A 129,875-nucleotide genomic window follows, 5' to 3' on the forward strand; every position below is an offset into this window, starting at 1 on the left:
TACAAAAATGAATACTGAAGAGAGCTTAACACCATTCCTGCTTGAATTTGAAGGCCGATTTAAGTCTATCCTTTCAGAGTTCCAGACTTAAACACAGGCTTCCTGTGGCTCGTTGGTCTAGGCGTATGATTCTCGCTTAGGGTGCGAGAGGTCCCGGGTTCAAATCCCGGACGAGCCCCCTTAAGATCACAAGCTCTTAGCTTCATGGAATTCTTTGGTAAGACACATTCCTTCTGGGGCATTGTAAATGTGTTGTGTGCCAAACCTTTCTATGTCATCTGTGACATCAACTTGTATTTCTAAAATAACGTTGTTGATTTTGTGAAGGAGTCACTCTCATGAGTCATTGAGTGATGCCATTGACTGCACAGTCCCTGCCACGCAATCTGTATATGTCACATTTTGAGATTGCCTTGGAAACCTTACTGGGCAGGTACTAAAAAAATACCTGTAACCAGGTACTATCACCTAATGGAAACTTTAAAGATCGAGCTGAGTCAAGTTAAGCCAAGCTAGGTAGGTGCAAGTGGAAAAGCGTTAGAGATCACAAACTCTGATCGAAATTGAGGCCATTCAATTTCGGTGTAAAGACGTTAAACTACATATGTGAAGGTCTCATAATGGTTTCACCTCTGCTGATAATTACCCACGCCTTTTTTCCACCCCTTGGCTCATGTGATGTGTTTCATAGTTGGTCAACGACCCTGGTAAAGACAACCCGCTCTGGGTTTTAAATACCTGGGACTCTCCAACGTTTAGTTTTAGATCTAACGAAGGTTCTCAGAGGAGAGGTGAAAGGTCTTCAAGGCACTTAGAGAATTCCAGCTGCTTTCTTTCAAAGCTCATCAGACTACCATGACGTGGATGACTGGGAACCCTTTTTTCTCATTCACTGTGTGCAGTCCCTCTGGAGTCATCCCTGTTGGAGCTTGTCAGTAGCAAAGGCCTGAAGGTACAAAAATGAATACTGAAGAGAGCTTAACACCATTCCTGCTTGAATTTGAAGGCCGATTTAAGTCTATCCTTTCAGAGTTCCAGACTTAAACACATGCTTCCTGTGGCTCGTTGGTCTAGGCGTATGACTTTTGCTTAGGGTGCGAGGGGTCCCGGGTTCAAATCCCGGACGAGCCCCCTTAACATCACAAGCTCTAAGCTTCATGGAATTCTTTGGAAAGACACATTCCTTCTGGGGCATTGTAAATGTGTTGTGTGCCAAACCGTTCAATGTGATGTGTGACACCAATTTGTCTTTCTAAAACAATGTTTGTGAAGGAGTCACTCTCATGAGTCATTGAGTGATGCCATTGACTGCACAGTCCCTGCCACGCAATCTGTATATGTCACATTTTGAGATTGCCTTGGAAACCTTACTGGGCAGGTACTAAAAAATACCTGTAACCAGGTACTATCACCTAATGGAAACTTTAAAGATCGAGCTGAGTCAAGTTAAGCCAAGCTAGGTAGGTGCTAGTGGAAAAGGGCTATTAGAGATCACAAACTCTGATCGAAATTGAGGCCATTCAATTTCGGTGTAAAGACGTTAAACTACATATGTGAAGGTCTCATAATGGTTTCACCTGAAACCTCTGCTGATATTTACCCACGCCTTTTTTCCACCCCTTGGCTCATGTGATGTGTTTCCTAGTTGGTCAACGACCCTGGTAAAGACAACCCGCTCTGGGTTTTAAATACCTGGGACTCTCCAACGTTTAGTTTTAGATCTAACGAAGGTTCTCAGAGGAGAGGTGAAAGGTCTTCAAGGCACTTAGAGAATTCCAGCTGCTTTCTTTCAAAGCTCATCAGACTACCATGACGTGGATGACTGGGAACCCTTTTTTCTCATTCACTGTGTGCAGTCCCTCTGGAGTCATCCCTGTTGGAGCTTGTCAGTAGCAAAGGCCTGAAGGTACAAAAATGAATACTGAAGAGAGCTTAACACCATTCCTGCTTGAATTTGAAGGCCGATTTAAGTCTATCCTTTCAGAGTTCCAGACTTAAACACATGCTTCCTGTGGCTCGTTGGTCTAGGCGTATGATTCTCGCTTAGGGTGCGAGAGGTCCCGGGTTCAAATCCCGGACGAGCCCCCTTAAGATCACAAGCTCTTAGCTTCATGGAATTCTTTGGTAAGACACATTCCTTCTGGGGCATTGTAAATGTGTTGTGTGCCAAACGGTTCAATGTGATGTGTGACACCAATTTGTCTTTCTAAAACGACGTTGTTTATTTTGTGAAAGAGTCACTCTCATGAGTCATTGAGTGATGCCATTGACTGCACAGTCCCTGCCACGCAATCTGTATATGTCACATTTTGAGATTGCCTTGGAAACCTTACTGGGCAGGTACTAAAAAAATACCTGTAACCAGGTACTATCACCTAATGGAAACTTTAAAGATCGAGCTGAGTCAAGTTAAGCCAAGCTAGGTAGGTGCTAGTGGAAAAGGGCTATTAGAGATCACAAACTCTGATCGAAATTGAGGCCATTCAATTTCGGTGTAAAGACGTTAAACTACATATGTGAAGGTCTCATAATGGTTTCACCTCTGCTGATAATTACCCACGCCTTTTTTCACACCTTGGCTCATGTGATGTGTTTCATAGTTGGTCAACGACCCTGGTAAAGACAACCCCATCTAGGGTTTAAATACCTGGGACTCTCCAACATTTAGTTTTAGATCTAACGAAGGTTCTCAGAGGAGAGGTGAAAGGTCTTCAAGGCACTTAGAGAATTCCAGCTGCTTTCTTTCAAAGCTCATCAGACTACCATGACGTGGATGACTGGGAACCCTTTTTTCTCATTCACTGTGTGCAGTCCCTCTGGAGTCATCCCTGTTGGAGCTTGTCAGTAGCAAAGGCCTGAAGGTACAAAAATGAATACTGAAGAGAGCTTAACACCATTCCTGCTTGAATTTGAAGGCCGATTTAAGTCTATCCTTTCAGAGTTCCAGACTTAAACGCATGCTTCCTGTGGCTCGTTGGTCTAGGCGTATGACTTTTGCTTAGGGTGCGAGGGGTCCCGGGTTCAAATCCCGGACGAGCCCCCTTAACATCACAAGCTCTAAGCTTCATGGAATTCTTTGGAAAGACACATTCCTTCTGGGGCATTGTAAATGTGTTGTGTGCCAAACCGTTCAATGTGATGTGTGACACCAATTTGTCTTTCTAAAACAATGTTTGTGAAGGAGTCACTCTCATGAGTCATTGAGTGATGCCATTGACTGCACAGTCCCTGCCACGCAATCTGTATATGTCACATTTTGAGATTGCCTTGGAAACCTTACTGGGCAGGTACTAAAAAATACCTGTAACCAGGTACTATCACCTAATGGAAACTTTAAAGATCGAGCTGAGTCAAGTTAAGCCAAGCTAGGTAGGTGCTAGTGGAAAAGGGCTATTAGAGATCACAAACTCTGATCGAAATTGAGGCCATTCAATTTCGGTGTAAAGACGTTAAACTACATATGTGAAGGTCTCATAATGGTTTCACCTCTGCTGATATTTACCCACGCCTTTTTTCCACCCCTTGGCTCATGTGATGTGTTTCCTAGTTGGTCAACGACCCTGGTAAAGACAACCCGCTCTGGGTTTTAAATACCTGGGACTCTCCAACGTTTAGTTTTAGATCTAACGAAGGTTCTCAGAGGAGAGGTGAAAGGTCTTCAAGGCACTTAGAGAATTCCAGCTGCTTTCTTTCAAAGCTCATCAGACTACCATGACGTGGATGACTGGGAACCCTTTTTTCTCATTCACTGTGTGCAGTCCCTCTGGAGTCATCCCTGTTGGAGCTTGTCAGTAGCAAAGGCCTGAAGGTACAAAAATGAATACTGAAGAGAGCTTAACACCATTCCTGCTTGAATTTGAAGGCCGATTTAAGTCTATCCTTTCAGAGTTCCAGACTTAAACACAGGCTTCCTGTGGCTCGTTGGTCTAGGCGTATGATTCTCGCTTAGGGTGCGAGAGGTCCCGGGTTCAAATCCCGGACGAGCCCCCTTAAGATCACAAGCTCTTAGCTTCATGGAATTCTTTGGTAAGACACATTCCTTCTGGGGCATTGTAAATGTGTTGTGTGCCAAACCTTTCTATGTCATCTGTGACATCAACTTGTATTTCTAAAATAACGTTGTTGATTTTGTGAAGGAGTCACTCTCATGACTCATTGAGTGATGCCATTGACTGCACAGTCCCTGCCACGCAATCTGTATATGTCACATTTTGAGATTGCCTTGGAAACCTTACTGGGCAGGTACTAAAAAAATACCTGTAACCAGGTACTATCACCTAATGGAAACTTTAAAGATCGAGCTGAGTCAAGTTAAGCCAAGCTAGGTAGGTGCTAGTGGAAAAGGGCTATTAGAGATCACAAACTCTGATCGAAATTGAGGCCATTCAATTTCGGTGTAAAGACGTTAAACTACATATGTGAAGGTCTCATAATGGTTTCACCTGAAACCTCTGCTGATATTTACCCACGCCTTTTTTCCACCCCTTGGCTCATGTGATGTGTTTCCTAGTTGGTCAACGACCCTGGTAAAGACAACCCGCTCTGGGTTTTAAATACCTGGGACTCTCCAACGTTTAGTTTTAGATCTAACGAAGGTTCTCAGAGGAGAGGTGAAAGGTCTTCAAGGCACTTAGAGAATTCCAGCTGCTTTCTTTCAAAGCTCATCAGACTACCATGACGTGGATGACTGGGAACCCTTTTTTCTCATTCACTGTGTGCAGTCCCTCTGGAGTCATCCCTGTTGGAGCTTGTCAGTAGCAAAGGCCTGAAGGTACAAAAATGAATACTGAAGAGAGCTTAACACCATTCCTGCTTGAATTTGAAGGCCGATTTAAGTCTATCCTTTCAGAGTTCCAGACTTAAACACATGCTTCCTGTGGCTCGTTGGTCTAGGCGTATGATTCTCGCTTAGGGTGCGAGAGGTCCCGGGTTCAAATCCCGGACGAGCCCCCTTAAGATCACAAGCTCTTAGCTTCATGGAATTCTTTGGTAAGACACATTCCTTCTGGGGCATTGTAAATGTGTTGTGTGCCAAACGGTTCAATGTGATGTGTGACACCAATTTGTCTTTCTAAAACGACGTTGTTTATTTTGTGAAAGAGTCACTCTCATGAGTCATTGAGTGATGCCATTGACTGCACAGTCCCTGCCACGCAATCTGTATATGTCACATTTTGAGATTGCCTTGGAAACCTTACTGGGCAGGTACTAAAAAAATACCTGTAACCAGGTACTATCACCTAATGGAAACTTTAAAGATCGAGCTGAGTCAAGTTAAGCCAAGCTAGGTAGGTGCTAGTGGAAAAGGGCTATTAGAGATCACAAACTCTGATCGAAATTGAGGCCATTCAATTTCGGTGTAAAGACGTTAAACTACATATGTGAAGGTCTCATAATGGTTTCACCTCTGCTGATAATTACCCACGCCTTTTTTCACACCTTGGCTCATGTGATGTGTTTCATAGTTGGTCAACGACCCTGGTAAAGACAACCCCATCTAGGGTTTAAATACCTGGGACTCTCCAACATTTAGTTTTAGATCTAACGAAGGTTCTCAGAGGAGAGGTGAAAGGTCTTCAAGGCACTTAGAGAATTCCAGCTGCTTTCTTTCAAAGCTCATCAGACTACCATGACGTGGATGACTGGGAACCCTTTTTTCTCATTCACTGTGTGCAGTCCCTCTGGAGTCATCCCTGTTGGAGCTTGTCAGTAGCAAAGGCCTGAAGGTACAAAAATGAATACTGAAGAGAGCTTAACACCATTCCTGCTTGAATTTGAAGGCCGATTTAAGTCTATCCTTTCAGAGTTCCAGACTTAAACACATGCTTCCTGTGGCTCGTTGGTCTAGGCGTATGACTTTTGCTTAGGGTGCGAGGGGTCCCGGGTTCAAATCCCGGACGAGCCCCCTTAAGATCACAAGCTCTTAGCTTCATGGAATTCTTTGGTAAGACACATTCCTTCTGGGGCATTGTAAATGTGTTGTGTGCCAAACCTTTCTATGTCATCTGTGACATCAACTTGTATTTCTAAAATAACGTTGTTGATTTTGTGAAGGAGTCACTCTCATGACTCATTGAGTGATGCCATTGACTGCACAGTCCCTGCCACGCAATCTGTATATGTCACATTTTGAGATTGCCTTGGAAACCTTACTGGGCAGGTACTAAAAAAATACCTGTAACCAGGTACTATCACCTAATGGAAACTTTAAAGATCGAGCTGAGTCAAGTTAAGCCAAGCTAGGTAGGTGCAAGTGGAAAAGCGTTAGAGATCACAAACTCTGATCGAAATTGAGGCCATTCAATTTCGGTGTAAAGACGTTAAACTACATATGTGAAGGTCTCATAATGGTTTCACCTCTGCTGATAATTACCCACGCCTTTTTTCCACCCCTTGGCTCATGCGATGTGTTTCATAGTTGGTCAACGACCCTGGTAAAGACAACCCGCTCTGGGTTTTAAATACCTGGGACTCTCCAACGTTTAGTTTTAGATCTAACGAAGGTTCTCAGAGGAGAGGTGAAAGGTCTTCAAGGCACTTAGAGAATTCCAGCTGCTTTCTTTCAAAGCTCATCAGACTACCATGACGTGGATGACTGGGAACCCTTTTTTCTCATTCACTGTGTGCAGTCCCTCTGGAGTCATCCCTGTTGGAGCTTGTCAGTAGCAAAGGCCTGAAGGTACAAAAATGAATACTGAAGAGAGCTTAACACCATTCCTGCTTGAATTTGAAGGCCGATTTAAGTCTATCCTTTCAGAGTTCCAGACTTAAACACAGGCTTCCTGTGGCTCGTTGGTCTAGGCGTATGATTCTCGCTTTGGGTGCGAGAGGTCCCGGGTTCAAATCCCGGACGAGCCCCCTTAAAATCACAAGCTCTTAGCTTCATGGAATTCTTTGGTAAGACACATTCCTTCTGGGGCATGGTAAATGTGTTGTGTGCCAAACCGTTCAATGTGATCTGGGACACCAATTTGTCTTTCTAAAACAACGTTTGTGAAGGAGTCACTCTCATGACTCATTGAGTGATGCCATTGACTGCACAGTCCCTGCCACGGAATCTGTATATGTCACATTTTGAGATTGCCTTGGAAACCTTACTGGGCAGGTACTAAAAAATACCTGTAACCAGGTACTATCACCTAATGGAAACTTTAAAGATCGAGCTGAGTCAAGTTAAGCCAAGCTAGGTAGGTGCTAGTGGAAAAGGGCTATTAGAGATCACAAACTCTGATCGAAATTGAGGCCATTCAATTTCGGTGTAAAGACGTTAAACTACATATGTGAAGGTCTCATAATGGTTTCACCTGAAACCTCTGCTGATATTTACCCACGCCTTTTTTCCACCCCTTGGCTCATGTGATGTGTTTCATAGTTGGTCAACGACCCTGGTAAAGACAACCCGCTCTGGGTTTTAAATACCTGGGACTCTCCAACGTTTAGTTTTAGATCTAACGAAGGTTCTCAGAGGAGAGGTGAAAGGTCTTCAAGGCACTTAGAGAATTCCAGCTGCTTTCTTTCAAAGCTCATCAGACTACCATGACGTGGATGACTGGGAACCCTTTTTTCTCATTCACTGTGTGCAGTCCCTCTGGAGTCATCCCTGTTGGAGCTTGTCAGTAGCAAAGGCCTGAAGGTACAAAAATGAATACTGAAGAGAGCTTAACACCATTCCTGCTTGAATTTGAAGGCCGATTTAAGTCTATCCTTTCAGAGTTCCAGACTTAAACACATGCTTCCTGTGGCTCGTTGGTCTAGGCGTATGACTTTTGCTTAGGGTGCGAGGGGTCCCGGGTTCAAATCCCGGACGAGCCCCCTTAACATCACAAGCTCTAAGCTTCATGGAATTCTTTGGAAAGACACATTCCTTCTGGGGCATTGTAAATGTGTTGTGTGCCAAACCGTTCAATGTGATGTGTGACACCAATTTGTCTTTCTAAAACAATGTTTGTGAAGGAGTCACTCTCATGAGTCATTGAGTGATGCCATTGACTGCACAGTCCCTGCCACGCAATCTGTATATGTCACATTTTGAGATTGCCTTGGAAACCTTACTGGGCAGGTACTAAAAAATACCTGTAACCAGGTACTATCACCTAATGGAAACTTTAAAGATCGAGCTGAGTCAAGTTAAGCCAAGCTAGGTAGGTGCTAGTGGAAAAGGGCTATTAGAGATCACAAACTCTGATCGAAATTGAGGCCATTCAATTTCGGTGTAAAGACGTTAAACTACATATGTGAAGGTCTCATAATGGTTTCACCTCTGCTGATATTTACCCACGCCTTTTTTCCACCCCTTGGCTCATGTGATGTGTTTCCTAGTTGGTCAACGACCCTGGTAAAGACAACCCGCTCTGGGTTTTAAATACCTGGGACTCTCCAACGTTTAGTTTTAGATCTAACGAAGGTTCTCAGAGGAGAGGTGAAAGGTCTTCAAGGCACTTAGAGAATTCCAGCTGCTTTCTTTCAAAGCTCATCAGACTACCATGACGTGGATGACTGGGAACCCTTTTTTCTCATTCACTGTGTGCAGTCCCTCTGGAGTCATCCCTGTTGGAGCTTGTCAGTAGCAAAGGCCTGAAGGTACAAAAATGAATACTGAAGAGAGCTTAACACCATTCCTGCTTGAATTTGAAGGCCGATTTAAGTCTATCCTTTCAGAGTTCCAGACTTAAACACAGGCTTCCTGTGGCTCGTTGGTCTAGGCGTATGATTCTCGCTTAGGGTGCGAGAGGTCCCGGGTTCAAATCCCGGACGAGCCCCCTTAAGATCACAAGCTCTTAGCTTCATGGAATTCTTTGGTAAGACACATTCCTTCTGGGGCATTGTAAATGTGTTGTGTGCCAAACCTTTCTATGTCATCTGTGACATCAACTTGTATTTCTAAAATAACGTTGTTGATTTTGTGAAGGAGTCACTCTCATGACTCATTGAGTGATGCCATTGACTGCACAGTCCCTGCCACGCAATCTGTATATGTCACATTTTGAGATTGCCTTGGAAACCTTACTGGGCAGGTACTAAAAAAATACCTGTAACCAGGTACTATCACCTAATGGAAACTTTAAAGATCGAGCTGAGTCAAGTTAAGCCAAGCTAGGTAGGTGCAAGTGGAAAAGCGTTAGAGATCACAAACTCTGATCGAAATTGAGGCCATTCAATTTCGGTGTAAAGACGTTAAACTACATATGTGAAGGTCTCATAATGGTTTCACCTCTGCTGATAATTACCCACGCCTTTTTTCCACCCCTTGGCTCATGCGATGTGTTTCATAGTTGGTCAACGACCCTGGTAAAGACAACCCGCTCTGGGTTTTAAATACCTGGGACTCTCCAACGTTTAGTTTTAGATCTAACGAAGGTTCTCAGAGGAGAGGTGAAAGGTCTTCAAGGCACTTAGAGAATTCCAGCTGCTTTCTTTCAAAGCTCATCAGACTACCATGACGTGGATGACTGGGAACCCTTTTTTCTCATTCACTGTGTGCAGTCCCTCTGGAGTCATCCCTGTTGGAGCTTGTCAGTAGCAAAGGCCTGAAGGTACAAAAATGAATACTGAAGAGAGCTTAACACCATTCCTGCTTGAATTTGAAGGCCGATTTAAGTCTATCCTTTCAGAGTTCCAGACTTAAACACAGGCTTCCTGTGGCTCGTTGGTCTAGGCGTATGATTCTCGCTTTGGGTGCGAGAGGTCCCGGGTTCAAATCCCGGACGAGCCCCCTTAAAATCACAAGCTCTTAGCTTCATGGAATTCTTTGGTAAGACACATTCCTTCTGGGGCATGGTAAATGTGTTGTGTGCCAAACCGTTCAATGTGATCTGGGACACCAATTTGTCTTTCTAAAACAACGTTTGTGAAGGAGTCACTCTCATGACTCATTGAGTGATGCCATTGACTGCACAGTCCCTGCCACGCAATCTGTATATGTCACATTTTGAGATTGCCTTGGAAACCTTACTGGGCAGGTACTAAAAAATACCTGTAACCAGGTACTATCACCTAATGGAAACTTTAAAGATCGAGCTGAGTCAAGTTAAGCCAAGCTAGGTAGGTGCTAGTGGAAAAGGGCTATTAGAGATCACAAACTCTGATCGAAATTGAGGCCATTCAATTTCGGTGTAAAGACGTTAAACTACATATGTGAAGGTCTCATAATGGTTTCACCTCTGCTGATATTTACCCACGCCTTTTTTCCACCCCTTGGCTCATGTGATGTGTTTCCTAGTTGGTCAACGACCCTGGTAAAGACAACCCGCTCTGGGTTTTAAATACCTGGGACTCTCCAACGTTTAGTTTTAGATCTAACGAAGGTTCTCAGAGGAGAGGTGAAAGGTCTTCAAGGCACTTAGAGAATTCCAGCTGCTTTCTTTCAAAGCTCATCAGACTACCATGACGTGGATGACTGGGAACCCTTTTTTCTCATTCACTGTGTGCAGTCCCTCTGGAGTCATCCCTGTTGGAGCTTGTCAGTAGCAAAGGCCTGAAGGTACAAAAATGAATACTGAAGAGAGCTTAACACCATTCCTGCTTGAATTTGAAGGCCGATTTAAGTCTATCCTTTCAGAGTTCCAGACTTAAACACAGGCTTCCTGTGGCTCGTTGGTCTAGGCGTATGATTCTCGCTTAGGGTGCGAGAGGTCCCGGGTTCAAATCCCGGACGAGCCCCCTTAAGATCACAAGCTCTTAGCTTCATGGAATTCTTTGGTAAGACACATTCCTTCTGGGGCATTGTAAATGTGTTGTGTGCCAAACCTTTCTATGTCATCTGTGACATCAACTTGTATTTCTAAAATAACGTTGTTGATTTTGTGAAGGAGTCACTCTCATGACTCATTGAGTGATGCCATTGACTGCACAGTCCCTGCCACGCAATCTGTATATGTCACATTTTGAGATTGCCTTGGAAACCTTACTGGGCAGGTACTAAAAAAATACCTGTAACCAGGTACTATCACCTAATGGAAACTTTAAAGATCGAGCTGAGTCAAGTTAAGCCAAGCTAGGTAGGTGCAAGTGGAAAAGCGTTAGAGATCACAAACTCTGATCGAAATTGAGGCCATTCAATTTCGGTGTAAAGACGTTAAACTACATATGTGAAGGTCTCATAATGGTTTCACCTCTGCTGATAATTACCCACGCCTTTTTTCCACCCCTTGGCTCATGCGATGTGTTTCATAGTTGGTCAACGACCCTGGTAAAGACAACCCGCTCTGGGTTTTAAATACCTGGGACTCTCCAACGTTTAGTTTTAGATCTAACGAAGGTTCTCAGAGGAGAGGTGAAAGGTCTTCAAGGCACTTAGAGAATTCCAGCTGCTTTCTTTCAAAGCTCATCAGACTACCATGACGTGGATGACTGGGAACCCTTTTTTCTCATTCACTGTGTGCAGTCCCTCTGGAGTCATCCCTGTTGGAGCTTGTCAGTAGCAAAGGCCTGAAGGTACAAAAATGAATACTGAAGAGAGCTTAACACCATTCCTGCTTGAATTTGAAGGCCGATTTAAGTCTATCCTTTCAGAGTTCCAGACTTAAACACAGGCTTCCTGTGGCTCGTTGGTCTAGGCGTATGATTCTCGCTTTGGGTGCGAGAGGTCCCGGGTTCAAATCCCGGACGAGCCCCCTTAAAATCACAAGCTCTTAGCTTCATGGAATTCTTTGGTAAGACACATTCCTTCTGGGGCATGGTAAATGTGTTGTGTGCCAAACGGTTCAATGTGATGTGTGACACCAATTTGTCTTTCTAAAACAACGTTTGTGAAGGAGTCACTCTCATGACTCATTGAGTGATGCCATTGACTGCACAGTCCCTGCCACGCAATCTGTATATGTCACATTTTGAGATTGCCTTGGAAACCTTACTGGGCAGGTACTAAAAAATACCTGTAACCAGGTACTATCACCTAATGGAAACTTTAAAGATCGAGCTGAGTCAAGTTAAGCCAAGCTAGGTAGGTGCTAGTGGAAAAGGGCTATTAGAGATCACAAACTCTGATCGAAATTGAGGCCATTCAATTTCGGTGTAAAGACGTTAAACTACATATGTGAAGGTCTCATAATGGTTTCACCTGAAACCTCTGCTGATATTTACCCACGCCTTTTTTCCACCCCTTGGCTCATGTGATGTGTTTCATAGTTGGTCAACGACCCTGGTAAAGACAACCCGCTCTGGGTTTTAAATACCTGGGACTCTCCAACGTTTAGTTTTAGATCTAACGAAGGTTCTCAGAGGAGAGGTGAAAGGTCTTCAAGGCACTTAGAGAATTCCAGCTGCTTTCTTTCAAAGCTCATCAGACTACCATGACGTGGATGACTGGGAACCCTTTTTTCTCATTCACTGTGTGCAGTCCCTCTGGAGTCATCCCTGTTGGAGCTTGTCAGTAGCAAAGGCCTGAAGGTACAAAAATGAATACTGAAGAGAGCTTAACACCATTCCTGCTTGAATTTGAAGGCCGATTTAAGTCTATCCTTTCAGAGTTCCAGACTTAAACACATGCTTCCTGTGCCTCGTTGCTCTAGGCGTATGATTCTCGCTTAGGGTGCGAGAGGTCCCGGGTTCAAATCCCGGACGAGCCCCCTTAAGATCACAAGCTCTTAGCTTCATGGAATTCTTTGGTAAGACACATTCCTTCTGGGGCATTGTAAATGTGTTGTGTGCCAAACGGTTCAATGTGATGTGTGACACCAATTTGTCTTTCTAAAACAACGTTGTTTATTTTGTGAAAGAGTCACTCTCATGAGTCATTGAGTGATGCCATTGACTGCACAGTCCCTGCCACGCAATCTGTATATGTCACATTTTGAGATTGCCTTGGAAACCTTACTGGGCAGGTACTAAAAAAATACCTGTAACCAGGTACTATCACCTAATGGAAACTTTAAAGATCGAGCTGAGTCAAGTTAAGCCAAGCTAGGTAGGTGCTAGTGGAAAAGGGCTATTAGAGATCACAAACTCTGATCGAAATTGAGGCCATTCAATTTCGGTGTAAAGACGTTAAACTACATATGTGAAGGTCTCATAATGGTTTCACCTCTGCTGATAATTACCCACGCCTTTTTTCACACCTTGGCTCATGTGATGTGTTTCATAGTTGGTCAACAACCCTGGTAAAGACAACCCCATCTAGGGTTTAAATACCTGGGACTCTCCAACATTTAGTTTTAGATCTAACGAAGGTTCTCAGAGGAGAGGTGAAAGGTCTTCAAGGCACTTAGAGAATTCCAGCTGCTTTCTTTCAAAGCTCATCAGACTACCATGACGTGGATGACTGGGAACCCTTTTTTCTCATTCACTGTGTGCAGTCCCTCTGGAGTCATCCCTGTTGGAGCTTGTCAGTAGCAAAGGCCTGAAGGTACAAAAATGAATACTGAAGAGAGCTTAACACCATTCCTGCTTGAATTTGAAGGCCGATTTAAGTCTATCCTTTCAGAGTTCCAGACTTAAACACATGCTTCCTGTGGCTCGTTGGTCTAGGCGTATGACTTTTGCTTAGGGTGCGAGGGGTCCCGGGTTCAAATCCCGGACGAGCCCCCTTAACATCACAAGCTCTAAGCTTCATGGAATTCTTTGGAAAGACACATTCCTTCTGGGGCATTGTAAATGTGTTGTGTGCCAAACCGTTCAATGTGATGTGTGACACCAATTTGTCTTTCTAAAACAATGTTTGTGAAGGAGTCACTCTCATGAGTCATTGAGTGATGCCATTGACTGCACAGTCCCTGCCACGCAATCTGTATATGTCACATTTTGAGATTGCCTTGGAAACCTTACTGGGCAGGTACTAAAAAATACCTGTAACCAGGTACTATCACCTAATGGAAACTTTAAAGATCGAGCTGAGTCAAGTTAAGCCAAGCTAGGTAGGTGCTAGTGGAAAAGGGCTATTAGAGATCACAAACTCTGATCGAAATTGAGGCCATTCAATTTCGGTGTAAAGACGTTAAACTACATATGTGAAGGTCTCATAATGGTTTCACCTCTGCTGATATTTACCCACGCCTTTTTTCCACCCCTTGGCTCATGTGATGTGTTTCATAGTTGGTCAACGACCCTGGTAAAGACAACCCGCTCTGGGTTTTAAATACCTGGGACTCTCCAACGTTTAGTTTTAGATCTAACGAAGGTTCTCAGAGGAGAGGTGAAAGGTCTTCAAGGCACTTAGAGAATTCCAGCTGCTTTCTTTCAAAGCTCATCAGACTACCATGACGTGGATGACTGGGAACCCTTTTTTCTCATTCACTGTGTGCAGTCCCTCTGGAGTCATCCCTGTTGGAGCTTGTCAGTAGCAAAGGCCTGAAGGTACAAAAATGAATACTGAAGAGAGCTTAACACCATTCCTGCTTGAATTTGAAGGCCGATTTAAGTCTATCCTTTCAGAGTTCCAGACTTAAACACATGCTTCCTGTGGCTCGTTGGTCTAGGCGTATGATTCTCGCTTAGGGTGCGAGAGGTCCCGGGTTCAAATCCCGGACGAGCCCCCTTAAGATCACAAGCTCTTAGCTTCATGGAATTCTTTGGTAAGACACATTCCTTCTGGGGCATTGTAAATGTGTTGTGTGCCAAACCTTTCTATATCATCTGTGACATCAACTTGTATTTCTAAAATAACGTTGTTGATTTTGTGAAGGAGTCACTCTCATGAGTCATTGAGTGATGCCATTGACTGCACAGTCCCTGCCACGCAATCTGTATATGTCACATTTTGAGATTGCCTTGGAAACCTTACTGGGCAGGTACTAAAAAATACCTGTAACCAGGTACTATCACCTAATGGAAACTTTAAAGATCGAGCTGAGTCAAGTTAAGCCAAGCTAGGTAGGTGCTAGTGGAAAAGGGCTATTAGAGATCACAAACTCTGATCGAAATTGAGGCCATTCAATTTCGGTGTAAAGACGTTAAACTACATATGTGAAGGTCTCATAATGGTTTCACCTCTGCTGATAATTACCCACGCCTTTTTTCCACCCCTTGGCTCATGTGATGTGTTTCATAGTTGGTCAACGACCCTGGTAAAGACAACCCGCTCTGGGTTTTAAATACCTGGGACTCTCCAACGTTTAGTTTTAGATCTAACGAAGGTTCTCAGAGGAGAGGTGAAAGGTCTTCAAGGCACTTAGAGAATTCCAGCTGCTTTCTTTCAAAGCTCATCAGACTACCATGACGTGGATGACTGGGAACCCTTTTTTCTCATTCACTGTGTGCAGTCCCTCTGGAGTCATCCCTGTTGGAGCTTGTCAGTAGCAAAGGCCTGAAGGTACAAAAATGAATACTGAAGAGAGCTTAACACCATTCCTGCTTGAATTTGAAGGCCGATTTAAGTCTATCCTTTCAGAGTTCCAGACTTAAACACATGCCTCCTGTGGCTCGTTGGTCTAGGCGTATGATTCTCGCTTTGGTTGCGAGAGGTCCCGGGTTCAAATCCCGGACGAGCCCCCTTAAGATCACAAGCTCTTACCTTCATGGAATTCTTTGGAAAGACACATTCCTTCTGGGGCATTGTAAATGTGTTGTGTGCCAAACCGTTCAATGTGATGTGTGACACCAATTTGTCTTTCTAAAACAACGTTTGTGAAGGAGTCACTCTCATGAGTCATTGAGTGATGCCATTGACTGCACAGTCCCTGCCACGCAATCTGTATATGTCACATTTTGAGATTGCCTTGGAAACCTTACTGGGCAGGTACTAAAAAATACCTGTAACCAGGTACTATCACCTAATGGAAACTTTAAAGATCGAGCTGAGTCAAGTTAAGCCAAGCTAGGTAGGTGCTAGTGGAAAAGGGCTATTAGAGATCACAAACTCTGATCGAAATTGAGGCCATTCAATTTCGGTGTAAAGACGTTAAACTACATATGTGAAGGTCTCATAATGGTTTCACCTGAAACCTCTGCTGATATTTACCCACGCCTTTTTTCCACCCCTTGGCTCATGTGATGTGTTTCATAGTTGGTCAACGACCCTGGTAAAGACAACCCGCTCTGGGTTTTAAATACCTGGGACTCTCCAACGTTTAGTTTTAGATCTAACGAAGGTTCTCAGAGGAGAGGTGAAAGGTCTTCAAGGCACTTAGAGAATTCCAGCTGCTTTCTTTCAAAGCTCATCAGACTACCATGACGTGGATGACTGGGAACCCTTTTTTCTCATTCACTGTGTGCAGTCCCTCTGGAGTCATCCCTGTTGGAGCTTGTCAGTAGCAAAGGCCTGAAGGTACAAAAATGAATACTGAAGAGAGCTTAACACCATTCCTGCTTGAATTTGAAGGCCGATTTAAGTCTATCCTTTCAGAGTTCCAGACTTAAACACATGCTTCCTGTGGCTCGTTGGTCTAGGCGTATGATTCTCGCTTAGGGTGCGAGAGGTCCCGGGTTCAAATCCCGGACGAGCCCCCTTAAGATCACAACCTCTTACCTTCATGGAATTCTTTGGTAAGTGTGGAGCAGGGAAATTATTTTACTGCTATTGTTAAATAATAAATATAATCTGCAGCATGGATATTGCATTCAGAGGTTGAACAGTGTGTGTCTTTCAGAAAGACTAAGTGGCAGGCTGACAGGAAGTTGCAGAGAGTTTGCAGAAGTGAAAGCAGGAAGTTATTTTGAGCAGCAGGCTAAGACGATCATTGCTTTAACAATGTAACAGATAGCTTTAAGATGGCCTTAAGATGTTTATGATGATGTTAACTTTGTATTTCAGGTGCAGTTATGGCTATTTTGTACACATTGCATATCTGTGCTTATTTGAGTTGATGTTCAGGTTCTTTAAAGGTCTTAAGCTTCACTGACGTGACTGTTCAGGTGATACATGCTGAGGGAAAACTAGAACATAGAAGGAATTGCAATACATGCTTACAAAACACTTATATCAGGTCATTTTATATTAAGGTTTTAGTAGAGGTTCTTGGTTAAAACATTTATTTAGTAGAGGACATATACATAGTCTCAGTTAGGTTTTAACACATAAGGATGAGCCTCTGGTCTGGTAAAAGGTCAGAAGTGCGAGAGGTGACATAGAGGCTGAGTGAGGTCGTGACACACACACATGAGTTAGAATTATTTATAGGAAAGAGGTTCGTCATGTCTGGTTGGAACTGCGAAAGTGTCTCGGTAAAAGAGGAACCGTCCTTGTCGTCTCGGCAAGAAAGAGAAACTGAAAGGTAGAAAGGAAGTGCCGGCTATGAAAATAGAAGATGATGTTCTTTCAAATTGGGTTAAAAGTCATTGTGGTGTTGATCTGATCTATGTATAAAATGTATCTGTGACGTTAAAGGGGCGTCATTAAATTTAAGCCCTGACAGTATAAAAATCTGTGTATGCTTTGAGTAAGTTGAAGATCAATTGCTGTCTGCGTACAGAGTTGTCTTCCCACACGTGTGTAGTCATTAAAATCATTGTTTGACCAAGATCTTCTGGACCATGGTGGTTTGTACTCTCCTTCCTCAATTTTGAACCTTAACATTTGGGGGCTCGTCCAGTGGTTGAGGAGGGAGAATTGGAGGTGTAGATGGAGAAATTTGGTCTTAGGTGGTCTGACGGGCAGACATGAATTCCAGTGGTCGAAGTGAGTGGGCATAAGCCGGCTTATCCAAAGGTAAGGCACTACCTGTTGAATTATTTCCAAAGTGTGCCAAATTGGATATGATAAAATTTAAGTCTACTCACTGAAGTTACTGGTGGATGTCTGTTTTGATTTTGATGAAAAATCTCATGAGTTGAAGCAGTTAGAGTTCTGCTAAGAAGAAATGAAAGCAGTTAGAGTCTGCTAAAGCAGTTTGAGTCTGCGAGGAAAAGTTTAAATACTGGGTTGAAGTCCCAAAGAAATTGAATTAGAGTCTCAAGTAGTTTGGTAGGGAATTTGGTCATTTTGCGGGTTAAAGTCCCGGTTGGTCATTAGGTCAGACCTTTGTTGGTCAATTTGTGGGTTAGAGTCCCCATTGTCCATCAGGGTAGATCTGCCTCAGTCATACACTTGTTTTGGGTGTTGATTGTTGTTTCAAAGTATTATAAATTATTCTAGAACGGCAGTTAGAGTCTGCTAGGAAGCGCAGTGCTCAGAGGTAACGCTTGCCAATGCCAAGGACGCTTAGGCATTGTCCTCGAAGAGGGATAGTCAGTTGGTCACTGTGGAGCTTGGGGCACTCCAGAATAACTAGGAGTTAGAGTCTCCTTACCGTTTGGAACGGTACCTGCGTTTTTTTGGTCAGAAGAAGTTGGACTTCGGGCGTGTAACTTTAACTTAACACTTCGGGGTAAGCCTTGGCTGTGAAACGCCAAAAAATAGAGCTTCAGGCAAAGTTTGGGTTGGTTGACGCTTTTAAATTGAGTTAGGGACTTTAGAGATGAGGCCAGAAACTGTTGGACAGATACTGGTTAATTGATTACAAAAAAGTTGGACTTTTTCGGTGGGACCGTTAACTTAAATTTGTCGAAATTGTGTAGGCGCTAAAGCTGACAGATCTGGCAGTAGTTGTAAATATAAGACGTCTTTGTAATATAAAGTGAGAGGAGGCTGTGTGTCGAGTCAGTAATGCACTGACTGTCTGCTGCTATTTTTAGACGGTGTGTGTGAGTGTGAAAATGCAAATGAGTAAGTAGTGAACTGTTTAAACCACAGTTGGTTTTACAAATACTGCTGCAAACATTGTTGAGTGTGTGTTTAAGATGCCATTTATGTTTATTAGAGGACTATAAATAAAGTTTTGAGTTGCCGTAGTGGATGTATAGTAATTGACTGAATTTGGATGTAGATATATAAATATAGTGAGGGCACTGTTTAGACTTAAGACTAACATATTACTTCTTTCCAGCAATAGTTGCTGGTGTGTTTTATTTTTCAATTTCTTGTGTGTGCGGTGAGAATTAATGGAGGTTTCCATTTTTTGTTTGTTTTTTACTTGCTCTTTTTGATTATGACAAGTATGTCTAAAATACTCTTAGGAAAGTGTGTTTTGAGTTATATTCCTCAACTCTGGTCACAGTTTAAGTGTGAATGCGGTGACTAGAAGGTTTTGAATGAGGAATAAAGGTGTGAGAGGTATTTCTTTGGTGATGTAAAGTAGGATGTTTTAAAGTTTGAAAGTGTTTTTAATTTGAGAGAGGCATGAGTGATGTTATAAGAGTTTGAGTTTCTTTTTCTTTCAGTTCAAGAACGCATAAGTACATACACTTGGTACACCCGTTTACTCTTTGACTTTATTAAAACAGACGGTGTATTTGAGTCTGAATTTCAGTAATTGTATGTTGATATGGTAATTTAGTTTATGTTAGGTGAAGGAGATGTCCATCTCTGCGTCTTGCAGGATTGAAAGTGAGCACGTTGAAGGTTGTGATGTGAATGCTGTGAGTACTCGATTTGAATGATTCTGTGTGATTTGAACAAAATAATAAATAACTAATAATAATAACTCATAGGCGAGTGTGTGAACAGAGGAAGTCTGCAGAGTGTGTCTGCGTGAAATAAGGGTGTATTGTTTTTACATGAAGATTTAGTAGAACCAAAGTAGAACGTTACAAACAAACAGATAAAAAAGTAAAATGAAGAGAGAAAATAACTGACAATTACATTAATGAATAGAAAACACACATACACAAAGTGCCATATGTGAAATTATTCTAGGAAGGAATCAGAAGTGAGATAGTTTAATATAAGATGCAATGAAGGAAGCAGCTTACACTCCTTTAATTTCCAGAGCCAGTGTGTTCCCTCCCCTGCCCACTTGGGCCCCGTATCAGGCGAGTATGGAAGGCTGGATAGCCCATGACGGGTAAGATCCCACCTCGAAACCCTGGGACAACCTAAGGCAGGCACAGTCACGATTACTCGGCCTCACTTAGTCCCTGTGAGCTCAGACTCACTGGTGAGATGAAGTGAAGAAGACGGGACCTCAAGGGTAAAGCCGCTGGGCTAAGGCGGAGGGGGTAAGTGGCAAGTGGAGCCCTAACTTCTGGCTGAGGACAAGGAATGCTGTTATTTAAGGGGAAATCAAAATGAGGGTTAGTAATGAGGGCAGTTGTCTTTTGCTCTCAGCGAAGGCGGTCGCACTTCTCCTCTCCTCCTCACCCTTATCTTCCCTGCTTGCCTCTATGTCCTCGTCTTGTCTTGCGTGCATTACTTTCCCTGGAACAGTCTCTCACTGTCGTTCTCTAAACCTAAAAGACAATTATGGATTTGATCAACTGGTCTCTGAGTGCTATTGACACCCTTTTCTCAACGAGAAGTCGGGGCTCGGGAGAGCCTGAGTGCCCTGGAGGGACTTTCCCTGCCGGTTACACGATGGACGGGTGGCAGAACTGGAGGACCGTGTGCCTGGCGGGACTGTCGATCGAGGACGCTGAAGATATCTACCTATTCGGAACCATGATAACAGGGTTCATGCTGATCGGCGTTGGCCTAGCCCTGCTTTATCGGAGAAATAAGAGAGCGGAACCAGCTGTTCAAACCCCCACATGGCTGCCCGCTGGATTCGAAGCGCCGGGACGAGGTGCGACCTCTCACAACGAACGTAATATGGTCAACACCTTGGAGACGCTTACTGCTGCTGTGAAGGCTCAAAGCAACACCATTGAGCGTATGAGGGGAAACATCAGAGAGAGGCCTGCTCAAAATGACACCCTTGAGCGACAGTTGGAAAACATCGCGGAACGGATCACTGCAGTTGTGAAGTCTCAGAATCAAAAGACTGACAACACCTTGGAACTGAAGTTTGATACCATCATGGGGAGGCTCGCGGCTCTCCAACGCGAAGTTGAGGGACCAGTCTTAGAGTGCTAAAATTCGAGCTGCTCACAAAACAGAAATCAACAATATTCAACATTCGGACACCACGGCGCCAGCTGCAGGCCCAAGGCTGGAGCCCACCAAAACAACTCCCTGATAACGACTGTGTGATGACTATTCTTCCCGTCCCATGAAGGCCACCTGGGTTGGCTGGCAGACTGTTTACTTAGCCTGATAGTGCGAAGGACACTGTCTCCGCTGAACTCTGGACACACACACACACACACTTACACTGACAAGCACTCACTCATCCCCCTCCCTTTCCAACGCCTTCGATGCTTGTGCCCTACCGGGGAAGATAGCAGTCAACTGGACCAGCGCAGATGCTGCAGGACCGGATGCGCTGTCTACGCCGGCTCTCTCTTACCCTTTACCCGCCCCTGTTGCTTGTCTCGTGTTTCTATGGTGTATTGATAGTCATGTGCTTTTGTGCTGAGGTGTTTTTTCTTTTATCAAACTGTTCTCCCACTAGGAGCTCAGTCTGAGTGGAGTTTTTTTTTCTCCTCCTCTTACCTCATGTAGTGTATTTTCGTTGTTTTTTCCTATCAGCCTACCTTTCTGACATGTCTCCCCAATGTGATGTTTGTAAAGTTGGTCAGAAGGTTCCTTTGTGAGTGCGCATGCGCCATTAGCGTGCTGCCTGCTGTAACCCCTAATTTCCCTCGGGATGAATAAAGTATTCTGATTCTGATTCTGATTCTGATAAATTTGGGAAAGAAACTGACGGCTTAAGTGGAGAATTATGAAGGAGTCTGACACACTGCAAAAGCAACATACACAAACAGAAAATGCATTAACCTTATAAAGACAAGACAAGCTCATGATGATTATTTGTATAGATACTGATTAAACCTGGCTTAGAACACAAAGATATGTAATGAAGATCAGCTTGCTACTTATATGAGTGGTAGAATGGTGTGACTGGTTAATAGAATACATTTGAGTTTGTAGTTGAGGAATAACTCAAAGAAGCTATATGACAAAGGGAGTTATGAAAATAAAAGTGATTAAAGTAGTTTTAAAAAGAGTGACTTAGGAGTGCTCTCTCGTACTGAGTGATCAAAACCAGTGATCACTGTAGAAAGAAATAAAATGATTTAATAAGGTGGTAATGTTTAAACATATGTTTCTGTTGTTACAGCAACTCATTGAGAGATGACTCAGTATGCAAATTAGCTGGAGTGAGTGGTGACGGAGGAACTTCCTGTGTGTGTGTGTGTGTGTGTGTGTGTGTGACTGAGGAAGTGACTTTCAGAAGAGGAAGCATGGCAGACAAGAGAAGTACAGATTTGGGTAGGAAATAGTTTATAGTTTAGTGATTATATGTTGTCGTAAGGGGGTTTTATGCTGAATTTAAGTATGTTAAAGGGGGTGATTTTTGTGTGCAAATTGTGTGGTTTTAACGAGACTTTCGGTGTATTGAGGAGGTGAAATTATGTGATGGCAAAACTTTTGTGTGCTTAAGGTTGTTGAGGTTGTTGTGGTGATGGGTTGATTCTGTCAGTTAGGTTTGGGTTGTTGTTTTTGTTTTTAATAGAGGGAGTTTTAGGAAACATCGACATGTCTAAAATTGGGCCCATTATTTTGTAACAGTGCACTTAAAGAAAACCTGTCAGGTGATTTTGTTTTGTGTTTTGTGAGCTAATAATCAGCTCTATTTTTTTCATTTCTGTTTTAAGCAGGCCTGCAACAGTGAGTAACGGCGCTGAAAATTCTCGGGAAGAGCAAATATAAGGGGGCTTTCCAGATTACAATTGGCTGAGGAGAAAGCTACCTGTGGGGACTATTCAGGTCGTAAGTCCCTGTAAAAAGGATTTTATGCGAGTCAATCCAGTCCAAAAGCATAAAGAAATATTTTCCTATGGAAAATAAAAAATGACTGAGCTCATTTTGCTGAGGGTGGAGAATCTGATCACTTGCTCCATTATTAGCAATATATGGTGTGACTGCATGTGAATGTGTGGCTGGATGACGGGGGATGAATAAATGTGGACAAACAATTGGCTTTTACCAGAGAAAATTTCTGTTTTGTTGACTGGGGTTAGATTATGGGATTATAGTATATGGTTGGGAGAATGCCAAATGTTAAAGGGGAAACATTTTCTTAATTGGAGGAACACATGACTGATAATTGTTCTGTTTTAAGTTTATTTGTAAGACACAGATTGGATCATGAGTGGGGAAAACTGAGCATTTTAAGTTTTGTATAGTATTGTGACACATTTCATGTGTCAAAATAAAGGGGGAATTTAGGGTTTAATAATTGTTTAATAATTTAGGATCATTTTAGGACTTTTTGGGGTTTTTGGTCATTTGGGTATGGTAAAACTGAAACAGTTATTTTTATGTTAAGGTTAAAGGATTAAAGAACTGAATCCTGTTTAGAAGATACAATACCAGGGTTTTAAAGCTGTGTACAAATCTTAGAGGGAAATTGTGGGACACGTTGACAAAAAGATATCCTTTGGGGAAAATTAGTGAGGGTTGAAGGAGGAGAACAGGTTTGATTTCTTTTGATTTCTAGAAGTAGTGGTTATAATGTAGGCTTACACAGACAGATATTACACAGAAACACACATGACAGTATTGATTCCAGGCAAAAGGCCTCAAATTCATTTAGCTTTTAACTGAACTTAAAGAAGGACCAAAGAGGAAGGAAAGCATATATTTTGGTTAAGTCTGATAAACTAGAATTAGAAGGTATTGTTACATTAAAAGGAGCAAATGAAATAAAAAGGCTATACCAAAACGGGTTATAACATAGGAAATGTGAGGTTAAGATGAAGTTAACACACAGGAGTTGTTTCAAGGCAGCATTTAACTATGATGAAATGTATACAGGAGTAATTGCTTATATGCTTAAACTTAATTGATTAAAGTGGTTGTTTTCTTTTGGAGCTTTTAGTAGAATAGGCGCTTATAATGATTTTCTTGTTAAAAAGGTGACTTAAGATCAGAGTGAAGGCACTTGCAGCAGCGACAGTTTGTGTGTACAGGATGTTGATGATCAGATAAGGGAAAATAGAGCAAGCAACCGGACGTGAAAGCAGCGCTTAAAGAGTTTTAAAGTGATGAGTAACGTTGAAGAATATACATAAATACAAGTCAATAAGTTAAAGAAGATAATTAGGATCATGCTTTTGATTAAAGAGTCCCAAATAGGATAAGTTAGGGAGGTGCAGGAAAAGGTATTTTGCTTCCTTTGCAGAAGATCTCGGCGACCACAGGGAGGTCCGAGGCCTGATGAACCACAAGAGAGGGACCGAGAAAACCTAAAGCTTACACATGGAGTGTTCTCGAAGGGGAGCTGGTGTTTATTACCGGACCAATTAGATGACATGAGGTTGTCTGATTTGCAGAGCGAGGACGCAATGTATTGCGACCTCTGGTGTTCCAGAGGTCGAGAGAGGGAGTGTGGAGCAGGGAAATTATTTTACTGCTATTGTTAAATAATAAATATAATCTGCAGCATGGATATTGCATTCAGAGGTTGAACAGTGTGTGTCTTTCAGAAAGACTAAGTGGCAGGCTGACAGGAAGTTGCAGAGAGTTTGCAGAAGTGAAAGCAGGAAGTTATTTTGAGCAGCAGGCTAAGACGATCATTGCTTTAACAATGTAACAGATAGCTTTAAGATGGCCTTAAGATGTTTATGATGATGTTAACTTTGTATTTCAGGTGCAGTTATGGCTATTTTGTACACATTGCATATCTGTGCTTATTTGAGTTGATGTTCAGGTTCTTTAAAGGTCTTAAGCTTCACTGACGTGACTGTTCAGGTGATACATGCTGAGGGAAAACTAGAACATAGAAGGAATTGCAATACATGCTTACAAAACACTTATATCAGGTCATTTTATATTAAGGTTTTAGTAGAGGTTCTTGGTTAAAACATTTATTTAGTAGAGGACATATACATAGTCTCAGTTAGGTTGTAACACATAAGGATGAGCCTCTGGTCTGGTAAAAGGTCAGAAGTGCGAGAGGTGACATAGAGGCTGAGTGAGGTCGTGACACACACACATGAGTTAGAATTATTTATAGGAAAGAGGTTCGTCATGTCTGGTTGGAACTGCGAAAGTGTCTCGGTAAAAGAGGAACCGTCCTTGTCGTCTCGGCAAGAAAGAGAAACTGAAAGGTAGAAAGGAAGTGCCGGCTATGAAAATAGAAGATGATGTTCTTTCAAATTGGGTTAAAAGTCATTGTGGTGTTGATCTGATCTATGTATAAAATGTATCTGTGACGTTAAAGGGGCGTCATTAAATTTAAGCCCTGACAGTATAAAAATCTGTGTATGCTTTGAGTAAGTTGAAGACCACTTGCTGTCTGCGCACAGAGTGTTCTTCCCACACGTGTGTATTCATTAAAAATCATTGTTTGACCAAGAGCTTCTGGAACAAGGGTGGTTTGTACTCTCCTTCCTCAATTTTGAACCTTAACATAAGACACATTCCTTCTGGGGCATTGTAAATGTGTTGTGTGCCAAACCATTCAATGTGATCTGTGACACCAATTTGTCTTTCTAAAACAACGTTTGTGAAGGAGTCACTCTCATGAGTCATTGAGTGATGCCATTGACTGCACAGTCCCTGCCACGCAATCTGTATATGTCACATTTTGAGATTGCCTTGGAAACCTTACTGGGCAGGTACTAAAAAATACCTGTAACCAGGTACTATCACCTAATGGAAACTTTAAAGATCGAGCTGAGTCAAGTTAAGCCAAGCTAGGTAGGTGCTAGTGGAAAAGGGCTATTAGAGATCACAAACTCTGATCGAAATTGAGGCCATTCAATTTCGGTGTAAAGACGTTAAACTACATATGTGAAGGTCTCATAATGGTTTCACCTGAAACCTCTGCTGATATTTACCCACGCCTTTTTTCCACCCCTTGGCTCATGTGATGTGTTTCATAGTTGGTCAACGACCCTGGTAAAGACAACCCGCTCTGGGTTTTAAATACCTGGGACTCTCCAACGTTTAGTTTTAGATCTAACGAAGGTTCTCAGAATAGAGGTGAAAGGTCTTCAAGGCACTTAGAGAATTCCAGCTGCTTTCTTTCAAAGCTCATCAGACTACCATGACGTGGATGACTGGGAACCCTTTTTTCTCATTCACTGTGTGCAGTCCCTCTGGAGTCATCCCTGTTGGAGCTTGTCAGTAGCAAAGTCCTGAAAGTACAAAAATGAATACTGAAGAGAGCTTAACACCATTCCTGCTTGAATTTGAACGCCGGTTTAAGTCTATCCTTTCAGAGTTGCAGACTTAAACACAGGCTTCCTGTGACTCGTTGGTCTAGGCATATGATTCTCGCTTAGGGTGCGAGAGGTCCCGGATTCAAATCCCGGACGAACCCCCTTAAAATCACAACCTCTTAGCTTCATAGAATTCTTTGGTAAGACACATTCCTTCTGGGGTATTGTAAATGTGTTGTGTGCCAAACCATTCAATGTGATCTGTGACACCAATTTGTCTTTGTAAAATAACGTTTTTGATTTTGTGAAAGAGTCACTCTCATGAGTCATTGAGTGATGCCATTGACTGCACAGTCCCTGCCACGCAATCTGTATATGTCACATTTTGAGATTGCCTTGGAAACCTTACTGGGCAGGTACTAAAAAATACCTGTAAACAGGTACTATCACCCTGGATGAGAATAATATAAATGATAAATTTCAATCGGCCTTCAAACAACATCACAGCACTGAATCAGCGCTGCTTCGTGTTTTCAATGATCTTTTACTAATGGCTGACAATGGACGCCCCTCTGTCCTAGTGCTATTGGATCTTTCATCGGCATTTGACATGGTTGACCACAACATCCTATTGGCGAGACTAGAGCACACTGTAGGCATTAAGGGCGCTGCCTTGGATTGGTTTAAATCTTACCTCTCCAATCGGCTCTCTTCGGTACATTTGGCCACATCCTCTTCTTCGGCTGTACCTGTTTGCTGTGGTGTCCCCCAGGGATCTGTGTTAGGCCCTACCCTTTTCTCATTGTAAATGCTTCCCTTAAGTGCTATCTTTGAGAAATACCACATTGCTTTTCACTATTATGCGGATGATATCCAGATCTATTTTGAGTTAAACGATGATCTTGCTCTGTCTTTGAATAGCTTTCGAGAATGCATGTGTGAGGTCAAGAAATGGCTTTTGGCAAATACTCTTATCCTTAATGATAAGAAAACCGAAATTATGATTTTTGGAAGTAATGCCCTTCGTGCCAAACTTCGGGATGCCTTTGGTTTTCTCACTAGTTCTTTCTCTGACACTGTTAGGAATCTGGGTGTCTTATTTGACAGCTCATTTAAACTTGATAAACAAGTGTCTGCTGTTGTCAGATCCAGTTTTTACCAGCTTCGCCTTATTTCTAAGACCAGGCACTATATCCCGTATAAAGACCTAGAAAAGCTCATCCACGCCTTTGTAACGTCAAGGCTTGATTACTGCAATTCACTTTATTGTGGTCTCCACTCTTCCCTTTTACATAGATTACAGACAGTTCAGAATGCTGCAGCACGCATTCTAACTAAAACCAAGAAGTTTGCCCACATTACTCCTGTCCTTGCTGATCTGCACTGGTTGCCTGTCAAATATCGTATTCAATTTAAAATTTTGTTGTTTACTTTTAAAATTACCAATAACACTGCACCAAGCTATCTTAAGGAACTTTTAAACCCATATGCTCCTGCTAGGGCTTTAAGGTCATCCTCACAGTTACTGTTGGTTCAGCCCAGATCTCAACTGAAATCTAGAGGTGATCGATCGTTTGCTCAAGTTGCACCGGAGCTGTGGAACAATCTCCCGATTGGCATCCGGGCATCTGATTCTATTCATTCTTTTAAATCACGGCTAAAAACATATCTTTTTAAACTTGCCTTTTCTACCAGTTAAATGCTGGCTTGCTTGCAGTGACCTATTGACCTATTGTATTGTATTGTATTGTATTAAATTCTCTGCTATCTTTCCATTATTGGTGTCTTTTATCATGGTGGTACAGTCTTACCTTGCTATAACCTATGTGCTGCAGTTTACTCTTATTGGTGGCTTTTATCTGTGAACATAATCCGTTACTCTTATGTATTTGATGTTAATGTGTGAACTGTTTTATTTTTTATTGTTTTATGTAAAGCACTTTGGTATGCCCAAGGCTTTTAAATGTGCTCTATAGATAAAGATTGTTGTTGTTGTTGTTGTAATGGGAACTTTAAAAATCGAGCTGAGTCAAGTTAAGCCAAGCTAGGTAGGTGCTAGTGGAAAAGGGCTATTAGAGATCACAAAGTCTGATCGAAATTGAGGCCATTCAATTTCGGTGTAAAGACGTTAAACTACATATGTGAAGGTCTCATAATGGTTTCACCTGAAACCTCTGCTGATATTTCCCCACGCCTTTTTTCCACCCCTTGGCTCATGTGATGTGTTTCATAGTTGGTCAACGACCCTGGTAAAGACAACCCGCTCTGGGTTTTAAATACCTGGGACTCTCCAACATTTAGTTTTAGATCTAACGAAGGTTCTCAGAGGAGAGGTGAAAGGTCTTCAAGGCACTTAGAGAATTCCAGCTGCTTTCTTTCAAAGCTCATCAGACTACCATGACCTGGATGACTGGGAACCCTTTTTTCTCATTCACTGTGTGCAGTCCCTCTGGAGTCATCCCTGTTGGAGCTTGTCAGTAGCAAAGGCCTGAAGGTACAAAAATGAATACTGAAGAGAGCTTAACACCATTCCTGCTTGAATTTGAAGGCTGATTTAAGTCTATCCTTTCAGAGTTGAAGAGTTAAGCACATACTTCCTGTGGCTCGTTGGTCTAGGCGTATGATTCTCCCTTTGGGTGCGAGAGGTCCTGGGTTCAAATCCCGGACGAGCCCCCTTAAAATCACAAGCTCTTACCTTCATGGAATTCTTTGGTAAGACACATTCCTTCTGGGGCATTGTAAATGTGTTGTGTGCCAAACCTTTCAATGTGATCTGTGACACCAATTTGTCTTTCTAAAACAATGTTTGTGAAGGAGTCACTCTCATGAGTCATTGAGTGATGCCATTGACTGCACAGTCCCTGCCACGCAATCTGTATATGTCACATTTTGAGATTGCCTTGGAAACCTTACTGGGCAGGTACTAAAAAAATACCTGTAACCAGGTACTATCACCTAATGGAAACTTTAAAGATCGAGCTGAGTCAAGTTAAGCCAAGCTAGGTAGGTGCAAGTGGAAAAGCGTTAGAGATCACAAACTCTGATCGAAATTGAGGCCATTCAATTTCGGTGTAAAGACGTTAAACTACATATGTGAAGGTCTCATAATGGTTTCACCTCTGCTGATAATTACCCACGCCTTTTTTCCACCCCTTGGCTCATGTGATGTGTTTCATAGTTGGTCAACGACCCTGGTAAAGACAACCCGCTCTGGGTTTTAAATACCTGGGACTCTCCAACGTTTAGTTTTAGATCTAACGAAGGTTCTCAGAGGAGAGGTGAAAGGTCTTCAAGGCACTTAGAGAATTCCAGCTGCTTTCTTTCAAAGCTCATCAGACTACCATGACCTGGATGACTGGGAACCCTTTTCAAATTCAAATTCAAATTTTATTTGTCACGTACACAGTCTTACACAGTACGATATGTCGTGAAATGCTTGGACAACTGCTCGTGACCTAAAGAAAACAAAAAGGGAAAAGGCTATGAATAAGATAGGAAATAAATATGAAAAATTAAAAAGGGTAAATTTAACTAGGAAGGAATAAAATATAAATTAAGGTTAAAAATGAAATAACTGTACAACACAAATTAGAATGAAGGGTAAATTTAACTGGGAAAGAATAAGATAAAATATATAAATTAAAGTTGAAAATAAAATAACTGTACAACAAAATACACAATATAGAACTATATAAGAATGTATGAAGAAATATAAGTAAATATATACACAATAACAGCAGCTGTACAAGTATTAACTGGAAATGAAGAATATAGTGACCAGTGTTGTGCAATCCACATTATGTCTTGTGCAGTGCAAATATGCTTAAAGTGATTTAAGTGATGAAGTGAAAACAATGTCCAGAAAGTCCAGTGTGTGTGTAAGAACCATATGTGTGGGTCAGTACTGTGTGGTGGTGTGATTGAGAGACCGTATCACCTGTGGGAAGAAGCTCCTCCTCAGTCTCTCTGTGTTGGTCTTCAGGGAGCGGAATCGCTTTCCTGACCTCAGCAGAGAGAACAGTCTGTTGTTGGGATGGCTGAGGTCCTTCACGATCTTCCTGGCCTTGGTCCAGCACCGCCTGCTGTAGATTGAGTGCAGGTCAGGGAGCTCGGAGCGGATGGTGCGCTCAGCTGACCGCACAACCCTCTGTAGAGCTCGTCTGTCCTGCGTGGTGCTGTTCCCGAACCAGGTTAAGATGATTGGAAGTCTCTCAAGCGTCTGAGGTGGTAGAGACGCTGACGGGCCTTTTTCACCACGGTGTTTTTTTTTCCATATATTTTTATTGAAATTTTTTATAGTACAATACAAACAAATGTTGAACACCCTCACATTCACACATCCATCCATACATCAAACCTGCCTACCTCACATTCAAATGTAGAAATGAGCATAGTTCTCACAGTAATACAAAAATACAATGGGTTAGGATAGACAAGATTCTCCCCTCCTTCCCTTCTTCCTTTTCTTCTTTTTCATAAATGTCCTTCACCTCCACTCCCTAAAATATCCATATATGGCTTCCACATATTCACAAAGTCCCATTGTTTGCCCTTGGCAATATATGTTAGTCTTTCCAGGCCTAGAGAGACTGCAATTTCCTTCTTCCAGAGTCCCATGGAGGGAGCATCCATACTCTTCCAACATAGCGCAATGGCTCTTCTGGCTTGAGGTAGTCCATAGTCCAGTAATTCAGTTTTTTCCCCGATTGCTTAAATTCCCTTGGATATATTCCAAGTACAGAGAGTTTTCCTTTTAAAGGGATTTTTACCTTAAACACTTCAGACAGATATTTGATAACATCTTTCCAAAAGTCCTTTTCACCACGGTGTTGATGTGACAGGACCATGACAGGTCCTGCGTGATGTGAACTCCGAGGTATTTGAAGCTGTCCACTCTCTCCACTGGCACTCGTTGATGACGGGGGTCTGGTAGTTCCTCTCCTGCTTAGTGTTGAAGTCCACTATCAGCTCCTTTGTCTTACTGACGTTTAGAAGGAGGTTGTTCCTCTGGCACCAGTTCTCCAGATTCCTAATCTCCTTCAGGTAGGCCGTCTCGTTGTTATCAGAGATCAGGCCCACCACGACGGTGTCGTCAGCAAACTTGATGATGGTGGTGGAGCTGGTAGTGGCCACACAGTCATATGTGTACAAAGAGTACAGCAGGGGGCTCAGAACACACCCCTGGGGGGCTCCAGTGCTGAGAGTGGTGGAGGCTGAGACATGTCCGCCCATCCTTACTGCCTGTGGTCTGCCAGTTAGGAGGTTGGAGATCCACTGACACATAGATGAGCTGAGTCCCAGATGCTCCAGCTTGGTGGTGAGTGTGGAGGGAATTATGGTGTTAAATGCAGAGCTGTAGTCTATGAAGAGCATTTTAACATAATTCCCCCTTCTAGTGTCCAAGTGAGTGAGTGATGTGTGGAGGAGATGAGAGATGGCATCGTCTGTGGAACGATTTGGACGGTAAGCGAACTGTAGTGGGTCCAGTGTGTCTGGTAGTGAAGAAATGATGAAGTCTCTGACCAGGCGTTCAAAGCACTTCATCACTACTGAGGTGAGGGCTACAGGGCGATAGTCATTGAGAGAAGCAGGGTGGGGTTTCTTCGGGACAGGAACAATGATGGACTCTTTGAAGCATGTGGGGATCACCGACTGAGATAAAGAGATGTTGAATATCTCAGTGAACACAGGAGCTAGCTGGTATGCGCAGTCTCTTAGGATACGACCTGGGATGCCGTCTGGTCCTGCTGCTTTCCTGGTGTTCACTCTCTTGAAGGCTCTCCTTACTTCATGCTCGGAGATGACGAGCACGTTTCCGGTGCTGGCAGTATCTTCCTGTCTGCAGCCGTTAGCGCCGCTAGCACTAGCATTGTTGGAGTCCTTAGCTGCAGCCTCGAAGCGAGCATAGAAAGTGTTCAGCTCGTCTGCCACAGTCACGGCCGCATTCGTCATACCGGTTGTTGGTGCTTTATAGTCCGTTATTGTCCTTAGTCCCCGCCACAGGCTCCTAGAGTCACTCTGTTGGAGTTGTGACTCTAGTTTCCTCCCGTAGCGCTGCTTCGCCTCTTTCACCGCCCTCCGCACGTTATATGACGCGGCTTTGTACGGGTCCATGTCCCCCGTCGTGAGTCCCATGTTGTAGGCAGCAGTGCGGGATCTCAGAGCGTTGCGGATGGTTTTATCCACCCACGGCTTCTGGTTGGGAAACGTTGTGATAGTCTTTGTCTCCACGGTATCATCCGCTAGTTTCCCGATGAACCCCACAACCGCTTCCGTAAACACGTTGACATCATCATCGGAGCTGTTTCTGAACATGCCCCAGCCTGCGTCATCGAGTGCGTCCTGTAACGCGGCCACCGATTGATCCGTCCAGCGTCCATGGAATCCCTGCATATATCACATCAGACAGAGGACCCCAGTTCACCTCTCAGGTCTGGAGATCTTTTTGCTCTGCCATGGGTGCTCAAGTCAATCTCAGCTCCGGTTACCACCCGCAAACAAATGGTCAAACAGAGAGACTCAACCAAGAATTGGAGGCTGCCCTTTGCTGTGTCACCAACCATAACCCGGCTACCTGGGCTGCACACCTACCATGGGTCGAGTATGTACACAATTCTCATGTCTCAGCTTCAACGGGTCTTTCCCCTTTCGAAGCTTCCCTAGGTTACCAACCTCCACTGTTTCCTACCGAAGAGGCTGATTTGGCTGTGCCCTCGGTCCAACACCATCTCCAGCGTTGCCGGAATGTGTGGACCCAAACCCGTGAAGCCTTGAAGAAAGCTGCCGCCTGCCATCGTGAATAGGGCTGGGTATCGTCACTGATTTCTAGAATCGATTCGATTCCGATTCAAAAGGTCCTGAATCGATTCGATCCACGATTTGATTCGATTCGATTCAATTCAATTCAATTCTATTTGAATCTGGGAAATTTTGCCTCAGAAAGTCAGAAATAATATAATTCAGATCAGTACATTTACATATTTTTGTATCTATAAAAAGGAAGCTGACACTTTCCAGACTTTATCAAAGGTGTGAGCATCACAGCAGAGGCCTTTGTGTCAAAGCAGCTGAAGATAAAACACAGAAACACATGAAGGTTTTCCTGGCCTGGGATTTTATAAAAATATTCTGCAGTACATCAAAAACGAAAGAAAACCATTAATCAGCATATGAACATCACCTCTGAAGTTACAGCGGTTTTATTAGAGACACGGCGAGAGAGAGAGAGCTTTCAGCCCCGACCGTGTCCGTGCCGTGTGTTTACGTCTTTGTGCAGAAGCCGTGTTCCTGCTCTCATTCACTGTTTTAAATGTTTGGTGGTTGTCAAAATTTTGTGACATTTCACCTGAGATTCTGGAATTTTGGGCAAAATACATTTATATTAAAAAATCGATTCAGGATTTTAATGAATCGATATCATGTTATCCAAGCCAGAATCGATTTTAATCGATGAATCGATTATTAAAACCCACCCCTAAACGCGAATACACGGACCGCCGTCGAACTCCAGCACCTAGATACGCCCCGGGGCAGAAGGTATGGTTGGCGGCTAAGGACATTGCTCTCAAAGTGTCATCCCGTAAACTGGCACCTCGGTTCGTAGGACCGTACACCATTCACTCTATTGTTTCTCCCAGTGCAGTCAAACTCACCCTTCCGGCATCTCTACGGATCCATCCAGTTTTCCATGTTTCGCAGATTCGACCAGTCCTTTGTGCCCACCTTCCAACACCCCTCCACCTGCCCGACTCATCGATGGTCACCCAGCTCATACAGTCCGGAGGATCATTAATGTGCGCCAGCGTGGCAGAGGTCGCCAGTTCCTGGTTGACTGGAAGGGCTACGGTCCTGAGGAGCGCTCATGGGTTCCTCGCTCTTTTATTCTTGACCACGCTCTGATTTCTGATTTCTACAGGTCACGACAGAGTCTGCAGCCAGGTCGGCTGCCTGTAGGCGTCCCTTGAGGGAGGGGTACTGTCAGGATCTGGAGACTCGACTGGAAAGTTCTATCAGGCACCTGAGTTCCTTGGTCTCCACCCCTAGGCGGAGCCATCATCCCTGCTGCAGTCCTGCACACCTGAGACTGATTCGGGGCAATCAGGTTGAGGATTTAAGGCCCCCTCAGACTCTCCTTCACCGCCAGTTCTTCAACGACCTCACATTTTCTGGACCTTCTTTGTCATCACCCTCAACCCCAGCTCTCCTTGGATTATCTTCATATTCAGGAAGAATACAAGGACCCTCACTTGCCTGCCCTCCAGCCTCACCACCTTGGACACAGCGGAACTCAGGTCTGCCAGCCTTTCCACTACTCCCCTGGACTATCACCACCTCTCCCTCAAAGCGAGGTTCACGCCGGTCACCAGTAAGCGCTATCAGTCAGTTCCACCTCTGCTAGGATACCCTGAACCTGCCGCCTTCTTAACCCTGTTCTCTTCCCAGATGCAACCACTCCGTTCCCGTCGCAACCTGTTAAATCAACGTTCACCCCCACTGACCCACGGCTACATCGTTAGCAACACCTTGTCACGAATTCACTTGATGACTAAATAATAAACACTGCAAAACGTTTGAGCCGTCTCTGTTTGTGGTTATCTGCAATTGAGTCCAATTTAGCTATCGGCCCGTGGCCATTGTGACACCGTGTTTCAAAAAGCCTCAGAGCTTCGTAAAGCTTTGTTTTGACATCACCAGCTACAAGTCCAGAACATTTTCCTCTGTGCTCTGTCAGCTGGGTTCATTATGGGTGAGTCGTTCTGTCACGGACAGTTGGGTAGTGTGACAATCCGGTGAAAAAGCAGGCTCTCATGCCATCTTAAGTAGTCTGCCAGCATCAGTGTAAATGTGTGGTGTGTGTTCAGGACAGGTTCAGAGGCGGGGAATCAAGGTCCAGTTCCGCCCTGGTGGGAGAGGCGAAGACAAAAAACACACCTCAACCTCTCCAGATATTGAGAACCATGACATATCTGGAGCATGTACAAACTGATATTAATCTTTAATAGGGTTGTCAAAATTGAGAGCAAACAAAACAACTGCTGTATAATGCCCTCTGCTATCTTAGTTTAATTGGTCACATGACATGTGTCATTGTTTTCAAAAAGGCTCTGGGTTCACTGTCCACACTGTGATGTGAAAACAGCATTTTCAAATGTATCCGCTTTGGAGAGCGTTTTCAAAACGCTGCGTTTTCCTTGACTGAAAATGCTGTCTCAGTGTGGATGGGAGGCCAAAACGGAGAGAAAAAGATGCGTTTTCAAACGAAAACGTAACTGTGGACATGGCCAAAGCCATCTCCTTTCATCCGAAGCAGTGCTTTCATGAACCTTCTTGTCTGTCAGTTAATATATGCAACCAGCCTTTAGCCACAGTCGTCTACTGTCACTGAAAGCTATGCTTATTTCAATCCCATAGGTAACTGAAGCTCTCTCTGTCATACAGATGTGTCCTTCTCCCATCAACAAAGACTACACCTGAGTAAGCTGAGAGCCCATTAGCTTTGTTCTGGTGGCTTGCACATAAACTTGTGGATAAAGCACTGGTCTTTTATTCTAAACTGCTGGGAGGCAAGCTGCTGGTGCTCAGCTTTCATTGATCTAAGATCAGTAACAATCTGCACTTTGTATGGAAGCACAGCTAGCATTAGCAAGTAAACAAGCCTCAGTGATTTGGCCTGACACTGATGAGTTTCATCTTGCTAACCACCGTGGCCATGTTGGAAACTGAATGTCACCAAGTTGCAAAATCATTTGATACATTAGCAAGGACAGTTGTGACTTTGGACTGCAACTATGTGTAATCCAGTAAAACAGACAGATGCACATCTGCCCCGTCTTTGCCGGTTATAACAGGTGAATTAGGGGCTTCAAAAATGTATAACTGCATCTGATATGAGTGATTAACAGACAAAGAGAGAGAGAGAGACTGTGTTCTGTGAGCGATACCAAGAAGGTGCTGAAACCTGTAAGGGTCCACGTAAATCCTCCAATGGGATGTTTAATTTAGCAGCCAGGCTGCCATCCGGGAATTTTACTCGGGATCGAAGTCAGGTGAGCACGTGGACAGAGAAAGGACCTGGTAGTGAAGCTACCCACCTCAAAGCATGTCCACGCAACAACACCACCAGGAAGGCAGTCTTTGCACTATATGGAGCATAGGTTTGATTCTGTTGTCTAAACACCAAAAACACTGAGAATCCTCCACCTTCATCCAACTCACCACTGAGTACTTCTGGAGTGGGACGAGCTCTCCCTAGATGTTCAGGTGGTCGCAAACAAAAGCTGAGGCTGGGTACTGACTGCAGCTGACGATATTAACATACCTCCAATTACATCCTATTGTCTACAGCTGTGACGGCGCATATTTTAGGCAAGGCAAGGCAAGGCAAGGCAAATTTATTTGTATAGCACAATTCAACAACAAGGTGATTCAAAGTGCTTTACAGAGACATTAGAAACAAAAACAAATAAAAAGCATGATTTAAAATTGATTAAAACAAGCAAACAAACAAACTAACTAAACACACATTTCACACCTGTTCGCGCGATCTGAACCCTCATCGTAAGGGGAGCTACCAGTCCTTCTGTGGACGAGCTACTTTCTATTTTAAATTCCCTGAATTTTAGCTGGTGTTCTTACAGAGCGAGCCAAAGGACCTTGCAAAGAAAAGCGTCTGGACTTCTTTAAGTTACTTGAAGACGTTTCACCTTTGACTACGATGACCTGGATGACTGAGAACCTTCACAGACTTACACAGCGAGCACTCTGCAGAGGTCATTTTCTGACCTAATTGTTCTGTCATAACCAGTATGGGCTTAGTGTGGAAGAAAAGTTCATCACGTTTATGTGCAATAGTTAAAGGTGCATTTAGGAAGTTTGAGTTAGCAAGGCCCGGGCTCCCACAGACACATGCACAGTATGATCTCCTCTCGGGAATCTCTCTCCTACAGCTCAGTCAGATTCTGCTTCTGAGGTTTTCTGCACAGGTGAGAAAAGAAAGTAAGATAAGAGCAGAGCAAAATAAAGCAAGAGGCAGGTATGAAGACAGTAGGAATCAGGTCATTACCAACAGATGTGTTTGTAGTTATGCTGAATTCAAGGGTGGGAAACCAGAGGAGCACCTGTCCCTGAAACACAACACCAACACTCAAACAGATAGAGAGAGAGCAAAATGAAAAAACTACAGTAAAATAAGTAAAATACTTTAGCATTATGCTATAATATGCTGGTTAAAAATACATGCTGCTATTGTTATTATAATTGTATTATTGTATGTTGTGGTATTTCCATCTCAGTTAAACAAATCTTTCATATTTGTCACATCCCTCAAACAAAGTTTCATTTAGACCACATATAAGTCCTGAATGTATAGAATTTTTCCTTTTTTAATACACAGGTCACTACAACCCTCCTAGAAAAGAATGCACAAAATATCTGTGTTAATATTAATTTTCAAATGTTCATCAAAACTGCAAGAAACAACACTGAAACCACGAACAGCAATCTAGACACATGATGCTGATGAGGAAAAAAAACCAAGACTGTTTGTGAAGGAAGCTTTTAATGTTCCTAGCATAATGGCTAACCTTATAAATAAACATGTCATAAGTTATAACGGAAAATTCGATGCATCCAATTACAGATAGCGTCTGATCTGATACCACCTGTGTGCTTCCATCATATCAACGATCCTGCTGAGCGACTACGACTACTGGGTCTACTGGGTCTGTGACCCAGTATGATTCTAGTTGAAGTTATAGTCTTTGATTTGTTGTTATTCTTGGTCTTGGTTCTCCTTATTGTTCTGTGTGTGTGTTATATCCATAGTTGCTAGTTTCCAGATTTCTGTTACTGTTTCCTGTTTTTGGTTTTTTTCTTTAGTATATTTGCTACAGTGCAATAAAGGTTTTTAGTTTACCGCAGTGATGGCCAAATGAGGCTGAAACACTGACGTTTGTAGAGAAAAGTGGTTCATTACGCCAAGCTTTTCAACACAAGCCTCTTTGGTGACTTCTGGTGGCCAAAGGTATGAAGAGCAGCTTGAATCTACAACTTCTAATGAACTGCTTCATTATGATTGCCCACAGAGCTGAGTTGACAGCTTCTGTTTGATATCATGTGACAGCTTGTCTGGTATCTGGCTGGTGTTTTGAACATGTGTTTTTTGGGGTGAAAAAATGATGTTGTGTCTATTTTAATAATAAATAATTTTGATGAATAAGCCTTCCTTGTTTAATCATGTACCATGGTGTGTTCTACTGTTGTTTGTGACTTCTTGATGTTTTTATTAATAAAAAAAAAAACTATATATAACAATGTACAACACAATCTTATGATAGGTTGGGAGTAATGCTTCCTCTGCGAGGTCCCTGCCTCCACGTGAGTATGTAACTAACAAGTGGACAGGTACATTTATATACAGTATAATATACTATAACTTCTATAATTATAACTATATGTACTGTGTATTTCTTATGTTCATTTTGTTCATTTGGGAGCAGAATTTCTGATGAACTGGTTTCACTTTTTCACACAGGGTCATGTAAGTTTGGATTTTTTCCCCCCTTAATAATAAAAACCTTCATTTAGAAGCTGCATTTTGTGTTGACTTCTGTTATCTTTGTCTAATATTCAAATTTTTGATGATCTGAAACACTGAAGTGTGACAAACATACAAACGAAATATGAAATCAGGAAGGGGGCAAACACTTTTTCACACCACTGTAAATGTTTGTTAGAAATTGAAGCAGAAAAAAGACAGGACGGAGGTGATTCTCATGAACAGTTGCAATGCCCCCAGCACAACCTGTGGATCTGTAGTAAGTGGACAAAGCTGCTCCATTAAGTCTCCATTAAAGACTAATATATCTTTAATATAGTAGGTGACCGAAAAGGCCCAAGACAGTTGGATAAAGGGACTATAATGGACAACACTGGCACTGTGTAAATCTCATTAGATGCATAAACTGAGCATGAAATGGCTACACAGTGCTTACAAAAGCAGATAAACCTAAAGATCTGTTATTACATTATCATACACTGAACTCAATTCAATCACTTACATCTATTTATCCTTGACAAGACTAGTACCTGATCCGAAGGGTAGATATGACAAAATAAATGTTAACTACTGGCAAACCCAGTGAGAAGTGAAGGTGAGACAAGAGATGAAAGAAGACAGAGGGACATACATGCTCCTAAGTTAAAGAAGCATAAACTCTTTCACTCTTTTCATTGCAAATGTTCCAAATAACAATACCAACAGCTGGTAGAACATGTACCACATATTGTTTTTGCAGTGGCCATGGATCGAGTCCAGTATCGGCTCTTTCCTGCAGGTCATGTCCCACAGGTCTCTGCTGTGTCTTCTGTCTACTACTGCTTCTGCCCAATAAAGTAGACATGCCACAAAATAAAGCTTTTATTATCAGCATCTCTTAAAAGTGTCAGCAGCAGTCTCAGACACCAGTGTTAACAGGAGCAGATACATTGTGCCCAGGGGTTAACCTGGGAATTAGTGGGTGGGGAAAACCTAACAGCTGGTGTGCAGCAAATAAATAAAAATAAAACATATAAATATGTATAATGTGAACTCCTCTATATTTTTCTTCTTTGCATACAGACTAACCCGCTGTGTTTACTGCTCTTTGTGGATTAGGTAAATCCAACAGGATAAAAACAGACAGATCAGCATAAATACCAGTCTTGTATTATAATACCTAATACTGGCCATTAACACCGCAGCCTGCCTTGTACCAGCCCAACACTGTAAACTTCACCACAACACTTCAAACTAACAAGTTTAGGCGGTGTTGTGCTGCGGACGCTGGCTGTGGGAAACAAAACATAAAGCTTTTGCACAGTGCTACATATAAAGACAAACCCAGACTTCTACTTTAGCTCAAATCTTTGTGTGCTGTTTTTGTTAAATAGGGCTTTCAAAACGGAAAATTCGCTTTACACGTTTATTGCTCGTTTTTTCGCATCATTACGGTGAAAGCACTAAACTGTACGGTCTGTAGCCACGCCCCTTCCCTACAGCTGCTGTCTATCCGGGAAAATACCACAAACTGTTCTGTTGCTGTGACGGACCCCGGACACACAACGGACAGGTGAACGGCGTTTTGCCTTTGCTCGTGTTGTTAGACGATGACGATGCTAGCTTGGAAGACAAGTTGCTAGCTACGTTAGCTCAGCGGCGTTTGCTTAACTAACGGCTGTGATGTTATTTGTAACGTGACCCTTTTCACGTTGCAGTTGTCTGTTCACTTTTGGAGCCTGCTGTGGTTAAACGGAGTGTCAGCTGTTTGCTGGTAAACAGCATTTTCATTCTTCTGTCCCCGCTGACCTCGTTAGCTTGTAAATGCGGATTATTATTGAAGTATTGGGGCCAAATCGCTCTACTGTGTTATTTTCCGCAGTGAAATTGTCGCTTGACAGCAGCGCCCACTACAGCGCGCTGTGCTACTGGCTGACGGTGTGTGTGTGCAGGCTGTCACACCGTGTGAAACACAATGATTCCGCTGTTTTGTTGACCGTGTTTCTTCAGACACGCTGTGCCGAACTGTGAAATAGTTAAACACTGGTGCTGTGCAGCAAAGCGAGGCAACAAGAAACGAGCTCGCCTTTAAACTGAGCGCAGCCACATGAAGGACGTTAGCTGTGCAGACTCGTGTTTTTCCGTTGCAAATGCTTATTAACTTGATGTAAATGTCCATGTCTCTGAGTTTGTAATGGCGTGGACCCAATGTACCGAATGAGCTGGACGCTTTTAAAAATAGATGCTGTGACATTAACGGCAGAATTCCTGACCTTATCCTGGCCACCTCGAAGCACTGCGCAGACTCGGAAGAGAGGTCAGTGGGGTTCAGTGACTTCAGACGCGTTAACCTGCTCCTGTCAGTGCAGAGCGAGGTTTGCAGTTACATCGCAGTAATCCCTGAATTCAAACCTAGCAGGAATATTAAGACTCACTATATCCGCGTACTGTAGTGTCTCTGTCGGGTGTTTAATGGGCTTCATTTTGCACTCAGTTAAACATGTATGTTATCCTGTAGATCTGATTGGTAGGACGTGCTGTGAAATATTCTTTTAAAAATATATTTTTTATGGTGTAAAAAAACAAGGTTCACAGTTCACAGAGGATAGTTGATGTCCAAATTCATGAGTCGTTGTCACTTTAAACTAACTGTAGTTACTTGCTGTATGTTATGTGAAATGAGGCCTGAACTTCCTCACTTTGTGTAAGAATGGATTGCTTAAAGCATGTCTTAATAAACTCACTACCTGAAGTGTTTGTTTTTCCCTTTTAACCACATCACCCTTTGTTGTCATCATGCCAGTTGCCAGGGAAACCCGAATCACCATGATTATTGCAGTGCCATCCACTAACTGCAAGACTAATTACTGAGTGTGTAGTAGTACAGACAGAACAGTGGATTTGTGTATGTGCAGGAGACAGGAGGGAGTTGTTTACTTTGCTTCCTAACTCCCCAAATCTGTTCCTGATCAAGCAACTCTTAAAAACATGTGCAGGGGTGGGTTTTAATAATCGATTCATCGATTAAAATCGATTCTGGCTTGGATAACGTGCTATCGATTCATTAAAATCCTGAATCGATTTTTTTTTTTAATATAAATGTATTTTGCCCAAAATTCCAAAATCTCAGGTGAAACGTCACAAAATTTCAACAACCACCAAACAGCTAAGACAGTGAATGAGAGCAGGAACACGGCTTCTGCACAAAGACGTAAACACACAGCGCGGAGCAGAATCGGTGAGATGTTGCCTTTCTCACCGACGGCACGGACACGGTCGGGGGTGAAAGCCGACAGCTCGCTGATTCTGATGTGTCGGCATTTACGCCCTTTTTGCGCCGATTCTAAAGCTGTTAGTCTGATCTCTCTCCAAACAATATTGACTGAACCAGCAGCAAAAGAAGATCCAAACTACGCTTCACATAAACATCGTCATGAATTCACTCTGACTTTTGCTGTTGCGCTCTCTCTTTCTCCTGCATTATTCGCTTGCTTGTTACGCACAAGTCTACCGTTGTTTACAGGCTGTCGGCCGATGTTGTTTTTACTTACTTCTGAAAAGAAAACCTAATTTCTGCTGTTCAACAGGCTTCTGAACAAATGTAAACTTTTTAAAATTATACAAAATGCAAAACGCTTAGCCGTGTCTCTAATAAAACCGCTGTAACTTCGGAGGTGATGTTCATATGCTGATTAATGGTTTTCTTTCATTTTTGATGTACTGCAGAATATTTTTATAAAATCCCAGGCCAGGAAAATCATGTGTTTCTGTGTTTTATCTTCAGCGACTTTGACACAAAGGCCTCTGCTGTGATGCTCACACCTTTGATAAAGTCTGGAAAGTGTCAGCTTCCTTTTTATAGATAGAAAAATATGTAAATGTACTGATCTGAATTATATTATTTTTGACTTTCTGAGGCAAAATTTCCTCGATTCGAATCGATTCTAGGAATCAGTGACGATACCCAGCCCTAAACATGTGGGATCCATGGAACCCAGGCTTCACCGTTCCCGGGACTTGAAGGACTTGTTGCTGATATCTTGGTTTTCTCTCTGTTTGCCATCCGGGAATCCCTGTGATCCTGCTTTTGTAACATGGCGTGTAACAAAGATTAGAAAGTGCTGAAACCAAACTCACAGTAAATGTAAAGTAGTATATGTTAGCAGTCATGCTTTTCAGTTACTGAAACATTATCTGCTGTTTGTTGGAAAAGATTTTGATACCTGTTGAAATTTATTGGTAAATAACAAAATTGAATGTGAATATGACCACAGTGGCAGTGAGGAACTACACTCTGAAAGCACTGATTGTATTTAACCTTTAGAGGTTCACAGTAGGGATGAAGAAACTCACCCTTCAGTCTGATAGTGGCATACTGGAAAATGAGATGCCATTTAAAGATACCAGTGAGTGCTGTATATCTGTGACGCATTTCCAATGAATAGCTGGAAAAAGTGTTTATTTATTGAGTTGACACTTTTTATAAAATCATCTTTCCTGGAGGAAAAAACAAACTGATTTTTTTTTTTTTTAATCATCAACATCAGCCAGTTTAAGGACGGCAGGCACAAAGACAAGCCTTTAAGACCCTGCACCTCTCTGTCAATACAGTGTTTAAGAACTTTGTAGTTATTAAACCAAAGTTTTGAACTTGGGTTTTTCCATTACACTTGGTGCTACCTGAGGCCAGTTGGACTGCGATGCTGATATGGCACATACACTTCCAATATTAAGATTCCCGCTGGTGCTGATTGGACAGATGGCTCTCACTGTGTTTAGTTAGAAAGTGTGTTTCACGGTAGGTCACGTAGTAACCTGCCTGTTTTTGTCCTGACAGGAGGGCAGGGATCAGTCTAAATCTGAACCGATTCTCCCAGTATGTTGCCTCAACACCTGAAGCAGATTAGAGTCCTCATGCTCAACGACAAGCAGAATTTAGAGAGAACTCTGTTCAGACTCGAGCAAGGTAAGAACCTGACTGTATTACTGAATGTACTGCACTGTTCAATAGCAATTACTTTATAAAATCCTGCATTTAATGTTTAATATTATGCAGTGGGATTATGCTGCAGTGGCTCCATCTACTAAGCTGCTAAGTTGGTTGATAATGTTTTTATATGCTACTAATCTTATACATTGAAAATTTGAATGTGTGTGTCTTGCTGTTGTTTCGGTTGAAAAGGTCGGAAATGTTCAATCCACATATATATTTGTATTAATATTAAGCCAAATAGTCGGTAAATCACTGCTGAAGACCTATCCACACACACAGTGTAGACACTGTTCCTTGGTTTCAATGCAAGACGAAGCATAAACCTTTAAAAATTCTGCAACAATCCCTACAAATGCAAAAATCTGTGTTTTGTTTGTTTGTTAGTTGCATTTATATTTGTTCATGTTGGACATGGCTCAAATAAATGTAGGTTAAACAGTTTAAATGAAACATAATAAGGGGATAAGACTGAAACAGTCATGTGTGGCCTGTCAGAGTTATGACGGTGAGAAAATGGCACAGACGTCTGCATTGGAAGAATGGTGGTGATTGCATTACTGTAAGCAGATGCAGTTGCAGGTGGTTATATATTAAGTGTAGGGATGCACTGATCCAATCTTTTTCTGTTTGCATAAGGAACCAGTGTTATACTGATGAGCTATAGTCCTCACTCTGAGGAAAGCAATTGAGGGAACCATTGTTTTATGTGGAAGGTACCAAGGTTCAGCTTCAACACTCAGTTTCATTTAAAAAAAAAAAAAAAATCACAAGTTAGGAAGGGCTTTTCTGAATGTATACAAAGTCATGTAGAAAATATAAACCAAAGCCATTTCATTTTGTTCCCGTGTCCACTCATTCCTACGTCTTATTTCATAGTGCAGCCTTCACATGCTTTCTCAGAAATACACTTCCTGAAAATTATATTCATCTTATTTCTCATGTTGTCTTTTGGATTTGTTAGTGCAGCATAGCTTTTAGCTTAATTCTTAGCTGAAATCAGTTGGGTGTGGCTTTGTCATGTGACCCTTCATCACTTTCTGACTCGGTGTATCAAATGTGTAGTTATTCCTCAGCCTCATTTAGTGTTAAAGATGCGTTTCCAGCTTTGGAGGCCAAGCTCAGTGAATTGGAGACCTGGCTTCTCGCCCTCAAAAATCCTGCAGCTAGCTAGGTGAGGGCAATGGTAGATAAGCCACCATAAGCTGTTCCCTAGCAAATCATCCCGCGCAGTCGGGAAACAAGCTAGGTAACTGAGGAGGTATTGTAGCCCTACAGTCAGCCTGTCCACTGTTAAAATTGATTTTCCTCATTTGACAACACAAACACCAGGAACAAACTCTGGTTATTGGTGACTCTGTTCTCTGAAGTGTGAAACTAGAGAATCAGTCAAATGTATTCCCGGGGTCAGAGCATTGAAACTGCTGTCTGAGGGGAAACACAGGTCAGGTAAACTTGTAATTCACATCAGCAATAATGTGTCAATTGGTGGTCAGCAGAATGATTTAAATCATTGTGTAACTTTGCTAAAATGATCTCTGTAGTTTGCTCTGAGCATCTCTGCAGTCAGCACAGCTGCTGGCTGAGTGCTGTGCAGAAAACAGTGTGGCCTTTCTGTTGGGATGCACCGTGTATGCACGTTTGTGCATGCGTGAAATGTTTGTGTGCGTGTCGGCTTGGCTGAAAGGGTTGAAGAGATGTGCCACTTGGCATTTAGAGGGCTCTGCATCTGATAAGGATTTTGTTGGCTGCCTGTCATATGGGACTATTTATAGACAGACAATTAAACTCTGTCCTAACTCTGGAGGACCAACAAGACCTACAGTTTTCTGCTAATGACTGTGTGCGTGTGTGTGTCAGGGATGTGGGATTGTCTTGTGAGTGGGTAGCAGTAATGATTACTGCAAGAGGGGAATCTTTTCAGACTTGTTGAGACACAAACAGTTGTGACATTTTAACAGGGTGAAGACAAAGTGGAATTTTCCTTACAATTCAAATTCCCAACACAGTTTGTTCAGTTTGTGTCGTACTTTTCTGTCTGCCCAGGGTTTGAGCTGCAGTTCCGTCTCGGTCCAAGCCTTCAGGGAAAGAAGGTTATGGTGCACACCAACTATCCACTTGAAGGACAGCTGTTTGACCGAAACAACTTCCGTGTTTTGCCATGGACCTACCCAACAGGAAAGGAAGAAGACTCTGATAAGTTCTGCTCTCTGGACCTCAAGTTGGCTGGGTCCTATCAGTACTACTTTGGATATGTGTAAGACCCTCCTGACAGTCGCCCACATTTTATAAATCCGGGGTTTCAATGTCAAAGCTCAATTCAGGAAATGGCAGTGGAAAATATTCCAACAGTTAAATCATTTTGTTGGAATCATCCACGCTATCACTAAAGCCTGTGATAGCATGTCTTTATGTTAGACAGTCTGTTCTTCATTTGTCCATGTTTATTAAAAATTATTGTAGAACTCTATAAATTGTTTAAGAAGTGAATACTTTGTGAAACAGTGTGATAAAGGTGTCAGTCAGAGATGCCGGCCAGTCCCGGAATAAGATGCTGAATAGGTCTGGCTAGGTGGAAATCAAACCAGGAACTAATTATTACTATTTTTTAGGTTATAAATTAATATTCCAGCTGAAAGCAATCTCCCAGAGCACTTGGGGTTTGTATCTGGCCCAAGGATATTTGGCATGCAGACTAGAGCAGCAACCTCAACCAATCACAGCAGATGGCCCCGCCCCTCCCTGAGCCTGGTTCTGCTGGAGGTTTCTTCCTGTTAAAAGGGAGTTTTTCCTTCCCACTGTCACCAAAGTGCTGCTCACAGGGGGTCATATGATTGTTGGGTTTTCTCTGGATGCATTATTGTAGGGTCGACCTTAAAATATAAAGCACCTTGGGGTAATTGTGATTTGGTGCTGTATAAATACAATTGAGTTTAACTAATTTGAGCACTTTCAGGTTTGTAACATTTAGAGACAATGTTAAGAATATTACATTTATTGTCTTTATTTAACTGGAGCTGCATATGAACCGTTCATTTGCAGTTATACCACGTGTCCACACGTCACCCGTCCACCTGTCGCTCTCCTGCAAAACTTTGGTTGGAACATCATTAGGGATGGGTATCGTTTAGGTTTTATCCGATACCGGTGCCAAATCGGTACTTTTGAAACGGTGCCGGTGCTCAAACGGTGCTCAAACCGGTGCTTAAAGAATAGAGAACACAAAATTGGTCCAAAAACCTCTCATGCTCAGCTGTTTTTTGTGAAAAGATAACAATGTTAGCCTTTTCTGCAGCTATGGGGCATATATGGTATCACTCTTGGCTGGAAGCAGTGCTTAAACAATGGAAAAAACACAAACTTTGTCCAAAAACCTCTCATGTTTAACTGTTTTCCACTTTTTCTTTGGTCATTTTAGCCTTTTTGGCCAGGGTGAAGGGAGTATCTGCCATCAAACAAGAGGACAGCCGCATGTAGCTATGATGATGTTTGCTAGTTCACCTTACATGCATTAATGTAATAACGTGGTTAGCCTACTCAACTTAAATTGCACACGAACAACATTTAGCTACTCACGCAGAGAAGAGCGGCTGCTGCTGCCATCATCATCCGTCATCATTTATGCTACACTGGCAGGGCTAGGGGCCAGGACTCTCCTCTTCGTGTTTTTGGGGGATGTTGCATAACAGGCAACCCACCCGCAGTAGATGTGCTCGGTGTGAGGTCTCGCAGCAAGCTATCAAATACGGCGCATTTCTGGGCTTTAAAAAAAAACGCTATGCGTCGCCAGGTGTTTCATCGGATTTGAGGTGTTACCTCCTTTGACAGTATCACAGTATCAGCTTAAAGCACTTGTTGCTGCTGAGTTTGCTCTAAAAGAACGTACGTACCTGGGCCCGCCTACTATTCTCGGAAACGTAAAATGATTGGCTAGAAGTGTATCACAGCTCAGGAAAAAAAAGCACCGAAATAAAGCACCGAAATGTGCGCTGCTTTTCGGTCTGGTTACTACCGTTTATGTCAGAACCGGTGCCATCATGGCACCGGACACCGGTACCCATCCCTAAACATCATCAGCCACCAGTCCAGACTTCGCACCCAGTGACTACCACCTGTTCCCAAAGAAACATTTGTCAGGAAGGTGATTCTGCGGCGAGCGGCTATGACGTGGGCTTTGTAAAACTGTCACAGCGTCTACAAAAACGCATCGACCGAAATGGCGATTATGTAGGAAAATGAGTCTTTAAGCTTTAAAATGCTGCACATACTATGGAAAATAAACGGTTGCTTGTATTTCTAAAACAATAGGACACCTTACTTTTGGGATTGCCCTCATGTTTACTATAGCATGTAAATGAAAAATGGATGTCGCCACTTTGATGTCACCAAATGGTTTCTGACATCTCGAAACCTCAGTTAGCTTTTCTGTGTAACGCCATCCAGAAAGGATCCAGTAATATTCAGACAACATTTAGAGCAGTGGGTGGAGTGCCAAGTACTAACCAGTATAGTTTACTCGACAGGGTTCATGCACAAAGTGTACTGGTGCAATGCACAGACATCCTGCAGATTCATTCTAACAGATCGTTTTAATTGTGGAACTCTGTACCGCTCAGCAGTCGATATCAAATCTTCCAAGAGGCACCAACAACAGGTGTGCTTGAAAGGTCCAGTTCACTGACTCAAAGCTCCGTTCCACCAAGAGAGGCCTCTTGCAGCATAACTAAGGGAGGATTGGAAGCTGGTTCCACAGAAGAGGGGCCTGAAAACTGAAGGCTCTGCCTCCCATTCTACTTTTAAATACTCTAGGAACAACAAGTAGGCCTGCAGAGCGAGAGCGAAGTGCTCTAATAGGGTGATATGGTACTACAAGGTCATTAAGATAAGATGGGGCCTGATTATTTAAGACCTTGTATGTGAGAAGGATTTTAAGTTAGATTCAATGAAGAGAAGCCAATACAGGAGAAATGTGCTGTTTGTAGTCCCTGTCAGTACTTATCCTGCAGCACCGTGAATCAACTGGAGGCTTTTTTAACGATGAATTACAAGAGTCGAATCTAGAAGTAGTAGTGATGTGTGTTATTTTGCTTCATGGATAGATAAAAGTGGGAATCGCGTATCTATACCTAATACTAAGGAAAGCCCACAGCAACCCGTGGAAGCCACAGTTAGCCTTTGTATATGAAGCAGCCTCCACGTTTACATTAACAAACTGGACTCTATTAGATGGGTATGATTCAAAGCACTGCAGTACTACAGTACCTGTGGGATTTTCTGATATCATAATAAAATATTATGGTCAAGTATTAAACGCTGCACTGAGTTTTTCCCAGCAAATGAAGAAAAACTGTAAGATAACTGCTTAACACTTTAAGTATTAAAATATCTAAAGTGATGTCACCCAGTCGGAATCATATTTTTAAAGTGAAACTTCTCCCAGCGATGTGGCTACTTGGCTCAGGCGTTTTAACCACTTGCCCTCCGTTCCCATCGTGTAGCCACATCAGTCATTTCATCCACCTTTCTGCTCCTCCTGTCATGGACTCTAAGTAGGAAGTGCTCCAGCAACACTCTCTTAAACGCTTTGTTTGCTTTTGGGTTGCATATCAGCAGCTACAAGTATCACCTCCTCTTCCTCACTGTTAGGTACTCCATCATCATCTGAAACGGACTCGTGGCTCTCAGATAAGCCTGCGCTTGTCTCACTGTTGTTATCTAGAGAAAGTAAATACATGGTGTCAGTCTATCAATCATATTGTGATATGACATGTTTGTATATTTCCTTAACCTGCTGTACTTTGTTAAATTCCATCAGAGACTCGGAGCGTATAGGAGGAGGTTATATTGTGGTGGATCCAGTTCTCCGTGTCGGGGCCGACGACCATACTTTGCCGTTAGACTGCATCACCATCCAGACCTACCTGTCCAAATGTCTGGGACACTTGGACGACTGGCCAGATAGACTTAGAGTGGCCAAGGAGTCAGGTAGGTTAGCACGGCACGCCCACACGGACTCTGGTTCTTTCTTTTGTGTTCAATCATAAAATGCAAACTCGGTCACTTCTGGTTGTTATTGACGACCATGGTTCCTGTCATCGGCCTAAACTCTCTGAATCAATCCTCCTGTGTGTGCAGGTACTACATCACATGGACAGTGCAGTGTGTGAGGGGATTCATCACATGTCAGGACTATCAAACAAAATGCCGTATAGAAGGATTAATAGTACGTCTGTGGGTTTGTCTTCCAGGATACAACATGATCCACTTCACTCCAGTGCAGACTCTGGGGGAGTCCAGGTCCTGCTACTCCTTAGCTGACCAGCTGAGCGTCAACCCAGAGTTCAGCCCAGCGGGTCGCAGCTACGACTGGACAGATGTGGGGGGGCTGGTGGAGAAGCTAAAGACAGAGTGGGACATGCTGTGCATCACAGATGTGGTGTATAACCATACTGGTGAGTTGAGCCATGAGGAGGGCCGTTCATTAGTGTACTGCAACACCGCTTCCTTCCCTTCGAAGGTCAAAGGCCACCTCCTGCATCTGATGTGAGACGGCTGCTGTTCACTGCTGTCTTTAGATTCTGACATCTCCCCTCTAAGCGTTCTACCCTGTGCTTTGCAATCAGACGTACCAAATATTGTTTTGACTGCAGCGACGCGACATCCTTCAGAAATTTCATGGTTGGCTCGTACCAACCACTAACCAAGTTAAACGCTTCAAGTTACCCACAGCAGCTAACTTAACTAGGCACACCAACAGCAGAACATGTTACTGAAGAGTGCTAATTGGTTAACAAAGAGCAAAAATGCACCTGTTTTCTTGCCTTAAAGGATAGCAGGGGAAGTGAATCACAAGGCTTCCTGAGCCAGTCCATGGAGCCGATCACTGACGGAACATCCTGTGCATCACTTTTCATAATGCATGGACTCGATTATGGACTAAGGATGGAGAAGTCGACATGTGTGCACTCAGCGTACATGCAACACGTTCTTTTATTGTGATCTTTGTTTACAGCTCATGGTTTGTTATGCTGCACACACTCACTTTTATTTGGCCTGAACATTTATGCAATCACATGTCTTTGTTCCACCACATGTTATAGTACGAGAGGTTTCACAACAACACATGCTTTCACCGAGAGTCTGCACATTTCCAAGGATTGAAAGTGTCATTAAACTGTCCCAAAGGCAGGACTTTCAGACAGATCGTTACCCTTATCCTGTGAAGTTCGACAGAACAGGAAAGATTGTTGTTGACTCACAATCATAAAGGGAAGTAAAGAGAAGCCGTTTGGTTTTGTTACCTTTGAAGCACAGCAGGTGAACACTGTGCTGTGGGGAGGACTGGAAACATTTGCTTTCTTATAGTGGGCTCAGTACGGCCTCTGTGGAAGTGTAGCCTCACAGGTTTCTTCCCTGACCTCAAGCACACACTATAACCACGAGGTGCAAGGCAGGAATATGCATCTGACTGGTTGGCAGATGGTTTCTGCCAGTCGCTGGCTGCTGCTGGATGAAACTGTTTGCAAAGAGGTTGCTGCACCAAAGTCCTTGTGATCATTTTGGTCATCTGTAGTTTGCACAGAAGATTATTTAAGACCTTGTATGTGAGGAGCAGGATTTTGAATTCTGGATTTAACAGGGAGCCAATGAAGGGAAGCCAAAACAGGAGAAATCTTCACGCCACAGTGTCCAACATGGCAGTTAACTCGATACACTAAGCTTTAAAAGTGCCATTTTTGCCACACTTTGTCAGGGTTAAGGTTTGCTCACGCTCCCGTACTCTTGCTGTAGCCTTGTCTAAGGCTTTCACTTGAAATCTATTTAGAATCAGGTCAAGATTTAAAGACCACTAAAAAGTTAGCTGGGTATGGTTTAGGTTGTTGGTAAAACATCTTATAGCAAAACTGGTTAACAGTTACTCTGAAAGTGTTTTTTCAGGTCGAGACTTTTCATTTGACATGCTCGTTGTATCAAAGTGTTTGTGCTGTCCTGCTGGCAGTGACCACCCGTGGATCCCTCTCATCCTCGCTCAGGAAAGGTCGAGCAGTAAAATTAGCCTGATATGAAGGTTAAATACAGACTGAACTCTGATTTATACAGTATGTGTGACTCACTGTCAGACTATTATTAGATCTGTAAAAAGAGTAAAACATTGATGAATAAAGTATTTAAACAGCTCAATGGTTTCTTGTCTGTGTTCCTGCACAGCTGCTAACAGCGTGTGGATAAGGGAGCATCCAGAATGTGGATACAACCTGGTGAACTCTCCTCACCTGCGCCCAGCCTGGGTTTTAGACAGAGCTCTGTGGCATTTAACCACCAGAGTAGCGGAGGGACGCTACAAAGCTAAAGGACTTCCTGCTGACATTACCACGGAGAGTCATCTGAATGTGAGTTCTGGGTTCCTGCACATTCATTCACCTTTGAACTTTCACAAATGTCACAGGCTGTGGTGTGAGCCAATGACAGCCTTGCCTGAGAGCATGAATTGAAATCTTATCCACAGCCTCATCACCAAAGGCAGCTAGCTTTTTTTTAAATGTTTCTTTAAGTTACTCAGTAGTATAAGGGCGATCGTGGCTCAAGAGTTGGGAGTTCGCCTTGTAATCGGAAGGTTGCCGGTTTGAGCCCCGGCTTGGACAGTCTCGGTCGTTGTGTCCTCGGGCAAGACACTTCACCCGTTGCCTACTGGTGGTGGTCAGAGTGCCCGGTGGCGCCAGTGTCCGGCAGCCTCGCCTCTGTCAGTGCGCCCCAGGGTGGCTGTGGCTACAATGTAGCTGCCATCACCAGTGTGTGAATGTATGGATGACTGGATATGTAAAGCGCTTTGGGGTCCTTAGGGACTAGTAAAGCGCTATATAAATACAGGCCATTTACTATTTTTTTATTTTTTTTTTACTGAGTAACTTATGAGGGATTTCGATCAAAGCTAAGGGGCGTTTTCCTGGCCTGCTGTAAAACAGCAGAACATATCTTGTGTGACATTTCTAGACACAATTTCAATAAAATTTTTGTTAAACTTTTACATGTCAATTAAAAAAATAACCTGTTTTTACAGAGACATAAACTATTGCACCTGACGGTCTGCACTGCTGAGTAACGCCTGTGGAGAATACTCAGTTTCTATATTTAGATTTTATTTTATAGTAAAGATAATCATTTTGTCATTTATTTATATACATTTGCACATTGCCCCTTATTTTTTTACTCTTACACCCGACAGTTAAGACAACCAAAACCGAGCACCAAGCCGCGTTTACCTTGCAAGCTGTAATTTGGTGCATAAATCTTTGCTAGTTTGAAGTGTGTGTGTGTGTTACTACTTCAGTGGCTCACAGAAGTCCTGACCTAAAAGAGGGTTTGTAGAATTCCTCAGAATAAACCAGGTAATAATGAACCTCATGTCTATGCAGATGAACTGAGCTGGGTCAGTTCATCAGATGGTTAAAGGCACTTTCTCTCAGCAGCATCGTACACGCTTTAAAGACGCGTTTGTGTAACGTGTGTTTGATTTGTTGTGTTTCAGGCCGTCCGTAGTGTGATGTGGCAGGACGTGTTCCCTCAGATCAAACTGTGGGAGTTCTACCAAGTCAAAGTGGACAGTGCTGTGGAGGAGTTTAGGACCCTGCTGCAAAACGGTGTGTAAATCCACACAGACGTCCCAAAGCCAAGAGTCGTTATGTGAGCTTCAAAAACTCATCAGCATGTTTTCAGTTTGAAGCCCCAAAAAAGAACTTGTGTTTACGGTGTGTGCAAAGATGAGCAGAGGGTTAAACCACATTCACTGTGTCGTTAACATGTGTGTGCCTGCCATCAGGTACCAAGCCAGACCACAGCAAGACTGGAGGGCAGACGGGCCTCAGGATCATTCAGGATCCACAATACCGTCGCTATGGCAACACAGCAGACATGGACTCTGCTTTGGAGACGTTTGTGCCTCACAGGTGAGACTCGGGGTCCACGGCACGAGTGTGATGTTGGGCTGCTGGTCAACGTGCTGCGATTGAGTTTCTTTGTTCTTTTCAGATCGTCAAACACGTTTTTAATCCTGGACAAAGATGAGCTGAGTAAATGTGCTGTTTTCACCCGACAGTCGTAAAAGACTGTTGGCATTTATAGAAGTATTTTTAAATTAAGATTACATTTATTAAGGGGAAATGAAGCTGTCCAAACCCATCCCGCCATGTGTGGAACGAACGAATGAACTGATTAACGAGCCACGCCTGTTCAATCAGGACGTAACTTTAATGTCTGTCTGACAAAGTGAGCTCAACAATCACATCGGACCAGGTCTTTTTGCCTCATCATTCAGAAACAGCGTTTTGTATTTAAATGGGTTATTTTTGTCTAATATTAAAGAAAAACGTGACAAATATTGCTCAAATGTAAGAACTCTGCTTTCACAGCACTGTAAGTATGCAGTTGACAGTTGGCTCGAAGATGTTACGCAGCCATCACATTAGAGCTGCAACAGGAAGTTTTAAACATGCAATGTGGACAGAGTCAGGTGACATCACCACCCGATTAGACCAATGTGTAACCTTATCCTGCACAGGTGTGGACCTGTGTGGGGATAAAAGCAGCAGCCTCCTGTCCTTGCGTGTTAGCATTAACCACATTCAGCAAGCTAATCTGACACACCGTGTGTGGGTACAGCTTACCCTGCATTTCAGACCCATGGACCCCTGTGATTGGCTGACGATCGTCCAGAGTGTGTGAAAGGATTTGTTCTTAAATATGATGGTTCTGTTTGGTTTCCAGTCCAAAATAAGTCATTCAGGTGACGCCACACAGTCCCTTTGACTTAGTGTGAACGTTAGTTCAGTATTAAATGAATCAGGACCTCTGTTGTGAAAAGAAGACTGATGTTTGCATCTGTAGGGAGCACATCCCTGTTCCTCCATGCTCATCACTCAGCACAGCGTGGTTGAAAAAAATAAGCCCACAAACATTTAAAAACTACATTGTTATGTTTCTTCATTGTTCAGATATGAGTTACCTCTGTGACGCTGACATGGACCAGTGTAGTTAATGTAAAGTGTGTATATCTGTGTGTGCGGCACACAGCAGTGTGATGTAATGTTGCTTCCCTCTGTAGCTTGTCACCTCAACACATTGAGGAGTGCTGCGGTTGGCTCAATCAGAAACTGACTGACCTGAATGCAGAGCAGTATCACATAGTGCACCAGCATCAGGAGCAGGTAAGGCTGCCACTGTACAGGGCCACACCTGACGTGTTAGCTAGAGGGGAAAAGCATCGAAAGCTGTTAAACCTGTGAATTAACGTCCGTCTGTCAGTCAGCATCGGGCCAATGCAGCCCCAGGTTTAGAGCAAAACGACTGATAACAGCTACGCCTGAGACGATGCTGTCACTTTAACTTGGAGCCAGAGTCTGAGGACACGCCGTGAAGAGCAAAGAGGCGGAGCTGTGACCAGTAATCACCATTAAAAGCTTCACATGAAAAAGCTGGTAGTAGTCCTTCAAAGCACCTGTTCAACAGAAGTGTAAAGCTGCTCCAGCCACCGCTGTTTGCAGAAGTTACGTTTAACTGATACAGACAGGCAGCATGCTGAACGCTGACGGCAGGACACAGGACCCTGCTGCAAACAGGGGCGGAGCTAAAGGGGGCCGTGGGGTGTACCGCACGAGCTCAGGGGTTTCCTAACATTTCGTTAGTGAAATGAAATAAAATGTTAGATTGATAAAAATATGAATGAACATGGCTCAGCGTGGAGGCAAAGTTCATGCTATCCTGATGTTTGTGGCTGTTTACAAGAAACGTCGCTTTCATTTGAATGTCAAAGCAGGAAGCTGCAGGTGATTCAGGTCAAACCACTGCAGCACAGCACCTCTAACACTAACAGCGCTGTAATAACGTATGGACCACTGCACTGAGGTCCACGGTCAGAGGCTGTAAGGTCTTCATAACCTTCAGCCTCCTGTACAGTGATGAGCTCTGAAACCTGACTGCAACTCCAGATTAACCATTGATCTGTTAGCTGTTTGATAACTGCTCTGTAAGATGAACTGTCGCCATCGCTGGGCTCCTGTGTGGACTGTTTCTATACATGGTCATTTTCAGCAAACACCTTCTCTGTGACATGTAAAATCTTTAACGTGTGTGCGGGTACTTTGTTTTCGAACAAGTGTCTGATTTGTCTTTTGCTCTGTCACAACCTTCTTCTTTGTCCCTCCAGGCTGTCAACTGTCTTATTGGAAACATCGTCTATGAACGACTTGCTGAGCACGGTCCCAGGCTGGGCCCTGTTACCAGGACAAACCCAATGGTCACCAGGTAACCAGTTTAAAGAGCTGACTAATGAGAGGAAGACAGAGTACAGTGAAGTGTGTTAATAACTCAGGACATTTACTAAAGCTTTAACAAAGACACGAGGCAGGTTAGCTGAACACTTCATAATGCTAAGATATTATCATGGCCCATACTATAAGTACGTATTAGGGGTGGCGCTGTCTCAGAAGTCAGTGAGCTGTATACCAATTAGAAGGTGGGTGGCTCAACCCCTGGTTCTCCAACCTGTGTGTCAAACTCAGGGCAAGATGCTGAACCCCGAGTTGTTCCACATACATCAAAGTATGTGAGCATTAAGATAAAAGTATTCAGGCTTATTTCAATAAAGCACTTGGATGAATGTGCTGACAGGTAAATGAGGCTCAAACTACATAGAAAGCTTTATATCCAGTAGCAGTCAGTTGGATTCATGTTTTCTTTGAAAAGCGTGGATGTTGGTGACAAACTCATTGATCCTCACTGAATAGGATCCATCAAATGATCCGTTGTCTAACATGAAGTGCTTTGACACAAAGTGTCCACAGCTGCACTACGTTCACATCACCCGGGCAGCCATAATGCCATGTTCCCATCTTCCGGTCAGGTATTTCACCTTCCCCTATCAGGACATGACTCTGGACCAGGAAATGCAGCTGCTGGACCAGCCAGACAAGATGTGCCATTTCCTGGCCCACAACGGTTGGGTGATGGGCGACGATCCACTCAGGAACTTTGCTGAACCAGGTAAACAGGATGAGCCACACAAGTGGTTAAAAAAAGACTAAATGTTGAATATGATGCTGCTTTAACCTGTCAGTGACTGTTGTTGCTGCGACCTGGGAGTAATAAAGTGACCGTATCAGTACTGAAGTGCTTCTGCTCCATAAAGGCTCCAACGTGTACATTCGTCGGGAGCTGATCGCCTGGGGTGACAGTGTCAAACTACGATACGGCAACACGCCTGACGACTGTCCCTACCTGTGGGATCACATGAAGAAATACACGCAAATCACAGCCAAGTATTTCCACGGAGTCCGCCTGGACAACTGCCATTCCACACCTTTACATGTTGCTGAGGTATCGCCACACCTCACTGTACATCACACACTTCATGTCAATTATTCTACGTTTAAATCCAGGACACGTAACACTTTAGCTCCATGTTGCAGTAAAGTTGTTCTGCAGGCTTACATGTTAGAAATATGTTTGATGTCTCACTGGGGCCGAACGTCACTGTTGAACTGTTCTACAGACATGTCGAGGACACACGACATGTTTGTGTTAGTCTCAAAGCATGAAAGTGTTTATTTAAATCACTGATGTGCCACAGTTTGAATAGACAGACATCTGTGATAACAGCAGAGAGGTCGCTGTGCGGCCCTGTGCTGACCCGCCCTGTGGGAGGGGTCTGAATTTTTGGGGCTTTGTTACAGTAGCCACCATATAAATAACCCAGGCAAATTATTATTGGATGTCCTGGCTGTCTTGTGTTTTGCAGAGGATGTTGGAAGGATAGCCACTTCTTAGCGTGTTAACTGTATTTCCAGACGTCACCGTGTCCTTCTGGAACTTGTTCTGGTTTCGGCTCCATTTGAGAGCCGGCTTGTTCCATCTGCAAGTGTTGAAGTAATACTGTGATGTGGCCTCAGTGAGTCTAGTCCAGGTGCGAGCAAATGCTGCTGTGGCGCACCCTTCTGCTTCGACACGCATTATCAGTGAGATTCAGTGAAACGATCTCAGGACGTCTGTGCTACACTGTAACGGTCCTAACTGTAGTGACAAATATGATTAATGCTGAGTTCAAGCATGTACAAAGAGAAGACGCAGCGTCATTACAGCCATGTTGTCCCGTGTGAGCGTGTCCCTGCTAACAGCAGCTCTCTCTCTCCTTGTCTGTGATGTTTGTCGTCCAGGCCATGTTAGACGCAGCCAGAGCGGTCAGACCCAATCTGTATGTGATAGCTGAGCTCTTTACAGGCAGCGAGCTCCTTGACAATGTTTTTGTTAACCGGCTGGGAATTAGCAGTCTCATACGAGGTACAGCACTGATGTGCAAGCTAAATGTGTGACTGTCTTTCTTCTCTCCCCACTGCATTGTTCTGCATGTCTCCAAACACTCCACCTCTCCGTGTGTTCTTTGACTGCACGACTCCACCATTCTAACTGGCTGAGTCCCCTTCACTTTCATTCTCCTCCTCTTCCTCCTTCAATCTTTCTTTCATGCATGCCCCCCCGCACTGGTTTGTCATGCTGTGGTTTGTTAGTTCATGCTGGATGTGGCCAGAACGGTGCGTCCTGACCTGTATGTGGTGGCTGAGCTGTTCACCGGCAGCGAGGAGCTGGATAATGTCTTTGTTACCAAGCTAGGGATTACATCACTCATACGAGGTAAAGTACCGTGTCTATAACACACCTACAAATACAGCATGTTCGTTAACTGCTGACTTCATTCATGTTTAAATATTTGTATCAATTCCACATCTTCAGAACATCCTCAAGTCAGCTTGAATAAATCCATGTAAACACATTCAGACTCCTGAAACTGCTGAGAGCTCAGCTGTTCCAGGAGTCCCGCTCTCGTCACTGGTGATGAGCTGGGATTGTGCACAAAGTGTGGAGCCTGTGATGAAGTCAGAGCGTGCTGTGTAGATGATCCGAAATGAATTCTGAGCACTTCTGGACATCCCAGCATCGAAGGGGAGATCAGCCACATTTCAGTCGTGCTGAACTCTGCTTGTTGTGGCGCTGTTCCTGGAGCACGCCCAAAGCTTGAAGTAAAAACCAAAAATGTAAACTCAGGAATTATAACTAGATTTTTTTTTGGCATTCAGTGACATCTTTCAGTACTTGTAGTTGTGGTACTAAAAACTACTTGTATAGGAAGTAGCTTTAATATGTAGTGAGGTCCAAACCCCACTGCACCAAACCCCGTCACAGAGCTGCACCTGTTGGAGGTCACAGTAATAACTGTGTCCTGGTTTGCTTCCTTCCTGGTTCCATATTTTTTGCACATTTCTCACACTTCATGAAACAAATGTAAATGTTAGACAAAGATAACACAGGCAAACACAAAACGCAGGTGTTTATTATTCAGGTGTGTACACTGCAGGCCTGCGTGACTCTGTGCAGGTTACCAAAGTCACGGCTTTCATGGATCTTCATCCACAGCTGTGTGACCCACTGACAAACACAACTCTGTCAAATCCTGGAATCAAACCAGATAAACTCCAACAACCCTGTGCAGTTATGATCAGGTGACCGGGTGAGGGCCTCCAGCTCGCACTGTCAGGTTCGCAGCCGAGTGTGAAGCAGCGGGAATGAGGATCAGCACCTCCAAATCTGAGGCCATGGTTCTCAGCCGGAAAAGGGTGGAGTGCCCACTCCGGGTCGGGGATGAGTTCCTGCCCCAAGTGGAGGAGTTCAAGTATCTCGGGGTCTTGTTCGCGAGTGATGGGAGAAGGGAGCCGGAGATCGACAGACGGATTGGGGCTGCGGCTGCAGTAATGCGGACTGAGTGTAAAAGCGAAGCTCTCAATTTACCGGTCGATCTACGTCCCTACCCTCACCTATGGCCACGAGCTGTGGGTAGTGACCGAAAGAACGAGATCGCGGATACAAGCGGCAGAAATGAGCTTCCTCCGAAGGGTGGCTGGCCTCTCCCTTAGAGATAGGGTGAGAAGTTCGGCCATCCGGGAGGGGCTCAGAGTAGAGCAGCTGCTGCTCCACATCGAAAGGAGCCAGCTGAGGTGGTTCGGGCATCTGACAAGGATGCCCCCTGGGCACCTCCTGGGTGAGGTGTTCCAGGCATGTCCCACCGGGAGGAGGCCCCGGAGCAGACCCAGGACACGCTGGAGAGATTATATCTCTCGGCTGGCCTGGGAACGCCTTGGTGTTCCCCCGGATAAGCTGGAGGAGGTGGCTGGGGAGAGGGAGGTCTGGGCCTCTTTGCTTAGTCTGCTGCCCCCGCGACCCGGCCTCGGATAAAGCGGATGAAGATGGATGGATGGATGGATGTTGCTGGACCGTTTGCACAGATTCAACTTTTCATCCCCATCATGGTTCTGATGTCATTTGTACTCAGTTTGGATTCACATGGAAACAAATGTAACTGAGTGTGTGAGCTCACCTGTCAGTGATGCAGCATGGCGTGTGTCCACCTGTGTCTGCGAGCGCTTACTTTGGTTTTCCCCCTTCACTCGATCATCAGAGGCGATGTCAGCTGGTGACAGCCACGAGGAGGGCCGCCTGGTGTATCGTTACGGCGGTGAGCCAGTAGGAGCTTTTGTTCAGCCCAGTCTCCGCCCACTGACACCCTCCATTGCACACGCCATGTTTCTTGATGTAACCCATGACAACGAGTGTCCTATCCAGGTGGGTCTCTTGAGATCAGCTGACAGTGAGCTTGGAGTCGAGCTGTTGTACGATGGTTAATTGTCGGGTGTGTCGTTTACAGCTCCGCTCAGCCTTCGACGCTCTGCCCAGTTCTGCTATCGTGGCCATGGCGTGCTGCGCTACTGGCTCCACCCGTGGATACGATGAACTGGTGCCACATCAGGTTATTATATATTTATCTGACAGCATTTTGCTGAACACGACAGAACAAAGTCTCCAATAATGGGGCGTATTTGTAAAAATGTGCCTAACTGCTCATTAACACAAGCTCAGCCTGTCTTTGGTCCTTTGTGGAGTTTTTGTGGACACAAACGGTCTTTAGAATCTAAAACAGCAGAAGCAAACTTAACATGACAGACATACATCGTAAGTTCACTTTATAGTTTTGGATTTTTCCTTTGTTAATGCTGATGTTCCAGTGAATTTAGATTCACTGGATAAATCTGTCACATATATAATAAAATCCAAAATTTCAAGTCAACCCTCATTCCTTTATACTTCCAGTTTAAATAGTGCTAATTCACGAGGCAGTTCATCAAATAAAGAAAATAAAAGTGTTACTTTGAGGCCCTGTGAGAGGCGCTGCAATAAGAGCACACACCGACTCCATGCTTACCTGTGCACAGATCTCTGTGGTGAAGGAGGAGCGCTTCTATCCCAAGTGGAACCCGTCAGCAGTCCCATCCTCTCCTGGTGAGGTTAGCTCCTGTACCGGCATCGTAGCTGGGAAACGGGCAGTAAACAAGCTGCACCAGGAGCTAGCTGCACAGGGATTCACACAGGTACACACACACACACAGGAAGTGCTTTCTGTGCTAAAGCCGATGCTTCGATGCTAAAACCTTTTGGTACAGTTTGTCCAACTCCTCCTGTCCAGGTGTACGTGGACCAGGTGGATGCAGACATCGTTGCAGTGACTCGTCACTGTCCCAGCACCCACCAGTCTGTGGTAACCGTGAGCAGGACCGCCTTCTGGGATCCCAAAACCCACCAGTACAGCACCAGTGTCCCGCCCATGTTCATTCCTGGTAGAACAACATCATTACTGTGGATTTTGAATCTTAGTGCAGCTGTGCACACCCACCACGTTTGTTTTTTTTTTATTATTTTCATTGATTTATTTTTTTCGATTAGTTGGATCTGAATAATCTTATCATTGCATTTGAAAACAAGTGCGCTCCTCACTCAGATCAGGTACTGCTAGCAGACCCGGGTGCACGTTCATGCTTTGCAGCATCTCTTTATTCACGTTGCTGTGCACACTCGGCTGCAGCGCTGCTGCTGCAAGCCACACACATCAACAACAACATGATAGGACCCCGTTCAGTCTTGTAACCCAACAGTACTAAATATGTGAAGAGATGCAGACGATAAAATCCTGGTTTAAAAACGCTGTCCTGGTCTCAGATATGGTCCCACACTGATACACCTTCGACATCTGCATCAAACCATGAAATTCTCCCTGCTTCTCATGAGAACTGGATGAGCCCAGAGTCTGTCCTGTTCAGAGACATGAGGACCATAATTACTTGATACTGACTTTTACTTATTTATTGTTTTCAGTGTATTTTGAGAACACATTTTTACATAAAGGCAGTGCATATGGTGTGTGTGTGTTACCTGCAAAGTCGGATCTGGAAAATTTGTCACAACATGTTAGGTGTTTAGTTTGGATGGATTCACAGTGCATGCTGCCACCTTTTCCCTCTCCCAGGGAAAATAGAGGAGGTGGTGCTGGAGGCAAGGATGGTGGAAAGGAGCGCCGGGAAATATAAGAAGGATGAGAACTACATCAACGGCATGCCAGAATACACAGTGGAAATGAAAGAGCACATCTCGGTGAGCGCGTCGTGTTTAACACAGGTGTGTTTCTGAGCGTTAGTGGCAGACAGACGGTGTTAAACTGGTTCTGCTGTGTGCACAGCTGGATGAGAGTACAGTGATGAAGAAAGCTGGAGTGACGTCAAAAGGGCGTTCAGAGTTTGTGCACGAGATCACCTTCCAGAAGCTGACACCCGGCAGCATCATCGCCTTCAGGTAGCACACACACAAACGTCACGCGTGATTGTGTGTTATGGTCACTTTTCAGACTCGCGTTTCTCTTTTCTCTCCTTGTCAGGGTCAGTTTGGATCCCAAAGCCCAGAAGCTGGTGGGACTGCTGAGGTACTATCTGTCCCAGTTTAGCCCAAAGTACAGGAGAGGCAGCGTAGCAGATGAAAACCCACCAGACGCACTGAAGAAGCCCCTGGCACAGTGAGCACACCACATACTCAACACAGGCCTTTTTGTGGTATGGATGAAATGGGACTGACAGAACGTGTCTCGCTAAGATGAGATGCAACGGTGCGAGCTGCAGGGTACACTCAGAAAGGTGAAGCTAGTATATCAGACACACAGATATGCAGAGTACTTCATCCTGTTAGTAGTACAGTATTTTTGCTAGCACACACACCTCTTACATACTCTGTACCCACACAGACCCAAAGATTGAGCGCTTTTGTCGTCATAGCTTGATGGATATAATTGGATACCAGCTGTCACGAGCTATGGTGTAAAACCAGGACTTGTCAAACAGGTGTCAGTCACATCATTAGTAGGTTGCTGTACTCTGATCATCCATCAGTTGGTAGGAACATAAAATCATCAGGGAAATGTGACGGGATAGATGAACGCTGCTGTTTATGTTCATGCTTTTAGCTTTAGGTGATGGCCTGTAGCAGCTTCTTATTGAGACTGTGTTTAACAGGCTCATGTCTAAGCTGACGCTGGCAGACATGAATGTCCTGCTGTTTTGCTGCGACACGGAGGAAAAAGAGGAAGGCGGAGGCTGTTACAGTATCCCAGGCTGGGAAACTCTCAAATACGCAGGACTTCAGGGTAACTTTATGTTCTTCAGTCCAGTCTGTACCTCATCTAGGATGGAGACCAAATGAGTGTTACTAAAGTGTTGCTGTGTTTGCAGGTCTGATGTCTGTGTTTGCTGATGTTCGTCCCAACAACGACCTGGGCCATCCTTTGTGTGCCAACCTCAGAGACGGAGACTGGCTCATAGACTTCGTCGCCAATAGGCTGATGCACAGGGAGGGGCCGCTGGCAGAGGTGAGACTGGGACTGGTTTAAGGCTCCTGTTTGTGATGACCTCTTACCACCACAGGCCACCTCACACAGGCCGCCGGCTTCTGGGTTTGAGTTTTCTGTGTGCAGTTTTCACATTCTTCCTGTTCCTGTTGGTCCCAGTACTTCAGAGACTCTGTCGGAGGGAATCGCCACTAATGTTCATTTAGATAACGATGAAATACTGAGTGTGCTAAAGGACTGGAGCAGCTGTTTGAGAACAAACATGACAGAAAACCATGAATGGATGAAATGTATTTGAGACTTTAATCACCGAATAAAAACAAGATGAACATAAAGGAGGGTGTGTGGAAGTGAAACGACTATCTGCCATACTGTTTCTCATGAAACCCCATAAAGTCAGTACTGCAGAAGAAGAGAAGCGTGCATACAGACTCTGTAAACTGTCACTGGTAAAAACATGACAAACTTTATACTCTCCAACAATCTAATGATATTTAGTCGGCTAACACTAAAATAAGTTAAAAGCCTAAGCTGACTAAAGCTCAATGAAATCCACATTAGCACTGGAGGAAACGTCTGCAACATGACTGACTCCTTAAATTGTGCTCCAAAAACCTGAACTCACAGGCTGCTAGCTACAAAGTGCTAATCCTACAAAGTGCTAATGCTACCGAGTCATTTGCTCAGGCCCGTGTGCGACCCAGCTGACTGAGACACAAGCTTAGATATTTCTGTCCCTGCCCTGGACCATAGTTGTTTGAGGCAGGTGCTGCTGAGTACTGAGCCTTCCTGCGTCTCCTCCTTATACTCGTTCTTCCTCAAACACGGCTGCTTGTTTCTGTCAGACACAAGTCTTCATCTTCTGTGTGTCTGCAGGTGGGTCGCTGGTTGGCAGCCATGTTTAATTTCCTCAAACACATGCCCCGCTACCTCATCCCCTGCTACTTTGATGCTATCCTAGTTTCCACCTACACCACAGCCCTCGATGCCACCTACAAACTCATGTCCAGGTAGGCTGTGCTGTGTCTGTCGACACAGCAGATCTCTTTGTTGTACTGAAATGTTAGTGTACAGCTCATCTTCATCTCTGTGTCCGGTTCGCTGCGGTCGAGCGATGACGTGTACCTGTCCTCCGTCTGAAAACAGCTTTGTCCAGAACGGCTCTACCTTTGTTCGTCACCTGGCGCTCGGTTCGGTTCAGATGTGCAGCGTTGGACGCTTTCCTGCTCTGCCTCCTGTTTCTGCTCAATTAGACGACGTCCCGTACCGCATCAGTCCAATCACGGGCCAGAAGGAGCAGTGCTGCGCCTCGCTGGCTGCAGGTAACAGTCACACACATCTGATGCTGTGTTTCCCGATGAAATCTTGTTTTGAGTCACGTCTCTTTGTCAGGTCTTCCTCATTTCTCTGCGGGGATTTTCCGTTGCTGGGGCAGAGACACCTTCATCGCTCTCAGGGGACTGCTGCTCCTCACTGGTAGACACGTCGAGGCTCGGTGCGTGGCCCCGTGCACCTCATCTGATTCTCATGACACACGAGTGTATTAATTATATTACATTTCCTTACAAACTAAATTCCTTATCATGGTCTCCATAGCAACATCATCCTGGCCTTTGCAGGGACATTGCGCCACGGTTTGATCCCCAACCTGCTGGGGGAGGGTCGATGTGCCAGATACAACTGCAGGGACGCTGTGTGGTGGTGGCTGCAGTGCATCCAGGTGGGAGCTGCTGTGAACTTAAACTAGAAACAAGAGAGAGCAGAGTGCGGGTACGGCGCGCGGGGTGAGGAGTGCGGCGCCGGGAGTGAGGGTACGGCGCCGGGAGTGAGGGTACGGCGCCGGGAGTGAGGAGTGGGTGTACGAGTGAGGAGTGGGTGTACGAGTGAGGAGTGCGGGTACGAGTGAGGAGTGCGGGTACGAGTGAGGAGTGAGGGTACAGCGCCGGGAGTGAGGAGTGCGGGTACGAGTGAGGAGTGCGGGTACGGTGCCCGGAGTGAGGGTACGGCGCCGGGAGTGAGGAGTGCGGGTACGAGTGAGGAGTGAGGGTACGGCGCCCGGAGTGAGGACTTAAAAACTTCATGTGTGGAACAGTACTGAAAGCCCTTCAATGAGATGGGGGATCAATGATGCTAAACGTCAATGTTTAACTTTCAAGCTGCTCATTAAATCTGTGTCTAAACAAACACCTTTGTGCATTCGTGCTTGTGTTCAGGACTACACTACCCAGGTTCCCAGAGGGCATGAAATCCTTAGCTGCCCTGTCACACGCATGTACCCCACTGATGACTGCGAGCCTTGTAAACCTGGAGAGGTGGTATGTACACACACACGTACACACACACACACACACACACACACACACACACACACACACACACACACACCTCAGGCTGGAGCTCACCCCTGGCCCTTCAGCCAGTATTAGTCTCTTAGTCTATTGGTCTTTTGGACTTTGTGGTCCAAGTTGTCCTCTGTAAGCACAGTCAGGCATGACACCAGTGACTGTGGCCCTGTGTACAACAGGATGCAGACTGTGTTCATGAAGCGTTCGTGTGGGATCATCATGACTGAGTGGAACAGAGAAATGTTCTTTAGGGTTACTTAGACGAGCTGTTCAGGCTGTGTTACAGGGATCGTACCAAATACTCACTTTGTGCTGTTTGACTGTATTTCTGGACGTTTAAATGAATCTCTGCACCTATTGTCCCTAAAATATGAAGAAATGAGGGGGTGGCTCAAGATTTTTGCACAGTACTGAAAATATTTTCCTTAAGTTCATTTTCAGGCGGCATGCTTATCTCAGGGCTTCACTAAACACTGCAAACAATTTAACAAAGCAGTCAGCACTCGCACACTGACATACCGTCATAGCTAGCTGATGTGTAACCTTTGACCCAACAGGAGGCTAAACTACAAAGACCACGATCCTAACGAGCTGCTCCTCTTATTAATCAGAGCACTAATAGTACATTTAACAGGTGCACACCTGGACTGGTACACCTGCTCCTCCTGTGTTCCAGCAGCATCGGCGTCTCTTTAATGCGACTGCTGGCAGTCACCAAATACTGGAGTGGCCCACACAGATGCTGAGTGTTGTGTGTTTATGCCCCGAACGTTCTGTGTGTTCATACATGTGCAGGAGCAGCCTCTGTATGATGTGATCCATGAAGCTCTGCGGCGCCACTTGGAGGGCATTTCCTTCAGAGAGAGAAACGCTGGACCCAAAATAGACATGAAAATGAGAGATGAAGGTGTGTGTGTTAAATGAGTTGCGTATTCAGAGTACTTATACACATTTTAAGAAAGTAATTTCTAACAGCTGATAAGCCGATGACATCATCTGGTTTTACTAAGTTCTTACTACAAAGATTTTTCGGGTACTGCACCTCACAACCTTTTGCTCTTTGCAGGGTTCAGCGTCGTTGCTCGGGTCGACCCCGCCACAGGTTTTGTGAGCGGAGGAAACCGCTTTAACTGCGGCACATGGATGGACAAGATGGGAGAGAGTGAGAGAGCCAGGAACAAAGGCATGCCTGCTACTCCAAGGTAACACAAACTCCTCACGCTGTGCAGTAAGTGACCCGCAGACTCCAGCTGCTCACATTCTACTGTCTCTACTGTTTTTACTGAAGTCAAATCATCAAAAAAGACTTCGCTGAAGCCCTCCATCAGGTTCAAAGTTGTATAAGTAACATATTAAACATGCTGAGACAGCAGCCCTCACAGAGTGCCACATCAAAACAGCAGAGCTTGGTGTTCGGGCTCCTCTGTGAAACTTTCCCAGGGTCCTCCCTGCTGCTGGTGTCCAGCTCTCTGTGGTGGGGGTGGGGTGGGGGTGCCACACACAATATTTAGTTTCTGGGTCTCATCATGGTGCACTCTGCTGGCTATTATGAAACACACACACACACACACACGGGTTGGGATGGTAATAATGTATCAGACAGCTCAGCCCCTCTCTTTACCCGAGTGTCCAGAACATATGGTCGCAGGTCTGCTGATACGATTACAAAATCGATCATCGACCTACGGCCTAGAGCGTCCTGGTGCCATGTGCACTTATGGACACTCTTATGTTCGAACAGGGTGTTCGTTATGGCCAAACTGTGATTAGCACAGAAGTCCAATAACAAAGCACCGCTCGGGTTCAGATCAGGGAGGCCGTTCCTCCCAATCACGCCCCTCCAGGTCTCGCTGTCGTTACCCACGTGAGCATTGAAGTCTCCCAGCAGGACAACAGAGTCTCCAGGACTCTAAGAAGGCTGGGTACTCTGAACTGCCACTCGGCGCATAAGCGCAGATGACAGTCAGGACCCGTTCCCCGACCCTAAGGCGCAGGGAACAAACCCTCTCGTCCACCGGGAAAAACCCCAACGTACCGGCAGCAAGCCGAGGGGATATTAGAATACCCACCCCAGCCCGCCGCCTCTCACCAGGGGCAACTACAGACTGAGACAGAGTCCAGCCCCTCTCCAGGAGACTGGTTCCAGAGCCCAAGCCATGCGTAGAGGTGAGCCCGACTATATCTAGCCGGTACCTCTCAACCTCACGCACTAACTCAGGCTCCTTCCCCACCAGAGAGGTGACATTCCATGTCCCTATTGCCAGTCTTGGCAGCCGGGGGTCAGTCCGCCAGGGCCTCCGCTCCTGGCCGCCACCCGGCACACAATGCACCCAACCCCTATGGCGCCTCCTGCGGGTGGTGGGCCTGCGGGAAGATGGGCCCATGTCTCCTCTTCGGGCTGTGCCCGGCCGGGCCCCATGGACTAAGGCCCGGCCACCAGACGCTCACCCTCGGGCACCCTCCCCGGGCCTGGCTCCAGGGCGGGGCCCCGGTAACCCTATCCCGGGCAGGGTAAACTGTTCCCTCGGTGTCCTTTTCATAAGGGTCTTATGAATCGCTCTTTGTCTGGTCCCTCACCCAGGGCCAGTTTGCCATGGGAGACCCTACCAGTAGGGGTGCAACGATACACAAAATTCACGGTTCGGTTCGGTTCGATACTTTGGTGTCACGGTTCGATATTTTTTCGATACAAAAAAAATGTTCATGCCTTTTTAATTTGTTATTTATTAAAATTATAAATATATATTTTAACTCAAAAGTACGGTTTTTAAATTTAACTCTAACCCTTGTGCGCGTTTTTTATTTTGACAGCGAATGCGCACCTGCGGACCACTTATGTGCACCCCTGGTTATTTAAATTCAAATTCAAATTCAAATTTTATTTGTCACGTACACAGTCATACACAGTACGATATGTAGTGAAATGCTTGGACAACTGCTCGTGACCTAAAGAAAACAAAAAAAGGAAAAGGCTATGAATAAGATAGGAAATAAATATGAAAAATTAAAAAGGGTAAATTTAACTAGGAAGGAATAGAATATAAACTAGAAAGTGCATTTTCTGAAGAAACTGCAGTGTGAATGCTTGAATCTGAATTTATGCACTGAAATGAATTAATTGCTGAATTTAAGTTAAAAATATTGAATGAAATAAAAAAAAACCAAACAAATTTAACCTGAAAACAAAGGTGCTGAACAAATTTAACCTGAAAACAAAGGTGCTGAACTGCTAAAAGCGGAAGGTTACACAGAAGAAGAAGTTGGAAAAAAGCTGAAAATGTTTTAATTGTAAATTAGAAAACCCTAAGAAATGAGAAAAGAACATTTAGAGTCAGAAAACATCTGAATGAATATTAAAAGGTCATATTCTTTGAATCACTGAATGACTAAAATGTGATCCCTCCACTTTGATCCACACAGTTTAAAAAGTTTAAATGCCTGAGCTTTGAAAGACACGGTGTTGGAAAGAGAACAATAATGGCGACAATTTGAGGGTAAAATGATGGCTGTAACACTGTGGACACAGCAGCAGTTGAAAGAGAAGTGCTTAAGATGAATCTTGGTACAGTGGCAGGCAGAGCTCGTTAAGCAGGCAGGTGTGAGCCTGGTTGCTATAGTGACCGCACCCAATGGCTCCATACACACGTACACAGACATGCGCCTCACTTTTGCTGCTTAAAATGAACAGAAAAGTCAGGCCGAAACAAATCGCTCCCAAATGAAAAGTATAGGTCGTATTGACAAAATTCTTTCACCGTGAGCGGCAGCAATGTCCAGTCTACCTAATTCTCAGTTTTCATGCCTGTGGAGCTTATTATATGGACGTGGTGACAGTGGAAAGACACCATGCTCTTCTGATTTTCAAACGAACCTTCTGAGCCATTTTAACATTAGAGTCTATGGAAGAGTTGGAGGGAGGAGGCTGTGCATTGGTGACATTTATGAAAGAACCATAACACCTAGTAAAATAGTAAACACATTGGATGAAAGAGGACAGCCATGGCTACGTTTTGAGGGTAAAATCATACCTGTAGAGCAAACGCTGCGGACACAGCACCAGTTTTAAAAAAGATTTTAAGATTATTTTTTTTGCTCCTCTCACTCTAGCAGTTGAGCTGCCTCACTCTAGCCCCAACATTCCGTCCCATACACACCCATTATAAACTCTGAAACGGGTGAAAAAACATCATGAAACTTAAACTGGAACTGAAGAAAAAGTATAATAGATATTGAAAAGATAAATACAAGTTGAATAGTTGAATGTCTTGTCTTCGTTTTAAAGTTTGAATGGTGGCTCTATGTGAACGTATGTTGAAGTAGTAAGAGTTTAAAAATGAGTAAGTTGAATGAGAATTTGAAGGGTCTCCCCATTGAAATACATGGGAAATTTTTGTTGAATAAAGTTGAATAAAATTAAAAATATAAATGTTAAAAATGAGAAAAATACAAGCAATCATGTCCAAAAGAATAGGAATCTAACGGTGTTTGAATGGTTTTTCTAAGTTGAATGGTTTTGAAGGAGTAGGCTTTCAAAAAACGTACGGAATAGATAATAAAATATAAGAACTAGAAAGTGCATTTTCTGAAGAAACTGCAGTGTGAATGCTTGAATCTGAATGTATGCACTGAAATGAATTAATTGCTGAATTTTGAGTTAAAAATATTGAATGAGATTAAAAAAAAAAAAAAAAAAAAACGAATTTAACCTGAAAACAAAGGTGCTGAACTGCTAAAAGCTGAAGGTTACACAGAAGAAGAAGTTGGAAAAATGCTGAAAATGTTTTAATTGTAAATTAGAAAAACCTAAGAAATGAGAAAAGAACATTTAGTCAGAAAACATCTGAAAGAATATTAAAAGGTCATATTCTTTGAATCACTGAATGACTAAAATGTGATCCCTCCACTTGGATCCACACAGTTTAAAAAGTTTAAATGCCTGAGCTTTGAAAGACAAGATGTTGGAAAGAGAACAACGATGGCGACGTTTTGAGGGTAAAATGATGGCTTTAACACTGTGGACACAGCAGCAGTTGAAAGAGAAGTGTTTAAGATTAATTTTGGCAGAGTGGCAGGCAGAGCTCGTTAAGCAGGCAGGTGTGAGCCTGGTTGCTATAGTGACCGCACCCAATGGCTCCATACACACGTACACAGACATGCGCCTCACTTTTGCTGCTTAAAATGAACAGAAAAGTCAGGCCGAAACAAATCGTTCCCAAATGAAAAGTAAAAGTCGTATTGACAAAATTCTTTCACTGTGAGCGACAGCAATGTCTAGTCTACCAAATTCTCAGTTTTCATGTCTGTGGAGTTTATTATATGGACGTGGTGACAGTGGAAAGACACCATGCTCTTCTGATTTTCAAACGAACCTTCTGAGCCATTTTAACATTAGAGTCTATGGAAGAGTTGGAGGGAGGAGGCTGTGCATTGGTGACATTTATGAAAGAACCATAACACCTAGTACAATAGTAAACACATTGGATGAAAGAGGACAGCCATGGCTACGTTTTGAGGGTAAAATCATACCTGTAGAGCAAACGCTGAGGACACAGCAGCAGTTTTAAAAAATATTTTAAGATTAATTTTTTTGCTCCTCTCACTCTAGCAGTTGAGCTGCCTCACTCTAGCCCCAACATTCCGTCCCATACACACCCATTATAAACTCTGAAACGGGTGAAAAAACATCATGAAACTTAAACTGGAACTGAAGAAAAAGTATAATAGATATTGAAAAGATAAATACAAGTTGAATAGTTGAATGTCTTGTCTTCGTTTTAAAGTTTGAATGGTGGCTCTATGTGAACGTATGTTGAAGTAGTAAGAGTTTAAAAATGAGTAAGTTGAATGAGAATTTGAAGGGTCTCCCCATTGAAATACATGGGAAATTTTTGTTGAATAAAGTTGAATAAAATTAAAAATATAAATGTTAAAAATGAGAAAAATAGAAGCAATGTTGTCCAAAATAATAGGAATCTAACGATGTTTGAATGGTTTTTCTAAGTTGAACGGTTTTGAAGGAGTAGGCTTTCAAAAAACGTACGGAATACAGAATAAAATATAATAATAAAGATTAGAAGAACAATACTGTGAATGCTTTTCAAGCATTCACACTAACTAGAAAGTGCATTTTCTGAAGAAACTGCAGTGTGAATGCTTGAATCTGAATGTATGCACTGAAATGAATTAATTGCTGAATTTTGAGTTAAAAATATTGAATGAGATTAAAAAAAAACAAAAAAAAAAAAAACGAATTTAACCTGAAAACAAAGGTGCTGAACTGCTAAAAGCTGAAGGTTACACAGAAGAAGGAGTTGGAAAAAAACTGAAAATGTTTTAAATGTAAATTAGAAAACCCTAAGAAATGAGAAAAGAACATTTAGAGTCAGAAAACATCTGAATGAATATTAAAAGGTCATATTCTTTGAATCACTGAATGACTCAAATGTGATCCCTCCACTTTGATCCACACAGTTTAAAAAGTTTAAATGCCTGAGCTTTGAAAGATACGGTGTTGGAAAGAGAACAATAATGGCGACAATTTGAGGGTAAAATGATGGCTGTAACACTGTGGACACAGCAGCAGTTGAAAGAGAAGTGCTTAAGATGAATCTTGGCACAGTGGCAGGCAGAGCTCGTTAAGCAGGCAGGTGTGAGCCTGGTTGCTATAGTGACCGCACCCAATGGCTCCATACACACGTACACAGACATGCACCTCACTTTTGCTGCTTAAAATGAACAGAAAAGTCAGGCCGAAACAAATCGTTCCCAAATGAAAAGTAAAAGTCGTATTGACAAAATTCTTTCACCGTGAGCGACAGCAGCTTCTAGTCTACTGAATTCTCAGTTTTCATGCCTGTGGAGTTTATTATATGGACGTGGTGACAGTGGAAAGACACCATGCTCTTCTGATTTTCAAACGAACCTTCTGAGCCAATTTAACATTAGAGTCTATGGAAGAGTTGGAGGGAGGAGGCTGTGCATTGGTGACATTTATGAAAGAACCATAACACCTAGGACAATAGTAAACACATTGGATGAAAGAGGACAGCCATGGCTACGTTTTGAGGGTAAAATCATACCTGTAGAGCAAACGCTGTGGACACAGCAGCAGTTTTAAAAAAGATTTTAAGATTAATTTTTTTGCTCCTCTCACTCTAGCAGTTGAGCTGCCTCACTCTAGCCCCAACATTCCGTCCCATACACACCCATTATAAACTCTGAAACGGGTGAAAAAACATCATGAAACTTAAACTGGAACTGAAGAAAAAGTATAATAGATATTGAAAAGATAAATACAAGTTGAATAGTTGAATGTCTTGTCTTCGTTTTAAAGTTTGAATGGTGGCTCTATGTCAATGTATGTGGAAGTAGTAAGAGTTTAAAAATGAGTAAGTTGAATGAGGATTTGAAGGGTCTCCCCATTGAAATACATTATAAATTTTTGTTGAATAAAGTTGAATAAAATTAAAAATATAAATGTTAAAAATATGAAAAATAGAAGCAGTGTTGTCCAAAAGAATAGGAATCTAACGGTGTTTGAATGGTTTTTCTAAGTTGAACGGTTTTGAAGTTATAGGATTACAAAAAACGTACGGAATACAGAATAAAATATAATAATAATAACTAGAAAGTGCATTTTCTGAAGAAACTGCAGTGTGAATGCTTGAATCTGAATGTATGCACTGAAATGAATTAATTGCTGAATTTTGAGTTAAAAATATTGAATGAGATAAAAAAAAAAACAAACAAAAAAACGAATTTAACCTGAAAACAAAAGTGCTGAACTGCTAAAAGCTGAAGGTTACACAGAAGAAGAAGTTGGAAAAAAGCTGAAAATGTTTTAATTGCAAATTAGAAAAACCTAAGAAATGAGAAAAGAACATTTAGAGTCAGAAAACATCTGAATGAATATTAAAAGGTCATATTCTTTGAATCACTGAATGACTAAAATGTGATCCCTCCACTTGGATCCACACAGTTTAAAAAGTTTACATCTCTGAGCTTTGAAAGACAAGATGTTGGAAAGAGAACAACGTTTTGAGGGTAAAATGATGGCTGTAACACTGTGGACACAGCAGCAGTTGAAAGATAAGTGTTTAAGATGAATCTTGGCAGAGTGAGAGAGAGAGCTCGTTAAGCAGGCAGGTGTGAGCCTGGTTGCTATAGTGACCGCACCCAATGGCTCCATACACACGCACACAGACATGCACCTCACTTTTGCTGCTTAAAATGAACAGAAAAGTCAGGCCGAAACAAATCGCTCCCAAATGAAAAGTAAAAGTCGTATTGACAAAATTCTTTCACCGTGAGCGACAGCAATGTCTAGTCTACCTAATTCTCAGTTTTCATGCCTGTGGAGCTTATTATATGGACGTGGTGACAGTGGAAAGACACCATGCTCTTCTGATTTTCAAACGAACCTTCTGAGCCATTTTAACATTAGAGTCTATGGAAGAGTTGGAGGGAGGAGGCTGTGCATTGGTGACATTTATGAAAGAACCATAACACCTAGTACAATAGTAAACACATTGGATGAAAGAGGACAGCGATGGCTACGTTTTGAGGGTAAAATCATACCTGTAGAGCAAACGCTGCGGACACAGCAGCAGTTTTAAAAAAGATTTTAAGATTAATTTTTTTGCTCCTCTCACTCTAGCAGTTGAGCTGCCTCACTCTAGCCCCAACATTCCGTCCCATACACACCCATTATAAATTTTGAAACGGGTGAAAAAACATCATGAAACTTAAACTGGAACTGAAGAAAAAGTATAATAGATATTGAAAAGATAAATACAAGTTGAATAGTTGAATGTCTTGTCTTCGTTTTAAAGTTTGAATGGTGGCTCTATGTCAATGTATGTGGAAGTAGTAAGAGTTTAAAAATGAGTAAGTTGAATGAGAATTTGAAGGGTCTCCCCATTGAAATACATGGGAAATTTTTGTTGAATAAAGTTGAATAAAATTAAAAATATAAATGTTAAAAATGAGAAAAGTAGAAGCAGCCATGTCCAAAATAATAGGAATCTAATGGTGTTTGAATGGTTTTTCTAAGTTGAACGGTTTTGAAGGAGTAGGCTTTCAAAAAACGTACGGAATAAGAAAATATAATAATAAAGATTAGAAGAACAATACTGTGAATGCTTTTCAAGCATTCACACTAATAATAATAATAAAGATTAGAATAACAATACTGTGAATGCTTTTCAAGCATTCACACTAATAACTAGAAAGTGCATTTTCTGAAGAAACTGCAGTGTGAATGCTTGAATCTGAATGTATGCACTGAAATGAATTAATTACTGAATTTAAGTTAAAAATCTTGAATGAGATAAAAAAAACAACCGAATTTAACCTGAAAACAAAAGTGCTGAACTGCTAAAAGCTGAAGGTTACACAGAAGAAGAAGTTGGAAAAAAGCTGAAAATGTTTTAATTGTAAATTAGAAAAACCTAAGAAATGAGAAAAGAACATTTAGAGTCAGAAAACATCTGAAAGAATATTAAAAGGTCATATTCTTTGAATCACTGAATGACTAAAATGTGATCCCTCCACTTGGATCCACACAGTTTAAAAAGTTTACATCTCTGAGCTTTGAAAGACAAGATGTTGGAAAGAGAACAACGATGGCGACGTTTTGAGGGTAAAATGATGGCTTTAACACTGTGGAGATAGCAGCAGTTGAAAGAGAAGTGTTTAAGATGAATCTTGGCAGAGGGAGAGAGAGAGCTCGTTAAGCAGGCAGGTGTGAGCCTGGTTGCTATAGTGACCGCACCCAAGGGCTCCATACACACGTACACAGACATGCACCTCACTTTTGCTGCTTAAAATGAACAGAAAAGTCAGGCCGAAACAAATCGCTCCCAAATGAAAAGTAAAAGTCGTATTGACAAAATTCTTTCACCGTGAGCGACAGCAATGTCTAGTCTACCTAATTCTCAGTTTTCATGCCTGTGGAGCTTATTATATGGACGTGGTGACAGTGGAAAGACACCATGCTCTTCTGATTTTCAAACGAACCTTCTGAGCCATTTTAACATTAGAGTCTATGGAAGAGTTGGAGGGAGGAGGCTGTGCATTGGTGACATTTATGAAAGAACCATAACACCTAGTACAATAGTAAACACATTGGATGAAAGAGGACAGCCATGGCTACGTTTTGAGGGTAAAATGATGGCTGTAGAGCAAACGCTGTGGACACAGCAGCAGTTTTAAAAAAGATTTTAAGATTAATTTTTTTGCTCCTCTCACTCTAGCAGTTGAGCTGCCTCACTCTAGCCCCAACATTCCGTCCCATACACACCCATTATAAACTCTGAAACGGGTGAAAAAACATCATGAAACTTAAACTGGAACTGAAGAAAAAGTATAATAGATATTGAAAAGATAAATACAAGTTGAATAGTTGAATGTCTTGTCTTCGTTTTAAAGTTTGAATGGTGGCTCTATGTCAATGTATGTGGAAGTAGTAAGAGTTTAAAAATGAGTAAGTTGAATGAGGATTTGAAGGGTCTCCCCATTGAAATACATTATAAATTTTTGTTGAATAAAGTTGAATAAAATTAAAAATATAAATGTTAAAAATGAGAAAAATAGAAGCAATGTTGTCCAAAATAATAGGAATCTAACGGTGTTTGAATGGTTTTTCTAAGTTGAACGGTTTTGAAGGAGTAGGCTTTCAAAAAACGTACGGAAAAATAAAATATAATAACTAGAAAGTGCATTTTCTGAAGAAACTGCAGTGTGAATGCTTGAATCTGAATGTATGCACTGAAATGAATTAATTGCTGAATTTTGAGTTAAAAATATTGAATGAGATTAAAAAAAAAACAAAAAAAAAAAAACGAATTTAACCTGAAAACAAAGGTGCTGAACTGCTAAAAGCTGAAGGTTACACAGAAGGAGGAGTTGGAAAAAAACTGAAAATGTTTTAAATGTAAATTAGAAAACCCTAAGAAATGAGAAAAGAACATTTAGAGTCAGAAAACATCTGAATGAATATTAAAAGGTCATATTCTTTGAATCACTGAATGACTAAAATGTGATCCCTCCACTTTGATCCACACAGTTTAAAAAATTTAAATGCCTGAGCTTTGAAAGATACGGTGTTGGAAAGAGAACAATAATGGCGACAATTTGAGGGTAAAATGATGGCTGTAACACTGTGGACACAGCAGCAGTTGAAAGAGAAGTGTTTAAGTTGAATCTTGGCAGAGTGGCAGAGAGAGCTCGTTAAGCAGGCAGGTGTGAGCCTGGTTGCTATAGTGACCGCACCCAATGGCTCCATACACACGTACACAGACATGCGCCTCACTTTTGCTGCTTAAAATGAACAGAAAAGTCAGGCCGAAACAAATCGCTCCCAAATGAAAAGTAAAAGTCGTATTGACAAAATTCTTTCACCGTGAGCGACAGCAATGTCTAGTCTACCTAATTCTCAGTTTTCATGCCTGTGGAGCTTATTATATGGACGTGGTGACAGTGTAAAGACACCATGCTCTTCTGATTTTCAAACGAACCTTCTGAGCCATTTTAACATTAGAGTCTATGGAAGAGTTGGAGGGAGGAGGCTGTGCATTGGTGACATTTATGAAAGAACCATAACACCTAGTACAATAGTAAACACATTGGATGAAAGAGGACAGCCATGGCTACGTTTTGAGGGTAAAATCATACCTGTAGAGCAAACGCTGTGGACACAGCAGCAGTTTTAAAAAAGATTTTAAGATTAATTTTTTTGCTCCTCTCACTCTAGCAGTTGAGCTGCCTCACTCTAGCCCCAACATTCCGTCCCATACACACCCATTATAAACTCTGAAACGGGTGAAAAAACATCATGAAACTTAAACTGGAACTGAAGAAAAAGTATAATAGATATTGAAAAGATAAATACAAGTTGAATAGTTGAATGTCTTGTCTTCGTTTTAAAGTTTGAATGGTGGCTCTATGTCAATGTATGTGGAAGTAGATACAGTTTAAAGAGGAGGAAGTTGAATGAGAATTTGAAGGGTCTCCCCATTGAAATACATTATAAATTTTTGTTGAAAAAAGTTGAATAAAATTAAAAATATAAATGTTAAAAATGAGAAAAATAGAAGCAATGTTGTCCAAAAGAATAGGAATCTAACGGTGTTTGAATGGTTTTTCTAAGTTGAACGGTTTTGAAGGAGTAGGCTTTCAAAAAACGTACGGAATAGATAATAATAAAATAGAATAATAATAATAAAGATTCGAATAACAATACTGTGAATGCTTTTCAAGCATTCACACTAATAATAAAGATTAGAATAACAATACTGTGAATGCTTTTCAAGCATTCACACTAATAAAGATTAGAAGAACAATACTGTGAATGCTTTTCAAGCATTCACACTAACTAGAAAGTGCATTTTCTGAAGAAACTGCAGTGTGAATGCTTGAATCTGAATGTATGCACTGAAATGAATTAATTGCTGAATTTTGAGTTAAAACTTTTTTAATGACATAAAAAAAAACCAACCAAATTTAACCTGAAAACAAAAGTGCTGAACTGCTAAAAGCTGAAGGTTACACAGAAGAAGAAGTTGGAAAAAAGCTGAAAATGTTTTAATTGTAAATTAGAAAAACCTAAGAAATGAGAAAAGAACATTTAGAGTCAGAAAACATCTGAAAGAATATTAAAAGGTCATATTCTTTGAATCACTGAATGACTAAAATGTGATCCCTCCACTTGGACCCACACAGTTTAAAAAGTTTACATCTCTGAGCTTTGAAAGACAAGATGTTGGAAAGAGAACAACGATGGCGACGTTTTGAGGGTAAAATGATGGCTGTAACACTGTGGACACAGCAGCAGTTGAAAGAGAAGTGTTTCAGATGAATCTTGGCAGAGTGAGAGAGAGAGCTCGTTAAGCAGGCAGGTGTGAGCCTGGTTGCTATAGTGACCGCACCCAATGGCTCCATACACACGGACACAGACATGCACCTCACTTTTGCTGCTTAAAATGAACAGAAAAGTCAGGCCGAAACAAATCGTTCCCATATGAAAAGTACAAGTCGTATTGACGAAATTCTTTCACCGTGAGCGACAGCAATGTCTAGTCTACTGAATTCTCAGTTTTCATGCCTGTGGAGTTTATTATATGCACGTGGTGACAGTGTAAAGACACCATGCTCTTCTGATTTTCAAAAGAACCTTCTGAGCCATTTTAACATTAGAGTCTATGGAAGAGTTGGAGGGAGGAGGCTGTGCATTGGTGACATTTATGAAAGAACCATAACACCTAGTACAATAGTAAACACATTGGATGAAAGAGGACAGCGATGGCTACGTTTTGAGGGTAAAATGGTGGCTGTAGAGCAAACGCTGTGGACACAGCAGCAGTTTTAAAAAATATTTTAAGATTAATTTTTTTGCTCCTCTCACTCTAGCAGTTGAGCTCTCTCACTCTAGCCCCAACATTCCGTCCCATACACACCCATTATAAACTCTGAAACGGGTGAAAAAACATCATGAAACTTAAACTGGAACTGAAGAAAAAGTATAATAGATATTGAAAAGATAAATACAAGTTGAATAGTTGAATGTCTTGTCTTCGTTTTAAAGTTTGAATGGTGGCTCTATGTCAATGTATGTGGAAGTAGTAAGAGTTTAAAAATGAGTAAGTTGAATGAGAATTTGAAGGGTCTCCCCATTGAAATACATGGGAAATTTTTGTTGAATAAAGTTGAATAAAATTAAAAATATAAATGTTAAAAATGAGAAAAATAGAAGCAATGTTGTCCAAAATAATAGGAATCTAACGATGTTTGAATGGTTTTTCTAAGTTGAACGGTTTTGAAGGAGTAGGCTTTCAAAAAACGTACGGAATACAGAATAAAATATAACTAGAAAGTGCATTTTCTGAAGAAACTGCAGTGTGAATGCTTGAATCTGAATGTATGCACTGAAATGAATTAATTGCTGAATTTTGAGTTAAAAATATTGAATGAGATTAAAAAAAAACAAAAAAAAAAACGAATTTAACCTGAAAACAAAGGTGCTGAACTGCTAAAAGCTGAAGGTTACACAGAAGAAGGAGTTGGAAAAAAACTGAAAATGTTTTAAATGTAAATTAGAAAACCCTAAGAAATGAGAAAAGAACATTTAGAGTCAGAAAACATCTGAATGAATATTAAAAGGTCATATTCTTTGAATCACTGAATGACTCAAATGTGATCCCTCCACTTTGATACACACAGTTTAAAAAGTTTAAATGCCTGAGCTTTGAAAGATACGGTGTTGGAAAGACAACAATAATGGCGACAATTTGAGGGTAAAATGATGGCTGTAACACTGTGGACACAGCAGCAGTTGAAAGAGAAGTGCTTAAGATGAATCTTGGTACAGTGGCAGGCAGAGCTCGTTAAGCAGGCAGGTGTGAGCCTGGTTGCTATAGTGACCGCACCCAATGGCTCCATACACACGTACACAGACATGCGCCTCACTTTTGCTGCTTAAAATGAACAGAAAAGTCAGGCCGAAACAAATCGTTCCCAAATGAAAAGTAAAAGTCGTATTGACAAAATTCTTTCACCGTGAGCGACAGCAGCTTCTAGTCTACTGAATTCTCAGTTTTCATGCCTGTGGAGTTTATTATATGGACGTGGTGACAGTGGAAAGACACCATGCTCTTCTGATTTTCAAACGAACCTTCTGAGCCATTTTAACATTAGAGTCTATGGAAAAGTTGGAGGGAGGAGGCTGTGCATTGGTGACATTTATGAAAGAACCATAACACCTAGTACAATAGTAAACACATTGGATGAAAGAGGACAGCCATGGCTACGTTTTGAGGGTAAAATCATACCTGTAGAGCAAACGCTGCAGACACAGCAGCAGTTTTAAAAAATATTTTAAGATTAATTTTTTTGCTCCTCTCACTCTAGCAGTTGAGCTGCCTCACTCTAGCCCCAACATTCCGTCCCATACACACCCATTATAAACTCTGAAACGGGTGAAAAAACATCATGAAACTTAAACTGGAACTGAAGAAAAAGTATAATAGATATTGAAAAGATAAATACAAGTTGAATAGTTGAATGTCTTGTCTTCGTTTTAAAGTTTGAATGGTGGCTCTATGTCAACGTATGTTGAAGTAGTAAGAGTTTAAAAATGAGTAAGTTGAATGAGAATTTGAAGGGTCTCCCCATTGAAATACATGGGAAATTTTTGTTGAATAAAGTTGAATAAAATTAAAAATATAAATGTTAAAAATGAGAAAAATAGAAGCAATGTTGTCCAAAATAATAGGAATCTAACGATGTTTGAATGGTTTTTCTAAGTTGAACGGTTTTGAAGGAGTAGGCTTTCAAAAAACGTACGGAAAAATAAAATATAACTAGAAAAATTTGCATTTCCTGCGAAAATGCTGTGTGGATGCCTTAACGCTGAAGATGTCTGCTGCAAAAAGCTGAAAAAGTTGAAAAAAAAAAAAAAAGGTTGCCCTGAGCAGGATTCAAACCTGGCCCTCCTGATCTAAGGGCAGTTATTTAGCTCACTGAGCCAAAGTCATTCTCACAAAGAAGAGGTGGAGAGATTGACAATTGTGCTGAAATGAGCAGAAGCTGCTGAGAATTGTGCTGATAAGAGGTGGAAAGGCTGAAAATGTTTCAGAAGAGGTGAATAAGCAGAATTTGGGCAGAAAAGAGGTGAAAACTCTGAAAATTTTGCTGAAAAGAGTTCAATCAGCAGAATTTCTTCTGAAAAGAGTTCAATCAGAAGAATTTTGCTGAAAAGAGTTTTTTTCTGAAAACAGCAGAAAAAACTGAAAATTTTGCTGAAAAGAGTTGAATGAGCAGAATTTGTGCTGAAAAGAATTCAATGAGCAGAATTCTGCTGAAAAGAGGTTTTTGCTGAAAACAGCTGAAAAAGCTGGTATTTGTGCTGAAAAGTGGTGAAAAAAACGAAAATTGTCTTGAAAAGGGGTGAAAAAGCTTAAATTTGTGTTGAAAAGAGTTAACAAAGTTTAACTGTTGACTGAAAGGAATGTTGCCATAAGCGGGATTTGAACCCAGGCCTCCCAGTCTGAGAACGGACGCTTATCTCACTGAGCTAAAACACAGCTCAGTCCAGCATGCAAAATCAGTGAGGCCATTGATAATGTGTTCCATTCATTTCAATGGTCAAAAGTCATAACAAACATCAGCAGAAATAGCAGAATATTTTAAAGTTTAAACATAGTATTTCTGCTAAAACTTAGTATTTATACTAAATAACATTTTTTTCCTGCCAAATCATAGCATTTGTGCTGGAACATTATTTATGATTTAGCAGAAACACTGGGACTTGGTAGAAATACTATGATTTACATGAAATACTTTGACTTAGCAGAAGTACTACAATCTAGGAAAAACGTACTACAGCATAGCAGAAATTCTATCATTGAGCAGAATTACTAGGATTTAGAGGAAATACTAAGATTTGGCACAAACACTGATGTGGCTCAAGAACCTTTATTGTGCAGTTATACTATGATTTGGAAGAAATACTATGCTTTGGCACAAATACTATGATTTGGAAGAAATACTATGTTTTAGCACAAATACTATGATTTGGCTCAAATACTATGATTTACCAGTAATACTATGTTTTGGAACAAATACTACACTTTGTCACAAATACTATAATTGAGTACAAGTACTATAAGTTTAAAGAAATACTATGATTTAGCAGAAATGCAGTGTTTTTGCAGAAACACTGTAATTTCGCTTAAATAGTATGAAATAGCAGTAATACTATGATTTGGCAGAAATACTACTTTTTAGCACAAATACTATTGTACAGAATGGTGTACGTCAGTTTAATGCTGGGTGGTGCTGCAATAGTAACTATCCTCGGTCAGAAGGAGAGGCTGACATCCAGAGATTAGATTACCACAGGTGGAGTTTATTGCGGTCAGATGGATGGTACAGGGAGGTATGGCATACAGTAGGAGGATGTGGAGAGGTGATATGGTGTGGTTTCTATGATTAAGAACAGGGTATGCATTACAACATGCATACAGATTAAAGATTAAGAAAACTGGCAACAAATTCCTCCACCTCAAATCAGTCTGATGCCACTTTTTACAGGATTCACGTTTACTAAGGCACTACCCAAAAGGCGCCACAAGAGGGCACTCCAACACAAGAGATGACCTATTTACACTGATGCACTTAGTAAACAGCCCCTACTTAGCCACTACATAATACAGTGATATTACAGTATACAAATTCACACGAATACTATGATTTGGCAGAAATACTATGACTGAGTAGTAATACTATAACATAACAGTTTAATGTTCTTGCACAAATACCACAATATGGCAGAAATACTATGTTTTAGCACAAATACTGTGATTTGGTATAAATACTATGATTTGGCACACATACTATATTCCGCAGATACACTATAACATAACAGATATTCTACGACTTAGTAGTAATACTATAACATAACAGAATTATTAATTGGGCACAAATACCACGATTTGGCAAAAATGCCATGATTCAGCACGATTACGATGACCTGGCAAAAATACTATGATTGGGTACAAATACTATGATTTGGCAATAATACTGCATTTTAACACAACTACTGAGATTTGATTGAAATACTATGATTTAGAAGAAATACTATTACTCCATACAAATACGATGCTTTGGGACAAATACTATGTTTTTGTTCCAATACTATGATGAGCAACAAATACTATGATTTGGCACAAGTACTATGATTTAGTACAAATACTATGATTTGGCTGAAATACTATGTCTTAGTAGTAATACTATAACATAAGAGATATACTATGGTTTTGCAGACATACTATGTTTTTGCACAAATACCATGATTTGGCACAAATGCTATGATTTAGCAGAAATACTATGAATGGGTACAAATACTATGATTTGGCAATAATACTGCGTTTTAACAACAACTACTGAGATTTGATTGAAATACTATGATTTAGAAGAAATACTATGACTCCATACAAATACGATGCTTTGGCACAAATACTATGTTTTGGCAGAAATACTATGACTTAGTAGTAATACTATAACATAACAGATTTCCTAAAAAAAACTATTAAATTGCAGTAATTCTATGACTTGGCAGAGATACTACGTTTTAGCACAAATACTATAACAACGCAGAAATACTATGACTTAGTAGTAATACTATAACATAACAGTTCAATGTTCTTGCACAAATAAAACAATATGGCAGAAATACTATGTTTTAGCACAAATACTGTGATTTGGTATAAATACTATGATTTGGCACACATACTATATTCCGCAGATTCACTATAACATAACAGATATTCTACGACTTAGTAGTAATACTATAACATAACAGAATTATTAATTGGGCACAAATACCATGATTTGGCAAAAATGCCATGATTCAGCACAAATACGATGACATGGCAAAAATACTTTGATTGGGTACAAATACTATGATTTGGCAATAATACTGCATTTTAACACAACTACTGAGATTTGATTGAAATACTATGATTTAGAAGAAATATTATTACTCCATACAAATACGATGCTTTGGGACAAATACTATGTTTTGGTTCCAATACTATGATGTGCAACAAATACTATGATTTGGCACAAGTACTATGCCTTAGTAGTAATACTATAACATAAGAGATATACTATGGTTTTTCAGACATACTATGTTTTTGCACAAATACCACGATTTGGCACAAATGCTATGATTGGGTACAAATACTATGATTTGGCAATAATACTGCGTTTTAACAACAACTACTGAGATTTGATTGAAATACTATGATTTAGAAGAAATACTATGACTCCATACAAATACAATGCTTTGGAACAAATACTATGATTTGGCACAAGTACTATCATTCAGTACAAATACTATGATTGGGCAGAAGTACTATGTTTCAGTACAAATACTATGATTTGGCAGGAATACTCTGATTTAGCAGAAATACTATGTTTTAACATAAATACTATCTTTTGGCAGAAATTCCTGCTAAAAAGGACTATTTCTGCTTTTTAGCAGAAATACTGTAATTTGGCATAAATACTATAATTTGGGATAAATACTATGATTTGGCACATATAATATATTCAGCACATATATTATAAAATAACAGAAATATTATGATTTGGCCCCAAAACCATGATTTTGCACAAATACCATGATTTTGCAAAAATACTATGATTTAGCAAAAATACTATGATTTAGCAGAAGTACTAAGATGTAGCAGAAGTATTTTGTTTTAGCAGAAATACTATGATTGAGGAGTAATACCTAAACATTGGAGAAATATTGATACACAGACACACATACACAGACAGTAAAGGGAACAGGAGCTGTGGAGAGTCTGGGCTTGGTATATGTAGGTCAGTTAAATTAGCTGCACCTGCTGTAGTCAGCCCTTACACACGCAGACACAGAGAGAGGTGTGAGTTTTCTTCAGTGTATTTCTGACATTCAGGATTCCCCTCGAACAAATGGCCATAATTTCCTAACTGTAGAGGCTAGAATGGTCATTCAGACATTGTTTTGTTCAGAAGAGATGGGGGAATCTTCAGGTCTTCATAATTCAGAGATAAAATATAAATTATTAAAGATATATGACTTGTAATACACTGTAACTCAGTAGAGGCGAAGCAAAAACTGCCTTGACTTGCTCTCAAACAACGCTTTGTAACTCGAAATCTATTTGGAGTATCGATATCATTCTTTCACCATAAGAGACAGCAGGCTTTGGTGAACAGTCATGGAAATTTTCAGGTCTCTGTGGAAATCCAAAAAAAAGTTATGACGAGAGAAAAAAGTGGTTCATTTCCAGGGTTTGAAATCTGAAGAAATCTGAGCGAAGGACAAATTTCCTACCCTCAAACAAGTCCAACTCATTTCAGAACGGTAATAGATGAGAAAGAAATTCTTGAATTGTGAGCGTCAGGGGTGTCTGAAGATATTCGGGGACAAGCCTCATGTCTTAACTTTGCTTCGTTAAGGAGATATGACGATTCGAATATGCCTCTCATTACAGAAATCCAGCCGTGATTTTGAACAAACTCTCCATTGACTTTATATGGAGAGTTTTCCGACATTGTGTTGGTCTGAGGAGATTTGCCAAAATTCTATAAATCCCACAACAATGATAGTGACATTTTCTGAAAGCCAGCAAAAATACCTACGTTTTGATGTATAATTTGTGGAAGTTGAGTGAAAATTGAGCAAGTAGCAAGAAGTTGTTTGGACATGAAGAGAAAATTCAAACAGTTTCACTGTCCCCTCTGAGTTAATTGCATAGCAACCATAGCAACGCATGTATTTTCTGAAAAATCACAATTTTGCAACTGAAAACTCAAAGAGGGATAAGATTAAAACGGTAGAAGATCTGAAAAAGCTGAATCATACAGGAATAGCCAAATCATTTGAGAACATTTTAAAGTTTGAATGGAGTTTCTAGGTGAAAGTATGAGGCAGTAGTTAAGTTTCAAAGACAAGAAAGTTTTAGCAGAATTGTGGAAGTTTCCCATTCATTTCAATGGGACAAATTAAAGGAAAAAAGTGTAATATTTTAAAAAGTATAATAGTAATAAACACCAAAAGTCATAGCCGGCATTAGCAGAAAGAGCAGAACAGTTTAGAGTTTGAACGGTGAAAATAGCACAAAAATTGTGGAAGTAGATCCACGGCGAAAAGTGTACGGAAACACCCGGAATAATAAAGAATAAAGAGAAACAGGAACTCAATAGTGTGGATGCCCATTGAGGGCATCCACACAACTAGAAAGTGCATTTTCTGAAGAAACTGCAGTGTGAATGCTTGAATCTGAATGTATGCACTGAAATGAATTAATTGCTGAATTTTGAGTTAAAAATATTGAATGAGATAAAAAAAAACAAAAAAAAACGAATTTAACCTGAAAACAAAGGTGCTGAACTGCTAAAAGCTGAAGGTTACACAGAAGAAGAAGTTGGAAAAAACTGAAAATGTTTTAAATGTAAATTAGAAAACCCTAAGAAATGAGAAAAGAACATTTAGAGTCAGAAAACATCTGAAAGAATATTAAAAGGTCATATTCTTTGAATCACTGAATGACTAAAATGTGATCCCTCCACTTGGATCCACACAGTTTAAAAAGTTTACATCTCTGAGCTTTGAAAGACAAGATGTTGGAAAGAGAACAACGATGGCGACGTTTTGAGGGTAAAATGATGGCTGTAACACTGTGGACACAGCAGCAGTTGAAAGAGAAGTGCTTAAGATGAATCTTGGCAGAGTGAGAGAGAGAGCTCGTTAAGCAGGCAGGTGTGAGCCTGGTTGCTATAGTGACTGCACCCAATGGCTCCATACACACGTACACAGACATGCACCTCACTTTTGCTGCTTAAAATGAACAGAAAAGTCAGGCCCAAACAAATTCTTCCCAAATGAAAAGTACATGTCGTATTGACAAAATTCTTTCACCGTGAGCGACAGCCATGTCTAGTCTACCTAATTCTCAGTTTTCATGCCTGTGGAGTTTATTATATGGACGTGGTGACAGTGTAAAGACACCATGCTCTTCTGATTTTCAAACGAACCTTCTGAGCCATTTTAACATTAGAGTCTATGGAAGAGTTGGAGGGAGGAGGCTGTGCATTGGTGACATTTATGAAAGAACCATAACACCTAGTACAATAGTAAACACATTGGATGAAAGAGGACAGCCATGGCTACGTTTTGAGGGTAAAATCATACCTGTAGAGCAAACGCTGTGGACACAGCAGCAGTTTTAAAAAAGATTTTAAGATTAATTTTTTTGCTCCTCTCACTCTAGCAGTTGAGCTGTCTCACTCTAGCCCCAACATTCCGTCCCATAGACACCCATTATAAACTCTGAAACGGGTGAAAAAACATCATGAAACTTAAACTGGAACTGAAGAAAAAGTATAATAGATATTGAAAAGATAAATACAAGTTGAATAGTTGAATGTCTTGTCTTCGTTTTAAAGTTTGAATGGTGGCTCTATGTCAACGTATGTGGAAGTAGTAAGAGTTTAAAAATGAGTAAGTTGAATGAGAATTTGAAGGGTCTCCCCATTGAAATACATTATAAATTTTTGTTGAAAAAAGTTGAATAAAATTAAAAATATAAATGTTAAAAATGAGAAAAATAGAAGCAATGTTGTCCAAAAGAATAGGAATCTAACGGTGTTTGAATGGTTTTTCTAAGTTGAACGGTTTTGAAGGAGTAGGCTTTCAAAAAACGTACGGAAAAATAAAATATAATAATAATAAAGATTAGAATAACAATACTGTGAATGCTTTTCAAGCATTCACACTAATAATAAAGATTACAACAACAATACTGTGAATGCTTTTCAAGCATTCACACTAACTAGAAAGTGCATTTTCTGAAGAAACTGCAGTGTGAATGCTTGAATCTGAATGTATGCATTGAAATGAATTAATTGCTGAATTTTAAGTTAAAAATGTTGAATGAGATAAAAAAAAAAACAAAAAAAAAAAACGAATTCAACCTGAAAACAAAGGTGCTGAACTGCTAAAAGCTGAAGGTTACACAGAAGAAGGAGTTGGAAAAAAACTGAAAATGTTTTAAATGTAAATTAGAAAACCCTAAGAAATGAGAAAAGAACATTTAGAGTCAGAAAACATCTGAATGAATATTAAAAGGTCATATTCTTTGAATCACTGAATGACTCAAATGTGATCCCTCCACTTTGATCCACACAGTTTAAAAAGTTTAAATGCCTGAGCTTTGAAAGATACGGTGTTGGAAAGAGAACAATAATGGCGACAATTTGAGGGTAAAATGATGGCTGTGACACTGTGGACACAGCAGCAGTTGAAAGAGAAGTGCTTAAGATGAATCTTGGTACAGTGGCAGGCAGAGCTCGTTAAGCAGGCAGGTGTGAGCCTGGTTGCTATAGTGACCGCACCCAATGGCTCCATACACACGTACACAGACATGCGCCTCACTTTTGCTGCTTAAAATGAACAGAAAAGTCAGGCCGAAACAAATCGCTCCCAAATGAAAAGTAAAAGTCGTATTGACAAAATTCTTTCACCGTGAGCGACAGCAATGTCTAGTCTACCTAATTCTCAGTTTTCATGCCTGTGGAGTTTATTATATGGACGTGGTGACAGTGGAAAGACACCATGCTCTTCTGATTTTCAAACGAACCTTCTGAGCCATTTTAACATTAGAGTCTATGGAAGAGTTGGAGGGAGGAGGCTGTGCATTGGTGACATTTATGAAAGAACCATAACACCTAGTACAATAGTAAACACATTGGATGAAAGAGGACAGCCATGGCTACGTTTTGAGGGTAAAATCATACCTGTAGAGCAAACGCTGCGGACACAGCAGCAGTTTTAAAAAAGATTTTAAGATTAATTTTTTTGCTCCTCTCACTCTAGCAGTTGAGCTGCCTCACTCTAGCCCCAACATTCCGTCCCATACACACCCATTATAAACTCTGAAACGGGTGAAAAAACATCATGAAACTTAAACTGGAACTGAAGAAAAAGTATAATAGATATTGAAAAGATAAATACAAGTTGAATAGTTGAATGTCTTGTCTTCGTTTTAAAGTTTGAATGGTGGCTCTATGTCAATGTATGTGGAAGTAGTAAGAGTTTAAAAATGAGTAAGTTGAATGAGAATTTGAAGGGTCTCCCCATTGAAATACATGGGAAATTTTTGTTGAATAAAGTTGAATAAAATTAAAAATATAAATGTTAAAAATGAGAAAAATAGAAGCAGTCATGTCCAAAATAATAGGAATCTAACGATGTTTGAATGGTTTTTCTAAGTTGAACGGTTTTGAAGGAGTAGGCTTTCAAAAAACGTACGGAAAAATAATAAAATATAATAATAAAGATTAGAAGAACAATACTGTGAATGCTTTTCAAGCATTCACACTAACTAGAAAGTGCATTTTCTGAAGAAACTGCAGTGTGAATGCTTGAATCTGAATGTATGCACTGAAATGAATTAATTACTGAATGTTAAGTTAAAAATTCTGAATGAGCTGGAAAATACAGAATTTTTAAAGTGAAAACAAAAGTGCAGAACTTTTGAAAGCTGATGTTCACACAGAAGAAGTTGGAAAAAAGCTAAACATGTTTAAAATGTAAATAATAAAAAAATGAGTAATGACAAAAGAAAATTTAGTCAGAAAACCTCTGAATGAATATTAAAAGTTCAAATTCTTCTAACTGAAATGAACTTAAAAGATGAACAAAAATTCTGGAGAAAATGCAAACTTTAATATACAGCATAATGTTTTTCAGACATATACACATGTGTATATCATGTTTAATAGTATTACATACATCAATTTGTTTTGTATGTCATAGAAAAAAAAAATCTTAAGTCATATTTTACAGCTTCTTTCTGAAAAGGACTAGTAGAATAAATAAAAATAACTAAATTAAATAACTAAATAAAAAATAATAAGCAAGATATGAAATACATGAAAATTCAACTTTTAAAACCACAATCCTGAACCTTTAAATTGTGTTGGTTTCTTAGAACATGGCTGAACAGCTGTTTCTATCGTCCTACTTAATCTGTCTACACATCTTTTTATTACTCATTCTTCTTTATGTTTTAATGTAAACAGAGTCCACACAGTGGTAAAAGAGAACTGTATAGAGATTTTTGAGTAAACTCAAATGAAAGCCTAAGGTGGTGACACAGTTTAACACGTGCAAATAATCAAATAAACACATTAGTCCTTTTTGTGAACATGGATAAATAAGTATCAATACAGCATTGTTCAGCCATGCCACTAAATGCTTTTTTACACAGTGTTTTAACCTGGGCTCAGACACAAAGTCCCAAAATTAGTTAGTCCCTGACTTTGAGTTGTGGTTATGACTAATTATTATACACAAGGCTTTATCTATCTAAACTCTAAGTACACAAATATGAAAAAAACCCTATACTTACCAGCTGATACCCCACACTACACACTAGGTGTGCCATGTGACCTGAAACTTTGGTACAAAATCATCATAATCATTCTGTTAACACTGTTTTTTAACACTGTTTGTGTTGCTGTTCAGCAGTTTAAAATGTTTTAGATTGGATTACATGGAATGAATTTGAATTTTCTTGGGGGGTTTTGTGTGTGTTTTGTTCTTAGCAGATTTTTTCTTCCATAACGTTGAATTCCAGTTACGACATTTCTGGTCATATGACATCCCGAGTGCCCACTTAAAAAAATCCCCACAGTTAATTCAACATTAAAACAAAATAAAAATATGTTAAATAAATAAAGGTTTGCTCTGTGATGAAATACTAAATAAGCATACATTGTACAGAGCACTAACAATGACAACAATCCTTTAGCCTGTTGATCAGAGAGAGGCTGTCATTATGTCCATTTAAAACCTGTAATCACAGAGCACAACGTTTCTGTGAAACTATGAAGTCCCATATGATCCTCATCATGTCCAGTGACTTCAGAGTGGATCCTCCCTGTCATCCGGCCAGTGTTTGATGTGTGGCAGGCAGCACAGAAGCAGGATAGCTGAGGACTTTAAAAGAAGAGCAGAAAACAGGAATATGTAGTTGTAAATGTAAATATCAGTGATACTTGTCTTGTCAAAGGGAATAAAATAATGAAAATGTTAACTTACACACTCATTTAGGGAGGATCTTGACACTGCACAGAGGAGGCACAGTCAGTCTGACAATGATGGTGATCTCCAGGGATGTTTTCCTGCAGCAACATTCCTGCCAACTGGCCGTATGATCCAGAGTAGTTGGTTTGTAATAAACAGAAAGGTGTATATGTTAGGTAGTGTGCACTCAGAGCTGGTCCTAAGAAACAAACACATCCTGTAATAAACTGAATACCTGTAGTAGTGCTGCTGCAAATATGAAGCCCTTCTATCATGAGTGGTTTCAAAGAAGGTGTTTTGGAGGCTCAGTCACAGAAACTGTGCAGTCTGTTCAGTCCTGAGTGTCTCGGCTCTGAAGGGGATGGATCACAGAGGGAAACACCTGAGTACAGACATTACAATACACTCTAACACTCCTAAGGTCAAGTGAAAACACAATTTAAACACTTCACAAAGAATGAATACATGTTTTCATGGAAATAATGTCATTAACCCTTTTTGTTGTTAGTAAATCTCACCGACTGCTTGTGGGACAAGCTAGAAGGAAGACTTATCACAGACTCTCTCCTGTGCTCCAGATGTGAAGTCTCACGCTCTGATCGTATGGCGATGAAGATGGTGATGATGAAGTTTCTCTGATCTGTGGCATTACAGTTTCTGGCTGCTATGTGCTTCACATTGTTGGATTTTACATGTGAAGATTGGAGAAGACACAGGAGGACTGTGTCTCTCTTAAAAAGAAAAAAAAAGAAAAACAAAGGAAACCTAACAGGAAAGGAAACCCCCCCCCCTCAACTCCCACCGTACCCTCCCCCCCCCCCCCCCCCCCCTCCCACTCAACTCCCCAACCTCACACCATCAAATGTCTATACAAATGTAGGGTATCAGCTGGTAACAGAAAGCAAGTGTAACATATGCACTACATATGTAACACTGCTGAAACATTTCTGGCCAGAAATGTGCAGTTATCAACCCAGACCCACCCTGATGATTGCACTGGCCAGAAACATGATAAAAGCTCATAAAAATTTATGTTTCATAGAAAAATTGGTCCAAAAATATAATCGTATACTTTTGAAAAAGTTTAAAGTTTATAACAAACCAAAATAATAACATTTTTGTAAATAGTATTTCAAAATAGAGGCACACATAAAGTGGCTTAACTGTCATTATTGCTGTAATTAGGTTTGTTTGTTTGTTTGTTTTTTTTTAAAAAGCAACCTTTAGTCATTATTGTTCTCTCAGAAACAATGAAGAAGCTGTTGAACATTTATGTGTTGTGTAGGCAATCCTCTGGTCCACCCTCCCTCCCTCCCAGCCACAGTGAGACTGGGGCAGCCTGGCAGGATGTTGAAGCCTGGCTGCAGAGAGGATATGCCTACACTATTCATTTTAAACTGCTATATTTGATTTTTCTGACATTTATAGGTTACTGTTAGTGAATTTTAGATTTTCTGTAATAAATAAAATTGTCATCTTTTACTGATATCATTACTTAATTCATGTAATTGTATTTTATGTAAACAATTCAAACATTATACTGCAATGCAGGGCGTCAACTTTTAAATATCGCTCTACTTTATGTCTGTGAAGGTTCTCAGTCATCCAGGTCATCGTAGTCAAAGGAGCTTGCAAAGAAAAGCGTCTGGACTTCTTTCTGGAGTTCGAGCATCGCTCTACTTTCTTAAGTCATTCAAAAATATAGATATTACTTACTGTATTCAAAGATCTAGATCATGAATCATCACAGGACAATACACAGTATACTGGGTCATGGTAACTATGGTAGGTCTTCATGACTCCAGAATGGAGACATCGATCTGACTGAGAAATGAAAATTAGGTCAAGCAGTGTGTTCTTCTCTGTGGTAGGGGCAGTGATGACCTGTGCGTATCCCCTAGACTCAAACAGCTCCAGGATTGGTTTGTTTGCACTGGATAAAACATTCTCATTAAAATCACCACAAACTATGATGGGATGACAGTCCATGATCTCCAATGAGTCTAATAGGCTTACCAGGTTTTTCAGGAATGGCCTCAGAGTGTAGTCTGGAGGTCTGTATACAACTGCAATCAGAGCACTGACTGGTGCTTCAACCTTTAAAGCCAGAAATTCAAGGTCAGTTACATTATGGATGTACTGTTTTTCATGCACTTGAATGTCACTTTTCACATAAACACCAACTCCACCACCACTTCTGTTTGCCATCTGGGGAAAGTTTGTGTAGGACAGGTGTCTGTTGCGTTTGAACAAATTGTAATTTTCCAAGTGGAGACTCTCTGCGACAAAAGAGCCCCGCAGGTGTGTTTCTGTTAGGCACAAAACATCTGCTAGACACAATTCATGGTGACTTTTGATGTCATTAATGTGAGCTGGCAGTCCCTCTGTATTATGATGAACAATGGTGAAAACCTCTGACCTGCTCAGTGTTTGCCTCACGTGTAGAAGAGGCATCATGTCATCAAGGTTGGCTTGTCTCATGTTCTCAAGCGCTGCAGTGATTTCTGGGTTGGTGAATATTTTTTTCTCCTCCATATCAAGAAGATACAGTCCACTGAGAGACGTCACTCTACTGACAGCTACGTAGGCCATGCCGGGCTCAAAAATGCTCTTAAGAGAGACAACAGCTGATGTAGTTGTCATACCCTGTACCTTATGTATTGTACATGCAAAGGCCAGCTTCACTGGGAACTGTCTTCGTACCACTCCTTTCTGCTTCAGATTCTCCTCTGCTCTCTCAATGTACACCATGTCGTCTGCTGGTGTGCGGTTATTCTTTCCAGATGTCTCATTATCCATTTTAAGTCCAAGCTTGATGATGTGTTGGTCGTTTTCAGAGTGAACTACTCTAAGTAGTATTCCAAAAGCTCCATTAACCAAACCATTTTGTATGTCAATGTTTCTGGTGAGCATGACACGAGCTCCTTCTGCAACTTTCAGTGTGTCTGGTAACTCGTTTTTACCTCCTTTCAATGGTCTGTCTTGAAGTGCCATTCTGCCAGTTCTAGGATCTTTTCTATAATCATCTGCATGGATGTCAATGATATGAGTGTGGAGCAGAGCCAGTGTTGCAGAGTTGTGTGCATCCACTTCTTTATTAGTTGCAAAAATGTGCAACGCATCAGTTGGACAAAGGGCTGGTTCAGTTATGGCCTGTGACAACAAATTTCTATCTGCTTCGCAAAGCTCATCCAACTTTCCTTTCACACGAATTCTGTTCAGCATCTCTGCAAAGACAACATCATCTTTCTGACGCATAATCTCAGTCAGAGTGATCATCTGAAAATGCTCCCGCCACAGGTCGATCTCGGACGCGTCGTGCACACAGAGAGGTTTAGACTGTCGCACTGGGGGTAGCTGATAGAAGTCTCCGACAGCAATGACTGACATGCCTCCAAAGGGTCTCCGAGTCCCTTTGATCTGTTTGAGTCTTGCATCTACATATGCAAACAGATGTCTTGACACCATAGACACTTCGTCAATGACGATTATTTCAGCATTCAAAAGTTCTGATCTGACTTCATCCAGCTGATTGCCAAGTCCCTGAATGGGAGGTTTTAAGCTTCTAGGCAGCTTGAGAAGAGAATGCAGTGTTGTTCCAGAAATGTTAAAAGCTGCAGTCCCAGTGAAAGCAGTTAACAGGACAGTGGGTTTTGATATGTCAACGTCGTCTGCATATCTGGGCACTTTGCTCAGTATCTTAGATGCTTCTGAGTAGATGCATTTGATAAGATGTGATTTTCCTGTTCCAGCACCACCATTAATATAAAAGAAAAACTGCTCTGGATTTAGAGCACAGACTCTTTTAATGCACCAGTCTCTAACTGCATAAAATATGCAGGCTTGCTTCTTGTTCAGATTCTGAAACATCTGACGTAACAATGTGGGATCAATAGCAGGGGGTTCCCTGATGGCTCTGACTTCTGTTGAAGCATCAGCCTGACGGCTGTAGTCGGGCACATCTTCCTGTTCATTTTCATTGTCTCGCTCTCTTTCTTGTTCAACAAGTGGCAACCTTACGAGATCTGATTCAGGTGCCAGATTACACCATTCGTCAGTCACACCTCTGTTCTGCTCATATTCCTCAACAGCGCTCTCGATCTCCTCACTGTTTTTCTCATATTTTTCTCTGTTTCTTTTGACAATGTGTTGCACGTACTCAAGACGGTCAGTACCTGGCAGCTGTACACAGCCAGCACCATAGAAAGCCTGATAGGTTGGCAACGATGGTGTTTTCAGTTCGTGGTCTGAACGATGAGGAAGGTACAGTTTAAGCAGTCTTCCGTAATATTGCTCTGGATGTTTTTCTTGTGAGCAGCGGTGAAATCTGATAATAGCAGGCTTATTGTTTTTGCGCCTTTGCACAAACCCCATCTCATTGAGAAGGGGCAAAACATCTTTACCTTTTTTCTGTTGGCCATAGACAATCCTGCAAGTAGCAGCAAAGTCTGCCATGCACATCTCCTCATACTCTGGTGTTTCAGGTCTGGCTTTGTATTTGTCATTCAAAGATGTCATCCAAACATTGGAAGACTCAGGTGTTGTGTTGTCCAGAACTGACAGGGGACGACTCATTTTCACAGGATTATCATCAGTTGGAATGAATATTACAGCACGTGAGCATTGCTTCATGTGAAGACCACATGCACGAGCAACACACTCCTGTGCACTGATCTCTCGCTTCTTTGAATATGCCTGCATGACGGCTCTCATTTCATCGCACTCATTTACACTGTCCTTATGGGAGTTCTCAATGACAGTTTTCAGGTACTCAGATAGCCCGCCCTCTTTTTTTGATATATATTTCATTAAATAATTTGCAGCACCAAAAGCATCTAAAACAAAGCTTATGTCGATATTACTGTTCCAGGCTTCAAGCAGATGTGGATTATAGCCGTTTATCCAAGAGTCTTTTGGATCACGCTTTAGTATGATCGTACTCCTCATGTTCATTTTATTCAGGTATCTCTGATATTCTGCATGTGTCAACTTGCATCTTTCCAAGAGCTGCTCTAAACTCATGGAAGCAGTTTCAGGTTCATTCAGCAGCTGGTTCAGTGGTCTGAGCTTGTTCTTTGCCGTTTCTACTTCCAGTGCATCATCCTCACTGGGTCTTGTGATCATTGTCTCATTGCAGGGTGGTTTGGGAAAACCAAAACGGCACCCGGAGCTTAAACTCCTAAAGCACGTCTTTGTGTGGTTCTTACTGTGTTTTTGCACTTCTGTTACTTTTTTGTACAGTTCAGGTTGTTTATGTGGATCAGGCAGCTGAGCTGTGATGTATTTGTTTATAAAATCAACAACAGTTTGCTCATCATCCTCCTCAAACACAGGAGCACCTTCTACCCACAGGAGGCAGTGTATGTGTGGGCTTCCTCTGTGCTGAAACTCAACTCTGTAAAAGTAGTCAATGACTTTGCCAAGTGGCTCTGCGGGAGATAAGAGTAAATCTCTGAATAATGCTTCAACTCTCTTGTCAAACATGCGCATTGTTGTGACAGGATTGCTTCTCAGGATGTCACACTTTGCTGACCAGTCGAGTCCTTCAAAATTCACTTGTTCACCTTGCTGCCTTGTTATTGCCTCGATCACTTCAGGCCAGCGCATTTCAGCAGCTGAAAATGTGCAAAAGAACGTGGGAGTTCCCAACTGTCTGATCATGGCAAAAAGATCTCTTGTTGTTTTCTCCCAATAGGCTGGGGTTCCTCTCAGAGGCTGCATGAATCTCACTGCATCTTTATTTCGCACCAGTTTCTCCACCTCATGTTTATCTTGTAACATGCCTGAGGTTATTTTTCTACCATCTCTGGTCAGAGGCTTTGCCTTCCTTAACTGTACTGTCATGCTGGATGTAGCCAAGTGTATTTCAGTCACAAACTGTGCAAAGAATAAATAGTTTGTGTCTTTGGCAAAACGATCATCAATGCAGAAAAGTCTTGATTTGAAATACCCACTGGGGGATACTTTGATCAGCCTTCTTTCATCAAGTGTGTTTTGGCCTGTAGGAAACTGCACAGGGAAGGCCATGGCCTCCAGTTTAGGTGTTTTGAAAAAACTTATTGGATTGTTTCTCTCTGCAGGAGCAACAGAGTAGATTCCTTCACTGAAACATAATATCTCCTCAGCCACATCAGGGGGCTGCAAACAGGACTCGAGTGCAAAACCACCATTAGTCAGTCCATCTGCTTGCTCTGAATCATCTCTCATCTGTTCATGCGATTGTTCACCATCACAGGGTAACATGTCAATGTCCTGTTCATTTATATTTTGTGCTTCACTCAGTGCATTTTTCTCACAGCTGTCAATTTCCATTAAATCAGCCTCATCATAATCGTCCTCATTCATGTTTTCATCATCATCATCCTCATCATCTTCATCAGGAAGAGTTGGATCACACAGCTCAGCATCATCTCTGATGCTCACATCCTTATACTGTGGATGAATCTGCTTGAGTTTATGCAGTGCTTGCACAAGTTTAGACCAGCTTACAGTCTGAAACAGCTGATGACCTTTGTAAGACAAGCGTCTCTTCAGCTTTACTCTGATCACCTGAGAATTAATTCTCAATCGAGGTAGTGTTTCAACAGTTTCCTGTACCTCTGATGGGACACAGACCACATTTCCTCTAATTGCTCTTTGTCTGCCTTTGGGAAGAGGAATGATCTTGGCAAATGGTATGCACTTGGCTATGAGATGTCTCTCCAGTATGTTGAGATCAGAAAGTTCAGCTGGAATATCAGCAAGATCCAACTTATTGGCAACAGCAAGTGCTGGCATGGATCCATTTTTAAGATGATCGTGGCAGGTGTGACATATCCACTCTCTCTTTCTCTCATCAGGCACTTTGCACTGCTCATTTCTGCAGTTTTCATCACAAACATGAACAAACTTTCCTGTCAAACATGTTGCAACTACATGTGGGTTTTTGACATACTTTGACCTTGTGCAGGGTCGCACTTGGTTTGGAAATGAAGCCTTGAAGCATACAGTACATGGGTATGATGGTCCAGCTTTGATTTGTGATTTGAACACAGATATGGCCTCGTTGATCACACTGTTGTCACTCTCTTGGGTTTGTCTGTTCACCCATCTGTATTTCCTTTTTATTTTCATTGCACATCTCATGTTGTGCATAATCCTGAATGCAAGATTACTTTGATACCTGTCTCGCATTAGTTGTTTCATTAGTTGTCTGTGTCTTACTCTGAATGCATTGTCACGTGCATAACGCTGAGTCACTCGAGATCTCTGTCTCTCTCTGAATTCAGGGTTTTCTTGATACCTTTTAGTTATATAGTTTTTTTGTTTTTGTCTAAATTCAGCATTGCCACAGTAGCGTCTTTTAATATATTGTTGTTGTTTCTTTCTAACTGTAGCATTCTCAGAAAAACGTTTTTTAACATATTGTTTTTGTTTCTTTCTGAATTCATCATTCTCACAGTAACGTCTTTTCATATACTGTTGTTGCTTCCGTTTAACTTCAGGGTTCTTTTTAAATGCCTCGCTTGTGCAAGACTTTTTCTTTTCTTTGTACTCTTTGTTTGAAGCATACTTTTGTCGTTCTTTCCTTTTTTGGTTTTCTTTTCTCTGATTTCTGGGTTTCTCTGATGCCATTAATCTTCTTCTCATTTTTTGCCTTTGTTGTTTATTAACTTTTTTCACTTTTTGTAAAACTATATCAGAAAGGTCACAGGCAGCAACATTTGTTATGGCAGCATTTGATTGACATGAAAAAGCATCACTTGATGGAAGGAAACTTAATTCACTGCATAGTTCTTCAGTTGGTATATTAGGAGGTTCATTCTGATCTTCATATGATGTGAACTGAGTCACGTGGACTTCTTTTTGTTTCACCGGTGGCGTACAAATGGACATTTGACAAAAGATGTTCTCAGTCAGATCAGTCGTTGTGTTTCTCCTTGGAGTAGAGGGGTTTGCTTCATCAACAGTTGTATCAGAGTGAGTAGATGCCACAGCAGTGGCAGCTGTTGGTCTGCAGACTGTGTCTGTGATAGTATCACTCAGGTTGACTGTGCTCATACTGTAGAACTGCACAGGCTTCAGTTCATAGTTACAAGAGGGTGATATCTCCATCATTTCATAAGAATCTTGGATCCTCTTAATCATGTCACTGAGGAGTGTGAATTTCAGCATCACTGCTGTACCACGATTACGTGACTGTAGTAGTAGAGGAAGACCACTGGGTGTTCTGGAGTGTGGATCAAAGAAACCATATTTGCCTGATGTGGATCTGAACACTGCGATACACAATCCACTCATAATCAATAAGGCATACTGCACATCTGACAACAGGCAGCTCAGTCCTGCTTCTAAGCTGAGAAAGGTATCTACTGCTTCCTCTGGAGGTTCTTCAAATGTCCCATACCGGGAAGGCTGTGTCATGTCGACATCATACATAGACCAGCGAGCATCAACTTTGTCTGGCAGCTCATCGGTTGCCAAATGAATATTTTTAGGAAATCTTTTCTTGGCCTCTTTGTACATCACATCACCTTTATCCAAGACCAGATTAAGGTCAGCTGTAGTCATGTTATCATTCTCATGAAGGAAAGCAAGAAATGTGAGTGAGTTACATGTGCACTGCTTGTTTCTGGAGTCTCCATATTTGGGATGAGCCTGGCTGTGAGATGCACAGATATGTGTAACAGAGGGCTGGTTTTCAAAGTTCACTCTTTCTGCATGAGATGGTCCTGCCACATCACTGTGACGGCCTCTTTTTACAATATCAGCATAACCCACCTGTGGGGCACTTGACACCTCAGGTTGGTCTCTATGGTTTACCTGATGATCATTAAATTCATGCTGCAATCCAATCTTTACAGCATCTGCATAGGATACCTGTTGTACATGTGCAGGAACATGTTGACCTGCCTGTTTGACACCATCAGCATTGGTCTTTGCAGACACAAAGTCTTCTGCAGAGCTCTGAGGAAAATCACACTCAGCTTGTTCACATGTTGGTACTTCATGAAACTCATGGAACTTCTTCCAGCGTTGTTTTGCAGCTTGTGACTTTTTCTGCTTCCTTGGCATTTTTACACAAGTGTTTCTCTTAGTCTTTAGAAAATATGTTTATAAAATAAGAGTGGCACAGAGCAGGAGATGTTTTCTTTGTCTTTATATTTCAGTTTTTATTTCTCAGAAACAGATGTCTTTGTTTGTTTGACAGTTTGTCAGTCGAGAGAATAATATGCACTCTCTTTATTGGCTTGGCACAACTTAGCAGCAAGCGCAAAGTGAAAAACAGCTAGAGAGAAAATTTAGAAGAGAGAACAGACAGAGCAGGAGAAACACGGCTGGGAAATCACAATCAAACCGTGAATTAGAGTTTTCTTTATTTGTTCAGTTTGTTCTCAGGTAGAGGCAATATGCACTCTTTATTGCTTTAATGGCTTGGCATTTTTCAGCAGCAAGCCAAGAGTGAAAAACAGGTAGAGAGAAAATTTAGCAGAGAGAACAGACAGAGCAGGAGAGACACGGCTTTAAATCAAACCGCAGAGTTTTCTTTGTTTGTTCAGTTTGTTCTCAGGTTGAGGCAAAATATGCACTCTTTATTGTTTTATTGGCTTGTGCATTTTTCAGCAGCAAGCCAAAGAGTGAAAAACAGGTAGAGAGAAAATTTAGCAGAGAGAACAGACAGAGCAGGAGAGACGCGGCTTTAAATCAAACCGCAATAAGATTCTTGGTTTGGCAAAATTTCTCACAAACCACAGGGTGAAATACAGATGGAAAGAAGGCAGAGACAACAGGTGGAGTAGGACAGAAGATAGAGGGGTTGGGGGGTTGGGATGTGAGATAGAAGACTGGAGATCTGGTCCTTGTTCTTCTTCTGCACACTGTGAACAAAAAACAAGAAAAAAAAATAATTTTAATAAAATTATATCACATGGTAATTGTATGAACTAATTGTGACTACTGAAAAAGGACAAAACAAATATTCAAGCTAAACTGTTGTCGGCTGCCATGTGCAAAAAGTTGCACAATTTGGCACTTTTTAAAAGAATAAATATTTAATTAAATTCAGCAATAATATTTTTAAATACAAATATGATTGAGTGAATTGTTAACTAATCACATGTAATGTGCAAAAATGTACGAAAAAAATATTTTAGCCCAATTGTTAAGCTGAACTTATGTGTATTTATTATAAAAATGTGTTTAAAAGGTCTAGCACAAAGTTTGAACCCATCACTTTAAAGCTTATATTAGTCAGACTCTTTTTTTAAAAATTTGGTGTACTTCTCTAACAGTATGTGCACACCTACCAGGCAAAGCACAGATGTGAGTCAAGTTCCTGAAAGTGTAAGACAAGAAATAACATGTTAGTTGTCTGTACAGTGTTATCAGACTAACAAAAAAACAAAGCCCACACGACATGATACACTGAACTTATAGTCAGCAGGGTAATTATAGAGTAATATAGCACACCAGCTGATACAGCAGCCATTTTATAATTCAAACTAATTAACTGAAGTATTTATTTAAGTACTTATATAAGGCTACTGTTAGACTGTTACTAGCCTTAGCATCGCTGCTAACGCTAGCATTCCTGCTAGCGTTAGCACTTCAGTTAGTGTTAGCACTGCTGGTAGAACTAGCACTCTTACTGTTAAAACTGAGGCACAATGGCAATAATAAAGCTCATTTGTTACTTTTGTCTCACTGACCGCCAATAAATATCACAGGAATATTCTTTTTGTCAGTTAAAAACTGCTAAGGCTAGTGTTGGCACTATAGCTAGCGTTAGCATTGATGCTAGCATTAGCATCGAAGCTAGCATTAGCACTGCTACTAACAGCAAAAGTCATAAAGTACTCTTACTGTTAAAACTGAGGCACAATGGCAATAATAAATCTCATTTGTTACTTTTGTCTCACTGACCGCCAATAAATATCACAGGAATATCACAAGAATATTCTTTTTGTCAGTTAACAACTGCTAAGGCTAGTGTTAGCACTATAGCTAGCATTAGCATTGAAGCTAGCGTTAGCACTGCTGCTAACAGCAAAAGTCATAAACCTATATAAATGGTAGCAAAGGTTATTCTTTTTTTGCTTTCTTTATTCTTTGAACTCTGTTGAACTTTAAAAAGACTTGATATGTGAGTTTAAATGTCAAACATGTATTTTTACCATCATAAAATTAAAACCGTGCTGTACTGAGTGTATTGTACTTACCACAGCAGAGAGCAAAGCGGAATGACGGCAGTTGGTGCAGTGATTAGTTAAAGACTGATGAGGCGTTCAGGTGGTGCTTGGAAATTTGAGCATCAGTTTGAACATCAATAATGAGCATATATATTTCTCTGTCATAGAGAGACAGAGAAAAAAATACACAAGACTCACCAGCATACAAATTGGTACTTTTTCTCTTTATGTCACTCATTCGCTTATACTCAGGAAAGAGGGCAACTGGCATTAAATTAGCAAATAAAAAGTATGTCATCTTGAACTGTTTTATGGATTTTATTTTAAGACTACTTTGAGCGTATTCGTGGGGAGATAAACTATACAGACTAAAAACAGAGACATTAAATGAGATTTGATTATTTAAAATGTGGGAAAATACACTACAGACAGGTAGATGCTGTGAGCTTTAATTATCCAGTCAGAAAAGATTATTTTAAAGTCATCAACTGACTAAAACTGCCGAGGTATGAAAAACCTGTGTGGAGAAGACAAGTCCACCAATACACAATCAACTTGAATTTAACAGGGCAATAATTCAGGGCTCTATTCAGTTAGCCTATATTAACTACTGACATACTGTTAATCTGTGGCAAAAGCCTGTCAAACCTGTCTTATTGTACCTATTGAAAAAGTTAATCTTACTACAACTGCTTAGATGTAACACACATTTTTGATTTAATCTTGGCAGAGTGAGAGACAGAGCTCGTTAAGCAGGCAGGTGTGAGCCTGGTTGCTATAGTGACTGCACCCAAGGGCTCCATACACACGGACACAGACATGTGGACTGAAATGAATTAATTGCTGAATTTTGAGTTAAAAATTTTGAATGAGATAAAAAAACAAAAAAAACAACCTGAATTTAACCTGAAAACAACAGTGCTGAACTGCTAAAAGCTGAAGGTTACACAGAAGAAGAAGTTGGAAAAAAGCTGAAAATGTTTTAATTGTAAATTAGAAAAACCTAAGAAATGAGAAAAGAACATTTAGAGTCAGAAAACATCTGAAAGAATATTAAAAGGTCATATTCTTTGAATCACTGAATGACTCAAATGTGATCCCTCCACTTGGATCCACACAGTTTAAAAAGTTGACATCTCTGAGCTTTGAAAGACAAGATGTTGGAAAGAGAACAACGATGGCGACGTTTTGAGGGTAAAATGATGGCTTTAACACTGTGGACACAGCAGCAGTTGAAAGAGAAGTGTTTAAGATGAATCTTGGCAGAGTGGCAGAGAGAGCTCGTTAAGCAGGCAGGTGTGAGCCTGGTTGCTATAGTGACTGCACCCAATGGCTCCATACACACGACACAGACATGCACCTCACTTTTGCTGCTTAAAATGAACAGAAAAGTCAGGCCGAAACAAATCGTTCCCAAATGAAAAGTACATGTCGTACTGACAAAATTCTTTCACCGTGAGCGACAGCCATGTCTAGTCTACCAAATTCTCAGTTTTCATGCCTGTGGAGTTTATTATATGGACGTGGTGACAGTGTAAAGACACCATGCTCTTCTGATTTTCAAACGAACCTTCTGAGCCATTTTAACATTAGAGTCTATGGAAGAGTTGGAGGGAGGAGGCTGTGCATTGGTGACATTTATGAAAGAACCATAACACCTAGTACAATAGTAAACACATTGGATGAAAGAGGACAGCCATGGCTACGTTTTGAGGGTAAAATCATACCTGTAGAGCAAACGCTGCGGACACAGCAGCAGTTTTAAAAAAGATTTTAAGATAAATTTTTTTGCTCCTCTCACTCTAGCAGTTGAGCTGCCTCACTCTAGCCCCAACATTCCGTCCCATACACACCCATTATAAACTCTGAAACGGGTGAAAAAACATCATGAAACTTAAACTGGAACTGAAGAAAAAGTATAATAGATATTGAAAAGATAAATACAAGTTGAATAGTTGAATGTCTTGTCTTCGTTTTAAAGTTTGAATGGTGGCTCTATGTCAATGTATGTGGAAGTAGTAAGAGTTTAAAAATGAGTAAGTTGAATGAGGATTTGAAGGGTCTCCCCATTGAAATACATTATAAATTTTTGTTGAATAAAGTTGAATAAAATTAAAAATATAAATGTTAAAAATGAGAAAAATAGAAGCAATGTTGTCCAAAAGAATAGGAATCTAACGATGTTTGAATGGTTTTTCTAAGTTGAACGGTTTTGAAGGAGTAGGCTTTCAAAAAACGTACGGAATAGATAAAATATAATAACTAGAAAGTGCATTTTCTGAAGAAACTGCAGTGTGAATGCTTGAATCTGAATGTATGCATTGAAATGAAATAATTACTGAATTTAAGTTAAAAATTTTAAATGAGATTAAAAAAAACCCCGAATTTAACCTGAAAACAAAAGTGCTGAACTGCTAAAAGCTGAAGGTTACACAGAAGAAGAAGTTGGAAAAAAGCTGAAAATGTTTTAATTGTAAATTAGAAAAACCTAAGAAATGAGAAAAGAACATTTAGAGTCAGAAAACATCTGAAAGAATATTAAAAGGTCATATTCTTTGAATCACTGAATGACTAAAATGTGATCCCTCCACTTGGATCCACACAGTTTAAAAAGTTTAAATGTCTGAGCTTTGAAAGACAAGATGTTGGAAAGAGAACAATGATGGCGACGTTTTGAGGGTAAAATGATGGCTTTAACACTGTGGACACAGCAGCAGTTGAAAGAGAAGTGTTTAAGATGAATCTTGGCAGAGTGGCAGGCAGAGCTCGTTAAGCAGGCAGGTGTGAGCCTGGTTGCTATAGTGACCGCACCCAATGGCTCCATACACACGTACACAGACATGCACCTCACTTTTGCTGCTTAAAATGAACAGAAAAGTCAGGCCGAAACAAATCGTTCCCAAATGAAAAGTAAAAGTCGTACTGACAAAATTCTTTCACCGTGAGCGACAGCCATGTCTAGTCTACCAAATTCTCAGTTTTCATGCCTGTGGAGTTTATTATATGGACGTGGTGACAGTGTAAAGACACCATGCTCTTCTGATTTTCAAACGAACCTTCTGAGCCATTTTAACATTAGAGTCTATGGAAGAGTTGGAAGGAGGAGGCTGTGCATTGGTGACATTTATGAAAGAACCGTAACACCTAGGACAATAGTAAACACATTGGATGAAAGAGGACAGCCATGGCTACGTTTTGAGGGTAAAATCATACCTGTAGAGCAAACGCTGCGGACACAGCAGCAGTTTTAAAAAAGATTTTAAGATTAATTTTTTTGCTCCTCTCACTCTAGCAGTTGAGCTGTCTCACTCTAGCCCCAACATTCCGTCCCATACACACCCATTATAAACTCTGAAACGGGTGAAAAAACATCATGAAACTTAAACTGGAACTGAAGAAAAAGTATAATAGATATTGAAAAGATAAATACAAGTTGAATAGTTGAATGTCTTGTCTTCGTTTTAAAGTTTGAATGGTGGCTCTATGTCAATGTATGTGGAAGTAGTAAGAGTTTAAAAATGAGTAAGTTGAATGAGAATTTGAAGGGTCTCCCCATTGAAATACATGGGAAATTTTTGTTGAATAAAGTTGAATAAAATTAAAAATATAAATGTTAAAAATGAGAAAAATAGAAGCAATCATGTCCAAAATAATAGGAATCTAACGATGTTTGAATGGTTTTTCTAAGTTGAACGGTTTTGAAGGAGTAGGCTTTCAAAAAACGTACGGAATAGATAATAATAAAATAGAATAATAATAAAGATTCGAATAACAATACTGTGAATGCTTTTCAAGCATTCACACTAACTAGAAAGTGCATTTTCTGAAGAAACTGCAGTGTGAATGCTTGAATCTGAATGTATGCACTGAAATGAATTAATTGCTGAATTTTGAGTTAAAAATTTTGAATGAGATAAAAAAAAAAAAAAACAACCTGAATTTAACCTGAAAACAACAGTGCTGAACTGCTAAAAGCTGAAGGTTACACAGAAGAAGAAGTTGGAAAAAAGCTGAAAATGTTTTAATTGTAAATTAGAAAAACCTAAGAAATGAGAAAAGAACATTTAGAGTCAGAAAACATCTGAAAGAATATTAAAAGGTCATATTCTTTGAATCACTGAATGACTAAAATGTGATCCCTCCACTTGGACCCACACAGTTTAAAAAGTTTACATCTCTGAGCTTTGAAAGACAAGATGTTGGAAAAAGAACAACGATGGCGACGTTTTGAGGGTAAAATGATGGCTGTAACACTGTGGACACAGCAGCAGTTGAAAGAGAAGTGCTTAAGATGAATCTTGGTACAGTGGCAGGCAGAGCTCGTTAAGCAGGCAGGTGTGAGCCTGGTTGCTATAGTGACCGCACCCAATGGCTCCATACACACGTACACAGACATGCGCCTCACTTTTGCTGCTTAAAATGAACAGAAAAGTCAGGCCGAAACAAATCGCTCCCAAATGAAAAGTATAGGTCGTATTGACGAAATTCTTTCACCGTGAGCGGCAGCAATGTCCAGTCTACCTAATTCTCAGTTTTCATGCCTGTGGAGTTTATTATATGGACGTGGTGACAGTGTAAAAACACCATGCTCTTCTGATTTTCAAACGAACCTTCTGAGAAAGTTTAACATTAGAGTCTATGGAAGAGTTGGAGGGAGGAGGCTGTGCATTGGTGACATTTACGAAAGAACCATAACACCTAGGACAATAGTAAACACATTGGATGAAAGAGGACAGCGATGGCTACGTTTTGAGGGTAAAATCATACCTGTAGAGCAAACGCTGCGGACACAGCAGCAGTTTTAAAAAAGATTTTAAGATTAATTTTTTTGCTCCTCTCACTCTAGCAGTTGCGCTGCCTCACTCTAGCCCCAACATTCCGTCCCATACACACCCATTATAAACTCTGAAACGGGTGAAAAAACATCATGAAACTTAAACTGGAACTGAAGAAAAAGTATAATAGATATTGAAAAGATAAATACAAGTTGAATAGTTGAATGTCTTGTCTTCGTTTTAAAGTTTGAATGGTGGCTCTATGTCAATGTATGTGGAAGTAGTAAGAGTTTAAAAATGAGTAAATTGAATGAGAATTTGAAGGGTCTCCCCATTGAAATACATGGGAAATTTTTGTTGAATAAAGTTGAATAAAATTAAAAATATAAATGTTAAAAATGAGAAAAATAGAAGCACACCATTCCAAAAGAAGAGGAATCTAATGGTGTTTGAATGGTTTTTCTAAGTTGAACGGTTTTGAAGGAGATAGTCGGCGAAAAACGTACGGAATAGGAAAAAATAATAATAACTAGAAAGTGCATTTTCTGAAGAAACTGCAGTGTGAATGCTTGAATCTGAATGTATGCACTGAAATGAATTAATTGCTGAATTTTGAGTTAAAAATATTGAATGAGATTAAAAAAAAAACAAAAAAAAAAAAACGAATTTAACCTGAAAACAAAGGTGCTGAACTGCTAAAAGCTGAAGGTTACACAGAAGAAGGAGTTGGAAAAAAAACTGAAAATGTTTTAAATGTAAATTAGAAAACCCTAAGAAATGAGAAAAGAACATTTAGAGTCAGAAAACATCTGAATGAATATTAAAAGTTCATATTCTTTGAATCACTGAATGACTCAAATGTGATCCCTCCACTTTGATCCACACAGTTTAAAAAGTTTAAATGCCTGAGCTTTGAAAGATACGGTGTTGGAAAGAGAACAATAATGGCGACGTTTTGAGGGTAAAATGATGGCTGTAACACTGTGGACACAGCAGCAGTTGAAAGAGAAGTGCTTAAGATGAATCTTGGCACAGTGGCAGGCAGAGCTCGTTAAGCAGGCAGGTGTGAGTCTGGTTGCTATAGTGACCGCACCCAATGGCTCCATACACACGTACACAGACATGCGCCTCACTTTTGCTGCTTAAAATGAACAGAAAAGTCAGGCCGAAACAAATCGTTCCCAAATGAAAAGTAAAAGTCGTATTGACAAAATTCTTTCACCGTGAGCGACAGCAGCTTCTAGTCTACTGAATTCTCAGTTTTCATGCCTGTGGAGTTTATTATATGGACGTGGTGACAGTGTAAAGACACCATGCTCTTCTGATTTTCAAACTAACCTTGTGAGCCATTTTAACATTGGAGTCTATGGAAGAGTTGGAGGGAGGAGGCTGTGCATTGGTGACATTTATGAAAGAACCATAACACCTAGTACAATAGTAAACACATTGGATGAAAGAGGACAGCGATGGCTACGTTTTGAGGGTAAAATCATACCTGTAGAGCAAACGCTGTGGACACAGCAGCAGTTTTAAAAAATATTTTAAGATTAATTTTTTTGCTCCTCTCACTCTAGCAGTTGAGCTGTCTCACTCTAGCCCCAACATTCCGTCCCATACACACCCATTATAAACTCTGAAACGGGTGAAAAAACATCATGAAACTTAAACTGGAACTAAAGAAAAAGTATAATAGATATTGAAAAGATAAATACAAGTTGAATAGTTGAATGTCTTGTCTTCGTTTTAAAGTTTGAATGGTGGCTCTATGTCAACGTATGTGGAAGTAGTAAGGGTTTAAAAATGAGTGAATTGAATGAGAATTTGAAGGGTCTCACCGTTGAAATACATGGGAAATTTTTGTTGAAAAAAGTTAAATAAAATTAAAAATATAAATGTTAAAAATGAGAAAAATAGAAGCACACCATTCCAAAAGAAGAGGAATCTAATGGTGTTTGAATGGTTTTTCTAAGTTGAACGGTTTTGAAGGAGATAGTCGGCGAAAAACGTACGGAATAGGAAAAAATAATAATAAAGATTAGAATAACAATACTGTGAATGCTTTTCAAGCATTCACACTAATAAAGATTAGAAGAACAATACTGTGAATGCTTTTCAAGCATTCACACTAATAACTAGAAAGTGCATTTTCTGAAGAAACTGCAGTGTGAATGCTTGAATCTGAATGTATGCACTGAAATGAATTAATTGCTGAATTTAAGTTAAAAATCTTGAATGAGATAAAAAAAAAAGTCCGAATTTATCCTGAAAACAAAAGTGCTGAACTGCTAAAAGCTGAAGGTTAGACAGAAGAAGAAGTTGGAAAAAAGCTGAAAATGTTTTAATTGTAAATTAGAAAACCCTAAGAAATGAGAAAAGAACATTTAGAGTCAGAAAACATCTGAAAGAATATTAAAAGTTCATATTCTTTGAATCACTGAATGACTAAAATGTGATCCCTCCACTTGGATCCACACAGTTTAAAAAGTTTACATCTCTGAGCTTTGAAAGACAAGATGTTGGAAAGAGAACAACGTCTTGAGGGTAAAATGATGGCTTTAACACTGTGGACACAGCAGCAGTTGAAAGAGAAGTGCTTAAGATGAATCTTGGCAGAGTGGCAGAGAGAGCTCGTTAAGCAGGCAGGTGTGAGCCTGGTTGCTATAGTGACCGCACCCAATGGCTCCATACACACGGACACAGACATGCACCTCACTTTTGCTGCTTAAAATGAACAGAAAAGTCAGGCCGAAACAAATCGTTCCCAAATGAAAAGTAAAAGTTGTATTGACAAAATTCTTTCACTGTGAGCGACAGCAATGTCTAGTCTACCAAATTCTCAGTTTTCATGTCTGTGGAGTTTATTATATGGACGTGGTGACAGTGGAAAGACACCATGCTCTTCTGATTTTCAAACGAACCTTCTGAGCCATTTTAACATTAGAGTCTATGGAAGAGTTGGAGGGAGGAGGCTGTGCATTGGTGACATTTATGAAAGAACCATAACACCTAGTACAATAGTAAACACATTGGATGAAAGAGGACAGCCATGGCTACGTTTTGAGGGTAAAATGGTGGCTGTAGAGCAAACGCTGTGGACACAGCAGCAGTTTTAAAAAATATTTTAAGATTAATTTTTTTGCTCCTCTCACTCTAGCAGTTGAGCTCTCTCACTCTAGCCCCAACATTCCGTCCCATACACACCCATTATAAACTCTGAAACGGGTGAAAAAACATCATGAAACTTAAACTGGAACTGAAGAAAAAGTATAATAGATATTGAAAAGATAAATACAAGTTGAATAGTTGAATGTCTTGTCTTCGTTTTAAAGTTTGAATGGTGGCTCTATGTCAATGTATGTGGAAGTAGTAAGAGTTTAAAAATGAGTAAGTTGAATGAGGATTTGAAGGGTCTCCCCATTGAAATACATTATAAATTTTTGTTGAATAAAGTTGAATAAAATTAAAAATATAAATGTTAAAAATATGAAAAATAGAAGCAGTGTTGTCCAAAAGAATAGGAATCTAACGGTGTTTGAATGGTTTTTCTAAGTTGAACGGTTTTGAAGGAGTAGGCTTTCAAAAAACGTACGGAAAAATAATAAAATATAACTAGAAAGTGCATTTTCTGAAGAAACTGCAGTGTGAATGCTTGAATCTGAATGTATGCACTGAAATGAATTAATTGCTGAATTTTGAGTTAAAAATATTGAATGAGATAAAAAAAAAACAAAAAAAAAAAAAACGAATTTAACCTGAAAACAAAGGTGCTGAACTGCTAAAAGCTGAAGGTTACACAGAAGGAGGAGTTGGAAAAAAACTGAAAATGTTTTAAATGTAAATTAGAAAACCCTAAGAAATGAGAAAAGAACATTTAGAGTCAGAAAACATCTGAATGAATATTAAAAGGTCATATTCTTTGAATCACTGAATGACTAAAATGTGATCCCTCCACTTTGATCCACACAGTTTAAAAAATTTAAATGCCTGAGCTTTGAAAGATACGGTGTTGGAAAGAGAACAATAATGGCGACAATTTGAGGGTAAAATGATGGCTGTAACACTGTGGAGATAGCAGCAGTTGAAAGAGAAGTGTTTAAGATGAATTTTGGCAGAGTGGCAGGCAGAGCTCGTTAAGCAGGCAGGTGTGAGCCTGGTTGCTATAGTGACCGCACCCAAGGGCTCCATACACACGTACACAGACATGCACCTCACTTTTGCTGCTTAAAATGAACAGAAAAGTCAGGCCGAAACAAATCGCTCCCAAATGAAAAGTAAAAGTCGTATTGACAAAATTCTTTCACCGTGAGCGACAGCAATGTCTAGTCTACCTAATTCTCAGTTTTCATGCCTGTGGAGCTTATTATATGGACGTGGTGACAGTGTAAAGACACCATGCTCTTCTGATTTTCAAACGAACCTTCTGAGCCATTTTAACATTAGAGTCTATGGAAGAGTTGGAGGGAGGAGGCTGTGCATTGGTGACATTTATGAAAGAACCATAACACCTAGGACAATAGTAAACACATTGGATGAAAGAGGACAGCCATGGCTACGTTTTGAGGGTAAAATCATACCTGTAGAGCAAACGCTGCGGACACAGCAGCAGTTTTAAAAAAGATTTTAAGATTAATTTTTTTGCTCCTCTCACTCTAGCAGTTGAGCTGCCTCACTCTAGCCCCAACATTCCGTCCCATACACACCCATTATAAACTCTGAAACGGGTGAAAAAACATCATGAAACTTAAACTGGAACTGAAGAAAAAGTATAATAGATATTGAAAAGATAAATACAAGTTGAATAGTTGAATGTCTTGTCTTCGTTTTAAAGTTTGAATGGTGGCTCTATGTCAATGTATGTGGAAGTAGTAAGAGTTTAAAAATGAGTAAGTTGAATGAGGATTTGAAGGGTCTCCCCATTGAAATACATTATAAATTTTTGTTGAATAAAGTTGAATAAAATTAAAAATATAAATGTTAAAAATATGAAAAATAGAAGCAGTGTTGTCCAAAAGAATAGGAATCTAACGGTGTTTGAATGGTTTTTCTAAGTTGAACGGTTTTGAAGGAGTAGGATTACAAAAAACGTACGGAATACAGAATAAAATATAATAATAATAAAGATTCGAATAACAATACTGTGAATGCTTTTCAAGCATTCACACTAACTAGAAAGTGCATTTTCTGAAGAAACTGCAGTGTGAATGCTTGAATCTGAATGTATGCACTGAAATGAATTAATTGCTGAATTTTGAGTTAAAAATATTGAATGAGATAAAAAAAAAACAAAAAAAAAAAACGAATTTAACCTGAAAACAAAGGTGCTGAACTGCTAAAAGCTGAAGGTTACACAGAAGAAGGAGTTGGAAAAAAACTGAAAATGTTTTAAATGTAAATTAGAAAACCCTAAGAAATGAGAAAAGAACATTTAGAGTCAGAAAACATCTGAATGAATATCAAAAGGTCATATTCTTTGAATCACTGAATGACTCAAATGTGATCCCTCCACTTTGATCCACACAGTTTAAAAAGTTTAAATGCCTGAGCTTTGAAAGACACGGTGTTGGAAAGAGAACAATAATGGCGACAATTTGAGGGTAAAATGATGGCTGTAACACTGTGGACACAGCAGCAGTTGAAAGAGAAGTGCTTAAGATGAATCTTGGCACAGTGGCAGGCAGAGCTCGTTAAGCAGGCAGGTGTGAGCCTGGTTGCTATAGTGACTGCACCCAATGGCTCCATACACACGTACACAGACATGCACCTCACTTTTGCTGCTTAAAATGAACAGAAAAGTCAGGCCCAAACAAATTCTTCCCAAATGAAAAGTACATGTCGTATTGACAAAATTCTTTCACCGTGAGCGACAGCCATGTCTAGTCTACCTAATTCTCAGTTTTCATGCCTGTGGAGTTTATTATATGGACGTGGTGACAGTGTAAAGACACCATGCTCTTCTGATTTTCAAACGAACCTTCTGAGCCATTTTAACATTAGAGTCTATGGAAGAGTTGGAGGGAGGAGGCTGTGCATTGGTGACATTTATGAAAGAACCATAACACCTAGTACAATAGTAAACACATTGGATGAAAGAGGACAGCCATGGCTACGTTTTGAGGGTAAAATCATACCTGTAGAGCAAACGCTGTGGACACAGCAGCAGTTTTAAAAAAGATTTTAAGATTAATTTTTTTGCTCCTCTCACTCTAGCAGTTGAGCTGTCTCACTCTAGCCCCAACATTCCGTCCCATACACACCCATTATAAACTCTGAAACGGGTGAAAAAACATCATGAAACTTAAACTGGAACTGAAGAAAAAGTATAATAGATATTGAAAAGATAAATACAAGTTGAATAGTTGAATGTCTTGTCTTCGTTTTAAAGTTTGAATGGTGGCTCTATGTCAATGTATGTGGAAGTAGTAAGAGTTTAAAAATGAGTAAGTTGAATGAGGATTTGAAGGGTCTCCCCATTGAAATACATTATAAATTTTTGTTGAATAAAGTTGAATAAAATTAAAAATATAAATGTTAAAAATATGAAAAATAGAAGCAGTGTTGTCCAAAAGAATAGGAATCTAACGATGTTTGAATGGTTTTTCTAAGTTGAACGGTTTTGAAGGAGTAGGCTTTCAAAAAACGTACGGAAAAATAATAAAATATAATAATAATAAAGATTAGAAGAACAATACTGTGAATGCTTTTCAAGCATTCACACTAATAAAGATTAGAATAACAATACTGTGAATGCTTTTCAAGCATTCACACTAATAAAGATTAGAAGAACAATACTGTGAATGCTTTTCAAGCATTCACACTAATAAAATAGAATAAAGATTAGAAGAACAATACTGTGAATGCTTTTCAAGCATTCACACTAATAATAAAGATTAGAATAACAATACTGTGAATGCTTTTCAAGCATTCACACTAATAATAAAGATTAGAAGAACAATACTGTGAATGCTTTTCAAGCATTCACACTAATTAAGGTTAAAAATGAAATAACTGTACAACACAAATTAGAATGAAGGGTAAATTTAACTGGGAAGAATAAGATAACGATAAATATATAAATTAAAGTTGAAAATAAAATAACTGTACAACAAAATACACAATACACAATATAGAACTATATAAGAATGTATGAAGAAATGTAAATATAAATAAATATATACACAATAACAATTTAGCTCGTCATATTGCAGCCACAGAAATTCTTTTGTCCATGAAACCATAAAGCTGCACTTTCTTTTTGCCTTATAGTCTGATTTGTCATAACTTCTCCGTTTTGTGGTAAGCTTTTCTTTGGCTGTCACTTCTTCACCCTGACCTGTCTTATTTGGCTCAGCAGAACTAAAATATATATCTGTCTGTGAAGGTTCTCAGTCATCCAGGTCATCGTAGTCAAATATATATCCTGCTGCTTTTACACGCGCACTCACATAAGCTCAGCGATTCTCTGCGCGATCAACCTCTCACATGTTTAAGCTGCGGGAGATTTCACTTGTCATGTTTGCATAGTAAGCTAACGATTAATAAGACGATGTCAAGAGGAATTGGTGCACAAATTATCATCACTCACAGATCAGTGTTGTCGCTCTCTATACACAGTTCGCACGATTGCAAAGTGAAAGCAAAAAAACAAGCGCAAATTCAAACGCGATTTCAATATATCACATATTGACAGTGGCTCACCGATGCCAATGACATAATTACCCAGCTACATTTCTGAAAGAATGCAAAAGCATTGACATATATTTTTCCTTCCTACAATAGCCCGACGGGCAGGGTAGCCCGTCTGAAAAAAATCGCTAGCCCCAGGACGTCGGGCTAGCGATTTTGCGAGCCCTGTATCTGATTGAGGAATCACTCATGTTTGGAAAAGAGTTTATTACAGAGAAATGCCTCTTTCCAAAATAAAAGCTATACTATCCGCTTCTTCTGGGCTATATTCTCAGCAGCATAAGGAGAATCATGTGCTAACAGCTGTCTAAATGACTCGGCTAAAGTTAGTAGCATGCTTGTTGTTTTTGTCTTTGCACTAAGATGATGTAAATGTGCAGTCATATTCGTTGTGTTCCCACTAGTGCTTTCAGGTTAATCTCGTTGAAATGACCTTAACGCCACAACACGGCAAATCTCCGTTAACGAGCTACCGCCGATCGCCCCGTGCATGGGGCTAGACGGCCAACACGTTAACGAGCTAACTGCGCTAACACACTAGTTCCCACCCATGTAATTGAGCATTGCATGGCGCATCCAACATACTGTTTTACTTTAGTCCATGACTCGCTTACCTTCAGGGTCATACGTCACATGAAAACCAAAATAATTCCAAACGCCAGATCTGAATGAAAGTGGGGAACGTCCATGTTGCAAGGAGAGCTTAACTTCTGTCTTGCTAGCTTGCCCTGCGCTCTTCCTTCTGACTATGCTGTCTGTGTTGAGCGCTCAGTGAATCTGCGTTCGACTGCTCCGCCTAGGGTCGACAGTGCAGCCTAGGCGGAGTAGTCGAACGCAGATTCACTGAGCGCTCCACACAGACAGCATCGTCAGAAGGAAAGTTGATAAAATAAATTACAAATGTTGTATTGTTCGATACATATGCGTACCGAACCGAAAGCACTGTATCGAACGGTTCAATATCGATACGAATATCGTTGCACCCCTACCTACCAGGGGGCAAAAGCCCCCAGACAACATAGTCCCTGGGATCCCTGGGACACACAAACCCCTCCACCACGATAAGGTAGCGATTCAAGGAGGGGCAATTCAATTCAATTTTATTTATATAGCGCCAAATCACAACATAAGTCGCCTCAAGGCGCTTCATAGATACAGAGAAAAACCCAACAATCATATGACCCCCTATGAGCAAGCACTTTGGCAACAGTGGGAAGGAAAAACTCCCTTTTAACAGGAAGAAACCTCCGGCAGAACCAGGCTCAGGGAGGGGCGGGGCCATCTGCTGCGACCGGTTGGGGTGAGAGAAGGAAGACAGGATAAAAGACATGCTGTGGAAGAGAGACAGAGGTTAATAACAGATATGATTCAATGCAGAGAGGTCTGTTAATACATAGTGAGCGAGAAAGGTGACTGGAAAGGAAAAACTCAATGCATGATGGGAATCCCCCGGCAGCCTACGTCTATTGCAGCATAACTAAGGGAGGATTCAGGGTCACCTGGTCCAGCCCTAACTATATGCTTTAGCAAAAAGGAAAGTTTGAAGCCTAATCTTGAAAGTAGAGATAGTGTCTGTCTCCTGAATCCAAACTGGAAGCTGGTTCCACAGAAGAGGGGCCTGAAAACTGAAGGCTCTGCCTCCCATTCTACTTTTAAATACTCTAGGAACAACAAGTAGGCCTGCAGAGCGAGAGCGAAGTGCTCTAATAGGGTGATATGGTACTACAAGGTCATTAAGATAAGATGGAGCCTGATTATTTAAGACCTTGTATGTGAGGAGCAGGATTTTGAATTCAATTCTGGATTTAACAGGAAGCCAATGAAGGGAAGCCAAAACAGGAGAAATATGCTCTCTCTTTCTAGTCCCAATTCAAGCAGCATTGTTAGAACAACGATAATAACTGACAAACACAAATGTCCTCACTCTGTGTGCCACATTTGCTGTTAGAAAGATGCAAAAACACAGAAGTTTAATTGGCTTAGAGAACTTTATATTACAATTTGAATTGACAACATCAGTGAATCAAAGGAAAGTCCAGGTTGGTACTGATATCATGTCCTGTGCCTTTTGTGCAGAGATGGAGCAGCGGTGGAGATAGTTGGTCTGAGTAAGTCTGCAGTTCGCTGGGTGGTGGAACTTCACGCCAAGGGCCTGTTCCCATACGATGGAGTTAAATTACACAGAGATGGTATGTGACAAACTCCACTGTTTTCACATAAACGAATTCCCCATCGTCATTCACCTAAAACCAAACCACCTTATTCCAGGTAAGGAAGTGTTCATCTCGTACTCCCAGTGGAACGAGCAGCTCAGCCAGTCCTTTGAAGCTGGCTTCTGGGTGTCCGGTGACCCAGATGACCCCGATGAGAAGCACCCTGAGCTGGTGCACAAGAAAGGCATCTATAAGGACAGCTACGGCGCCTCCAGCCCCTGGTGTGACTACCAGCTCAGACCCAACTTCACTGTCGCCATGGTGGTGGTAAGCCAACCACAGCCAACGCCTCGCTGTGATCTTCAGTACTGTGTGAAAAACACTCAGTAATAATTACACGTACGTGTGTGTGTGTGTGCGCGTGTGTGTGTGCGTGCGTGCGTGTGCGTGCGTGCGTGCGCGTGTGCGCGCGTGCGTGTGTGCGCGTGTGTGTGCGTGTGTGCGCGCGCGTGTGTGTGTGTGTGCGTGCGTGCGTGTGTGCGTGTGTGTGTGTGCTCCAGGCTCCAGAGCTGTTCACGGTGGAGAGAGCCTGGAACGCTTTGGAGATAGCTGGGAAGAAACTGCTGGGACCACTGGGAATGAAAACCCTCGATCCTGAGTAATACATTTAAGCTTCTAACTAAACGCCGCAGCACAACGCGTGTTCAGTAACAGCAGTGAAAGACTTAAATGGCTCTTATTGTGTTGTCTCAGTGACCTGGTTTACTGTGGCGTCTATGATAACGCACTGGACAATGACAACTACAACGTGGCCAGAGGCTTCAACTACCACCAAGGACCGGTGAGTCCCACGTCTGTCACTGCAGATGGTTGAACGCAGTGCTGAACAGAACGCCAACCAGAAGAAATGTTTAAAAGTTAACTTTAATAATGCATCAGATCTCCACTGGTAGAAAAGTCAGAGACATGGACTCTGGGTAGAAAATCATCCACCTACAGGCTGCACTCAGAGGATTCACTGTCAGATTTCGGATACATTACCTATAACGTGTCACACAACCTGTTACACACTTTGTGTTTGTGCGTAGGAATGGCTGTGGCCAGTCGGGTACTTCCTGCGTGCTAAACTCTACTTTGCAAAGAAGCTGGGAGAAGACACGTACACCAAAACGGTTACCTTGGTGAAAAATGTTCTGTCACAACATTACACTCACCTGGAGAGGTAGGCCGCTCTCCCCTGTACCTCTGATGAAACGACTGCCTTTTATTGCTTTTCTTTACTAACCTGTCCCTACCTGTCCACCTCCACCAGGTCTCCATGGAAGGGTCTGCCAGAGCTGACCAATGAGAATGGCCAGCACTGTCCATTCAGCTGTGAGACCCAGGCCTGGTCTCTAGCCACTGTGCTGGAGGTCCTGTATGACCTGTAGACCTGTGCAGAGGGCCACCTGTTGCTCAGTTCATCACCAGCCAATCACAGCATCCACTCAGAAAAGTGGACGAGAGGGTCAGTGTGGATGGAATCACACTGTTTTCTTTTTTTCCAGAGGGGGGTTCTGGTAGCATTTCCAAATAAATACTGCAGTGCTTAAAGTGTTTACTAACCAGCCTTGATTGCATTTGGTTGTAGTTAAGTTTGCAAGCTAAATAAAAGATAAGGTCCCAGCAGAAAGCTGATGTAGCTCATATTTCCTATGTTTCCCATATGACCTGAATGCAGCACATTTTAAAGTCCAGCCAGTCTTTAGACTGTAGCAGCTGCTAAGTGTGGTGAACGTTAACGTGTCTGATCCTGCAGACATCCATACCAAAGACATGATCTTGGTATGGATGAAAAGCATTTGGGTAGGCGTTGACTCACAGGGTTGGTGTTAAAACCATTATGAGCCACTGTGCATTCTGTCCCCATAGCAGTTATTTTAAATAAAAAGAGAAGATGTTTTTCTTTGTGGGTCATTGCTGTTCACCAAGGCTCATGTTTGCTACTGAAATCTGCTGTGTGCTTTTATCCTACATCTGTCACAGTGTCCTGTCTCCTGACCTGCAGCGAACACCTGCTGCACGACGAGCTGTAGCAGCACTGGTAGCGTGTTAATGTTGGTGTGAGTGTAGGTTAAGTTTAGCTTCTCTATGGAACAGAAAAACCCTCCAGCCTGTACCTTTACACCTGTCATACAGGGAGTGCAGAATTATTAGGCAAGTTGTATTTTTGAGGAATAATGTTATTATTGAACAACAACCATGTTCTCAATGAACCCAAAAAACTCAATAATATCAAAGCTGAATGTTTTTGGAAGTAGTCTTTAGTTTGTTTTTAGTTTCAGCTATTTTAGGGGGATATCTGTGTGTGCAGGTGACTATTACTGTGCATAATTATTAGGCAACTTAACAAAAAACAAATATATACCCATTTCAATTATTTATTTTTACCAGTGAAACCAATATAACATCTCCACATTCACAAATATACATTTCTGACATTCAAAAACAAAACAAAAACAAATCAGCGACCAATATAGCCACCTTTCTTTGCAAGGACACTCAAAAGCCTGCCATCCATGGATTCTGTCAGTGTTTTGATCTGTTCACCATCAACATTGCGTGCAGCAGCAACCACAGCCTCCCAGACACTGTTCAGAGAGGTGTACTGTTTTCCCTCCTTGTAAATCTCACATTTGATGATGGACCACAGGTTCTCAATGGGGTTCAGATCAGGTGAACAAGGAGGCCATGTCATTAGTTTTTCTTCTTTTATACCCTTTCTTGCCAGCCACGCTGTGGAGTACTTGGACGCGTGTGATGGAGCATTGTCCTGCATGAAAATCATGTTTTTCTTGAAGGATGCAGACTTCTTCCTGTACCACTGCTTGAAGGTGTCTTCCAGAAACTGGCAGTAGGACTGGGAGTTGAGCTTGACTCCATCCTTAACCCGAAAAGGCCCCACAAGCTCATCTTTGATGATACCAGCCCAAACCAGTACTCCACCTCCACCTTGCTGGCGTCTGAGTCGGACTTGAGCTCTCTGCCCTTTACCAATCCAGCCACGGGCCCATCCATCTGGCCCATCAAGACTCACTCTCATTTCATCAGTCCATAAAACCTTAGAAAAACCAGTCTTGAGATATTTCTTGGCCCAGTCTTGACGTTTCAGCTTGTGTGTCTTGTTCAGTGGTGGTCGTCTTTCAGCCTTTCTTACCTTGGCCATGTCTCTGAGTATTGCACACCTTGTGCTTTTGGGCACTCCAGTGATGTTGCAGCTCTGAAATATGGCCAAACTGGTGGCAAGTGGCATCTTGGCAGCTGCACGCTTGACTTTTCTCAGTTCATGGGCAGTTATTTGGCGCCTTGGTTTTTCCACACGCTTCTTGCGACCCTGTTGACTATTTTGAATGAAACGCTTGATTGTTCGATGATCACGCTTCAGAAGCTTTGCAATTTTGAGACTGCTGCATCCCTTTGCAAGATATCTCACTATTTTTGACTTTTCTGAGCCTGTCAAGTCCTTCTTCTGACCCATTTTGCCAAAGGAAAGGACGTTGCCTAATAATTATGCACACCTGATATAGGGTGTTGATGTCATTAGACCACACCCCTTCTCATTACAGAGATGCACATCACCTAATATGCTTAATTGGTAGTAGGCTTTAGAGCTTATACAGCTTGGAGTAAGACAACATGCACGAAGAGGATGATGTGGACAAAATACTCATTTGCCTAATAATTCTGCACTCCCTGTATAATACACTTCATATGATGCAGTTAGTATTTCTGTACCACCACTAAATATTCACACTCGGCAGGTAAGAAGTGAACAACAAAGGTGCTATTGAGATGCTGGTAATATCCAGTGTACACGTAAAGAATTCAAGCTACAAATATCCTTAAAACTGTAATAATGAAAAATGACAAAGTATTGAACAGTCCTGACACCATCTGAAATCTCAGTAATTAGAAAGCATTTCAAATTAATTAATATCAGCTTGTTCAGGCTCATCAAATATATATATAATTGAATTTAAGCTCTCTTGTTACCAAGGTGTCACACAACATATATCCAGTGTTGGGAAGGTTACTTTTAAAATGTATTCCACTACAGATTACATGCCCCAAAATGTAGTTTGTAATGTATTCTGAATACTTTGGATTACTTAATATATTATCATGCTTTTCACAACTACATGAATGTCCTATTGCTGTGTGATTTGTTACTGTTACTGAAGGTTACTCTCCACACCAACACCAACTAGATGTTTAAATCTTAATATAAATGAGCCAATTAATCCATGTTTTGTTTGGGTTTCCACCGGCGTGGAAACCAAAAATAGAGCGGGGACAGCTGAACATATCAAACAGGACAAGACCGCCGTGTAATCCATTTATTTCAACAAAGTAACTGTATTCTGAATACCACCTAACGGTAACTGTAACGGAATACAGTTACTCATATTTTGCATTTTAAATACTTAACGGTGGTACATGTGTTCCATTACTCCCAACACTGCATATATAAGTTGGTTTATAATAGTTTGACCACAGTGCACATCTAAACAGAGGTCCACTGAATAAATGCTGGAACCCCAAGAATGTAACTGAAACGTATGTGTTGTTCACACAATGGCAGTGCTGAATAAACTGTTGACCTTAGTGCTCTCACCTCTGTGTATGTGTGGCTATGTACAGCTCTTCTCTTCAATTCAATGTTATTTACACAGCACCAAATCACAACAGCAGTCGCCTCAAGGCGCTTTATATTGTAAGGTCGACCCTACAGTAATACATACAGAGAAAAACCCAACAATCATATGACCCCTATGAGCAGCACTTTGGCGACAGTGGGAAGGAAAAACTCCCTTTTAACAGGAAGAAACCTCCAGCAGAACCAGGCTCAGGGAGGGGCAGGGCCATCTGCTGTGATTGGTTGGGGTGAGAGAAGGAAGACAGGATAAAGACATGCTGTGGAAGAGAGACAGAGGTTAATAACAGATATGATTCAATGCAGAGAGGTCTGTTAACACATAGTGAGTGAAGAAGAAACACCCAGTGCATCATGGGAATCCCCGGCAGCCTACGTCTATTGCAGCATAACTAAGGGAGGATTCAGGGTCACCTGGTCCAGCCCTAACTATATGCTTTAGCAAAAAGGAAAGTTTGAAGCCTAATCTTGAAAGTAGAGATAGTGTCTGTCTCCTGAATCCAAACTGGAAGCTGGTTCCACAGAAGAGGGGCCTGAAAACTGAAGGCTCTGCCTCCCATTTTACTTATAAATACTCTAGGAACAACAAGTAGGCCTGCAGAGCGAGAGCGAAGTGCTCTAATAGGGTGATATGGTACTACAAGGTCATTAAGATAAGATGGGGCCTGATTATTTAAGACCTTGTATGTGAGGGGCAGGATTTTGAATTCTGGATTTAACAGGAAGCCAATGAAGGGACACTGCAGACATAGAGGACAGCTACAAGTACCTGGGGATCCCACAGGCAAATGGGAACCATGAAGAGGTCGCTAGGAAAGCTCCAACCACCAAGTATCTGCAGAGGGTCAGGCAGGTCCTGAGGAGTCAGCTGAACAGTAAGAACAAGATCCGGGCTACCAACACCTACGCCCTGCCCATGATCAGGTACCCTGCTGGGATAATAAGTTGAGCAAAGGAGGAGATAGAAGCCACTGATATCAAGACTCCTGACCATGCATGGAGGGTTTTTCCCCAAGTCCAGCACCCTGAGGCTGTACGCTAAGCGGAAGGAAGGAGGCCGGGAACTGGTGAGTGTCAGCAACACAGTCCAGGATGAGATAATGAACATCCACGAATACATCAGGAAGATGGCCCCAACTGACCGCGTGCTCCGTGAATACCTCAGGCAGCAGACCCCAGGTGCAGGCTGTGTAAAGATGCCCCAGAGACAATCCAGCACATAACAGCAGGGTGCAAGATGCTAGCAGGCAGGGCATACATGGAACGCCATAACCAAGTGGCCGGCATAGTGTACAGGAACATCTGTGCCGAGTATAATCTGGAAGTCCCGAGGTCACAATGGGAGATGCCCCCAAGGGTGGTGGAGAATGACCAAGCTAAGATCCTGTGGGACTTCCAGATACAGACGGACAAAATGGTGGTGGCTAACCAACCGGACATAGTGGTGGTAGACAAACAGAAGAAGACGGCCGTAGTGATCGATGTAGCGGTTCCGAATGACAGCAACATCAGGAAGAAGGAACACGAGAAGCTGGAGAAATACCAAGGGCTCAGCTGATCACACTCAGCTGTCCCGTCCTGAGGTTTTGATAAAGAGGGTACAGAGCGTGTTATGGTTCAAAATATTGGGGATGGAGACAAGAGAAAAACCAAAATAACAACACTGGTCCGGCCGGGTTAAGTCAAACGATGATTTTAATGGTCACACACGTGGGAGATGGAAACTGAATGCAGACAGCCTCTGATCTCAAAATGGTGGAGGATTACTCAAACTCTTATAGCCTCTGGTGCCCCCACCTTATCATAAAAGCCTAAACATTCACATGCTTTTCTCTCACACGGCGCCTAAGCTACGACCTTGGCTCCCCGTTTTATCTGCTCCTGCTGAGATGGGGCAGAAAACTCCAGCATGCTCTGTTCTCTTCTAATCAGACAAATAAGGCGATGACTTTCTGCAAACAGTATTTCTTATAACATCATAAAACAATATCATTCATCCACAATAAATCAGCAGTCTAATGTAATGCAAATCAGTTTAACGAATGCAATAGTTATCAGCTTCTTCTAATTCAGGAGAATACTGCAAACTAAAACTACATAATAATTCACAATCTTTAACTAGGGGTATAACATGGCATAAAATAATATTATAATCTAACAATTCCCCCTGATGAGCTCGTTAGAATAATGAGCTCACCAACACCCTATAATCCAGTGTGGCCGGGTTCATCTCTTCTCACTCCTGAGGTCCTTTGTCCCCCTGATGGGTGAACCATATGTGAGATGACCTCTGTGTTTGCGCAGTTCAGATGCAAGAAAAACTATTATTCCAACAATAGCAGGTACAGATGACACTCCCCAGTTCTCCCACAGCTTTATTTGGTGCTACCTTATACCCTTCAGATGTACTCAGACTAGAACCTCTGTCCGAGGAGCTTTTAGCCTTTATTTTATTGCTGCAGCTACCAGTGTCGTCCAGTTGGGTGATCCTCTGCTCTTCTTTCTTCAACCTCAGGGGTTAGACAACCCTTCAGTCGTGGCACAGATCAGGGGATTATTCTGCCCCGATTTCAAACAACGATCTGTGTATCCTCAGGTCCTGTGTGTCCTCCAGAAAAAGATCAGGAAGGCGTCCCCCTTTTGCCCAAGAGCCTTTCGAACCTCGTTGGTCTGGTGTTCCCGGATTTCCGCCAACCCCTTCATGGTTATTGCTGTGTTTATGGGATCCATCCTTTTGAGGTGACTACCCGGAGCCCAAACGCCATCACCCTTGGACCCAGTTGGTGTCTCGGCAGTCACCGTATCTATCTCTGCTGCCAAGGATCCTCGTATCTCTGTGACCTCGTCTGGTGTCTGTTCCTTTCTCTGTAAGAGACAGAAAACCAAAACACCTCTCCTCCTAACCCTAATAATCTAATGTTGTTATCTACTGACCTTCTAGTGTTTCAGAATTGGTTTAAAACATTCAGAATGTCCCAGGGACTTATTCTAATCATATCCTATGTGTGTGTAAGCGTGTATGCATTTAGCCCTCTGCACTCAAAGTCAATACCTACAATATATCAGTCCGGACCATCACGCCGAACGAAGCTTATGACCTTCAAAAGACCAAGTGCCAACTCATTATAAGCACATTTGCAAGGTGTGTCTAAAAATTATTAATTTGTCTAATTAATTCAGTTCATTTCAATGATTAATGCCTAAACATGGAAATAATGATTTATGCTTCTCACTGATCCTCTACAGAAAGTCCGGAAACTTCTCGGGCCACTATTAGCTTAAGCTTTACCATTCCTAAGTTATTAAAGACACAAATGAAGTTATAAAAATGTTCAAATAATCCTTGTTTGATGTTAAAGCTCAACTTTCCCCCCTTTTTTGACACATTCCCATGTGTCAAATCAACGGAGCTAGAACATTCAAAGAAAAGGTTAGGCAGCTACAAGGTTTCCCAGATTGTTAAGGTGATCTGTGTGTGATGTTCTGACTCAGGTATTTAATATTTTAATAAATGTCGTTTAATCAACTGCCACTATTTAGAACTTAGCTTAAAGACATAATTGAATAAAAGATCACAAAGAATAACATGATATCAATGTTATGTAAGCGCGTTCGGCCCTCTATGCTCGAAGCCTTTCCCCTCAATAGATCAGTCAGACATTCGCGCTGACTGTAGCTTTTAACCCTTATTAACTTGAGCACAACTCTACAATGAGCAACAAACTGCAATATGTATAAAAATTATCATGGTTACACCTGCAAAGAAAGATTATATCATTATCCTAACACCTGTAAATAGAAGATTAATCAGAGGTTATAACAATCACAGGAACACAGATGTTAGTATAAGGTCAAAAGCTTCAATAAATGATGATCAATGCAATGCTTGTTGCATGATTCTCATACAATAATAACAGTAAAACACCCCCTTTTATCCCGTTTAACTTGACACATAAACGTTCATAGATGGCTCTCTTAAATTTGACCTTCCCCTGGTTTTTCCTTCACTGACCACAGCAGGGGAAACTCTGCTATGAGTCAGCCATGAATGCAGCTCACCTAATTCATCACTGAGCCCCACCGTCACTGGCGTCTGACAGGGTGGCGCTGCACACTCTTCCTTTAATGTGTCTATTTTCAATCTGTTAATTAGAGTGCTTAAACATGAAGCAGACTACGTCCACCACAAGTCAATACAGCTGTAAATGTGGCCAATTTTCAATCTATTATCAGTGAATAACAACAGATAGCTTTTATTTTATGAATGCTTTCAGTCAACCACTCACCCAGAGGATCTCCAATCCCAGGAAATTCCTTCTCCTCATTTAATGAGTCTGTCCTCCTTCCATGCCCTGGTAACTGGTCTATCCAGAGCCATATGATCTCAAACTATACACACAACAAGCCAAACCACACCTTGGTCACACCAACCCTTTTCCGCCCTGAAGATGTTCAACGCCATCTTAGTCTGGACTGCCTAAGGTGACTTTAACGCTGACTGTTCCGACAATCCATTTTATAACGTTTCCTGGTCAGATTTTGCGAATCTCTGCACCAGGGTTTTAAACATTTTGCCATTTTCATTTGTTTTTATTTTTATTTAGCTTCGACTCCAGATTGTCAATTTTTTACCAGTTGTAATTAGTTTTTACCAATTCTTTGCTAGTTTAGTCTAGTTTTTATTTTCTGAAAATCCTTAGTTTCAGTTTAGTTTTGATTAGCGCCAGTTATAGTTTTAGTTTTGTTTTGCAAAAATTAAGTGTCACCAAATCCCAGCTCCATTATATCAATCATGCTCCTCTGCTTATCCTTGGGTATTAAGATTATTAACTCTTGCTGCACCAGGTGTTCCTAATTTTGGTTCAAGTTAATTGATAGACTTTTTGAAGGCGATTGTTTCACACATTTATTTAGATGTCCCAGTCCTGTTGTCTCGGGATGCATCACGCTGCCTTATCTGGGGTTAGCTGTTTTCTGGGGATGCGGGTTGAGTGGGGGAGCTCTTCAAGATAAGCTAGGTTAACCTTCTTGTGTGAGCTTTTCAAGTGCACTTCAAGGTTTGTGGGATTTTTAGTTTTATAAATGTCCCTCATAACCCCCTGATGACCCAGTAATTCATTTTTGCGCACTGTAGTACACATTTAGTTTTTGCTTGTAGCTCTCATACTCTACTTGCCACTCCTCTAAGTCCTGATGTTTCTTAGAGAGGAAAACAGTACCTTTAACATTATATCACATGTGTGGGGGTGTGGCCTTGCCAATTGTTTTCCCCACCTTTTCAAAATGGCTGGCGTGCCCACCAGCACATTTTATGGAAGAAAGAAAGGTAAGCTTGATATTTACATTTAAAATGTTTTGTTAAACTCAGATTTTTATTTTATTCAAAAATAAACATCTAGTAAATAATTTAAGGGGTCTTTAAGAATTAGGCTTATTTAGTTTCACAGAGAACATGACTAATTTATTAATGTGTACTCTAGTGCACGTTGGGACTTTTTACTTGTATTTATTTCACTTTTTCCTAGTAGACAACTCTTTAACAAAGGCGGAGAGAATTCTCAACAGAATAATTGAGCGAGATTCAAACAGAGATTTTTCAGAAGATGAGAGTCATGTGAGCCAGATAGGAGAGGGTGAGAACCCAGGAGGAGCCACACAAAGATTATCGAGATGCAGTGGCAGATGTAATAGAGAAAAACACAGGGCCACCTGAAATCTGTCGTCCTATCTGGTCCAAAACCAACCTGTAGGAGAATCTGGAATTTTTGATTTTGAGTTAAAAATAAAATATGGGTAAAATGCAGAAATGTTTTCCAGTAAAGTAAAAAATAAGAGTCGCATTTATAAATGAATCCATGACACCTGATTGTTTCTACAAGATCACATCGTTGCTAAAAGTTATCAGTGATCTCAATGTGCGAAAAGAATTCACCGTATCTGGAGTTCAAGCTCCTCTTGGCTGAGAAACCAGGGACAAACATGTGAACAAGACCTGAATAATACCAGTAGTGAAAAGTTCTCTCCAAAGATCAAGAAAAGGAGGCCCAATCAGATGAGAGTGCAGAAAAATATGGTTCACTCCACTTGCCTGAAATGGTTAACGGTCCAAGGCATTTCAGTTGTAGAATAGTTGGGTGCAACAGTAAAACATATGTGAGATGTGGGAAGTGCCAAATGTTCCTTTGTGTCTCCCAATAAAAATATCACAGTACTTCCTCAGATATCATAAATGAATTGACTTTTGTGAAATAGAAAGCCCAGTGCAATCACTGATCTACATTTTTTGATATTATTATATAAATAAGTTTTAATCTCCTGCTTACAAAACTTTCCGTTAACGCAAATGTTTTTCCACTTCTAGTTTTCGTTATTTCATTTGTTGTCTTTAATAATACCGTAATAACCTTGCTCTACACACTGGAATAAACATAATCAACATGATCAACATTTCACTGCGTATCAATTCACCATATTATCGATTCAAGTGCTCCATCCTTATGTGGTTTGTGACATTATGTTTATCTAAACCTCCACTCTGTCTCTAAATGTTTGAAGAATTTTTCAAGTTCAGGGTCAAATTTTGAGAATTTTGACCATAAGTGAAAGTTATGGCGTTATCACCCCCTTTGGGGCTTACCTTTCCCAGTTTTGATGATATTCCTCCCCATTCTCTATTCTTTGCAAGTACCCCTTTTTCGGTGACGAGAAACTGTTGCTGTGGTCAAGCGGGTGCTGTAAAAACAAAAGCTCAGGACAGAACAGTCACCAGTCATGTACTTCATTCAAAATTAGCATATATTGAACTTCATATTGATCCTCTGAGTGTAATGGTACATTTTAATTTGAATTTCTCAAAGCTAAACACAATATTTTACTTTATCTTACTCTTGTTCTTGTGCAGCACCACCCCTGTCGGTTCTATCTTACTTTTAAATTGCTGACTATTTCAAGAAAGCACCCAAAAGGCGGGGACCAGTGTTTATCATTACATATCTCTATTTTGCGTGTGACAAGTCTATCATTCCCCTGTTATTCATAGACCTCGGTAGAGGGTTTTGTTTTGTTTTGTTTTTTACCTCTATAAAAGTTAATTGACTCTCTACAGTAACCCACTATGGTTAATAATAACATGTTCAGTCATGAGTGGAATCAAACCTTTTCTTCACTTTAGCATTTAACATTCCCAACCATATAATATGATACATTAATCGAAATACAGCTACTAAAACACAATTTTCTTAATGTAAACATCAGTAACTCAAAATTAGCAACCAAAGGGTTAAGTCTGCAGTTCACACTCCTGTGCAGCTACAGCCTCCCCCCTTAGTCTCTGTCAACCTTCTGTTCTTGCAAAAACAAAACAAAGCAAGACAAAACATCCACCCTTCTTTTACAGGCTGGGCGAATTGTTTATGGACATTTACTAATCCTAAAGTCGGTACCGTTTTTGTCTCAGTATCAAGTCAGTTAAAACTTTTAGTCGTCAGTCCATCACAGTCCAGTCACATGCATACATCCACACACATTCATTCCAGATATTGCTGATAATGGGGTCTCACGCGCAACCTATCCGAGCCTCCATCACCAGCAAGATGACGTCATCATTTTAAAGGAAACAGTTCCTTGTTTGTTATTTTTTCTTTGGACTGGATTGACTCGCTGCAATCCTTTTAGGCTCAGGACTTCTCATTCGATCAGTGTCCCATGTAAGTGAATTTCTCCCCAGCCCATTATAATCATGGAGAAAAACACTTTGCCACTGTTTTCAGTAAGAATATTTTATAGCGCTTTAAAGTTCAATCTCTCAGACCTGGATTAAGGAGCCGATTTGTTAAATCAGGAGCTCACAAAATACCAAAAATATCACCACCGGTGGATCACACCTCTCAGACGTTCTTATCTCAGTGCACTGTAACGAAAGCAAAAACAAACGTAACCAATAAAACACTCATATAATAACAGATACTGGGGCCCATTGCAAACATGTTCAAACATAAAACCATCCTTCTCTCTCTTACAGAAGGAAAACAATCCAAACCTCACTGATAGAATCATCCTAGTGTCAAACAAAACCCAAAGATCAACCAAAACTCCACACACTATATTGTGTAGGCATACAGTTACTGAAACTCCTTTTCTGCACCAACGAAAACATGTTGGATTTACTTGACTCAGT

The 129,875-nt window shown here is 41.3% G+C and overlaps 1 protein-coding gene and 12 non-coding genes across 16 annotated transcripts; all 13 read left to right on the top strand.

The window, feature by feature from the left end:
* The first annotated feature begins 106 nt into the window (after nt 1–106).
* On the top strand, nt 107–178 carry trnap-agg (transfer RNA proline (anticodon AGG)). The gene has a single exon. It is a non-coding gene; the product is annotated as a tRNA-Pro (tRNA).
* A 1,835-nt stretch (nt 179–2,013) lies between these two features.
* Nucleotides 2,014–2,085, top strand: trnap-agg (transfer RNA proline (anticodon AGG)). The gene has a single exon. It is a non-coding gene; the product is annotated as a tRNA-Pro (tRNA).
* A 1,830-nt stretch (nt 2,086–3,915) lies between these two features.
* Nucleotides 3,916–3,987, top strand: trnap-agg (transfer RNA proline (anticodon AGG)). Its single transcript has one exon. It is a non-coding gene; the product is annotated as a tRNA-Pro (tRNA).
* Nucleotides 3,988–4,878: 891 nt separating this feature from the next.
* Nucleotides 4,879–4,950, top strand: trnap-agg (transfer RNA proline (anticodon AGG)). Its single transcript has one exon. It is a non-coding gene; the product is annotated as a tRNA-Pro (tRNA).
* A 1,836-nt stretch (nt 4,951–6,786) lies between these two features.
* On the top strand, nt 6,787–6,858 carry trnap-ugg (transfer RNA proline (anticodon UGG)). The gene has a single exon. It is a non-coding gene; the product is annotated as a tRNA-Pro (tRNA).
* A 1,829-nt stretch (nt 6,859–8,687) lies between these two features.
* Nucleotides 8,688–8,759, top strand: trnap-agg (transfer RNA proline (anticodon AGG)). Its single transcript has one exon. It is a non-coding gene; the product is annotated as a tRNA-Pro (tRNA).
* Nucleotides 8,760–9,640: 881 nt separating this feature from the next.
* On the top strand, nt 9,641–9,712 carry trnap-ugg (transfer RNA proline (anticodon UGG)). Its single transcript has one exon. It is a non-coding gene; the product is annotated as a tRNA-Pro (tRNA).
* An 875-nt stretch (nt 9,713–10,587) lies between these two features.
* On the top strand, nt 10,588–10,659 carry trnap-agg (transfer RNA proline (anticodon AGG)). The gene has a single exon. It is a non-coding gene; the product is annotated as a tRNA-Pro (tRNA).
* An 881-nt stretch (nt 10,660–11,540) lies between these two features.
* trnap-ugg (transfer RNA proline (anticodon UGG)) lies at nt 11,541–11,612 on the top strand. The gene has a single exon. It is a non-coding gene; the product is annotated as a tRNA-Pro (tRNA).
* Nucleotides 11,613–14,396: 2,784 nt separating this feature from the next.
* trnap-agg (transfer RNA proline (anticodon AGG)) lies at nt 14,397–14,468 on the top strand. Its single transcript has one exon. It is a non-coding gene; the product is annotated as a tRNA-Pro (tRNA).
* An 883-nt stretch (nt 14,469–15,351) lies between these two features.
* On the top strand, nt 15,352–15,423 carry trnap-ugg (transfer RNA proline (anticodon UGG)). Its single transcript has one exon. It is a non-coding gene; the product is annotated as a tRNA-Pro (tRNA).
* An 882-nt stretch (nt 15,424–16,305) lies between these two features.
* On the top strand, nt 16,306–16,377 carry trnap-agg (transfer RNA proline (anticodon AGG)). The gene has a single exon. It is a non-coding gene; the product is annotated as a tRNA-Pro (tRNA).
* A 23,577-nt stretch (nt 16,378–39,954) lies between these two features.
* agla (amylo-alpha-1, 6-glucosidase, 4-alpha-glucanotransferase a) lies at nt 39,955–121,659 on the top strand. Of its 4 annotated transcripts, none has more exons than XM_024805987.2 (35): nt 39,955–40,064; nt 43,329–43,457; nt 45,528–45,738; nt 49,297–49,466; nt 49,730–49,933; nt 51,690–51,871; nt 53,008–53,119; nt 53,299–53,425; nt 54,580–54,682; nt 55,681–55,778; nt 56,377–56,516; nt 56,662–56,849; nt 57,686–57,809; nt 59,980–60,143; nt 60,226–60,327; nt 60,791–60,946; nt 61,042–61,192; nt 61,879–62,003; nt 62,089–62,201; nt 62,284–62,418; nt 62,912–63,042; nt 63,128–63,264; nt 64,120–64,253; nt 64,390–64,565; nt 64,636–64,738; nt 64,840–64,963; nt 65,457–65,558; nt 66,384–66,495; nt 66,655–66,790; nt 116,930–117,042; nt 117,122–117,333; nt 117,567–117,664; nt 117,760–117,847; nt 118,095–118,228; nt 118,319–121,659. In XM_024805987.2, the coding sequence occupies exons 2-35, from the start codon at nt 43,370–43,372 to the stop codon at nt 118,434–118,436; spliced, it is 4,611 nt and encodes a 1,536-aa protein (XP_024661755.2). In that variant the 5' UTR covers nt 39,955–40,064; nt 43,329–43,369; the 3' UTR covers nt 118,437–121,659. The 4 variants fall into 4 exon arrangements, with proteins under 4 accessions (XP_024661755.2, XP_024661756.2, XP_076732978.1 ...); XM_024805988.2 differs by lacking the exon at nt 57,686–57,809 and adding an exon at nt 58,037–58,160; XM_076876862.1 differs by lacking the exons at nt 39,955–40,064; nt 57,686–57,809 and adding exons at nt 40,146–40,265; nt 58,037–58,160.
* The last annotated feature ends 8,216 nt before the right edge of the window (nt 121,660–129,875 follow it).

The sequence above is a fragment of the Maylandia zebra genome, linkage group LG18, assembly GCF_041146795.1.
Source record: "Maylandia zebra isolate NMK-2024a linkage group LG18, Mzebra_GT3a, whole genome shotgun sequence".
NCBI lineage: Eukaryota > Metazoa > Chordata > Actinopteri > Cichliformes > Cichlidae > Maylandia > Maylandia zebra.

Excerpts from the sequence above, each read along its gene's own strand:
- agla (XM_024805987.2), top strand. The coding sequence starts at position 43,370 with ATGTTGCCTCAACACCTGAAGCAGATTAGAGTCCTCATGCTCAACGAC. Across the intron at positions 43,458-45,527 it reads TCTGTTCAGACTCGAGCAAG|GGTTTGAGCTGCAGTTCCGT; the intron begins GTAAGAACCTGA and ends CTGTCTGCCCAG. Across the intron at positions 64,254-64,389 it reads ACCTACAAACTCATGTCCAG|CTTTGTCCAGAACGGCTCTA; the intron begins GTAGGCTGTGCT and ends GTCTGAAAACAG.